The 144,179-nt window shown below is 32.9% G+C and overlaps 1 protein-coding gene across 3 annotated transcripts; it reads right to left on the reverse strand.

Annotated features, from left to right (window-relative positions):
• Positions 1 to 9,031: 9,031 nt before the first annotated feature.
• FAM83B (family with sequence similarity 83 member B) lies at positions 9,032 to 114,248 on the reverse strand. Of its 3 annotated transcripts, XM_003769167.3 has the most exons (6): positions 113,943 to 114,248; positions 113,629 to 113,803; positions 91,477 to 91,980; positions 21,052 to 21,216; positions 19,282 to 19,406; positions 9,032 to 13,781 (listed from the first exon to the last, which is right to left on the reverse strand). In XM_003769167.3, the coding sequence occupies exons 3-6, from the start codon at positions 91,918 to 91,920 to the stop codon at positions 11,516 to 11,518; spliced, it is 3,000 nt and encodes a 999-aa protein (XP_003769215.1). In that variant the 5' UTR covers positions 91,921 to 91,980; positions 113,629 to 113,803; positions 113,943 to 114,248; the 3' UTR covers positions 9,032 to 11,515. The 3 variants fall into 3 exon arrangements, with proteins under 3 accessions (XP_003769215.1, XP_031820568.1, XP_031820569.1); XM_031964708.1 differs by lacking the exons at positions 113,629 to 113,803; positions 113,943 to 114,248 and adding an exon at positions 113,501 to 113,603; XM_031964709.1 differs by lacking the exons at positions 113,629 to 113,803; positions 113,943 to 114,248 and adding an exon at positions 113,364 to 113,464.
• Positions 114,249 to 144,179: the final 29,931 nt, after the last annotated feature.

Consider the following 144,179-nt stretch of genomic DNA (forward strand, 5'->3'; position numbering starts at 1 on the left):
TCCTGAAGTCATGGAAAACAATAGCAACAAGTTTTCTTGACAGTTTCTTTATAATAAGAAAAGGCTTACTGGGCAGGAATGGGATATGAAGTATATCAAGAAATGATTGGAATGTTTAAAAAGACATCTAGAAAACTTTGAAAGAAACAGAGAAGGTAAGTACAAGGACAATAACAAAAAGTCCTATTGTCCATCCCCCTGCCCTTAGGAACAAGGGTAATATTTAATCTATCCTAGATAGAGGAGAACCATTTCTAAAGACTTCAAGATAATGTTTCTACTAGTCAATGACCCACATTTAGCACCATACACCAAGACAAGGTCAAAATGGGTTCATGATCTAGTTATAAGTAGGCATGTATGTATATGTAGGTATAGATATATATGTGTGTGTGTGTGTATAAAGATAATGTTTCTAGACAGTCAAGAAATATTTATGAAGTATAAATTATGGCCAGGAACTCTATTATGTAGTAGGGACTAAGGTGTAAGAAAAAATAAAAAGTAGGAGAGAACCATGTTACAAAAGGACTTGAATGACAAAAAAAGTATTTCAGTATTTTATTCAAGAGTAGAGGAAGTTTATTGATTAGTGGAGGAAATGCTCAGAATCGTGCTTCAGAAAAATTAATTTTGGTGACTGAATGAATGATGACTTGGAGTAGGGAGAGACTTGATGCAGACAAATCTACAGTAGGCTATTGCAATAGTTAACCTAGGAGTGAAGTGAAAAGGACTTGAATTGGTATGGTGGCAGTGTCAGAGGAGTAAAATAGGCATATTAGAGAAATTTTGTTGAGGTGAGATCCAAAAGCCTTAGCAATAGATTGGGTGTGATAGATAAGAGATAGTGGGTTATTGAGGATGATACAGGTTTCATATTTTTTCTCCTGATCCACTTAAACCCTTAACTTTTGATTTCAAAACTTCTCATTTTGTACTTTAAATCTATTTCTTCTTGTTGTCTTTTTAACTAAGAGAACTGTTTGTATCTTTAATATAATATAGTACTCTTCCACATAACAATATTAAATCTTCCTTTCCTCAACTTTCTGCTTTCCATACTAAATAATATAACACTTATGTTATTTTCTGCGACTTAGGTATATCCTTGTGATTTTACCTTTATCTTATTTACAAGATTTCTACATGTCTCTTATGAAATTTGATTCTTATAGAAACTGGCTCTCTGGTCCTCCATTTACTTCCCCCAACACCTCCTTATAGTCAGAAAACAGCTAGTTCCTAATACCCACCTGCCTTTACCTCAATTTTCAACCAGAACTACATAGAGGCAATATAGTAAGACTTGGATTTCTAGCTTCACCTGCTCAGTACTGATCTAACACTGGAGACTGGGGAGAGGTTGTTCAGTAATTTATTTTCTTATTTTGTTTCTTATGAGCAAAATGCCTATCTTTTAGCAATTTTTAAATTGCATGATTTCAGTTTTCTTGTGTAATATCTGAAACTATGAACATTCCATTTATGATGAAAATCTTGCTTAATTTCTCCATTTTTCCTAGGAGTTGTAAAACTGATTCTCAATCTCAATCTATATGACTGAATGCAAGAAGCCCTCAAGTATTTAGCCCCACTGTCAAGGCATACAATTTGTGGCACACTGTCAGAACTTTCTGAAGTCTACTTAGTTTGATTTCCTCAGTGTAAGGAAGAAAACTTCAATATTTATATATCTCAGTCATACTTGAGACTTCTTTTTTTTTTCTCTCACCAAATTCTTGTTTCTTTTTTTTTTTTTTTTTTCTTCCTTGAATGTCATTAATGTGTATTCCTTAATCACTTTCTACTTTCCCAGGTCATTTTCAATCTTATCTTCCAAAGTGTTAACTATTCTTCTTATCATGATATTATGTACAAATAATGAATATACTTTCTTCTTCATTATTCAGTTTGATGATCAGCATCAAATAATATTCAGTCTAAAGCAAAACAATATGATCTTTTGCTTATTCTCTTCCAACTTAACTATAGTTCACAATTTTAGAGCAATTGTCTACCTAGCTGTGGACTGACAAATTACCTATTAAAAAGCTGTAATTATTAAATATCTACTATGTACTTGAAGTAAAATGATACATATGTAGTAGTGTATAGTTATTGAAAAGATAATTTTGTGAAGCAAAATAATGTACTCTAGAATTAAAAAGTTCATGTAAGTCAATGTTTTAACATCATTGATTTAGAGAGGGAAAAGAAATAAAAAGGAGGCTGCTTCATCAATGTCCCTAATTTACAGAAGAGGGAACCAAGGCCTTCAAAGTGACTAAGTGACAGAGATGTCATTGAAACCCAAGACTGCTTAAAACCCTAGTCATCATGCTTTTTACTATCTTATATTTCTTTTCTACAAAATATTATTTTATTCTATAAATAGAAAGCAGGAAATAGGCATAATCTATTCTCTAGATGTGTTAGAATAGTCAATCCTCTATATCCTATTTATTTTTAATGACAAATATACAAATGTACACACAAAGACACACACACACACACACACACATATATGCAGGGACCATTATTTCATTCATATAATGAACTCCTGGTAGGCAAATTTTCTCTGTCACTAGAGAGTGTAACCTGTTTACAAATAATGGTCTTAGAAAATTGGCTAGGGTAGTGTTCTTCATAGGATGGTTCATGTGTTTTTAAAGGACTATGCTATAATCTTTAGCAGGTTAATTGCTGCTAACAATAATTGCTGGAAACTATATCTTTCTTAATGCTGACACTATGACATTGCTGACTCAGATGAATTTTCCAATCAACTAAAATCCCCTGATCTATTATTATCATTAAAATTATATATGGAAATAAATTCAGTATAAAGCTAGATCTTCTATAACTACCATTATACCACTACTACAAGAACAACAAACACTACTACTACTGTTATTATTGCCATCACCACTACCACTATTACCACTACAACCACCACTACCACCACCACTATTACTTCTACTACTATCACTACTGTTACTACTACTACTACTACTACTACTACTTACTATTACTACTACTACTACTACTACTACTACTACTACTACTACTACTACTATCATTAACACTACTACTGTGACTTCTCTGATTACTGCTGTTGTTACTTGTTATTGTGTTATTCTTTAGAAGATGCTAGGAACAAAAATCTTTCCCCTTCCCTTTTCCTGACTATAGAAAGTCACTATGGTGACAAGAAGGATCAAAACAGAAGAAAACAAAATCAAAATTGCTACAGCCCAAGACTCAAAAAAATATTAATTTGTCTCAGGTCATGGAAGAGCTCAAAAAGAATTTTGAGAATCACGTAAGAGATATTGAGGAAAAATTGGGAAGAGAAATGAAAGTGATGCAGGAAAATCATGAAAAAAAATGTTAACAACTCACTGAAGAAAATAATCCTTTAAAAATTAGAATTGAGCAAGTGGAAGCTAAGAACTTCTTTAGACATCAAAAACCATATCAAAAGAATGAAAAATAGAAGAAAATGTGAAATATCTCGTACAAAAAAAAATTTAAAAAAAGAGAAAACTTTAAAAATTGTTGGACTACCTTAATGCTATGATAAAAAATAGAGCCTCAGTATCATCTTTTAAGAAATCGTGAAGGAAAATTGTCTTAATATTCTAAAATCAGAGGGTATAATAGAAATGGGAAGAATCTACCAATCATTCACTGGAAGAGATCCCAAAATGAAAACTCCTAGAACTCTTGGTTCAAAGAGTAAATATTGCAATCAGAAAGAAACAATTCAAATATTATGAAGCACCAGATATAATATTACAAGATCTAGTACTTTCTACATAAAAGAAACAGAGAACTTGTAACATGATAAAGGATCTAACACTGCAATCAGAATCACCTCTCTAGCAAAGACTTTCAAGCATTCTTGATGAAAAGGTAAGAGCTATATAGAAATTGTGACTTTCAAAAACAAAACTCGAGAGAAGCATAAAAAGGAAAACAGGAAAGAGAAATCACAAAGAGTTAACAAGATTAAGCTGTTTAGATTCTTACTTTTAAAAAATGATACTTGTGCTTTCAAAAAATTGTTTCTTATTACTAGAGCAATTAGAAGGAATACACATAGATGGAGGGGACTGGCATGAGGTGAATGAGATGGCAAATAAAATTAATGTGTGACAGAGAGGAATGCATTGAGAGAATGGGAAAGGAGGAATAGAATGTAATAAATTATCTCATATAAAAGAGCTATTAAAGAGCTTTTACAATGAAGGGTAAGTGAATTTTATTCTCATTGGAATTGGCTCATACACCTTCAATTGGGCACAGAAATTTATCTTACCTCCAGAAAAGAAGGCAGGGAAGGGGATAATAATCAAAAGTCCATACTTTGTGAAATTTATAGATTTTTTGTAAAACAATCTCCTAATTTCACTGAGTATATGAATGGAGTTTTTGCTTTCATTTTTTTAATCTATCCTCTGATTTTTAGGATTTCTATTTTGGTGTTTATTTGGGGATTATAATTTTTTTCTAGTTTTTATTTTACTGAATAGTTCAATTTTTTATTGATAGAATTTAGAGACACAAAAATTTCTCCAATATTGATTTAGTTGCAATTAACAAATTATGTAATATTATTTCGTATTTGCCCTTATTGTTAATGAAAATATTGTTTCTCTGATTTATTTTTTGACCCATTAAATTCCTTAGAATTAGATTACTTAGGTTCCAATAAGTTTTTAGTCTATTATCCAAAGTTGTTGGAATCCTTACAAAGTGTTTACTCATTAGAATCAAAAGAGACAATAAATATCTAATTTAGCATGGTATTTAGCAAATCCTCTAGCTCACTAATGTATTTAAGTACTCATTGGAGTTCACAAGTATGGGAGATTCACAAAGTTAACTTTTTAATTTTGTGAATTCACACCTCCCTTAATCCCTCCTTCAGAGGAGGAGTCAACCTTTTACATTCAGCATAAATAGAGCTTCAGTGAGCCAGTCAGAGTCAGTTCAGAATAAGCCCACTCTGGAAGGCCCAACCAGATTCATTCATCCCATCTCACACCACCGTGGTGGCTGGTCTCCTCTGAGACCAAGGCTGGTCTGAAAGGCTCTCCAGAAAACTGCCCAGCCCGAGGCAAGGAGACAAGAGATTCATTCTATTTTCCACCTTTGTGCTGGCTGGAGGCTGAAGGACAAACCTTTGGATTTGGAGACATTCAGAGGGAGCTCTTGGAACCAAGCAGAGAGATAGGCCACCAAGAAAACTAATTGGGCTATTTTGGAGGAAGCAATAAAAGATCTGAACTTTTAACACCTGGCTGCATTTGGAGTGATTATTACTTTTAACTGAAACTAAGGCTGCCTCCAGAAAACCTCCCCAAGAAATCTGCTCAGAGAGAACCATTATATTTTAAAGAAGAGAAAACCACACAAAGACACATTCATTACAAATGAATTTTTTTTTTTGCATTTGTCTTAAAGAGATGTTATTTAATATTGCTGCATGTTTAGTGATTTATATGCCTTAATATCTGATCAATTTTTTGAAGGTTCCATGTACAGCTAAAAAACACGAATGATCCCTTCTTTCACCATTCATCATTTGCCAGAGGTCTATAATATTTAACTTTTTAAAAATATATATATTATTTCTTGATTACTTTATGATTATATTCATCTCATTTTGAGATGAATGAATTAGGGTCCTCCACTAAATATAGTTTTACTCACTAATTCTTCCTGCAATTTTTTTTCTTAGAAAGTTAGATGCTATGCTATGCCATTATTTATCCAGACACTGATAATTCATTGTCTATTGTGTCTTTCAATAAAATGTAGTTTTTATGTTTATATTTATTTTAAAGTAGATATGCTATTGCTTTTTCTTTGACTGACATCATGTTTCTCTATTTGCCATTTTCCTAATCCTCAACTTCAACTAAATCCTAATAGGGAAACTTAAGTAGCACAATAAAGTAGAGTTCTGGGTCTGGAATCAGGAAGATGTGTTCAACTCTATCCTCAAACTTACTTGCTGTCTTTCCCTGGAAAGTCACTTAATTCATGATTTTAATTTTCTTAAATCATTATGATTTCTAATACAGTTTTTATCTTTTAATTTTTTTCACTGTTGTGTTTGTCAATTCCCCATTCAGCTCTATTCAGTAGATCAGTTTTGCTTTTATCTAATCCTTAATATTCCCCTTTCCCCACCCCCACAGGATTATACTGTTTCACTAGATATGTCATCCTTGGTTCTAATTTCATTACTTTTTGGAAAATCATATTGTTGATTCTTCCCACTTATTTTTAGTGGTAGCTGCTAAATTCTGTGTTATCCACCTGTTGTTCCATGATTACTGAATTTCTTTATTGTGGCTGCGCTTCGCACTTTTTTCTTGATCTGAGGGGCTCTGGATATTGGCTGTAATGTTACAGAGAGTTTTCATTTGGAGGATTCTTTCAGGAGGTGGAGAATGGATTAATTCAGTTCTACTTTGACCAGTGGTTCTTTCTAAGGTTCTAAGGTGTGGGTAGTTTTAAAATTACAATTGCTTGAAATATGATACCTGAATTTTTGTTGTTTGCTCATTTTTCCTGCCTTCTTGTTGACAGAGTTTATATTAGAAAAATTTTGCTGACCTCTGGTGGAGAGGAATGGCTTTACCTTCTATTACGTTCTCTTTCAGAGGCTGATCTGAGGGCCTGTAGGTTTTTGTTGCTTTTAATGTGATAAGAGGAGGAGGTCTGATCATTGCCCTCTTCATCTAAACTCCTTAACCAGTAGAAACCCCTATTTCCTTGCAACAACTGTACCTTTTTGCCATATAACTGTGAATTGGAACTGTTAGAGGCAATAGAGCTGCCTTCTTGCACCCACTAGTAAACAGGGTCCCTAAGATCTCTGACTAGGTCTAAGTAGCCTTACTATTCCTGGGAGCTGATGCCTATCCTCTAACTACTAGGTGGAATGTTCTTGGTCAGCCCATACCCAAGTTTCAGACCTTTCTTTCTGCCTTCCTAAGATGCCCTGAGAAGGGTAAAATAACTTGTTGTGACTTTTTCTTAATTTTCTACCTCAGAATTCTATTTGATATTTTCTGTGATCATTTTGTAAGAGATTTGGCAATTGGAACTTGCACTTTACCATCTTGACTCTTTTCTCTGTAAAGTCTTTTAAAGTACTGATGTCAAATTCAAACAGAAAGGGACCTCTATGGCTGCATATTGCCTTAAAAACAGAAATTATAATTACATAGTTTTAGTGGACTTTTTTTTTTTTTGGTTAAACATCTCCCAATTCCATTGGAGTGTGATTTGGACTTCCCTCCTTAGGCCACCAGTTTGATATTTCTGTTTTAAAATACCTTGTAATTCCTTTCAGGATTCACAATATTTTTTTTTTTTTCTTCCAGACTACTTTAGTTGAATTTTTGTATATCCTCAAATACTGGAATTCAAAATAAATATAAATGACTTTTAACATTTTTGTTTTGTTTCATTATTAACACTGAAATACAGTTCTATTAATTGTCATACTATTCATCAGAATGATTACATTAACTGAGAATCGTGGTAGTGTAGTTAAAGGAATGTTAGTTTTAGTCTCAAGAGACCTAGCTTCAAATCTTGATTCTACTGCTATTACTAATTATGTATACATAGGTCACATAACTTTTAGTATGTTATTTTTTTATCTATAAAGTAAAGGGACTAATTACAATCTTAAAGATTTACTCTATTTTATCCCATTTTATGTTTGTGTCTAAGTCAAAATGCTAAAAATATTTTAAATGTCTGAACTTCCCTTGATTGCATACTTGGTTACAACTTTCTAAAAAGCACGCATTTCTTTAGAGGGTTTTAATAGCTACAATACTTGCCCTATTCCTCCAAACAAGTAATTGGTGTTAATGCTATATTATAATGTTATTGTTGTGTAGCTCATTATTTATGTATAGCATTTCAACTAGATCAAAACAATGATAAACTTTTACAGTAAAACTAGGCAAGGCCAAAAGTTGAATTGGTTATTAGTCCAAAATTGACTTTTAAAGAAAAAAATTATCATTACTTTGCATTTCCTAGAATATATTGAATTTAATTCAACTACTGTACCATAGTATATATTGAAATGTTTAAAGAAATATAAATGTTACTTGAAGAGGAAGGCTTGGGGCTAAGTTCTTTATCTTTTTAATACAAATCCTATTTCTATTAAAGGAAGCATTTCAATCATAGTAGATATATTTGTGATTAAATGAGTCTAAATCATATGACATCTAACTTCATAAGAATGATTTAAAGACTGGGCAATAGAAAATCAAGTATAGAAAAGATTATAAAGAGAACTTTAAAAAAATTTACAATGAATGTATAGCTATATACATATTTTTAAATAAAATCTTTAATATTCAATTGATGTGATCCAAGGGTAAATTTGGAAGAATGTTTTGCTAACATTACATGACTATTATATACAAAAACTGAGTCTTTGCTTATACTACTTCATCTTTTAGACTTAGACAATCAATTGTTTTTAATATTTATAAATATTTTGAGTATTCAACATGTACAAAACAAAGATTTTATTTAAATGGAAGCATTGTAACAAAACAGATAATCATTTTGTTTTTGCACACCACAGAATATTTTTCTTTGTTCATCAAAAACAATAATTCTATTTTATTTAAATGTATATGTTCTCAGGAGAGTAAAATATATGGAAATATAACTAAAATATTTTGAGGTATAATTGAACATTTGAGTAGCCCTTGTTCAATACAGTAATAGTTGAGTATAACAACTCTATTCAGTATAACAAAACATCCATTTTTTAATTGAAACGCCTAAGAAAACCACTTCATTGACAAGACAATGTGTTCCTTGAAATCCAACCTTAAATCATAGACCCACCTTCAATTAATACAACTCAAAAACTAAGTTAACTGGTTTTGACCTAAACAGTTTTGTATACTTGGGATTTTAAAGCATTTTGAAATAATTTGCTAAATTTCAGATTCTACATTACCTTTCCTAGTTATTCTGGGATATAACTTATTAGTTACTAAACAATTTTTTGTTCTTTTTTTTTTGTTTCAGTTCTCAATTAGATACCAAAAATTTTAAAAAGTCAAGTATTCAAGAAAACCTGAAAACAAACATACAAAGTAAACTGCATATAAACTGCAGATATGGAATGGTCACATCAAATGGAGCACATCAATTTCAATTAACAGTTTAGACCAGAGCTTTTTAAATTTTTTTTTGGTGTTTTTTAAAAATTATAATAGTTTTATGTTTGTATATGTATATTTTTCATCCTTTTTCTCATTATGTGTGTATTTGTATTTCAAGTTTCTCGTTTCCATTTTTCTGACTCTTTTACAAACAAATCATATCTGGGATATTCTCCTCTGTTCTAACACTGCCATCCCTGACTTCCTTTAAGTTCAAACTAAAATCCCATCTTTTACTGAAAGCCTTTCTTAATTCTCTTAATTCTATTAGTGCCTTACCTCTATTATTTCCTACTTTATAGCTTGCTTTGCATGTTGTCTTCTCTATTAGAGAATTACATATTATTATATGTAAGCTTCTTGAGGAAGGGGACTATTTTTCACCTCTTTTTGTATCCTCACTGCTTAGCAGGGTGTCTGGAACAGAGAAACTTAATACATTTTGATTGACTGATTGATAAGAGAAAACAAGGTTCCTAGATTTTTGTCCTTGTTTCGAACTAAAATTGAACCTATGTAAGCATTCATGGGACATTAATAGGTGGATACAACCTTAATTTTTATAAATATTATGATATTAATTACTTTAAAAATGTACTGATATATAATGACAGGCAGACCAATAGTTATAGAAAAACAAAACAAAACAACTCATTTGTTTAATCTTCAACCAAGGCCTTTAATTTGCCTAATTTTAGTTATGCAGAACCATGGAATAAAGTCTTTAAGATGGGAATAATAATATAATTCTTTGAGCAAAATATTTCCCATATCAACTTATAATCAAAGATCTTGAGCAGGAAGGGAGCAGACACCATCTAGTCCATCCTGTTCATTTTATAAAAGAAGAAACTAAAGCCCAAAGGAATTAAAGATTTGCTCAAGTTTTCAGATAGCAGGTGACAAAATCAGGATTTAAATACAAGGATCTTTGGCTCTAAATCCAGTCCTCTTGCCAGCACATTGTGCTTAATACTTCATTTGGAAAATACTAATAAAATGCAAGGGAGAAAAAATATTTTGCACTCCTCAAATTAGATTTGTTTGTTGCTACAGTGAATTCTTTACAACTAAATGGAGCAAATCCAATTTTTAAATGGCCCATATTTTTAAGTAGTCTTACAAAGAAGGTGACAGCAGGTATTATTAACTATAATTTATAGAGAAAAAAATTAGGACATGGGGAGGATAAATAGACCTTGCCAAAATCACATAATCAATGGTAGAGACAGGTAAGGAATGCCCTACTTCTCCTTATTTCTCACCTAGTGTTCTTTCTCATATACTGTAATTTTACTATATTTTAACTCAGCTTGAGAAGCAGCAAAAATACTACAAGAAAATTGTTTAGAATTATCATTTTTCTCCTAATAATGTGATGCTATCTTTTATTTTTAAGAAGCTTTGGTATTGCCAGATTAGATAAGGATAGGAAAAGTGCAATTTGTCCAAGTTCTAATTTTGGTTTTAGAGGTTAAAGGTGAAAAAAAGACTTTAGTAGGCTATAACCTGGAGAAGAATGAAGGAGGGATGAATCAAGATTAGTTGCTTTCATCCAAAAACAGAAATAAGTTCTCAAAAATGTTCATAGTATTGTTGAGATGTGGTACTTGTACTGCATGAGGTTAATACTGTTCTGATACCTCTGGCAAAATAAAATATCAAGTGAGGAGGGTATACAAGTGACACTATCCTTTGACTGCCAAACCAATTAGCTATATATGCTTCACAGTAAAATGAGCAGTATGCTAAGAAAATGCTCTAACTTATTCTGTAGAAGGCCTTAAAGCTTATTAAAAAGACATTGTGATAATATTATGTTTTCTTTTCTTTTGTTCTTCTGCTTTTGAAGCAACATAAATGCCAAAAAGATAAATTTCAATGAGCCACTAACACCATTGCTTTGTTTTTTTTTTAAAGGAAAGACTTTAGAAAATTATAATAGTGGATTAAAAGTATTCACTATCTTCCTATTTATTTCTCTTGCAAAATATTATTTTTAAAAAATCTTCAATCTAAAGAAAAATAATCATTTAAAACACATTAATTTTAAAATTGTTTTCAAAACTTTTTTGGACAAATTACACCTTCAGTGTGAAAGGATGAATTTATTGCATAAAAGTAGCCTTTACTATACAATAATATACATGTAAACATGCACATTAACTACAAAATTTTCCCCAAAGAAACCCATTTGCATTTTACAGAATCTTCCCAGTTTTATCTGTTCAAGTATTCGTGTTCATGGAAACTTTAAAATTTTGCAAAGACTGTTGAAATTAAAGCTATTTGTTTTTGTGTATGAAATTTCCAAATTTTTGCATAAATCCTCGAAATTTATTTTCATTTGTCTGATAAGGGTGATAGACAGCAGAATTGTAGTTGAACATGGGACTGCTCCTACCATAGCTATTGCTAGTGCCGAGGGTCTTTACCTCAGTATGGTGTATTCTGGGGCTTGGCATATGGCTTGTGGGTTGAACAGAGCTTTCTAGCTTACAAAATGGCTCAAAGCGACTATATACACGTCTGTCTGTTGAATGAGATCTTAGCAACTCACTAGGCTTTGGCCTTGGAGAAGGAGTTGCTCTTTCAGTAATTATCGTTGGCTTAACTTCTTTTAGATCTTGGTACTGAATCTGCTCAGTGTTGAATCTGGGAGCAGAAGCATCTCCTTCCGTTTCTAAGAATTCTTTTTCAACTGGATGTGCAGAAGGGATGATTTTGTTTTCATCTGAGCACACTGGAGATGATCTAACAGCAATATTCTCCTTGCTCTTGTGGACACTTCCTTGTGAATTGGCTGAAGGAGAACGTTTTCTTCTTGGAGATGAATCTAATTTTGGCTCTGATTTTTTTGTTTTTTGATTTTCTTCTGCCTCTGAAACCAATGTGTCAGAACTACTACACATTCTATAAAAAGCAGGAGCTTTATTTTTTGATAGAGTTTCTTTCTTTTCTGGTGTGAGACTGAGTAGTGACCTCAGCTTTTGGGAACCTTTTTTCAAAAAATTTGGGGAACCTTTCACTTCTTTCTTGGAGGATATATCTTTTGGAGGCTCCTCTTTATTTACTTCCAAAAGAGCAGCAATAGAAATAGATTTGGTGGTAGTAGTGTTTGAAGATTCCCTTTTGGGCTCTTCATCTTCACCCTCTGGGTTTTGGGTCACATTGTGCATACTTTTAGAGCTCTTCAATAAATCCTCTTTGGGTTTCTCTGGCTGCTTGATTCTATTCCTAGTCAGTGTGCTATAGACATAATTCTTACCCTCAGCATGATCCAGATTGGCCTTGGAGTTTTCAAAGAATGGAAAACTTCGTCTTTTTAGCAGGTTCTCATTTTGCTCAGTTTTTAGAGTTTCCATCTGTTTGTTCACACCTAATGTTGCATACAAATAGTTATTTGATTCAGGAGCACCATGTGTGTTTTGATTTACAATAGGTTCACGGTGGTTTTCTAGGACCTGCAAGCTGTGCCTTTTTGATTCATTGGATTGAGGTGTCTGGAGATCTGTGGTTAATTCTGATAAAGGTTGGTCTGAAGGCTGTTGAACATTTGATATTTCTTTAGATGATTCACTTCCCTGAGAACCAATTATTGTTGAGTTTGAGGATCCTGTTGTACAACTATTTACTTCTTGCTGTTCTGGTAAGGTTGGTTTAAATACAATTGATGAACGAAGCCGAGAATGAGTATAAAGGGCATTGGCTTTAACATGTTCATGTCCCTCATAACCTTCAAATCGGTCACCAGGAGCTGAGCCATTTGAATCAGGCATCCCTTCTGAGTTGTCATTTAAATAGCTCTCAATTCGCCAATTTCGTAGGAAGGATTTTGTAGTGTTTTCAAGGGTGGGCATCCTTTGTTGCAAAAAGCGAATATGATTATCAGTCCCATTAAAAGATCGTCGTACATTTGAATTTCTTTCTGGAAGATTTGTGATTTTCCTCTGTGCCAGACGATCTGCAAAACTCTGTGCAGGCATATGGTGAGGGTTCATATAGCCACCTCGTGTTGATGATGCAACACTAAGGCTATCTGAAGGCATTTTCCAATTATTTGATGGATTGTGGGCTCGATTCATAGCCCTGTTGAGCAGCAGATAAGGAGTTGTTTCTGGCTTTTCTCCAGCATAACTATGTCTCTTCCAATTCTCATTTAACTGACTTGGTTGATACTGGCGGATTTTATTTGGACCATTAAAATTTGGTAAAAAGTGTGGTTTGTATCCATGATTCCGTATGCTATGCCTGTCATGTTCATTAACTGCATATATGCCTCTATTTTTAAAATAACTAGGATTATCTTGCCTAGCAAAAAGATTCCTTTGGCTGGAAAAGGAAGCTAAAGAAGACACTGAGCGCTGATATGTACCATTTTCCCAGAAAGGCTTGCCATTTTTTGCCTTCACTGCTTCGTCCTGTGCAAATGGACTAGGAATACAGGATCTGGCATACAGAGTCCTAAATTCTTCATCAAATGATTCAACCAGCTGTCCCGTGATAATCTGTACCATGCTGAGATGTGCTTTTTCAAATGACCACATGTAGCTGAAAATATTTTTCAAAAGAAAAAAAAAGTTAGAAATTTTATATTTGATATACTTGTGCATTTTGACTACTGTTAGCAATTCACTATGAACTATATTTAATGACTGAATTATAATTGAAAATAAACTATATGTATGTCAAAGTTAATAATAATATAATTAGCATAGCACACTTTCCAGTATTTCTATGAAACAGCAACAAAGCACTTGATATATAGGACATTTATAATCTTCTATTAAATGTTACAAAAACATAAGTATGGGATAATTATTTTTGATTATTTAGGGATTATATTAAAACAGAATATTATATGAAGGTTCAGAGTGTGACTTGCATTTCTGCTTACCAAGTTTTTCCCTCCCTGAGGCTGGCATGAAATATTACAGACATATCTATCTATCGATCTATCTACCTACCTACCAATCTATATGTAGATAGACAAAATCTAAACCTTTCTTTTGCTGTGCCCATATCAATAAGTATGTATATATGTATATCTGTGTCACATTCACATATTCACAAAAATATACATAGATAAAATATCTATGTCTATATTTTTGTTTATATCTAGCTAAGCAAAAAGTGAGATATTTTTGAAAACAATACCTTGTCCATGATGTTAGAAAGCCTAGACATGATAATATTCTTTGAATGCAAGGTTCATAAAGTTTCAACACTTTGCCAAAATCTTATAATTGTGACTTAATAAGTATAATTTATTATGGTGGATGCTTTAAAAAGCAGCAAGAGATCTTGGGACAAAAGCCATAAACAAAATTTAAAGACAAAAATGCAAATATTTAATGTACAAATAACTACAGATTACAAAATGACTTCTAGTTGCATAAATCACACTGTGGAAAAAGTATTTACAACTTAAAATTTAAATGACAACACTTATAAGGTACTCAAGGAAGGCAGAATGTATAACAACTGTTATGTTTACCCTAGATCAGAAATGAGGCTAGATTATTTATTAAAAGGAATCATTTCAAAGCTTCCTTTTTTTATGGAGTTACTTCTTCAAACACTATGGAAGCTTTTAAATTACTTTTCTAAAAAAGCTAGTAAATACCCATCCACATCTAGAGAAAGAATTACGGAGTGGATCAAAACATATTTTCACCCTTTTGTGGTTTGTTTGCTTGCTTTTTCTTTTCTCATGTTTCTTTTCCCTTTTGATCTGATTTCACTGCCTAGAATGATTAATATGAAAATATATTTAGAAGAACTGCAGACGTTTAATTTATATCAGATTGCTTGCTTTGTCTGTCCCTTGACAGAGAAAAATTTAAAATGGAAGGTTTTGCAAAGGTGAGTACTTAAAACTATTTTTGCATATATTTGTTTTTTAAGCTAGTATGACATAATATATGGAATCAATGAATTTTAAAATAAAAGTATTGATTATCTACTCTATACTAAGTACTACTCTGAGTATTGTGTGGGTAAATTAAAAAAAAAATGTGAGAGAGATCTAGTCTCTTTTGGTTTACAATCCAGATCATTTTACTACTATATAATGATTAAAGAGATTACAAATATATTTTAATCTTAATTTTGAAATGTCATACTTGTGTGACTGTGGACAGAAATAAACAAACAAATGAATAAATAAATAAAATCCTCCATGGGCCTCAGTTTTCTTATCTGAAAATTGAAGTGCTAAATTAGATGATGTCTAAGATTTCTCCCTGCTGTAAATCCAGGGTGTTAGGAAATAATAGAGAAAGTCTTGGATTCAAAGATGATGAGCTCAAATTTGCAGTTTATTCATTCATTCATTAAGCAAAGTAATAATAAATAGGCACTAGGGGAAGCTAGTTAAATAGGATATTGTTCATATTCTTCAGGCTCTTATATGGAACAGAAGACACATGTAAATAGGTATGATTGAAGAAAGGAAGAAGGTTTCAGATAACATATGAAACAATGATATAGGAAACATCAATAGCTTTCTCCTGGCCGGGGTTGGGGTTGGGGTTGGGCAGGTTTTCTGGAGGAATATAGCTTGAGTGAAAAATAGTCAAGAGACAGTAATTACAAGTTTATGAGATAGAGGTTCTTATTTGCCCTTCTTTTTGAAAGACAAGATGACTAGGATACTAGAGAGATGATACACAAGGTACGAGTGAATTGGATTTGAAGGAGGGAGGACAGTACATTACCAACTTCAGTTTTTCCTCCAGAACCATCTGGATCCAATGGCCGGATATATACATTGGGAGACTCACACATATAGTGTGAGACCTTGACCTTTTAAAATTAATGTTTTTAACAGATTACAGTTTGATTGAAGCAACTGCCCATTCAGTGATCAAGGCTAAGTGAGAATGGGGGGAAAAAGTTGAGAGAAATAGAGAGAAAGGAGGCAAAAGTAATATTTGAAGTAGTATTTTTTTTAGCAGCTGTGTAAAGGAGACAGATAAGAAAGAGGTGAGAATAGAGACAGAGAGTTAAGTGATTATTATTGTAAACTACATGTTTGAAAATAATAGGGGAAACTAAGTAAGAATGTGTAGAAATGTAAAGCAAAGGGCTAATTCTAAAAATCAAGAGCAGCACATTTTCTTAAATATCTACTAAGCATAAAACATTATGTTTAGTGCTAATTTTAGAAAGATGAGAACACCATCATCCCTACTATCAGTGTTTTTAAGTCTAATGGGGGAATCACACATGAATATAAATAAGTATATTACTATAAAAAATGTGATTACTGATAACAGATAACAGAAGACTTCATGGAGGAGATGGTACCTAAGCCAAGGCTCAAAGAGATTTTTTTGAATGGTAAAGGTGAGGAAGGAATGCATAAAGTCAATTAATCAACAAGCATTTATTAACTGGAAAAAAGGCAGCTAAAGATTGGAGATGCAAAAAAATAGAAGAAAAAATTCTTTTAGCAAGGTAGAGATGACATAGCTACACTAGAACAACAAAAAAAAATATAGAAAATTAAAGTGAAAGTTAACTGTAGAGGGAAATAGAATTAGCAACAGAGAAACTATAAAAAGACCTTTTAGAGTGATGGCATTTAAAGTGAGTCTTAAATGAAACCAGAGATTTATGACTTGAAGGTTGTGTGTTTGGGTGGTGGTTGAGGGAAAGCATTCCAGCTTGGCATAAAGTCAGTATAAAATCACACGACAAAGAGATGGGATATTGTACTCAAAGAATAGCAAATAAGGCAATATGGTTAGAAGACAGAGTAAAACGATGGAAGTAAAATGGAAGAATATTTAAGAGGTAGGATATGGCTAGGGCAGATTGTAAAGGGGAAAGAAGGAAGGCCGAGTGAAATTCTAGGATACTGCAACAAGATATTACAATTAGAGAAGACGATGGAAGCAAGAGGAAGATGCCATAGAGATTTAATAAGTAAGATATAATAACTTATTGTGGCTAAAAAAGATGATTTGTACTTAATGATAGAATTGATGTTGTGAGGCACAAAGAAAAATTAATAATAATTCAAATTTTAAAGTTCTTGGGAAGCATTAAAGATCAATATAAGTTTAAAAGCAGAAATACCCACTGGAGAAAAAAAAAATCAAAGATTCTCTGAAATGATCAAAGATCTTTAAAGCTGAAAAGAAACTTAGAAGCCTTCAAATCCACCTGTCCCTCAGTTAATAATATGAGGACTGAGAAAAACAGAGGATAAGTTTCATGCCTAGTACTACATTATCTGTAAATTGCTGAGGAGGCATTTCTTGCTGACTCAAAGTACAATTCCCCATCCACCATACCATACTATCTCAAGTTAAAAATAGCATTTGAAGGGTTTCAAAGTACTTCATGTTACTTTATTTAATCTTATTATATTAAAGATACTAAAGTATGGAGAATTAAGCATACTTACTGGCAAAGACCTTCAAGAAATGGAAAGGAATGGGATATAAAGGACACTTGAAAATATTTAACTTTGAGAAAGTGAACAATGCCTTATACTGAGAAGCTGGATGCTCAAGATATTTACTTATTTGATATGAGGGATATTTCAAAGAAAGAATAGATATGGTAGTGAGGATAGAAAAGGGGTCATAATTGAGAGGATCATACCTCATTTTCTTCATAGTTTTAATTTAATACATAGAGAAGTAATCAGCCCTAAGTGAAGGTTGGCAGTGGATAGAGGCTTGTTTCTCATTATGTCTCCAAATGATGAAAGTATGTGACAAGAATCTAATGAAGCAGGAAAGTACTATGACTAGAGAACATAAAGCAACTTAGCAAAATTGCATAAATTTTTTAGCAGCACTCATCTACATGGGTGAAGAGTAAAATGATAAATTGAAGATGTCAGTATTTAGGAATGATATGTCACAATAACATAAAGATGAGCAAGGGAATTATTATTCTCATAAAGTATAAGTTCATAACAAGTTCATGTATAATCCTCTTTATTTTTTGAATAATTGAGATTTCTGTTTAATTTGTTAAATTTATAATACAAATAAAATATTAAGAAATATGATATTTAAGGAATTAGCTATTGAGATGAAGGAAGATTTTCTTATAATAAGGAAGGGAGTGAATGACTGAGTGAATTGAGTAGGGTCAAGAAATTGAAGGCATTGGTTGGTTAAGAAAGCTCTGGGAGCATAGATATAGAGCTAGAAAAGTCCTCAGTGGCCATGTAGTCTAATTCTCTCATCTATTGAAGAAACAAAGGTCCAAGGAATTTAAATGACAAATGTCTACTCACACAAGGGAATAAGCCTCAGAGGCAATATTTTAATGCTGATCCTCTGTCTCCACAGGCTATACTCTTTTAATTACATCACACTGTGTTTCACTCTTGAACTCTGGTATATGAATACATGCAAAACATTTAACAAATCCTGAGTGCTTGGATTACTACATTATAGTTTTTGGAAGAAAGAGTAATTTAAAATGAACTTGTAGCAATACCCAGAAGAATATAAACAACTGGTGATGAGGGAATAACAAGCCCCAAAGGAATACCTTCAATCATTCTACATTGTTACATTATTAATTTAATTGAAAAGCCAGCACAATGATGGAGGCATAACTGAGCTCTGAATCAGACTCCATGCGGTATGCTATGGACCAGAATCACAGTGGGAGACAAGAGGGAAGGGTTCTGTAACCCATATACCCTATTCTATATTATATATGATGGTACCCTATGTAATTATTCACTGAGGTTTTTCTTGAGAAGATATTAGAGAACAGGACAAAATATGTGATTTCATTGCTATAGAGAATTCTTGAATTAAAAAAAACCTTTCTCTGTAATTTATAGTTTTAGAAAATTGCATAAAGAACTGAGAAGCTAAATGACTCACCCAACATTATCCAGAAACCCTCCAAGAGGGTTTCTGAGTCTCGAATTAATGTATATAAGATGAATCTATTATTTTGTGATCCTATTATTCCTACTGGACATTGTTTATGAAATACAGAAAGATTATAACACAAGAATAAATAACTTCAATTAAATTATAATTGTCTTTAAATATATTGCTCTTACCTGTAGGAGCCATACATAACTTTCTGGCAGTCAACTAAAAGAAATTTCTGTTCCATTTTCCCATGAAATTTTGCCCCTGTTTTTGAAAGGTAATCTTGTCCTTTTACTGTCCTCACTCTGATGTTCTAAAAGACATATATAAATGTGAAGTTACAATTTTGGTTTAAAAGGATTATATTTTTAAAATATAAAATTCACAGGATGTTATATTTAGGTGAAAAGGGGACTTAGGAGGTCATTTTAGAATCAGTATATCATTCATTTTAGAATTAGTATAACAAAAAGATCTATTAAGTATTAAAAAATAAAAACCATCCTAGAAAACCAAACTTTTTATTTTATAAAATAGATACCAGAATATTTTATTATTTTATAATTTATATATTAAATTAAATTAAAATATATATATATATTTGGTTGGGTATATAAACATCTACATACACACACACATATGTGATTTCTCCTCCCTATTTCAACATATAAATCAGGGGTCCTCAAACTTTTTAAATAGGGAAATATTTGAGGACCATTCAGATAATATTTCAGGGGCCTTTAAATAAAGAAACTTTATAGCACTGGGTGAGGGGGATAAATGTCCTCAGCTGCTGCATCTGGCCCACGGGCCGTAGTTTGAGGACCCCTGATATAGATGAATCTGTCTTTCCAATGAATGATATGGATATTCCTCCAGAGATTCAGATGTCAATTCAACCACATCTTATCCTGACATTTCTCTTTTTTGATGTTGTTTTTCAATTGTTTAGTCTTATCTGATTTTTTGTGACTCCATGGATTAGCTATACTGTCCTTGGAGCTTTTTTGGCAAAGATATTGGAGTGGTTACCAGTTCTCTCTCTGATGGATTATGGCAACCAGAGATCAAGTGACTTGCCAAAGTTACTAAGTGCCTAAGGACAATTTTAACTCAGGCTTTCCTCATTCTAGGCCCACTACTTTATTTATTGAACCATGTAGATTTCTCCTTGGTAAACAGGGACTAAGTGACTTGCCTAAGTCACATAGCTAATATATGAGACTATTTATTCCATGTCCATCATTCCATTCATTGAGCTATTCAGATGCCCCTAACAGGTAGATATACTTTTCAATACTCGCCCATAAATCTTTGATAGGAGCTCCACACAAGACAGAGGTCTTCCTTAGATCAGATCTCCAAACACTGATTACATGGATATAAATGGAACAGTTTTGCCCATTGATTATGCCTCATTTTTGCTACATTAGCAATTCATTTATTTTCTGATAATACAATGCCAGAAGCTTTTTATATAGTGGCTTTCCATATCAACCATAACGTTCTTCAGAGATACTACTTTGAAGCTATGTTAATGACATAAAAAATACAGAAAGAAAAAAGTTGCAATTAAGTAATTAAAAACAAGTCAAATGAAGAATCCCTCTAGCCTGGTAGGTAAATATAACAACCACTGATGAGTTTGCTGTTGCATAAACAATTATCAACTGATCATTAAAATTTGTCATGCGCCTATTAAATACTAGGCCCTCTTTGAGGTTCTGACATACACATGTTATATATGCTGAATTTTTCAACCTTGAAGGGAAGATGCAAAATCTACAATTTATAGAAATTTTAGTTACTTTTTGGAAACAATTAGAGACTGTATGGGATGAAATATCCCATCACTCACTCTTGTGTATAATTTTGCATTTCAATTGAGTATTATCACTACATAGAGATTAATTGATATAATCTATACAACATTAAAAAAAATAAACTGATTTCCTTACCCGGAGTCTCTGTACTTGACATCCTTGCTTTTCTGTCATTTTAAAAAAGTGATTGAAGTTGGAATCATCAAGGAGAATATATACAGAAATCCCTCTGGTTGATGCTTCCACTATTTCTTTGAAGATATCCACATCTGTAAAAACATCCATTACTAGGGCAATGACCTGTTGAAGAATAAGAAGACCATTTGAAATACCTAATAGAGATGGCTAGAAATTACTTTCTTCAATCACTGTCACCAAAGACTTTAGTAAGCAGGTAGTTATTTGGTATATATTGAAAGACATTGCGGTATGGGGGTAAGGTCACCAGCTTTAGAGTCAGAAGACTTTATTTGAATTCTGGTTATGCCATTTTGTATTTGAATGATCTGTAATAAGTTACTTTCCTACTTTTAGCTTCAATAAATCCAGGAGGTTCAATTATATGTCTGATAAAGACCCTTATCACTCTAAAGTTTGATACTACCACATGATTTATGATTGTATTAAGTATTTGCATTATATGAAATAAATAGGTCTTTTGTGTGGATGTGTTTTACATCATAAAGCAACAGAAAAAATGCAAGAACAAACATATTAAGAATTAATATTATTATTAAATATATATTAATCAAATATATTGACTAAATAAATTGTATATTAATACAAAGGCAATACAAATAAAAGGCTAAGTGCAATTATGTTACAATGAAAAGTAAAGAGCTCAGTTGCAATTGTGTTTAGAGGGAATCAATACTAGCAACAAAATGTAACTTAGAGGATACGGAATTTCTGGAATTCTTGAAATGGAAGAGTAGGACAAGAAGGAAGGTGATCTAGTTAAAGGTACCAAAAATACATGGGAAGATATTTTGTATGACATTATGATGCCATGCCAAGGCTCAAAGGATGAGAGAACATTCAAAATCAATTAAGAACAGAAAACTGCTTTGGCAATTAAGAGAATTAGAGTGAATGATTTCAGAAGTAAGGTTTCTTGAAAGACAGAAGTATTCATGATGACAAAAGAGAGAAGTAAAGAATTTTACATTTTGAAGGGAGTTTTACGGGAACTTTCTTGTTTTACAGAAAGGAAAACAGAACCTAAAAGGTTAAGTGATTATTAAATTCACAGAATTACTGGCAGAACTCGGACCAAGGTCAGATCAAATCTACTATTTTTGGTATGAATATGGGGCACCTCTGAATTTAGACTAAAATTCTAGAATGACATTTCTCTGAAACAAAGACACTGCAATCAAGTTTTATAAATTGAAAGGAAAATATGTTTCCTATGTTCAGGTCAATATATTTCATAGCAATTTCTCAGTTATCTCAAGTCAAACTATTAAAAATCAAATAATATACTATGGTCAAATATGCCAACTTAAAAAAATTCTTTATGTTTGTAATCCATAAGAAAAATCTCACTTGCTTTAAAAAAAGTCAGTAGCATATATCGCTACTAATAAGGTACAATCTAAAATAATCCCATTCCCTTATTTTCAGTATATGCTTGCAAACTCTGTTACATGAAAACTCTATTACACTCAAATAATATATAGGTTTATTATTAAGAGTTTGTTGAGCAAACAAAACTCTTTGGAATTAGACAGAATCTGCCTAGAAATTTTATAGTGTAGCATGCACTACAAAATAAGGAAATTCCTGAAATAATAAAAAAAAAGTTTGCTCTTTCTTGACATTGCTGTTATTCTAAACATGTTGAGAAGAAGATTGAAAACAAAATTTATATTTAACAAGCATGAAAAAATCAGAAAAGCATGAAACATCTATATGGATTGATAAAGAATGAAACAAAAAGATTCATCAGATCAATATATGTATTTGTAATATATGTACATGTAATCATGTAACTCATGATCACAGTTAAAAACATAAGAGAAATATCATTAATGTCAATTGTCATAGCTAATCTTGAGAACAGAATACAGATACAGAAATTCTATGCTAAGTAGAGAGGTACTGATTATCAGCGTATATTATATATACTGTCAGATGTGGCACTGTGTTAGGATATTTTGCTTTGAATGATGTAAAGAGGAAAATTATCAATAAAACCTGAAATAATGGTTTGGAAAATCATGAGCTATATCATAATCCCATACTAAATATTTTCTTTTAAAATTAGCCTAGGAAAGAAAATCTACTTTCATAGCAGTTTAAGATAGTTTCTTAATTCACCAAGGTTGTTTTTGAATGAGGCACTTTGAAGTTTTCTATATGACAAAAAATAATTGGTTAATATGATCATATACACTAAAATGACTGGAATACATCAGTTAAAGCAGTAAATTTAAAAAATCATATTCTTTAAGTGTGATTTAATGTTTGCAATCAATTAAACAACATCTAGATAGCTAAGTGGAATAGTGAGTAGAGTGCAGGATCTGGAGTCAGGAAAATCTGAGTTTAAATCAGGCCTTAACTACCTGTGTTATTCTGGGCAAGCTACTTAGCGCTGTTAGCCTCAATTTCTTCATCTATAAAATGAGCTGGAAAAGGAAATGACAAACCACTACAGCATATCTACCAAGAAAACCTCAAAGAAAGTCACAAAGAATAACACACAATTGAAAACTACTGAAAAACAACAAACAAAATATTCATTACAGGTCATTCTTGATTTAAAAAAATCAATTAGCACCTGGAGAATATGCTTCCTAATGTCAGGTCATTTGAAGTAACAAAATGCCTAAATTCTTGTAAATTAAAAAAAAAGTCAAAAGAACAAATATTATTATTTAGGAAAAACATTTGATGTATTGAGCAACTAGATAATCACAACATATTGAAGGAGCCTTCTTATTGACAGTCTTTCCAGCCAAACAGATAATGCATTAGATTAGGATCCAGGAAGCTAGCTGACATGCTTATCTGATATCAAGGGGCTCATGCAATATACTGCAGTCTATTTCTCCTATTACACAACTAGGTTTTCTCAATAACCCTTAGGATATTGTAGAGAACTGTATCATCTCTGTGAAACACTCTAAACCATGAATAGGAAGGTCAAATATTCAGGCTGATTTGCACCCACAGCAGGATGTATTATAAGTCAAATTTTATTTTAAAGTATAGTAGAAACCTGATACATGATTTATAGAAAATTCCATAAATAAAATCTTGAATTAAATGATAGGAAAATGTAGCTTGACACAATGGAAATTGAATTAACTGTCAGAGTACTCAGATTCTATTCCCAAGATTTGGGACTTATCAGCTTTGAGACTTTGGGGAAAGTATTTATTTTTTTTTTTTTTTTAAATTTCAGTCTGTAAGATGGTAAAACGACAACCATCCTTCCTAATTCATGATCACTTTTTTAAAAAATTATAATATACATGTATAAATTATATACTTATAAAAGACCAAGTTTTCTAAAATGTACATAAATCAAGCAAGATAGTACCTTAAGCAATCACATTTTATTTACTATTATACTATCAGTGTAGTATATAAAATTCTTCAGAATTCTTGCTTTTTATTACTAAAGTACCATCTTATAGCACAAAAAACTCAGGAGTTATAAGGCAAAGATCTGGGTTCAAATATTAGTTGTACCATTTGTTAGCAATGTGACCTAGTTAATCACTTAACTTTCCTTAGTCTGTTTTCTCATCTGTAAATTGAGGATAATAAGATTTGTTCTAAGATTTGGAAAGTACATATATTGACTTATTTGATTGTCACAATAATCTGGTGAAGTAGGCAGGTCATATAATTTTCTTTGAAATACTGAAATGTTCTTATTACAATAAGATAGTAAATAAGAGAAAAGCTTCACAAGAACTATGGAATTCAGAAGGCCTTCTATGGGAAGATATTTGCAGGTATCCTCAAATAGGCTTTTGGGATCCTATGTGATCTTTCCTTGATCTCTTTATGTAAATGCTCCATAAATGATCTACCCAGAGAAGCAGAAAACTATTTCTTTACTGATAATATTGTAAACAGGATGGGAGCCCCAGAGCCCATCATCTCTTTTGTCTATTACTGCATAAATGGGCCCACCTTCTTTTCTAGGCATACATATCTGATAATTTCTTTACATGAAAACAATGTTTCACAGCACACAACAGCTTATTTAAGCACATAATACATCTTTCTATTGTAATCAGATCAGCTGAAATTTTTAGATTCTTAAGATTTTAATGTTCCATAATTTGCAGTCATTTAACACCTTTTTTGGATATTGATGTTTAAAATGAGGTTTTACTAATGTGAACACTATGTAATCATTAAAAAGTGCCATACAGTTTTGTAGATGCAGTTCATCTCTATTTCCTCCTATATTATTTATATAGAAACCTTCCCTTTATTTTGCCATAAAACTCTGAAGTCTCTTCATTGAGTTCCAGTTGATTCATCTTGATCTAAATCCTTGCTATAATCTATTTGCTTCTAGGATACCTTCCTACTTTTTCCACTGTAATTCCTTATTCAAGATTTTCCTTGTTACCCTATTCCCTGTTCTCATTATTTGCTGACTTCAGTATAAACAGTGATATCCCCTCAAACTCTGATCTCCTTGTTCATCAGTTTTCTCAGATTCTTGGATCTGCATCATGTGTCTATTTCAGTCAAATATAAATGATCATGAAAAATATAAGTAAATTTTTCAAAGAAATGATAATCTTGTTGAGGAAAAAAAAAGATACGTACATATGGAGGAAGAGAATAATATAAGTCGAGGGTTGATCAAATTTTAAGTGAAATGGTACTAATTCTAAGTAAAAAACAAAAGTTCAAAGAAGTGATAGGGCATGAAGGATTTTATTTCTTAACATCTCCCTTAATTGTGGCATGTCTATAAGCTTAACAACTGAAATCCTACTTCCATTCATATCTCTCTCTCTCTCTCTCTCTCTCTCTCTCTCTCTCTCTCTCTCTCTCTCTCATACATTCTAAACTTATACTTCCTTCTTATTGGTACTTTTTAGACATTCATGTCTGTGTATATCAATCCAAATGTTAGATAGTTAAAAGCAAGGATTGTTTAACTTTTTAGGGTATGATTTTGTCTTATTGTCATTGTCATCGATAACCTCAAAGCATAGTACCTTACATACAACAGTGATTTAATAACTTTTTTCAAACTGAAAATTCAAATTTTCAATTTTTTCCCCCAAAACTAAATAAGGTTAGTTATATGGAGAAAAACAGATTATGTAGAGTACTGAAAACTAGATGAATTTTAGACTTTATTAGGTAAGCAGTAGGAGTGTTTCTGCAGGGTTTTGAGATGATAATGAAAACAGTGTTGACTAGCAATAGTATGCAAGATAGAATGGAAGACAAAGACTGAAAAAGTACTATATTTACATTTTCATCGATAGTTTACCTTTTTTCATTTGTCAAAAGGTGAGAATAGAAAAGCAGTAAAGATAAAAATGAAAATTAATCATAGGAAGCAAAATAAGGAGGGGAATCAAGATTCATTTCGATTTAAATAGTGAATTCATATTCATGAATAGATGAAATTAAACAGAAACATTTCAATGTTTTTATTATTTCCTTACTATCACATTTTTTCTCTTTTAACATGTAAAGATATTAGTAATTTACTTTGAATATGACCTATATATTTAATGAAATGTAAGTTGCCTTGGGTTAATGTGTTCTACATAAAGAACTGTCATTATCATCCTCAAGACTACATATCCCTCTCTTTATATAGTTACAGTTGGAAAGCTATTCTTCAAAATACGATTCAGCAGGGTTCCTAACTCTACTGGAAATTGCCGAAAGAAAAAGATAACTTTTACTTTCTTTTTTTTTTCTTTTTTGAATAAGAAAATTTAATAGCAACCTAGACAAAACAATATTTAGATATAATATTACTACAGCAAAATTCTACAGAATTTTTAAGTCAGGAAAGTTTCTAAAATGAGGTAACAAAGGAAAAGAGAATTATTTAGAGTGGAATCCTCAGTCTGAAAATCTTATCAAAATTATGAACTAAATATGTGTGTGATTGTGTGTGTGTGTATAAAAAGACACACACAACCACACACATACGTCAATATATTTAATGTCTTTGAAATCTTCCATTTTTACTTCCCAAATTCTATGAAATAAAACAAAATAGTTTTATCATATTTTAGAACTTTTAATAAGGCAAATGCATTTATGTATGCATGTATATAGCATTACACAAAGGGCAATGTGGAGATGATCACATGGAGTTGCAGTCATGTGACCAAGCAAGTCTTGTAAAAGAGCATAAAGGATATTTTTAGATAGATAAATAAATGAAAGACAAATTTGTCAAGTGTTTATAATGAAGTAAAAATGATGGGCATTCCAAATGTCCTAATAATATCAACATAGAGCCAGAGAAGAAACTCTATGTTCAGTAAAATTCCCATGGTATTTTCAAGTCAAGACAGGGATAAGCTGAAAAGACAGGAATAACTTTGAAAGGAATATGCACATAAATAAGTAAAGTTCTATAGAGATAATTGAAGGGAACTTTTTAGAGAATTTTAAAATATTTTTTTCAATTACATGTAAAAAAGAGTTGTAACATTAATTTTTATAATTTTTGACTTCTAATTTCCTCTCTTATTCACTCCCTCCCTGAGAAGCCAACCACTTTGAGACATTATACATAACACTATATTTCCAACTATAGCTAAATCATTCACAATTGATAATCATACAATATTATTATTGTGCACAATGACCTGGCTCTGCTAATTTCATTTTGTAGTAATATATGCAAGTCTTCTCAGAGTTTCAAGACTTTGTTTTTAATTAAGAAATGGCAGTTTCCTGACAAACTTGTGTTAATTTATGGTTTAATATGTAAACATCCATATGGTTTTGGTAAAATAATGTACTTATACAGTAAATTCTGATGTCCTGAGCAGTCATCAAATTGATATAAATAATAATGATAATAATGTTAATAAAAACTACCCATTTATATAGTGCATACTATATGTCAGGCAATGTGCTAAATTCTTTACAATTATATCTTTTGATCTTCAGAATAACCCTGAAATATAGCTATTATTATCATCCCCACTTTAGAATTGAGGAAACTGAGGCAAACAGAGGTTAAGTGATATGCCCAAGTTCACATAGTTAGCATATATCTAATAATTGATTTGAATTTCAACTTTCCTGACTCTGGGCCACCAGCTTTATCTAATGTGCCACCTGGTAATTATGGTGATTATAGATTATAAATAATCTATAGATTGTAGATTACTCCTGTAATCACTATAATTGTCTCCACTGATATGATGCCCCAGGGAAGAGGAATGTGGTATAATTAACAGAATTCTAGCATTTTAGACTCAGGGAGACTGGGGTTGAACTCCTGTCATTAAGCTATATTTCTCGTAGTATGATAACCAGGAAAGTCATAACTACTCAGTTTCCTGATCTGTAAAATCAGAATAACAACAACTGCAATGCCTACATCAAAAGGCTATTTTATAAAGCATTTTTAAATGTCAATTTTTTTTTAGTAGCACAATGAAATTTCTCTGAAAGGGGAAAAATACATATAACTGGACTAAATCAGAATAGGTTTATCATATGCTTCTGGTGGGAAAGAGAATGGGATACCAATACCAACGCTTTTGTATTTCTCTATCTAGCTGAGTTCTATTTGCATAAATTATATGAATATAATGGAGGAGATTAACATGATTCCTTTCCAAGGTATCTTTTCAATCAGTAAATAAATATTTATTTAACACTTACCTAGTGCCAATTACTGTGCTGTAAGGGATGAGAAAAAAAGAGGCAAAAATTGTCCAAGTCCTCAAGGAATTTACAACCCAATAGGAGAGAGAACTAACAATTATGTATAAATAAGCTATTCAGGAAAAATAGGTAAGAACAAAAATAAGGAAGTTAGAGTTAAAAGGAATTGGGCAATGTTCCTGCGAAGATAGGGTTTTAGTGTGGATTTAAAGGAAGTCAGGAAGTCAATAGACACAGTTGAGGAACAAAGGTGTCATAGGTTTGGGGGACAGTAAGAGAAAATATCTGGAGCTGAGAGATAGACTTGCTTGTGAAACATCAAGGAAGCTACTGTCATTGGATTAAAAGGCCAGTTGATGGACACTAAGACATAACTGTAGAAGGATTGGAGTAAGGTTCGGTTAAGAGCTTTCGGTGCTAAATAGGGTATTTTTTATTTGATCATGAAAGTAATAGAGAGCCACTTCAGTTTATTGAGTAGGGTTTATTTATATTAATTAGTGAATCATCTAGTGTTACTGGCCAGAACTCTGAACTTAAAACAAAAGATTCTTACAAGGTACTAAATGGAATTGAGGAGACAATTGTTATCTAATTTAGCATGGTTCAGTATGATTGATTTAATCTTACAACAAATAATGGTTTCCTAGTGACATAATGTTTGGTTTATATTCAGTGTAGAGCATATAAGGGAAGAGCCTTAGCCAGGATTTATTTGGAGAGATTCGGAGGGCTGAAAAGCCAGGCGAGAGCTGAAGCTCTCGGAACCAAGGAGAGAGATAGGCCTCTAAGAAAGCTAACCGGGCCCCAGGAAAGGAGACAAGACTTTGAAAGAGACAATAAAGGATTTGGCTTTAACCCCTGGCTACTCATGTGGTGACTACTGAACTGAAAAGAAGCCTGCTCCCAGAGAACCCCAAGAAAACTGAAACAAGAGAACATTACAACCTAGGATACCTTGCTTTGTCAGAAATACTGTAAATCATAAAAACTAAAATGGGTTTCTAACCAGAAATTAAATGAGAGTTAAACTGATAAATTCAAAGGAGAAAATAATCAAAAAGTGAATGAAAAAGACAGAAAAGGTCATAGATGCATCAACCAGAAAGTAATAATCAGCAATTAAAGAAAAAATACAGATAGTCATATTAATCAACAAAACAGAATTGTTCAAGCAATAGAACTGATGTTAGTTCTTCAAGTGCAGCTTGGCAGATAGGAAGAGAGCCACTGGTTGAGAAAACTGACCAAGGAAATCTGGAAAGAGCTTCATAACCAACTACTGAAAGGAACATAGACCCAGAGCTAGTCATCTAACCTCTATTTGCCTTAAGTTACTGGAGAAGAAAATGTCAATTCATTTAGAAGAACCTTTGCCAAGAATACCCAAGGATCATTATTGGTGCACTATGATCCACAGGCTCTTAAAGAGTCAGACATGACTGAGCAACCACATTATAATGTGAGCAGAACTGTGTTCCAATTTTTTTTCTCTACTCCTCTTTTAGATTCCTCTTCCTTATTTCTGAACCACCATTCTTCAGATTCCTCAGGTTTTTAACTTCAGTGTCATTTTTCATTTTTAATTACTCTATATCTGGGAGGAAACTAAGATACTTAAAAAGCTACCCAAAAAGACAGAATTAAGCTACATCTAGACCTTCACTCCAGGCTCCTTGTTGTCTTGAAATAAATAAACTAGGCACAGCTAGTTGGTGAAGTGGATAGAACACCAGCCCTAAAATCAGGAGGACCTGAGTTGAAATCTGGTCTCAGACACTTAACACTTCCTGGCTGTGTGACCCTGACAGGGAAAAAAAAGAAATAAATAAACTATCTCTTAAGTCATTTTCTCATCATTGAATGGCTAATAAGTATTAGAAATGGAAAAAAAAAATCAAAGTTCTCTTGAATCTAAACCCAACATTCAAACAAGTCTTCTAAAAACATAGTAATAGGAAAAAAAATCATATTCAAAGTAGATATCTTTCTAAAGGAGGAAAGGTCAATGAAGACAGCCAAAGCATTAAGTTGTAATGACATCTGAATTAGAGATTTTATTTCCATTTATGCCTCTTATCACTACACAGAAAGTTATTTCACCTTTGAAGGCCTTATTTTTTTCATATATAAAAATGAGGGTGGTTGGAGTTAGATTAACTCTGAGAGATCTTTCAACTTTCACACTCAATCCAACTGTAATCCATTTTAGTACATTATGAAAGGCATGTAAGAATGTCTTAAACATTTCCCTTTTGCATGGATTTTTGATTTATCCAAACCTTACTTTTGTTGAAGATTCCAGAAAAGCATGTCCTACCTATGTTATTTCTCTCCACAGTTAAGCCAATCTCTATCCTTATCATTGTTGGTTATAGAGACCAAGTTTCTAGACTCAAAGAACACTTTGCAATGAATATTTAAATGCCAGGAATTCACTTTTGTCAATGAAAATTGCACTCTTGAAACTAATTTTAGTTGTGTCAGGAGATGTCAGTAATGACTCTAGTTTTAGAGGAAGAAAAGAAAAGATGGTAGGATCACCCACCTGCCACCAATATTCTTTCCTTCCCATTCTACTTCATGCTCAGAGCAGTTTAAACAATTACTCCTCAGAAGAATACCATCTATGCAACTTTTTGGCTGAAATAGAAACATTGCTTTTTAAATTAAAATTAGTATACATCTCTCAATACCTTGTTATTAACTTTTTAGATTTTGAATTAAAAATCTCATATACAATTGCTTATTTTCATCAATGTCATTTAAAAAGAAACGGATTACTGAGTAAAGGATATAATTATTTTTTAAAATCATTATATTGGATTGAACTACATATTTTTCATTAAAGTTAAAGATTTGCAAAGGAGGATTAAGTACTATTTCACGGATAATGTTTGTTTCCAATGACTAATTGTGGGAATGAGAACATGTCTAATTTAGACCTAATACAAGTACTTTATAGTTACAGATTGATTTAAAATTAGGAAAAGTTTTGTATGATTGAAATGACAAAGGCAGAAAAGGAAAATATAACTGGGATTTAGAACTTTGGAGAAATCATACCTTTTTGAGAATAGTTTGAGAAAAAAAACCAATGTTGATGCAGCTAATCTTTTTAAATTAGAAATTAGACAAGTAAAATTAGACAAATGATTTGGAAATCAATTGTTTATAAAATACACATGGAAAGAAACATTAGTGCAGTACACTAAATGTGAAAATATGTTTAGAAGAACTGTACAAGGATGATTTCAGAGAGGTCTGGAAAGACTTACATGAACTGATGCTAAGGGAAATGAGTAGAACCAAGAGATCATAGTATACAGCAACAACAAAATTATACTATGATCAATTCTGATGGATGTGGCTCTTCTTAACAATGAGATGATTCAGGCCAGTTCCAATGATCTTGAAGAGAGCCATCTAGATCCAGAGAGTGGACTGTGGGAACTGAGTGTGGTTCACAACATAGCATTTTCAGTCATTTTTTTCCAGTTTGATTTTATTTTTCTTGTGCAGCAAGATAATTGTATAAATATGTATACATATATTGGATTTAACTTATATTTCTACCATGTTTAATATCTATTGGACTACTAGGGGAGAGGGTGGGAGAAGAAAGGGAAAAAACTAACAAGGTTTTTTAAGGATTAATGCCTATGTTTTAAAAAATAAAAAGCTTTAATAAAAATAATGTTTAAAGAATTGCACATATTTAAATATACCAGATCACTTGCCATCCAGGGGAGGGGTTTGGGAGTAAGAGATGGAGAAAAATTTGGAACAAAATGGTTTCAAGATGAATGTTGAAAATTAACTTTGCATATGTTTTGAAATTTTTTAAAATATATATTAAAAAAAAAAAGAAACTAAGGAAAACAAAGGTGAAATAATTTACCCAGGGCTACACAGGATGTGTCAGAAATAAGATTTAAATTCAGATCTTCCTGACTCAAAGACCAGCATTCCCCCCCCCACTTTCTGATACATTTATCTATCAAAATTTAGTTCATGTTATTCTAATCAATCAATAAGCATTTATTAATCACCTGCTCTTTGTCAAGTACTCTTCTAGAGTCTGTATATATAATTACCAGAAACAAAAAAATAAACAAACTAAAATTTTAAAAAAGATCCTATACACAGGGATCTTATGTGACATCTGAACATTTTCATCAGCAGCTGGAGATAAATGCTTATTTACATTTTATTGCACAAAAAAAGACACTGACTTAGGACTACTTATTACTTTATATCATCTTATCACTCTTGCACACAAAAAAGCTCATTTATTAAGGCAACAAATATTCACTGAGTACTTATGGAAAAATAATGTAAGATATAAAGAAGTATAAAATATTATCATGGTTCTCAAGGAACTTAACATTAAAATAGGTGATATTAAATGTATACACAACCACCTATAAAATAGGCACTTGTGATCAATGCCATTTTAGTGGTATAAATGAGGAATCATTCTTGTCTTTTATGGATAAAATCATGAAAGACATTTATGTGAGATGTCCGAAAACATGTGAATAAGATAAAGTTCAGTCAGTCAATAAGCATTTATAAAGTATTTACCATGTTCTAGGCATTGTGCTAATAGGGAAAGGAGAAAGACAAAAGAGTGTCCAGAAAACTGAGGTACTTATATCTTAACTGATTTTTCCAAGTTCACTCAGAAAGTAAGTATAAAATTGAGGATTCTATGCCCAGAAAAAGAACTCTGGGAGATGACTAAAAATCATTACATTGAATTCCCAATCCCTATATTTATGCACACCTGCATTTTTGATTTCCTTCACAAGCTAATTGTACAATATTTCAGAGTCTGATTCTTTTTCTACAGCAAAATAACGTTTTGGTCATGTATACTTATTGTACATCTAATTTATATTTTAATATATTTAACATCTACTGGTCATCCTGCCATTTAGGGGAGGGGGCGGGGGGGTGGTAAGAGGTGAAAAATTGGAACAAGAGGTTTGGCAATTGTTAATCCTGTAAAGTTACCCATGTATATATCCTGTAAATAAAAGGCTATTAAAAAAATAAATAAATAAAATTGAGGATTAATCCTAACTCCTTTGGCACCAGATCCAGTACTTTTGCATTTTTTTCTCCTTTTCATAAAAGCTACTCCTTGGTTACAATAAATGGGTAAGTTTGTGGCAAAGAGAAATAAAGAAGTGGAGGAGAAACTTAGAAATCTGAAGGTGGATGACCCTACAATGGATTAATCAAAAACCCTAGAGGAAATCCGATCAGGAATGCAAGTAGAGAGATTAACTTTATAACATAGGTAGAACTTTTTCCCCCCTGAAGTAGAAAAGAAGGGAGAGAGATAAGGAATAATTTATAAAGAATGAGGAAAATTTTAACGAGCTGTGGAAAGTGCAAAAAAAACAAACAAAAAAACAAAACAAAAAAAAAAAAAAACTTAGAAGCTCTTCCCAGAGAGACTGAATCTTCTGATACAGACACAAGTGATATAGTAAGACAAAACAATCTCTCCTGACCATGTGGAAAACAGTTTACACTGGAGCCTAAAAGAGTATGAAAATATGATCACTGAGAAGTAGAGGGGTAAACAGAGGCTGACAAAATGATGGCTGGAGAGTAGTCAATTTAAACTGCCCAAATTTGAGTCAATGCAAATCAGCAAATTTTTATGATTTTCTCCAAATATTTAAAGACCAATGTGGAATTACCATGAGAGAAGTCTATTTCTGCTAAAAGACTTATGATTTTATAGAACCAGTTGGTGAAATATAACTCAAAGGAGCACTTGATAACAAACACAAATCTATGACACAGATAAAAATATATTTTGAATTTCACTTAATTTAACATAAATCTTAAATATAAGAGAACATGAAGTCTAAAACATAAAACAAAACAAGATAGTATAAAAAGAAAGTTTGTGGTATCTCCATTTCCAAACTAAGAATAAATCAGTTTTTTTCTTTTTAAATCATATTTTTATTTATATTCTTTTAAAATCATATTCAACATCTTATTTTTCCCAATTACATATAAAAGCAATTTTAAAATTCTTTGTCACCAAACTGTTTTATAGTACTTTGGGCATAATTACAAATTGCTATACAGAATACTGAAAAAATTAGTACACATAACACATTAATATTGCAATTTTCCCACACTCTTTCCAACATTTATCATTTTCCTTTTCTGTTACATTAGCCAGTATGACAGATATGAGGTAGCAATTCAGTTATTTTACTTTGTATTTCTTTCATCAATTGGAATTGAGAGTATCTTTATATAACTAAAGATAACTATGATTACTTTCTCTGAAAACTTCCTATTCATGTGTATGTGTGTGTGTGTGTGTGTGTGTGTGTGTGTGTGTGTGTGTGTAAAAGTCTTTATCAGAGAAGCTCACGGTAAAGGTTTTTTTTTTCCACAGTGATGATCAACATTTCTGTATTTCCCTCCATCCAATGTTTTCCCACTGTTTATCCACCTTTGTCTGTTCTTTTATTTCATTCATTCTCAAAAGTGTTTTGCTTCTGACTTATGCCTCCCCCAAACTGCCATCCTTTTTATAGGCTCTCCTTTCTTTTTCTTCTATTTTCCCTGTATGGCAAGATAGATTTCTACATTTAAATAAGTGTGTATATAACTCCTTTTTTGAGCCAATTCTAATGAGAATAAGGTTATGTCCTCTTCTCCCCACTTCCCCCATTTTCCTCTCTACAATAAAATCTTTCAATCTCCTTTTATGTCATAATTTATCTGACAGTCTTCTTTCTCATCCCTTAATTTCATTTCTTTTGGATAATCATGCCATTACATTCAATTCACATCTTTGCTTTCTATGAATACTCCTTCTAACTGCCCTAATAATAAGAAAGTTTTTAAGAGTAATAGATATCATTTTCCACATAAACACTTTAACATTATCAAATCCCTTATGAGTTATCTTTTCTCCTTACTTTTTTAATACTTCTTTTGCACCTTGCAGGACTGGATCTAGATCTGAGTATAGGAAGTACTAGTATCCTGTCCCTGGTGCCCAGAAAGGGGCCCTTATAAATATCCTTCTTAGCTATTATTTGATCCCCTTACTGTCTGTGGTCTAAGGGATCTGGAAACCACTACTGACTACCAATGATTCAGTTACACCAAAGGCTGCTCCTGGTTTAATGGGATAAGGCTTGTGCTGAACTGTGCTTCTCTCTTTTCCTGATTCAATAGCTCTTATTTTTGCCAATGTTAAGTTGTCTTGGCCTGGAAATTTGTTTCACTCTGCCTTTTTGGGAGTTTTGCGACTCTAGAATTTATTTTGAGTCCTAATTATTTATGGGGGAGAGCTCCAAGGAATCCCTGTCTTCACTCCATCAACTTGGCCACATCTCCCAATCACACAACTTTTAGAAAGCATGGAAATATTAATTTAATGTTTAAGCCTTTCCTGTCCTACTAGTCTCCCTTTCATATATTATTGAATCTAGTCATACTGACTTATTATTCTTCCTTACAAACAAAATATACCAATGGACTCTGAGCCTTTTTACCCATTATGCCACATACCTAAAATGCTCTTCCTGCTCATCTGTTTCCTAGCTTCCTTGAAAGCTCAAATCAAATGCAAGGATCTGAGTCTCCTGTAGGAGATATTTCCTAATCCTTCACCCCCCTTGCTTACATGTACATAGTTTTGTTTTGTTTTTGTGTGTTATCTCCCTCACCAAAATGTGAACTGTTTGAGGGCAGGGACCATATTTTTGCCATTCTTTTTATCTCCATCTCCTTATAGGCCCCATATAAATATGCATTTAATTTGAAATAGGTTTACTCAATGACTAACTTCTATTATTGAAATTATAGGATCTCTTTCTAAAGAATAATGCTACAACACTTTGAAGGACTCCTGTGTGTTTGGGCAAAGGCTTCTATGGAGACATCTTGGAAAGATATAGTCAAGAACCATACTGGTTAAAAATGAATTGATGGGCTATGACAGGTAAAGGTAAGGCCTACACCAATGAAGTATATTTTACATAGTACATCCTTTTCCCAGATTATTTCTTCTGTGAAAACAAGTTCCATGTCTAATCTATACAAATGGACAGTAAGCCAACATTTCAAAATTATTATTTTTTATTTTTATCTCAGATAAAAAGCATTTTGCCTTTTTTACCCATATGTGGTCCTGGCCTGATTTTTTTTTTCCCTCTCCATTGTAGGTTGGCATATTCTAAAGAAAAAAATATATCATCTTCATTTTCAAGTACCCTATCATCTACCTGGGCAATAATAGCCCCATTTGAAATCCAGCCCCAAGCAATAGCTTATTTTCTATTAATCCTATTATTTTTATCTACCCATAGTACAGCATGTTAACATATTACTATGGTAAAATATAGATTTCAAAAATCAAAGCATGCTCTACTAGAAAGAAAATTTTGAAACTATCACTTTCATTTGTCATTAGAAAAGGTTTACAATCATTTAAGTATATATGGAAAAGGTAGAACTTAAACTAAGGGTGAATCTAGCTATGTAATTTACCACATTATTTGCTAAGAAAACTCGAAATGGAGTCACAAAGAGTCAGAAATGACTGAAAAGACTGAACAACAGTGTTTTAGATGTATTTTTTAAAAAAACCATAACAACTCTGATAAGTTGATAAAGTTAATTTTTGCTCAATTTTACAAATGAGGAAAATGTTAGAGGGGGAGGGAAGGAGAATATATTCAGTAGAATATGGTAAATATTCATGTCAGAGATAGTACTCTCTACCTGTGTGATTCAAAGCAAGTTACTTAAGATTTCTAGTCCTCATTTTCCTCATATATAAAATTCAGGAGTTGAACTAAATGACTGACTTACAAGGTCCCTTAAATTTCTAAATCATAAATCCTATTTGTTGGATGTATGGGGCACAGAAGAATTTCCATACATGGTCATAAAGCTATTAAATAAGCAATGGTACAAAAATGCCATTTTGATTAACATGTATAAATGTCTTATCTCCTCTGCTAAAAAACTAGCTCCAGGTTTCCTGGGAATGTATCTGACTCACCTCTGTATGACCCACATTACTCAGAACAATGACTTGCACATAAAGGTGCTCAAGCTCAAAAAATTTTATTGACTAACAGTGAGTGTTCCCACTTCTCTTTTCTCATTTACTTTTCTTTTTGTCAAGTGAAGTATTTTCTTTATTTTTTAGCATTGTTATTTTTAAAATTTTATTATTCTTTTCTAGTTACAAATATTTATTAACTTTTTAAATATACATTTTTAATGAATCATGTTATTTTTATAATAAATGGGGGTTTTGCAAATCTACATTATTGAATAAATAAAGCATTGCTTTTGAGAACTTATTTTCATGTAAGGTGTGTATGTGCTTGGCAGGGATATTGTTCTGTTTATTGCTCCCTTTTTATTTAAAAAAATTTCATGTCCTATAAATTAGAAAATTTGGAATTTTTATATATTAGTTGTATTCATATATAAATACATATATATGAACATAAATATGAATACATATATAGTACAGGTAGCTAAGTGGTGGCACAGTGCACAGAGTACCATTTCATTATACTCTTTAGGAAGAGTTGAAACTTTTTTTTTTTATAATGCCAAATGGTCATCTGCCAGCATTTTAAATAAATTTTATCCTGAATTGCACTAGACAGCCAGAGAGTATCACCCATTTACTTCTAAAGTTCAGCCTATAATTAGTAGCATGAAAGCAGACTTGTGGGACAATCTTTGGGAAGATCTATGGGAGAGACTGGTAATAAGATGAAATTAAGAATAGAAAGTTGTTTTGTGATGAAAACTGAGATAGTATAATTCCTGGTGAGGAAACACCTTCTCTAGCTAAGCACTTTTCCTGAAATTTAGATTCTCAGAGATGCTTGAAGCACTGGGAGATTAAATGTCCCACACAGTTTATGTAACCAGTATGAGTTAGAGATAGAACTTGAATCCATTTTTGTCCTGGCTAGAAGGGTAGCTCTCAGCCTTAAGACTTTAAAAAAAAAAAAAAAAAGCAAACAAATAAAAATCCAAGACTTTTATAATTCAATTTTACTGTTCTATAAATTAGAAAACGATTGGGAATTTTTGTACATTAGTTGTATTCACATATAAATACATATATATGAACATAAATATGAATACATATATATATATATACACATAGTAAAGGTAGCTAAGTAGTGGCACAGTGCACAGTGTCAGGCCCAGAGTCAGTAAGACATCTTCCTGAATTCAAATCTGTCCTTGAATACTCAGTAGTTATGCAATACTGAGCAAGTCACTTAATTCTATTTGCCTCAGTTCCTCATCTATAAAAATGAGTTGCAGAAAGAAATCACAAACCACTCCAGCATCCTTGCAAATACAATCCAAAGGGGTCATGGAGAATTGGACATGACTGAAAAAATGACTCAACAAAATATAACATATTTTTTTCATTGTCTAACTTTCTCAGGACTAAAATATCCCACCTAACAAAGCATTTTACCTTATTCTCTTTCTCGAGTCCAAATAGCAAAGTTCATAGAGTATGAACCCTGGTTTAAGTCCTGCCTATGTATTTAAGAGATCTTTGATCCTCTGAGGATCAAATGTGAAAAAGCCTTAGTTTTCCATTTGTTCTTTTCTGGTTTTGATGAAGAAATTTAATTTGGAGGTCGAGAAAAACAATCCACTATAATCCAGGAGTTTGAGCCCAGGTCAGGTTTTTCAGGCAGTTCAATACTGATAGGCCAAAGAGCAATTAGGGCCCAACCCAGGGATGATTATTTAGTGCAACCCCTTAATTTTACAAATTAGGAATGTGTAGCCCCAAGTGATGAAGTTACTTGTCTAAAAATAGACAAGGGAGAGTAAAGGATATGGAATGGAGGAGAAGGAAACCTGGATGGGAGAAAGTAATTAAAAATGATACAAAGATAGCCAAGTACTGGGAGAAAAAGCTCTCATGCAAAACGAGGTGCTGTGAAAAACTTGTAAGAGGAAGAGGGAACAGATGATTAAAAGCTGAAATATTACTGGAGATGAATTAAACCTCCTACAAGTTCAGTTGGACTGTGGACTTCTTTCAATTCCACAAACATTTATCACTCCTTTTGAAATGCTTATTAGTTGTTAGCCAGCTGTGCCCAGCTCACCCCAGCTTTGTCCTTAAATCATCAAAAGTAACACTCAGAATAAAATAATCACAGCAGCCCACCAGGAAAGATTTCCCCCCCCCCCCCCCCCCCCCCCCCCCCCCCCCCCCCCCCCCCCCCCCCCCCCCCCCCCCCCAGGAAATATTAGCAGGAGCAATATTATTTATCTTACCAGCTGGAAAAGAAATAGCCAAGAACTTAGATCCTCATGCCAACTATACCATTTATAGTTCAACAGTTAATACCATCCAAGCAGTGAATATTTAATAAATATAACTGACGGATTATTAATATTCCAGATAATCATTAACAGCTTTTAAAAAACCCATTAAGTGTAGTCTAAAATTGAGCAAGCTGTCTATGATCAATGTCTTTTCACAAGTGGTTTTTCTGGTATTAAACTGGCTGGTTGTATTTTCAACTAAGTTACATATAGATGGCACAATCTTATTATTTCATTATGGACTCCAGAGATACTCAGTTTTGCAATCCAACTTTCCAATTTATTTCACCAGCAAGAAAACCGAAGCAAAGAAAGGTTAGGGGGTTTTGCCCAATGAAACACAAGTGAGTAACAAAGGACAGAATTGGGATATGAAGTTGAGTCTTTGTCTTTTCCTCTGTATTTGAGAAAAGTGCTTTATAAACTTATGATACTATATGACAATTCTTAATATGAGTTCCATGAAAATTTAAAAAAATATATTTTGACAACTGTATTTTAATATAATATTTTAAGATAATTTTTCTTTTAAATCCTATGTATTTTATTCAGTATGTTTAAAAAAATCATTCTTAATGCGTCCACAAACTTTATTAGACTACAAAAGAATCTATAACACAAATACTAACAAGATTAAATTCCCCCACCCCTTTTACAGCAATGAATGATATTATTTTTTTAGTAGAGTCCTTTACCCTCACCAATGAATTTGCGTTAAGTAACATAGTCACTATTACTTGTCAGCGTTCTTTGTCTTATGAAATCTAGGAGATATTAAAAATCTCTATTAAGACACAGACAAGACAATAATATTATTCCATACATAATAATGACAAGTGTCAATTACATTTTCTTTTCTTCCTCTCCCTTAATTTTGGCTAAAAAAATCCTGAATAAGTAATGTAAAACTTATATTCCTTTAATGCATTTTTCCAAAGCATTCTGTCTCTTCATATATCATGCCCCATCCTCACCACATGAATAATTTGATTTCTTTTCCTATCATATAGTTCCTTGAGGACATTTTTTTGAATTTTCTCATTGGTTGCAATTTGCTCATAGTCATCACGTGTTTTTCCCCCACCTTCTTTCTACCAGAGGATGCATCTAGGATTATAGATTTAGAACTAGTAGACACTTCAGAGACCAAACTCCTCATTTTACAAGGAGGAAAGAGATTAAGGGGATTAAGTGGCTTGTCTAAAGTATCATAGCTAATTCTCATCAGAAACAGGATTTGAACTCGGGGCCTATGGCTTTAGTTCTGATATTCTTTCAACTATAATATGTTGCTAAGTTGTGCACAATTAAGAAGTGATAGATTTATTCCACTTACTAGATTATGAAATCTTTTGTGACAGTGACTACATTATTTTTTTTTCTTTGTATCCTCAGAACATTGCACAGTTTTATAGAAAGAAGAATTCGAAAATTCAAATTAAATATTGTCCAAGTACAATCACTGATGAGCAGGATAGACATTTGTAGATTCAGCAGGTAGTATGTAATCATTTCCATAGTTGATCTTTTCTTTGAAGGTTTTGCTGAATATTTGAAAGCTCATGCTGCCTTCCAAAATTCTTCTGTCAAATTTGTGGTGCCATGGGCTCGGACTAAACAGGCACATCTGAGATAAACTCATTAAAAGCATATGGATGAATGCCTGCAATTTAAAATGATGTGTTTTGTTACAAACATTTTTTTTTTTTAACATTCTGAACATTTCCTTGAATAATGTATAACAATCAATGTAACAAAGTTGTGCCTATCAAATAATTCCTATCATTTTGGTAGATTTAAGACATCACATAAATACTACTAAATTCAAGGAGATTATTTTTATAATTGTGCTTTCTTTTGAGTGGAACATTGAACTAATTATTTTACTTTAGATAGAAAAGGTTTTATTAACTCAATCAGTGATTTAGAAAATTCACAGAAAACAACCTAACAGCACATACATTATTAAAGGTCAGTGTAATATTAACATTTGAAATTTTTTAATAGTTACAAAGTAGCATTTTGAGTATATAGGACTATGGAAATAAGAACGGTCTAATTTGTCTTTGCAAGAAAAGGCATGTTCAAAGATTTCTAAATTATTATATAGAGTTCCCTTATTAGTTTAGCACCTTGAACAATAGGAAATTTGTCATTAGTATCTTCATGATATAAAAATGGAGTAAGAGCCTACACCTTAGGTTGATGTTTTTGACTAACTTTGGGGATAATGTGAACATGATTATATGAAAAAAATGTTCTAAATCACCACTGATTAGAGAAATGCAAATTAAAACAACTCTGGGTTACCATCTCACACCTCTCAGATTGGCTAAAATGACAGGAAAAGATCATAATAAATGTTGGAGGGGATTGTGGGAAAATTGGGATAGTGCTGCATTGTTGGTAGAGTTATTAAATAATCCAACTAGTATGAAGAGGAATTTGGAATTATGCCCAAAAGACTATCAAAGTCTGCATACTCTTTGTCCCATCAGTGCCATTACTGGGTTTGTATCCCAAGGAAATTATAAAGAGAAAAAAAACCCATATGCAAAAATGTTTGTAGCAACACTTTTTGTGGTGGCAAAGAACTGGAAAATGAGTAGATGTCAATCAATTGGGAAATGGCTGAACAAGTTGTGGTATATGAAGGTAATGGGATATTATTGTTTTATTTTATTTTATGTATGTATGTATGTATGTATGTATTATGCATGTATGTATGTATGTATGTATATATGTGTGTATTTATTTATTTTGATGAGGCAACTGGGATTAAGTGACTTGCCCAGATTCACACAGTTAGTAAGTATTAAGTGTCTGAGACAAGATTTGAACTCATATCCTCCTAATTTCAGGGTTGGTGCTCTATCCACTGTGCAATCTAGCTGCCCCTACTATTATTGTTTTATTAAAAAATGATGAACAATCTGATTTTAGAAAGACCTGGAAAGATTTATATGAACTGATGCTGAATGAAACAAGCAGAACCAGGAATATATTGTGTTATGGCCCAGAACTGTGTACTTGAAACAAAGTGCTAACACAGTGGAATTGATGAGACAATAGTTATCTAGTTTAGCATGGTGATTAGTAGTTCTCTAGTTCAGTATGATTGATTTAATCTTACAACAAATAATGGTTCCCTGTGATATAATGACTGGCTTATACTCAATATGACGAATGGATTTAACTGTAATAGAGCATATAAACTGGGACAAATTCAGCCAGATTCATTCACTCCATCTCATACCACTGTGGTGGCAGACCTCTCTTCCTTGCTTAACACCACTCCAGGGGCAGGCCTGTCCTCCTGCTTCCCCCACTGAGACCAAGGCCACTTTGAAGGGCCTCCAAGAAAGCTAGCAGAAGCCCCAGGCAAGGAGACAAGACTTTGAAGGAGATAATAAAGGATTTGGACTTAAACACCTGGCTATCTTGTGGTGATTACTGAAAGGAAGGCTGCTCCAGAGACCTCCAAAAAACCAACAAGAACACTACAACATTGTAAACAATATAGCAAGAATGTGCAATGATCAACTATGAAAAACTTGATTCTTCTCAGTGGTTCCTGATCCAAAGCAATCCCAATAGACTTTGGACAGAAAATGCCATCTGCATCCAGAAAGAACCAAGGAGACGGAAGGTAAATCAATATATGCTATGTTCACTTTTTTCCCACCTCTCCCAGGGTTTTTCCCTTTTGCTCTGAGTTTTCTCTCCCAACATGATTCATAAAGTAATGTGTATTTAAAAATAAACTTGCTAAAAGAAAAAAAAAACCCACACCCCCGAAAACCCTCAAAAAACAAACAAAAAGATATCATGAACCCCCTGGGCATAAATAGATTATGATAAGATCTCCTTGACTTTTTGATACTTGAATAAGAAATGTGTAAGAATCAACATGATATATGGTAAAATGTGATATAGGAAAATGAAGACATAAACAAAGGAATATAGCTGAGGATTATATGGGGCAAGTGAGAAAGTACTTTCAACTGCAAAAAAAAAAAAAAAAAAGGGATAATTTTGTAGTAATAGTTGACATTTTAATGTTATTTTAGGGTTTGCAAAGTGTTTCACTTTATGCAAAAGCTTTGTTGCAAAAGGATCTTTCCAGCTGGTAAAAAGCAAAAGCTTCTGAAATGAAACTCAAAAAAAGGTCATTTAAACAAAGGAAGATGTGAGTGAAGTTTCAGGCAAGAGGGTGAGGTGTTGTACAAATATAGAAGAGGAACAAGTCAGGAAAGGACTGAAAAACAGCTAATAGTACAAAATGGCTGGCATATAGAATATATGATGAGTAATGATAAATAAGAAGTGTATATTAGAGTAAGTTTGTCAAAGACATTAAGCTCCAAACTAAGAAGTTTTCATTTTATCTCACATGATATGAAGACCCACCAATTGTACTGTTGTTGTAATTTTTAATAGTGTTATATTCACATCTGTACATTACATTTATGTAAAGGTTATTTTGGAGGATGAGTTGTTAGAATGGAATCCATTTAGAAAGTCATTACACTGCTCCTGTGGGAAACATTGAGGGCTTGAACACTCTGAATAAAAAAATATGGGGGGAGGAAGAAATGGATGTGAAAGATATTGTGGAAGCAGAAAGATTAAAGGTCATTTTATTGGATTTGGGGAATGAAAAAAATCGAAGAGTAAAATAAATCTGAAGATCTGGACCTCAAAGACTGCAAGGATGATGGAACCATCAGTTTAAGTGAATAATAATGTGTTTTGTTTTGAATGTATTGACTTAAAATGGAAGCCTGGCACACAAGTATAGGTGTTATTCAAAAGTCAATTGGAAATGTAGGAATGTAGTTGGGGGATGGAGGTGGGGCAGAAATTGAAAATTGAATATATAGCTCTAGATAGATAGAAAGATGGATAGATAGACAGATTAGGAGTAATAGCCATAATAGTTGAAACCTTTGGAATGAATGAGATTACCAAAGGAGAAATGTGAAGAGGTAGAAAACAGAAAACAAAAATAGTTTATCTAGCAAAATTTGCTTTAAATTAACTGAATCAACCAGTGAAGTATGGTGAAAAAAAAGAAGTACTTATCCAGATAGTGTATTTCCATGACTCACATACATGATAGTTGTGAATCTCATACAGACCAAGAGAAATTCAAAATGGGATCATGATTTTGACATAAAGTGTTTATCAAAAGCAAATAAGAAGAACAAAGGATAGTTTACTTCTCAGATCTGTGGTGAAGGAAGGAATTTGTGGCCAAAGAAGAACTGGCATTCGTCAGTGAACACAAAATAGAAAATTTTGATTATATTAAGTCAAAAAGTTTCTGTACAAACAAGACTAATGCAGACAAGATTAGAAGGGAAGCAATAAGCTGGGGAAACATTTTTACATTCAAAGGTTCTGATAAAGACCTCATTTCTAAAATATATAGAGAATTGACTCAAATTTATAAGAATTCAAGCATTCTCCAATTGATAAATGGTCAAAGGATATGAATAGGCAATTTTTAGATGAAGAAATTAAAACCATTTCTAGTCATATGTAGTACTCTAAATCACTATTGATCAGATACATGCAAATTAAGACAACTCTGAGATACCACTACATACCTCTCAGGTTGGCTAAGATGACAGGAAAAAATAATGATGAATATTGGAAGGGATGTGGGAAAACTGTGACACTGATAACACTTTTGGTGGAACTGTGAATGGAACCATTCTGGAGAGCAATTTGGAACTATGTTCAAAAAGGTATCAAACTGTGCATATCCTTTGATCAAGCAGTGCTTCTACTGGGCTTATATTCCAAAGAGATCTCAAAGAAAGGAAAGAGACCCTCATGTGCAAAAATGTTTGTGGCAGCCCTTTTCATAATGGCAAGAAACTGGAAACTTGTCAGTTGGAGAATGGCTGAATGAATTATGGTATATGAATGTTACAGAATATTATTGTTCTCTAAGAAACGATCAGCGGGATTATTTCAGAGAGGCTTGGAGAGACTTACATGAACTGATGCTAAGTGAAATGAGCAGAACCAGAAGATAATTGTAACTCGGCAATAACAAGACTGTAAGATAATCAATTCTGATGGAAGTGGCTCTTTTCAAGAAAGAGATAGTTCAGACCAGTTCTAATGGTCTTGTGATGAAAAGAGCCATCTACACCCAGAGAGAGGACTGTGGAAACTGAGTGTTGATCACAGCACAGCATTTGCACACTTTTTGTTATTTGCTTGCATTTTATTTTCTTTCTCACTTTTTTCTTTTTTGATTTTATTTTTTGTGCAGCAAGATAATTGTATAAATATGTATGCATATATTGGATTTAACATATATTTTTACTATGTTTAACATATATTGGATTACTTGTCATCTAGGGGAGGGGATGGGGGAAGGTGGGGGAAAATTGGAACACAAAGTTTTGCAAGTGTTGGTGTTGAAAAATTATCCATGCATATGTTTTGAAAAGAAAAAAAAAAGAAAAAAATCTCACAGAGAAGTCCTTTGTTTCTTAGGAGTCAAGAGACACTTTCCTATACTAGAAATAACAGAATAGCAAAGTGAGGGATCTAGGAGTGATGGGGAAGGGGAATAGAAATCTCCCTCCTCCCTACCATAGGTTTAATGGAAATAGTCTTGATCATCAGTTAAGAGGTTGATGTGCAGAGGTAGGGGAGGAAAAAGTCTCCAGATTTCCTAAACATGCTTTAGGAATAGACTCCCAAGGATATATTGCTAATTATTGAATACTTGAGTTAAGAAATGCTTCTGGTCCTTGTTCAAATATTTGGACTTACTGAAAGGAATACAAGAGAAAACAAAGTGGGGAAACCAATATATTTTAAGTGTATTTAGCAAATTAAAAGCAAATTATTTCTAAATTCATGTCATAAAAGATAAGTTTTAAATTGTGAATTCAGATAATCATAGTGATATAGAATAGGGAGAATGGTCAATGAGGGCCCAGTTCTTAGAAAAGGCTCACATTTATCCTTTCTTTTGAGTTATACAGAACAGGCTTAATATTCTGATTACACAAATCCAATTATATGTAATATATTTTGTCATGATAACTCAGATAAAAAGTTGGTTAAGGAGCTAACAAGACTGAAGATTTAATAGGAGCTGAGTTAGAACAGATGTGCATAGAAAAGGTTAAGAAAGTGACCAGCAGATAATTCTGGGAAGATGATGGAAGAGGTAGGTAAATTTCAAGCTTCCCTGATTTCCCCCCACAAATAGAACAAATTTGCACCTCAGGACAAAGATAGACTTGGGATAGAACAGGGGCCTCTTGATACAAGAGATCTGTAGAAAAACTCTTGAGTTGGAATTAACTTGTGTGAAGTACAAACACTTCTGGGCCAGCTCTGCAGAAATATCAAGTGGGAAGCCCTGGGACAAGCTGGGTGAGACTGGAATCTCAGCAGGAACCACAGAGACTTTTAGCTCCTGGAATGTTTGTAGAGTGGGGGTCAGAGTCCAGAAAGACTGAGGGAACCTTGGCTGATTAGGAACGCCCAGGCCCAGCTGTGCTGCTGGAAAAAACAGCCCAGGCAAGAAAAAACTAGCATGCTGTGAGTGCAAAAGCAGTAGGGCAGGGACAACTGGTTGTGGGTGTTTGCAGGAGATTGGAGCTCTTAGTTTGGGGATAGTTTGGGACTCTAGTCAGAGTGGAGAGCTGAAGAGAATCTTGAGGCACCTTCCCCCCACCCACAATTAGAGGTGCTTCACTAATACCTCTATTTTTAAAAGAAATGAACTGGCAAAGAAGAATCCTACCATTAAAACATTTTGGCAACAGGGAAGATTGGATTTCATCTTCAGAGGAGGATGTTTAAAAAAAAAAGGTAAAAAAAAAAGCTTCTATCCCAAAAAATAACGTAATGGCTCCCTGCCCAAAGGTGGGGGAGAAGAGAAATATATATGTATATAATATGAAATACAAAATATTTCAAAAAAGAATTTAAAAATCAAATGAGAGACACTGAGGAAAAACTAAAAAGAAAAATAAAAACCATCCAAGGAAAACAAGAAGATAATGAGAAAAAGTTAACCAACTGGAAAAGGAGGTTTCAGAATCTCAAAGATGAGAACTCTTTCAAAATTAGATTTGGGCAAGGGGAAGCCAATGAAGTCATGAGAGATCCAAAAATAACAAAAGAAATTATAAAGAATGAGAATATAGAACAGAATTTAAAACATTTTTTAAAAAAGAAAAATGACAGATCTGGAGAACAGATCAAGAAGAAAAATATAAGAATGATTGGACTGCCAAAAAGTTGTGACCAAGAAGAGAATTTTGATATAATAATGAAGGAAATAATCCAAGAAAATTGTCCTGGACTGATAGAATATGAGGGAAAAGTAGAAACGGAAAAATTTCACCAATCACCACCTCAAAGAGATCCTTTGAGGAAAACACACAAGAATATCATTGCCAAATTTCTAAACCCCCACATCAAGGAGAAAATTTTGCAAGAAACAACAACAAAAAAAATTCAAATATGCTGAAGCTACAATTAGAATTGTACAAGACTTATCAGCAGATACAATAAAAGACCACAGGTCCTGGAATCAATCTACTAACAATTAAATGAGCTAGGCCTATGGTCAAAAATATCATATCCAGCAAAATCATCTATAATTTTGATTATTCAATAAACTTGCAGATTTTCAGGGCTTTCTATCAACAAAAACTGAACTTAAGAAAAAATTTAACATATAAGAGTTCATATGAAAGATTAATTTTAAAGGAATTTAACACGAACAAACTCTTTAAACATGGACAAATTATGTTTTTATATATGTACTTATGTATATTATATGTTTAAGGTTCACATCAACAATAGGGTGACAAAAAAAGATTGATAGAATTAAGATAAAAATAGTAAACATGTTATACAAATGAGGTACAAAGGAAGAATACACAGAGGCATTAAAGAGAGGTGGAGGGCTCATAGATCTGAAAACCTACTCACATTGGGAATAGGTTCAATACGTAACATTACATATACATCAAGAAGGGTATAACACGCCTCCAAAATCTATAAAGAATAATGGGGTGGGGGGTAGAGGGGCAGTTAGTTGGTGTAGTGGATAGAGCACTAGCCCTGAAGTCAGGAAGACCTGAGTTCAAATTTGGCCTCAGACACTTAACACTTCCTGGCTATGTGATCCTGGGCAAGTCACCTAACCCCAAATGCCTCAGCAAGAAAAAAATAGGAGGGAGGAAGGGGCAGATGTAAAAGCAAAGGGGTAGGGCAGAAGACAAAGGAGGAATCCTTGATTGGGAGGGAGGGGAACAATAGTGAAAGTTATGGAGGAGAATATAATTAAAGAGTCAGCAAGGATATGATGTGTGTGGGTACAAGTGTATGTATATACCTATATCTATCTATGTATCTACATAAATATATCTTTTCTTAAATATAGCTTGCTTGGGGAGGGGGGATAAAAGGGGAAAAGAGAATAAAGTAAATAAGATGCACAGCAGAGAACCAAAAAACACTTTACAAGGAAATAAAGAAAAAATGAACACTTATGAACTAATTTCTTCCACTAATATATATATACTTTCTTGATACATATACTTTCTTGATCTGATAATTTGTTGTTATATATTTTGAATCCTCCCTGAATTTCTGCTGAGCACATGACAATGCTCTCTTTTGTTTTGTTTCATTTTATTTTCTATTTCTTTTCTGTTTTTTTTCTTGCTTGTTTTTCAAATAAAATAAAATTTAAATAAAAGGCTATTAAATAAAATAAATAAATAAATAAATAAAAATAAAATAAAATTTAAAAAATAAAAAATAATTAAAAGGAGGGGATTGATGTAGGATCTTCTCCAATTTTAAATTAAAAAAAAAGAAAAAAGAGGTTGACTGGTCATTTTTTTTTCAGTGAAGGCTTTTCATAATAAAAGACTGCCCTGAGATTTAGATGGCTCAAAGAGTACTTGCTGCTATCTCCCCAACTAGCCCCTGGGCACATACTACCTAAACATTTTGCATCTATTTTTTAACTCTTATCTTTAATAACTGAGCATACCAAAATAGAACTGACTAGGTTAAAACTTTGTGCTTTCTGAAATGCAAGAAGAGCCACAGGAAGTCACTTTGGCAATAAGAATTAGTATGAGAAAGAATCTGGTAGCTGAGGCCAATGAGGAGCAAGAGCTACTCATCCAATATAAATGCCAACCAAGAACTTTAACTTGATACGGATTCCACAAAGGGAGTAAAAGTATTCTAGGACCAAGAATCGGCCCTATCTGGTAAGTCTGCCCCATTTATTCTCTACATATGTGCATTGGCATTTTTCATTTTATGTTTGAGGCCTATCTCTACAGGCATTAAGCATTTGCAAAGAAAATGAGTGTTTGTGCCCCTGCTTGGAGTATTATTTTATAAATAGACTTTTTTTGATATCTCTTCTTTCCCTTTGTGAAAGTCAATTGATACCAATTAGTTGATCAATATGATAGAGAAGGGTATGATACATCAGGTGGAGACTCTTGGGCAATGAGATTAGGAGCACCAACCTTTCTGGAATGCTAAGGAGATAGTCAACTGTAAGGACCCAACCTGTTCATGGTTATTGGGAGGGTGAGCCCAGAAGGAATGCCACACTTATATGGAAGTAACTTTAATGCTTTAATATTGGGACTCTATAATAGTTTTGTTAGAAGGCAGTTCGGGTATTTAATCTTAAACTTACAACTAGATTAATATGAAAAAAAAAAGTTATTATGCTCAGTAATTGGCAAGGATAATTAAGTTAAACAAATATTTATTATGTTCCTACTATGTGCAAGACCCAGTAATCTTGCTAAGTTGAGAATACGTGATCCTGACATGTATGACAAATGACAAATGACAAAAACAACTATCATTTGTATAGGTTCATAAACTATATTGTTGTTTACAACAATACAACAACAAAATGCAAAACAAATGAAAAAAACATAAAATAAGGTTCTTATAAAGCTAACACTTCATCTAAATCTTACAGTGTGGAGTAGTCAGTAATGACTACTGAAACTTGGGTTCAAAAAAGTTAAGCAACCTACCCATGGTGACATAATAATTAAGTAGTAGAGACAGAATGTGAATCTAGGTACTCTCTCCTCTATAAAAATGACAGAGTTAAATGACAAATTAAAAAAAAAAAAAAGCCAGTCCCTTTGCTTTCAAGCAGTTCATATCATACTGGAATAAGGAAAACACATGACAGAAAATGCTAAAAGTAGTCCTTTAGATAAATTAAGGTAGTTCCTTAATACTGTAAAGATCACACAGAAGAATATGCAAGAGAATGTTTAGAAGATAACACTGGTCAATACCCCTATCTCTGAAGGAGTTTCCTATCTGTATATTAACATCAGAGATAAATGTCTGGAACTAATTCTTCTTACCTTGTTGATATATTTTTCAGAATACTTTATGTTAAGGATATAGGACGTATACAGAGTATAAAACCACCATTCAAATATCATTTATACCTATTATCCTTTCTCAGTCCATGATTTGTTTGTTTGTTGCTTTTTTTCCCTCCCTAAGTATGGTTTTACAGCCAGGATTTGAAGTAGAAGTGAAGATCTGTAAGTCAGCAATCACATCAAAAGTCAAGTATTTTGTATTTGCTTTTGCAGTATCTCTCTAAATGCAACTTAAATAAACATTGAGATTTTGTGTTACTCTGCACAGTGTGTTCTATTTTTCAAGAGCTTTTAGCCTTCAATAAGGATTAATGGTTTCAATCAGCAACCCTGTTCATTGAGTATTTTCTCTTAGTTGGAGCATAAATAAAAATGTGATGTTTTATTCATCAATCTTCTCTTCTATATAAATTCCAGCTTTGTAACCCCCATCAGTTTTTGGAAAAGCAATTTGAATTGTCAACACATGAAAATGATGCTATTTAAGTAACTTTCAAAAAGACAGTTTTTGAAATGCCCAAATACACAAAACTCAAAATTTCAACGATATTTTTAAATACAAAATTGAGTATAGGCATTGCTGAAAAGAAATGCTGAAAAGTTGGGTTTCCACAGCACTGCAAGCTCTGAAGTAGTGTGGAATAGTGGGACTGACTAGGAGGTTTTCAGAATGTGAGAAATTAAGGAAGATTAAGATTCACAGAACAAATTAAGTGATCAATAGAAGTTTTGAGCAAACAAGGAATTGGGAGGCTAGAAGGGTACAGATGGACTCAATCAATCAGAATGGATCTTGTGGTTTTTGAGAAAATCACAAACTTAAGATAATAGCCCATCCACCCCAAACTAGTTGGGGTCAATAATAGGACTTGAACAAATCACACTACTGAGCCTGCTTAGGCTAACTGAATCACCCCCCTGGAGGAGTTTTCTGCTATTTTTTGAATATGAGATGTATGATGGGGAAGAGGAGGCATGTTTTGTACATACTGGGGAAAATATAATGGGCGCATCAGAAAGAGACCAATTCATTCTCTGAAGGGAGGGGTTGCACCACAATAGCAAGTATAAAGATTCTCCCACTTCTGTGCTCAGTGCTCCCTCGTCCCAAGAGAAGGGGGGCCTGCTTCTGATCAGTCATTAAGATGATTCCTCTTAAATAAATTTTCCTCAATATCTGACTTTCATCATCAAAAGCATATTTTTAACAGTATCTAAATTATTCTCTGGTAGTAAATTAAGAATAAAGTGAGTAAAATTAACTTTTCAAACTACTAGTAACCCTTTAATGAATTGAAATAGTAAATTCACTGATTTATTCCACAAATATTTATTAAATATTGACTTAGCAAAGCACTATGCTGTGTGCCAGAGCTGAGAGGAAATAGAATGCTGAAGTTAATAAACAGTGGAGTGTATAAAAAGACGTGCTTTTGAACTTAAGCTGGACACAATATGTGGAACAAATTGGAGAGGACAGAAATTAAAGATCAGGAGACAAGTTAAGAGGCATTTATTACAACATTCACTTAAGATGAAAGAAGAGTACTGATTAATGTGATATCTGTTATTTTTTTTAAAGGAGGGGAAGGTGAGAGCTATTTGAGTGAAAAGAATCACTTCAATTTGCACTCAAAGTTCATGAGCTCTCTCTCTGAAGGACAACAGTTTTTATGAGTCCTTTTGAATTGTCTTAGATCATTGTATTGATCAGCTAAATCTTTCTTGGTTGATCATCATTATAATATTGCTATTATTGTGTACAATGACCTACTGATTCTTCTCAATTCACTTTGCATAGGTTCATGTTTCTTGAGTTTTTTTCTGTTCTCTTTGTCATTTCTTATAGTAATATTCTATCACAGTCATAATCACATACCACAACTTGTTCAGCCATTCCCCAATTGATGAGCAACTCCTCAAGTCCAATTCTTTACCTCCACAAAAAGAGCTGTTCTGAATATTTGTGTACATATAGTTCCTTTTCCTTTCTGATTCCTTTTGGATATAGATATAGTGGTAGTATTACTAAGTCAAAGAATTTGCAACAATTTTCTAGCCCTTTCGGCCTAGTTCCAAACAGTCCTCCAGACTGATTGGATCAGTTCACAACTACACCAATAGTCCATTAGTGTAACTATTTTACCCTCACTCCTTTGCAGCATTTGTCATTTCTAATCTATGTGAGGGGGTACTTTAGAGAGCTTTACTTTGCATTTTTCAAATCAATAGTGATTTAGAACATTTTATTTTTCATGACTATAAACAGCCTTGATTTCTTTTTTCTGAGAATTCCTGGTTCATACCCTTTGACAATTTATCAGTGGGAAAGGGGTTATTTTTTATCAATTTAACTCAGTTTTATAGCTAATATTTGAGTAATGTGGTCTTTTATTAGAGAAACTTGTAAAAAATTTGAATATTAGGGGCAGCTAGTTAGTGCAATAGATAGAGCACCAGCCCTGAAGTCAAGAAGACCTGAGTTCAAATATGATCTCAGACACTTAGCTTCCTAGCTAAATGACCCTGGGCAAGTTACTTAATCCCAATTGCATCAGAAAAAAAAAAAGAATATTATTTCATTGTTTATGGTAACTTTTTTGCATAAAGCAATTTCATGGTTTATCTTTTAATTAGGTCATTTTAGTTGTCTGAGATCATGATTGCTGCTTCTGTCTTTTTTTTTCCCCACTTCAGCTGAAGCATACTAGATTGTGCTCCATCTTTTTAATTCTGTACATGTCTTTCTATTTCAAGTATGTCAGTTGTAAACCTCATACTATTGGATTCTGTTTTCTAATCCATTCTGCTGTCCACTTCTGTTTTATGGGTAAGTTCATCCCATTCACGTTCAATTATTATTAACTATATTTTTTTCTTTCATCCCACTTTTTTTTCTTTTTCCTCTCAGTTTATCTTGTAACTCGAGTCTACTTTGCCTCTAAGTAATGCTTCACTTGTCCTCTTTTTATCATCCTTCCCCCTTCCTCTTATCCTCTTTCCATACTATTTCCCTATTGGTTGAGTTATATTTCTGTACACAACATTGTGTATGCATTTTTGCTTGATTTACTCTTCCCCCTTTGAACCAGTTCTGATAAGAATGAGGTTTAAGAATTATGTATACACACACACACACACACACACACACACACACACACACACGTGCACACACCACTTTCCCTCACATTGTAAAAGCTCTGTGACTCCAAAATTTAATTTGACACACTATTCTAAAGTTGTCTGGAGGGAAAATTTGAGAGAAATCCACCATCTTGATCCCTCTCCCTCCCCCATTGTTTCTTTTTACTTTCTACCAAGCCAATCTTGAAAATGATTAACTTGTTGAATAACAAATGATTAGAGATGGAGCAGATCTTAGAGTTCAAGTAGTTCAACTGATATAATTTTATGAAGAGGAAACTGAAGTCCAAAGAGATTGAGAATGTCTAGATATTATCTATAAAATTAAGTGATTAGACTACCTCTATGGTTCCAATTTTAAATTTTTTTAATTGTGAAGCAGCTCAAGGTAAAGCAGCTAGTTGTTGTCAGTGCCAATCCTCCAGATTTTATTACCATCGAGTCAGTAGTCTGCAATATTATAAAAACATCTCCTCCTGTCTTTCACAGGCCTTTGGTCTGAAAATGGAATTTTGGTATTATCCAACTTTTTCCAGTGTTGTAATATTATTAATCATAACCTTTTTTTTTTTTTTTTCCAACCCGTATCAAATAAAGCTATCTAGCTATCTAAAAGAATATAAGTTTTTGTTTAAAGATAATATAAGTTTTTGTTTTAAAAGCAATGCCCTCAAATTGACATATCCTCACATCTCACAAATGCAATGTGGTTTAAAAATAGTGAGGTAATATAGAATGATATGTAAAATGTAGTAGTATGTAATATATTTGGCTAATCAACTATTTGATTCTTGCCTAACAGACAAAGGCTTACCATAGTTCATGGAAACAAAATTAGGAGGGAAATTGGAAAATTTGTATAATAAGTATATTTATTTCACTCTAGCTGCAACTAACATTCTTCAGTCAATTAACAAACATGTGTCATGTACTGACTATATGCTAAGGATTGAGTTAGGTGGGGGGTAATAGAATTCCTGACCCTTTAAGCACCTTACATTTAATCATGGAAACAACATGTTCATATGTGGTCTTTACAAAACATATTTAATGTACTTTTTTGGAAGAAAACATTTAAAAGGAGACTATCAACTGTACATTTCTGCTGCCGTACCAATGTTAATTGATGCCTTCAATTTATAACAGGGGAATTGAGTTAAGAAGAATATATCCACTCTGCATAAGGCTTTAAGCTATTAGCTGCAATGCACCAAAGGATTCCATTTACAGACTGTTACTTGAAGACATCCCAGTGTGCTACAATAGCTGCAAAATGTTGCATAAAATGTATCACTAAAAGATAATGAAATTTAAATAGGAAAATTCACCTTACTTTTATATAAAAGTATAGTGAATCTACAATGCTATGTCAAATTCTGATTATTTCATCTTCACAAAATTATAAAAGTACTAGAAAATGTATAGAAAAGTTGCTATAATCAAAAAAAATGGAGCCTTCTTTCTCTCTCAAAAAGGACCCTCAGATATAGAGTTATAGAGGCAGTCCTAGTATGGCAATTCTCCTTTTTATTTCTACTGAAATAAACTTGATCAGCCAAAATAAACTTGATCCAGGCTAATGAAAGAAAAGTACATGTATTCTGAATGAAAATAAATTAGTCTCTCAAACAAAATGATTGATATAACTTGAAATATTCAAAGACGTGAGAATTTTTTATCTCTAGAGGATTAAAAATAAGGTAGAAGATTCTATACAAAAAAAAAAATCTGTCAAATTAGTTGACTTATCATACAAATGACATACCTGTCATTAAACAACATCAACATGTCACTCTTAAAGTAGTTAATTACTTTAAATTGCTTCAATACAACCTCCATTAATAGAAATGATCTGAATACAAATTCTAAAGTGTGTTCAAGGTCATGCATATCTAAGGTGGTGTCTTGGTGCAACATAAGCATTATTTTAGACTGAAATTATTATTTATATGTGTTTCCTGTTCAAAGGAATGAATAAAAAACTATAATTTTTTACTGAACATCTATATGTACACAAATTACCTTTATTAAATTATTTAATAGGGACACTGCTGTTCTTATAATCATACTTTGAAATGTTATTCTTTAAAGAATTAGATAATAGTTTTTGCTTTGTTTGAACAAAACCCCTTTAACACATGGAGAATTTGGTAAAGAGGAGTAGAACTGAACCTTTAATCTTTGCTATATCTTTTGGACTCAGTAAATTTTATTTACTCCACTTCCACTGTTAGTCTCTTCTTTCTGAGAATATTACCCATTTACTTTATATATACCTTTATATGACAACAGCTGTTTACATTGTGTCTCTTCTATTAAAAAACTAAACAGTGTGTATGTGTATATTTGGATAACAAAATCTAGTTAGCAAATAAACAAAGGTCAAGTATTCTGTTTTAACTTTTTTTATTTTGTATTTTAAATCACAGGATCATAGTTTGATAGTAGGAAGGACACTGGAGATTATTAGCTCATTTTACAGATGAAGAAACTGAGGGCCAGTAATCTGAAGCAACTTGGCCATGGTTAGGCAGGTGGTAAGAATCAGGACTACAATTTGAAATCAGATCCTTTGACTGCAAATCCCTGACTCTTTGTAGTTTATTGTACTGTTTTTTGTTTATTTTTAAGCAAAGCATGTTTGTGAGAATGGGATGCAAAAATGTAAACTGCTATCAATTCTGTAAATTAAAGGACTGACCTAGTAAATAATTCCTTTAATAATAAACTTAAAGGTGAAGAGGATCAAAATTTATAGTCCAACTTCCAATGTTGTTGTACCTGGATAACGTGACCCATGTCTTCCAATGTCTTCCAATTGATTAATTCACCTGTGGTATTTCAAACTATTCATTGCTTTCCTATCTCCACAATAATTTCTTTTTTTTTTTTTTCCTTTTTGAGGCAATTGGGATTAAGTGAATTGCCTAGGGTTACACAGCTAGGAAGTGTTCAGTGTCTCAGACCATATTTGAACTCAGATCCTGATTTCAGGGCTGCTGCTCTATCCACTGCACGACCTCGCTGCCCCTCCACAATAATTTCTATAGTATTGGACTTACCAAAATCATTATGCATTTTACAGAATTATTGTTTGCTTCCTGGGAAATCCCATAATTGCTAGCAGCAAATGAAAATTCCGTTTTGTGAGGAAAATTGCTGCCTCTGGAACATGCTAGTAAATTAAGGATTGATTTGTATTCTCTGGTATCCTGGTTCAGAGCCTGCTACTAATGGAGACTTGGCTTGCTTTATTCCACTAACAGTGGAGAACTAAAAGATCCAATGATAAATTCAATATAACCTACAAAAAGAATATTAGTCTTTTCTTTATTTAGAAGGATTCAATAGGGAGCACAACACGAACTTTTTCCTGTTGACCAGTTGTTCCTGTTCAGTTGAATCTGGTTCTTTATGATCCCATTTAAGATTTTCTTGGCAAAGATATTGGAGTAAGTTTGCCATTTCCTTCTCCAGCTCATTTTATCAATTGGGACACTGAGGAAAATTTTAAGTGACTTGCAGACTGCCAAACAATGACTATGTGACTGAGGCCAAATTTGAACTCAAGATGAGTCTTCCTAGCTTCCCCTTTTCTGTTACTTTGATACAAAAACAAGATCATCAGTTCCAGTAAAAAATACATGGAAATTTTCTATGTCCTTCCAAAAGTATAATAGTATTATGTATGTGTGTGCACATACATGCACTCATGTTTATAGGTGCCTCTGTCTGTGTCAGAAACTCAACAAGTTAATTGATACCTAAAACTTAAATCTTACTATGTAATACAAACAAAACTCAAATAATTTGGACTAGATATAACAGTATTTGAAAAAAAACCTTGCTTCCATAACTTGACTTTTTATAACAATCTTATCATTCAATAGCATTCACAATGTGTAAAAATAGCCTACATGTACAGTGACATTTTTGTTCACTCATTTTCAGTTATATCCAACTTTTCATGAACATACTTAAGGGTTGTTGTGGTTTTCTTTTTGTTTTGGGTTTTTTTTTTTTTGACAAAGAAACTGAAGTGGTTTGCCATGTCCTTCTCCAGTTCATTTCACAGATAAGTAAACAGGCAGATAGGGTTAAGTGACTTGTCTGAGCTTACACAACTAAGAAGTGTCTTACTGACTCCAAGACTAGTACGCTATCAGTTAAAAAAAAAAACACTTTTCATATCCCTGATTTCATTTCTTCCTCATAAACTTGTGAAATAGATTCATAGACAAGGAAATGAACACAGCAAGATTAAGAAACTTTCCTTAAGACCACATAGCTTGGAAGAGGCAAAATCAAGATGTCAATGAGTCCTTCATCAAAGCAGGGTCCAAAAGTATTTCTTTTTTCCTATTCTGCCTCCTGATATGTGTAGCCCCTCTTTCTTTTTAAAATGTACAGTGCTGACTTATGTAACTCCATTTCTATAAAGGCTTTAAAGAAGTTTGTAAAATTATATTATTAGAATGAAACACACAATAGTAACAATTACCCTTGATTAAATAATTTTATTTAGAATAAAAGTTCTATATTTTAACATGTTTTATTGGCTTTTATGTGGCAATAATTTATTGTAATCTCATGCCAATCCATTCATTTCATGCATGAGATTTTCTTTAATATAATGGATCTTATGATTGATATATAGACAAATATTTGAAAGAAATCTACTCTAGAACTCCATTTAAACCCAATTATTAATTATAGGATATTTAATCAGGTTTTCCACCCCATAATTCAGATTTCATTAATTTACATTTCCCAGTGAATTAAATTTTCCTTTTCCCCCTCTAATCTCCAGTCTCTCATGCATTTACTATTGAGCACTAAGCTTCTCCTCTTTGTTGTTTTTTTTCCTCTCCAAATATTCAAAATTAAACTAATGGTTTCAGAAGAGCATTAACAGTGTGAAACACTGAAGGTGTTTGCATGTCACTAAAATGAGTGGGAAGCAAAACTCTAAGGCATTTTTTTTCCTTTTTTTGCTTTTCATATTTCACACATTTGTCTGCTGAAGGATTCTTAGCTGAAGAAGACAGCTTGTTGACATGTATATCAAGGTTACTAATACTTTCCCCCCATTTCCTGACAGAAGCTCTCTTTTTTTTCAGATAACAGCAATGACATCAAAATCAGGCCTGAAGTGTTAGAGAAAATGGAAATAAAAAGTATGCTGTTGGAGAGATTGGAAGAAAAGGACTTCAAGACATAGCTCAGCACCTGAAATGTATAGTTGCCTGATACAAGTTTATTGAATCAATTTTTCACTTGGTTTAAATCTATTCCTTTCTTCAAGTTCTTGGACAGGTGTCAAATCTTTCTTGGAGCCTCTCTAATCTTTTATCTCTAATAACCCCAAAGTTAAAAAAAGAAAACCTTTTTCTTATCTTGCGTGTACTTTTGCTAGACCATACCTTTCCAACCTTCTCATTCTATTAATAACCATATAATTTTTATTTTCTACTCCCCCACCTTCAAGCACAGTACTAAGAAATGTTTACTGAATTGAAAAAGTGGGGACATGAAGTATGAGTATAAGAAAATGGAAAAGGAGAGAGGAATAAGGAACGGGAAAGAATAGGAGATCACCAGCTATCTCACTTAACCCATCTCTATACCTCCTTACAGAACCAGAATTCAAGGATTGTTTTAAAAACTGATGCTTTGGCATCCTGAATGCTGAATGCTGAAAAATATATCTGATGTAGATTGGGTTCAATTTCTGGGTCTTTCATTTACTACTGTGTGATATACTGATCAAGTCGCATGACCTCTAATATCCATGATGTAAAATAGATTGTACTAGATGACATCTAAAGCAACTTCTAATTTTCTATCTATAATCCTAATACTTCTAGATGCTACTTCTTAAGTAGAATTATTAGTGAAAGAAACTGGATACTTACTTGCCTCTTACTAATCTATAGAATGGGCCCACTGAAACTTTTGACTGGTGAGATAAACAGACAAGTTTGGACTTGCCTCAGTCTGGACTGCAGAAGGAAAAATATCAGGAACCAACAAGTATCCAAAACCATATAAAATTTATGAAACAAAATAATTTTCTTAAAAAGAGGCAATTCTATACTTCAGTGGATAGAGTATTAGACCTAGTTTAAGGAAGATAGGTTCGAAACATGCTTGTGTCACACTGAGCAAGTTCAGTTTACTCATCTGTGCAATTATGATAATATTACCTACATTCATTCCTTTCCCCTCTCCCACCATCACTTTAGGATCATTGAGGGTAAAATGAGATTATTGTAAATTATTTCATAAATTTTTAAAAAACTATACAAATGCTAGGCATTGTTTCATCTACCCATGAAATATAAGTTCCTTAAAGATGAGGGCTGTCTTGATTTTTAATTTGTATCTCAGGACTGAAAGTGTTGCTTAGGACATATCAAAATATTAATCTCAATTTCTCTTCTCTTTCTCCCATCTTCTCTCCCTCTCTTATTTTTCTTAATTCCCCCCCCTCCTTTTTTTCCCCCTTATCAAGAAATTCAATAGTTTTTGTATAACTCAATCATCATCTTCAAAGGAATTGTAGTGGAAACTACACTGGATTGCTATTTGGAGACTGCAAATTTTGTCTAGAAATTTTAGTCAAATGTCAAGAAGAGGTGTGAGAGAATTACGCCAACTTTTAAAGGCATAGCTAAATGAATCAGAAAGGGAAGGACACAAGAAATACAGAAATTGATAAAAGGAAGGAAAAAATACTAAAAAAAGTTTATATTTCTTATAAACTTCTGATTCATACATTTTTATTAATTTACCCAGAATTTTTACTCTTTTTCACTCTCCTCTGTCCTCCTCCCCTTCTAAATTAGTCAAATTAGTGACATTTTATTTTACAATATTATGGTTAAATTTCTAAATCTCTCTATGTTCTACAGAATTACTGATTGGAAAAAAGAAAACTTGAGACATGTTTAATTTCACACTTGTCTAATTTGTAACAATGTTTGGTCACAACATGTTAGATGTATAACTAACCATACAATCTGTTTAGGTGATTTTCTGCTTGAAATACTGAAATATTATCTTCCTCTTTTGTTACTCTGATTTTCCTTTTTTTTTTTTTTTTTTTTTTTTTTCTATTTCTAAGCTTTCTAGTACCTTCACAAAAATAAGTCAGCTAATTTAACAGCAGCTAGGTGACACAGTAAATAGAGCAGTGGGATTGAAATCAGGAAACCTCATATTTCAGAGTTCAAATTTAGCCCCAGATATTTCATTTTCTAGCTGAGTGACCCTAGACAAATCACTTAACCATATTTGTCTCGGCTTACCTTTTTAAAATTTTAATAGTATTTTATTTTTCCAAAAATATATGTAAAGATAGTTTTCAACACTCACCTTTACAAAATTTTGTATTCCAAATTTTTCTCTGTCTTTTCTTTCCTCCCTCCCTCCTTCCAAGACAGGAAGCAGTTTAATATAGGTTAAACATGTTATCAGGTTCTTATCTGTAAGATGAACTAGAGCAGGGATCCTCAAACTTTTTAAATAGGGGGCCAGTTCATGTCCCTCAGACTGTTGGAGGGCCGGACTATAATAAAAACAAAAACTTTGTTTTGTGGGCCTTTAAATAAAGAAACTCCATATCCCTGGGTGAGGGGGATAAACGTCCTCAGCTGCCACATCTGGCCCGTGGGCCGTAGTTTGAGGACTCCTGAACTAGAGAATGAAATAGCAAACCACTTCTGTATTTCTCCCAAGCAAATACTAAAATTAAGTTACAAAGAGTCAGAAATTACTGACAACAAATTTTAACAGCAAGTTCTTTCTGTTGATTTGTCTCACATGCTGATTCTTGAGGTGGCGGTGGTTGTTAGTTTTATAGGTAGTAGATCATCATATTAGAAGATCTTCTGTCAAAACTTCTATAAATAGTTTTATATTCCTCTTTCCCTGTAGTTAATTCAAAGGGAAAAAATATTGCAAAATAAATAAGTAAATAAATGAATATATTAATGACAGAATGGATAATTATGTGGAATAGTATATGGAACTCAAGGAGTTTTCCATGGGCAAAGTAGAGTTTACACTATTATGGCACAATCACAATCAAATGACACACCTAAAAAGTCCTATTGTGATTTCTCAATCTGAATTTATAGGGACCACAGATTCTTACAATCTGTGCTAGTAAGATCACAAGTTTAGCAAAACCTGTCAGACTTAAAAAGGCTTCACGTACAAGCCTAGGGAAAACTACATCCAAGACCAGTCTAGATAATTTGGGAGAGGCTAGTCACCCAGTGGGTTAGCCATCAGGTAAGTGATTATTAATTTTTTGCAACACTAATTCAGGAAGGCTGTTTGCTAGGGTGTTGATGAAGTGAATCCCTGATGAAATCACAGACTCTTAAAAATAAATAACAATGAAGTCAATTCATTCCATAATTGTAAATAGATCTACTAATTTGAACAGAGGCTGCCACTTGAAAGTTTCCCTATCATTCAAATGGGATCCAAAACACCAAGCAAGCACTAGCATGCTTCCATTAGACTGAAAGAAAGCTAAATCTACCACCAGACTACAAAAGACTAATGGACCCCCCAGATAATGTATAGGAAGTGATCAAATGGCATGACAGGAGCAATAAAAGACCTAAGAAATACAACAATTAAAAAATAAAAGCAATAGAAATTCAAGCCAAGGGAACATTGAGGATAACAAAGAGATGATCAGAGGAGCCAAGATGGCAGAGAGAAGCCAATAGTTGCCTGAGGTCTCCTTAGTTTCCTTCAGAAACAATTTAAAATTAAGCATCTGAAAAGATTCTGGAGTGACAGAACCTACAAAAAGACAGAGTGAAAGAGTTTTCCAGCTTAAGATACTTTGGAAGGATTTCAGCAAAGTTCAGTCTCATGTGAATGAAACGGGAACACACCTTAGCACAGAAGGTGTCCAGAAAAGCCAGTGAGAGAGTCTTAGCCAAAACACAGTTCACCACTGGACAGTACCACAGTAGACCAGCAGTGGAGTCTTCAGCCCTAGTGCAGAAGACAAAATGCCAGTCCCACAAAACAGGCAACAATTGGCACAGACTGATCAAGCTTCTCCAGTACAGTGAGCAAGTCACCAAACTCCTGAGATTTCAGTGCTCAAAGCCAGTGACCCAGCCCATATCCCATGAGTAATGCTCAACTTTAAAAGCCAGAAAATAGGGGGAAGATGAGCAAGAAACAAAAAATTACCTCAATCACAGAAAAGTACTATGTAACAGGAAGGTCAAAACACCAATTCAAAAGAGAACAAAATGCCAATGTGCAAAAACTCAAAGGGAGATATGAATTGGTCTCATTCCTAAAGCTTTCTTGAAAGATTTCAAGAATGATTTTAAAAATCAAATAAGAGAGGTAGAAGAAAAATTGGGAAAACAAATGAGAGATATGCAAAAGAAAATTAGCAGCTTGAAAAAGGAGGGGGGGAAATGAAAAAAAAAAGACCTTAAAAAGTAAAAGATGGCAAATGGAAAGAGACACAAACGTTATTTGAAGAAAATAATACCTTTAAAAATTAGAATTGGACAAATGGAAATTAATGACTCTGTGAGACATAAAGAAACAAATGAAAAGAATGAAAAAAGAGAAAAAAAATGTAAAATACCTCAATGGAAAAATGACTGCGCTGAAACATAGGAGATAATATAAGAATTATTGAATCACTTGAAAGTCACAATCAGAAAAAAACCTGAACAGCAGCTTTCAAGAAATCATCGAGGAAAACTGTTTTGACATCCCAGAACCAGAGGGCAAAATAGGCACTGAAAGAATTCACCTATTGGCTTATTGTAGTAAAATTTCAGAATATCTCAAAAAGAAAAATGATGCAGGTTGCCTGAAAAAAAAATTCAAAATCAAGAATTATCCAAAATTCAGCAGATTCTCTTTTAAAGATTCAGAGATCCTGGAATATGCTATTTCTCAAAACAGAGAAGCTTGAATTACAACCAAGAAACACCCAGCAAAACTGAGCATAATATTTCAGGAGAAAAGATAGACATTCAACGAAATGATTTCAATCATTTCTGATGAAGACCAGAAATAATCAGAAAATTGGATCTTCAAATACAAGACTCAAGAAAAGCACAAAAAAATAAACAAGAAAGAAAAAATCTTTTTAAAAAGTTAAACAATTTATATCCCTGTATAAGAAAATGATGCTTATAATAACTCTTGATAATTTTATCTTTATTAGAATATTAAGAAGGATTATACATAGACAGAAGCTGTGCGCATAAATCAACTTTGATGTGGTGACATAAAAATACTTTAAGGGGTGGAAAAAGATTGTAATGAGAGAAGAAGAAGGAGGGGTTAAATGGGTTAAATCAGATCATATGAAAAGGCACAAATGACTTATAGAGGAAAAGAAGGGAAAAGAATGTGTGCATTGTTTGAATCTCAATCTTATCGTATTGGGCTCAAATAAGAAGTAACACACACTCATTGGGCATAGAAATTTATTTTAAACTATACAGAAATAAGAGGAGAAAGGGAAAAGAGAAGGGAGAAAGAATGATAAAAAGACAGGCAGATGGAGAGAGACTGTGATCAAAACCAAACTCTGGTGAGGAGAAAGAGAGTGAAAAGAAAGAAAGAAGTACAAACAGGAGAGAAAATAAGATGGAAAGAAATATATAACATATATTATATCATAACCATGAAAGTAAATGAGCTGAACTCTCCCAGAAAATTAAAGTGGATAGCAGTGGATTAAAAATCAGAATCCTACACTGTGTTGTTTACAAGAAACACTTTTGAAGCACACAGATACACACAAAATAAAGATAAAAGGCTGAAGGGGAATATACTATGCCATAGCTAAAGTTAAAAAAAATAAAATAAAATAAAGCAGGCATAGCAATCCTGATCGTAGACAAAGCAAAAGCAATAGTAGATCTCATTAAAAGAGATAAGGAAAGAAATTATCTTGCTAAAAGGTACCATAGACAATGAAGTAATATTAGTGCTAAACATATATACCAATGTGATATAAGTGATAGAACATATACTTACAGGAGCAATTAAGTGATTTACAGAGAGAAATAGAGAGCAAAACTTATACTCTTGGGGAACCTTAAGCGTGTCCTTTCAGAATCAGATAAATCTACAAAATAATAAGAAAGAAGCTAAAGAGGTGAATGGGATTTTAGAAAAGTTGGATATGATAGATCTCTGGAGAAAACAGAATAGGAAAATAAAGGAAAATACCCTTTTCTCAGTTGTATATGACACCTAAACAAAAATTGACTGCATATTACAACATAAAAAAAAAAAAATCTCTCAATGAAATGCAAGAAGGGAGAAATGTTAAATTCATCTTTTTCAGATCCCAGTGCAATAAAGATTACATGTAGTAAATGTCCATGGAAAAATAGACTAACACCTAATTGGAAATTAAACAAAATACTCTTAAAGAATGAGTATGTCAAACAACAAATCACAGAAACAATAATTTCATTCAAGAGAATGATAATAATGAAACAACAAACCAAAACATATAGAATACAGCCAAAGTAGTGCTTAAGGAAAATATATCTCTAAATGCTCACATGAATAAAAGAGAAAAAAAATCAATGAAATGAGCACACAGCTAGAAAAAGAAAAAGAAAAATTAAATCCCCAATTAGATCCCAAATTAATAAATACAACTAAGAGTTGGTTTTATGAAGAAACCAATAAAATAGATAAAATAGGTTGTCTTGATTAAAATAAGAAGAAAATCAAATTACCAATATCAAAAATGAAAAAGTAAATTTACCACTAATGAAGAGGAAATTAAACAATCATTAGGAGCTATTTTCTCCAACTGTATGCCAATAAATCTGACAATCTAAGCAAAATGAATGTTTAAAAAACATATAGATTGCCCAGGAAAAGTAAATAAAACATCCTTAAATAACAAATTCAGAAAAAGAAATTGAACAAGCTATCAATGAATTACCTAAGAAAAAATCTCCAGGATCAGAAAGATTTACAACTGAATTCTACTAAACATTTAAAGAAAAAATTAATTTTGATTCTATATAAACTATTTGAAAATATAGCAAAAAGAGTTCTACCAAATTCTTTTTAAGACACAAATATGATGCTGATAAAGATAATTAGATTTCCCTTAAGAATATTGATGTAAAAATTTAAATATAATATTAGCAAAGAGATTGTAGCAATTTATCTTCAGAATGTGCTATTACTAAGACAGATTTATACCAGTAATGCTGGACTACTTCAATATTAGGGAAATTGTCAGTATAATTGACCATATCAATAACAAAATCAAGAGAAATCATGATTATTTGAAAAGATGCCTTTGACATAGAGCACCCATTTCCATTAAAACATACATACCACCCAAATCCATACAGACAGACACACAGACACACACACATGAGAGAAAGAGAGAGGGAGCATAAGAATAAATTAAGTTTTACTTAAAATGATATGTAGTATCTATTTAAAAGCCATAAAAGTACATATTTAATATGTAATGGGGACAAACTAGAAGCATTCCCAGTAAGATTGGGGGCATTGCAAGATTACCCATTATCATCATTATTATTCAAGGTAGTAATAATTATTTTAGATTTAGCAGTAAGAGAAGAAAAAGATACTGAAGGAATTAGAATAGGCAATGAAGAACTAAAATTATTGCTCTTGGCAGAAGTTATGATTAGCATACTTCAAGAATCTTAATCAACTAAAAAACTATCTGAAATGATTAACAACTTTAGAAAATTTGCAAGATATAAAATAAAACCACATGATCATCAGCATATCTATATACTACCAACAAATCCCAATAGCAAGAGATAGAAACCCATTTAAAATAACTGCAGACAACACAAAATACCTGGGACTCTACCTGCCAAGACAAATACAGGAACTATACAAACACAATCACAAAACATTTTTAACACACATCTTATTCCTAAAATATATAGAGAACTGAATCAAATTTATAAAAATACAAATCATTCACCAATTGATAAATGGTCAAGGAATATGAATAGTTTTCAGATAAAGAAATTAAAGCTATCAATAGTCATATGAAAAAAGTGCTCTAAATCACTACTGATTAGATAAATGCAAATTAAAACAACTCTGACCACCTCACACCTATCAGATTGGCTAATATGACAAAAAAAGGAAAATGATAAATGTTTTAGAGGATGTGGAAAAATTGGAACACTAATTCATTGTTGGTGAAGTTGTGAACTGACCCACCCATAGTGAAGAAGAATTTGGAACCATACCCAAAGGACTATAAAACTATGCATATCTTTTCATCCAGCAATACCACTACTAGGTCTTTATACCAAAAAGAACAAATAAAATGCAAAAGGACACACATGATCAAAAACATTTATAGCCACTCTCTTGGTGTTAGCAAAAAATTGGAAAGCGAGGGTATGCCCATAACTTGGGAAATGATTGAACAAATTGTAGCACATAAATGTAATGGAATACTATTATTCTATAAGAAATGATGATCAAGTGGATTTCAGGAAAATTTAGAAAGACTTATGTAAACTGATGTGGAGTGAAGTGAGCAGAACCAAGAGAACACTACACAAGTGACAGCAACATTTTGTGGATGATTAACTTTGATAGACTTTGCTCTTCTCAGCAATACAATAATCTAAAAGCCAATCCCAAAAGACTCAAGATGAAAAATGCTATCCACATTCAGGGTAAGAATATGGAGTCTGAATGCAAATTAAAACATATTGTTTTCATAAATTCAGAAAACATATTTACACTTAAGGGTTCTGAAAAAGGCCTCATTTCTAAAATATTTAGAGAATTGACTCAAATTTATAAAAAAAACAAGCCATTCTCCAATTGATAAATGGTCAAAGGATATGAACAATTTTCAGATGAAGAAATTAAAACTATTTCTAGTCATATGAAAAGGTACTCTAAATCACTATTGATTAGAGAAATGCAAATTAAGACAGTCCTGAGATACCACTACACACCTCTCAGTCTGCCTAAAATGACAGGAAAAGATAATGATGAAGTTGAAGAGGATGTGGGAAAACTGGAATACTAATACATTGTTGGTAGAATTGTGAACAGATGCAGCCATCCTGGAGAGCAATTTGGAACTATACCCAAATGATAATCAAACTGTGCATACCCTTTGATTCAGCAGTGTTACTACTGAGCCTATATTACAAAAACATCTTAAAGGAGAGAAAGGGGCCCACGTGTACAAAAATATTTGTGGCAGCCCTTTTTGTAGTGGCAAGGAACTAGAAACTGAGCGGATGCCCAACAGTTGGAGAATGACTAAGTTATGGTACATGTATGATATGGAAAATTATTGTTTTATAAGAAATGATCAGCAGGATAATTTTAGAGGCCTGGGAAGACTAACATGAACTGATGCTAAGTGAAATGAGCAAACTAGGAGATCATTATACAGCGATATTATACAATGATCGATTTTGATGAATGTGATTCTTTCCAGCAACTAGATGATTGAGGCCAGTACCAATGATCTTGTGATGAAGAGAACCATCTACACCCAGAGAGGACTGTGGGATCTGAGTATGGATCACAACCTAACATTATCACTCCTTTTGTTGTTGTTCACTTGCATTTTGTTTTCTTAGTGTGGATCACAACCTAATATTATCACTCTTTTTGTTGTTGTTCACTTGCATTTTGTTTTCTTATTCATTTTCTTTCCTTTTTGATCTGATTTTTCTTATGCAGCAAGATAATTGTATAAATGTTTACATATATTTGGATTTAACATATATTTTAGCATGTAAAATATATATTGGATTGCTTGCCATCTAGAGGAGGGGTTGGGGGGAAGGAGGGGGAAATTTGCAACACAAGGCTATACAAGGATCAATGTTGAAAAATTACCCGTCCATATGTCTTGAAAATAAAAAGCTTTAATAAAAATATGCTTTTCATTTGTATTGTTTTTTTTGTTTGTATTGTTTTATTGTTTGCTTTTGTTTTCCTTAAAACATACACACAATACAACTATTTCTGCAATTAAGCATCCTGTTTATTTTAAAGGAATAGGTGAGAGAGGGCAGTGGAGGACACAGATTAGAAGGGTGAAATGGGTTCTGATCCCTAGCACACTTCAGAAATGGGGGAACAACAAGGAGGGTGCTGGTTTTGCTGGGCTCAATGACCTGCCACTTCCTCTTGGCCTCCTAAGACAGGTCACAGGTGATTGTGCCAAGAGCAACCTGGAAAGTTCCTGAGTGCTCTGGGGATTCCAATACAGTCATGAAAGGATGACTCAACTTCGTGAAGAAGAAAATTGCCCACCAGTACTCTGAGTCTGATTTGGGAAGACCAGGATGATGGGGGATCACTTCCCCAGAGTATTCAGCACTTTCTAGGAGTTGTTGCACAAGTGGAATGCAGGGCCTTTGGTAGTAGTCATGGGTTGCCATGACTAAAGTGCTGGTTGAGATTGCTGCCATTTTGCTTGCTCTTGTGATGACATAAATGTTAATGGTAGCTTATGAATAGCCTCTGTCAGGCAGTGGATTGTGACAGATGATTGGGGGGGCCCCGGCTCAGGGGAAAAATGTACTAGGTTACAGAGCCCATTTGTAAAGGAGATAAAGGGAGGATATTCCATGACAATAGAAAATGCAAGAGTTCTTGGAGTGTCCAACAAATAACTTTTTAAAATTAAAAATTATATTTGGTATTACCCATGCTGATGATTACTGCCATTTACATTAATGACCCAGAGTTTAAAGGAGTTTTAAAGCTTATTTAATGCAGTAAAATGTGTGTTAAATATGACTTTATCCCATAACTTGGTCAACACATACAGTAAATAATAATCTTTGAAAAATATTTTTCTAAATATCTAAATTTTTCTGGGTAATTTAAAACTCACTTTTCCTTAAAATGTTGATAAGATAAAAAATCATTTTTTTAAAAGAGAAAAAAAATAGATGGTATAAAGAATATAATGTTTGGATTCTAAAAACTGAGAAGAGAAGGAGCAACAAATAGTAAAGTGGAGGGAGAATCAGAGACCACATTTTCAAATACCATTCTAATAATTACTAGCTATGGGACTATGGCAAATCATTTAATCTCTTAGAGCCTTAGGAAATTGTCTAAAATTATAAATCATCAATGCATGGGAAGGAGACATGGGCCAAAGTATGTGCCCTTAACATATTGATATACTCTCAGTCATTTGGGATAGTCTTTGGACATTGTTTTCTACAATATATTGCAAACTCCCTATATCCCCACAAAAGGAATAATGAGTATACTTTAATATAATTTTATGATGTCTCCAGAGGGTACATGATAAATTTTAAAGTGCTATATAAATGTATCATCATCATAATCACCAATTATTATTTTGTGATGTAGATGGCTGGTCATTACAAAAAAAAATCTCTTGCCTATTTTATTTTATAAATCTTTTTTCCTTCTCTCTTTCTTTTTTCTTTTTTCTTTTTTTTGCTGATGCAATTAGGGTTAAGTGACTTTTTTCAAGGGTCTCACGTGGTTAGGAAGTATTAAGTGTTTGAAGCTACATTTGAAATCAGATCCTTCTGACTTCAGGGCCAGTGCTTTATCCACTTTGACATCTAGCTGCCTCTATTTCATAATTCTTTAGAATATTTTTTTTCTTTTCCTTCCTTCCTTCCTTTCTGCTTTTCTTTCTTTTTCTTTGTTTCTCTCTCCCTTTTCTACTTTCCTTAATCCTTCCTTCCTTTCTTTTTTTTTATTGTTTCTATTGGCTCTTCTGCTGTCATTTCTCGATATATATATATATATATATATATATATATATATATATATATATATATTAACCTATTGTAGATCTTTCTTCTTCTATTAATAGTGTCATAGATATAAAGATACAGCATTGTAAGGAACTTCAGAAACCATGTGGTCCAACCCATTTATTCTACTTATGGGAATTATTCACAATAGTACTCAAGTGGCAGAGTATATGTATATATGTCCATATTTTAAAATTTTTGACTCCAAATCTATGGTGCAATTTGTTGTATCTATTCTGTGTTCTTAGAATCGAGTATCTTGTATTAGAGAATAGATATACAATGTTTAAACAGATTTTTGAATGGGGGTCTCAATTAGTAAACTGCATGAACCTTTTAGTGCATGAACTTCATTCTATCTCTTTTAATGATTCAGATGAATCAAATGATGTAGCAACAATAATGATCATGAACCTCCACAGAAGCCATCTACCAAATATAAAATTTACATGTTTATATTTTCAAATGTATGACATAGGTATTCATATAGCATTGAAGAGTTTTGATAAAATAGAGATATTTAGATGAGGAACTAAAGTTCAAAAAAACTATGTGATTCTCCACAGTCAATATAAATGAATAGTCTTAGAGTTATAGAAATCTCAGTTTTAGTACAGCCTCCAAAGAAAAAACAATAACAGGAGAGAAACTCAGTAAATATATGATAAGAAAAACAAAAACAAGGGTGGGGGAGATCAAAAAACACCAAAGATTTCAATAAAAAGAAATCTCAAAGAAGACTTAAGAATATAAACAGACACATCAACAGGAAAGAAAATTTTAAAAATTTATGGCCTCCAGATCTAGTAAGATAAAAAGTTCAGGCATCTCTGAATAAGTACTACAAAATGAAGAGGAAAAAAAAAGATCCACTACTTGAAGGAATTGGGAAAAATATAGAAACACAGTGTATTTTTCCTGAGTGGGCTAAAAAAAAGTTATGAGACTTTTTAAGAGCAGAATTTATGTCCTGTATAGAAAAAAAATAATCAAATAGAAAAAACAAAAAACTTGAATTTGCAATGAAAAACTTGGAAGGAAGGAAGGAAGGGAGGGAGGGATGGAGGAAGGAAGAAAGAAAGGACAAAGAGAAAAGAGAGAAGAAAAGAAAATATGCTCTGTATGTATATGCATATGAAAAATGCAAGCAAAGCATATAGAAAAATAAGGATCATACATCTCCCCCCCCCAAAATTGACAAGATATAAAGCAATCAAACAATAACAAAGAAAATAATAGTAGAGAATTGTCCCAAACATCTGAACACAGAAAATAAAACTCAACTGAATGAATTCACAGAAGTCTCCCAAGAAAACAAATAAAATAATCAAAAATAAGTCTGCCAACTCCAAGTTACACGGTGGTAAACTTTAACAATTCAATTAAAAAAAAAACATGTTCTGAGAACTATTAGAAGAAAGGCTGTCAAATATAAATATAAATATATATATATATATGTATATATTCAAATAAAATTATTTCTGAACCTACTAGTAAAAAAAATGGAGGGAATAGAATATGTGTTATAAAGTACATTGAGGGGCAGCTAGGTAGTTGGATGGAACCCCAGCCCTGAAGTCAAAAGGACCTGAATTCAAATTTGGCCTCAGATACTTAACACTCCTTAGCTGTGTGACCCTGGGCAAGTCACTTAACCCCAATTGCCTCAGGGGGAAAAAAAGTACGTTGACGTTTCAGATGCAGCCCATAGGAACATAAGCTTTACCATACAAGACAAAATATGAATGTTCAATAACAAAGAAGAATTTGAAACATTTTTTAAAAGAAAGAAACTCAAAAATGAAGAGATAATTTGCTTCTTAAACAACAAAACTGTAGGAGTAAATAAATGCAAATAGCAACAAGAAAAGAGTTACAACAGAAAGGCCAATAAAAGACTTCTTTCTAAATGACACACAACAAGATGGGGTAAAGGTGGAAATTGGGTAAAAGTAATGATGAAGAGTCAGATGGGGGGCATTATGGCCAGAACTTGGTGACACCCTACCTAATGTGAATGCTTCTTTTGTGGGACATTATTATATGGGAGTGTACACAAAAGGACAAGGGGAGCAAGACAGAGAAAAGAGAAAGATGTTCCAGTTTCAAATAGAGGGCAAACAAAGAGGGCAAGGAGACTCCTCTGCTCTTGGAAAGAAAAGTGCCTACAGAGAAATGGATGAGTAGAGGGTAAGGAATTGAAAAGCAAGGGAAAGGTAAGAGCTTTTAATCTGGAAGTAGAAATAGATTTCACTGATAAAAGTTACTATGAGTAAAGGGAAATGAGAACCTTACACTGGATAAACCTGGTGGATTTGATGCCTGGAACCTATTTGTCATAAGAAGGAATGAATTGGAACCCCTGGGGTATCTGGAACATTGAGGAATAAGAAAGTATGGACAAAAAGAAGAAATTTTCAAATATAGGGAAATAAAGGTCAACAAGAAAGAGTGTAGATCTATGAGGATGAGGAAGGTGGCTCCCATGGAGCAGTGTCTACTCTGACACCTGCAATAATTGGTATTCTTCTGAGAATGAGACATAACCAAAAAAGGAGAGTTCATAGGGTAAATCTTATAAGGCAGTGGCAAAAAATATTTTAAGGGCAGAGACTACAATAGATACCTTCAAATTTGTATCAAAAAATATAAATTTAAAAAGACAGACTAGATAATTTCAGGGGGCATAAATCAGAGAATGAGAACTAAAAGTAAAAAAAACAATAAAAACGAATAATGAAGAGTGTGAGAGAAATCCTTTTTAGAAAATCAAACAACAAATGAAATTTAAAAGTTAATGAACAGGACTACCTGCAGGAGGAGGAACTTGATTAACTAAGAAGAAAAAGGTAGGGAGAAATATTTAACCAGATAAAAGCAGAAAAGTAGAACAAATAAAACAATACCTTAAAAGGGAAGAGGTAACAAAGAGAAGGAATTTAATATTATGTTTTTGCAGAAAGATTAAAAATGTAACAAAAATTTTTAGAGATAAATGGAAGAAAACATAAATATAACTTTTATAATCTTAAATGTGAATAGCAAAATTGTGTGATTAAAAAAGGATTGGAAGATGGAAGGGTACAGGCATCAACAAAGCTGAATTCTGCCAATTTTCCCCACTGAACACTAAAATAATGTCTTAAATCAAATTTTGGAGTGGCAGTTTTGAGACTTATGAACTTGTGATTTTACAGATGTCAGGAATTCATATTTTCCACCTCAAATTCAGATTTGCCACTAAATCATTAAGGACTTAGCCTGACAAAGAAGGAACTTAAACGGTTTACTTTTCCAAGATCTCTCAGATGGAGACAGAGATGAGATCTGAACCCATGTTCTCTAATTCCAAATTCAGTGCTCTTTCCACTATTCCATTCAGCTTTTTCTCTGAACTTCAATTTTCCCATCTATGAAATGAGGAGTTTGGATAGCTTATCCTCCAAAACCTAACTCCTTAAATTATGATTTGTAATGCCATGTGGTATTCTCATAACTGAATGTGGGGGTCAAAAATTATGATTCATTATCAGTAAATGTAGACTTGTATACTTATTTTATATTCCTACATACCTGGGTTCATGTCAAAATTGTTTGAGTGAAAAGGGTACATGAGTAGAAAAAGTTTAAGAATTCCTGTTTTAATGCAGGGGTTCTTAACCAGCAGAGTAGGGCAGATGAAGATGCAATGAATACAAAGAAACATGTAGAAATATGTAAACACAGACAGTCAGATTGACAGCCAGATAGATACATAGATAGACAGATAAGCAGATAAATGAAGCATGAAGTAAGCAGAGCCAGTTGTTAGTACATAGATAAAAATGTTCAGTTCAACACCAGCTGGTCAAGAATGAATCACTATAGAAGAATTTCTTATGCTCTCTAAAGATAACACAAAAGATATAAGATTAAAAAAAAACTTTTCAAGCACATTTCATCATATAGTATGCAGCTGGCTGCTAAACTGAAGTAGTTCCATACACGTTTTCCTAATATGCTGATGAGAACATCATATTTAAAAGAAGCAAAACCATATAAAAATCAAACTGATCACATCTTTTTCTTCCCTCAGTTTCATTGGTCTATCATTGTATCATAACCATATTAATTTCAAGTTCTTGGTCTTGAAAAAAAATCATAACTTCCTGGCTTCCAGGGTACTCATAGCATGCAGAAAGGAGGAGCTCCTGGAAGCATTGCTTACCCCAGGCACTGAGAGCCATTGGCTATGCTTCAGTCCTATCTTAAATGAGTATGGAAGACACATTAGTAAAAATGAGACCTATACCTTCATTCTGTTTTCCCCTTGAATGAATTCTATAGAGACCAATAAAAAAAATATTCTACTTATATCCATTAATGTAAAGGAATATAATTCCTATGATGGCATTCATCTGAGATTAAATAATAACATGGAACATTTACATAGATTATAATATGATGAAAGGAAGACGTGATCTTTCTATTATATGCCCAAAGATAATGTGGTATAATGGATGGTACATTGGTTTTGGAATCTAGAGATCTGGATGAAATCCTGCCCTAAATACTTCAATCTATCAGTCCAAAAATAATTTAATAGGTACCTACTTTGTCCAAATCACATACAAATACAGAGAAGAAATCAATTTCTATTCTAATGTAACTTACAACCTAATATTTCCGAATTATGTGATCATGGGTTAGTCATTTATCCTCTAAGAAACTCAGCTTCTTTATCTGTGAAATGCAGATAAAAATAATTATACCCCATACTTCACAAGATAGTTTCAAGGAAAGTATTGGCAATGTTTAAAAGAATATATAAATATGAATAATTATTACATTTAATTCTTGATTAAATTAATTCATTTGTAATCAATAAATGATAGTTTAAATATTTACTGCTTTATGCTGTATATCATATATACACACATATATACATCCATATTAGATATATAAATTCATTTTTATCTTCCCAATCATCCTATAAAGTTCATAGTTCCAAGTATAAGTAGGCTAATTCTACAGAAGTAGAAACTGACACTCAAATAACTTAAATAACTTTACTAAAGTCATAAATATCTAGGCCTGAAAAACAGGTCTCCTTACTCTAATCCCAGTACTCTTTGTATTATAAAAAATGCTGATTCTCTTCAAAGAATGTTGGAATCACAGACACAAAATTTTTGTGAGATTATAGAGATCATCACGTCTAATCTCTTGAAATGGTTCTTTCTCCAAGTTGGCTTTGAAGCTCTAAGTGCCTAGTTTTAACATTTAAAAATGAGTATAAAGATTTAAGCAAACTATATGACTTCAATTCTCATTTAGGTAGATTATTTATTTTACAAACAATTATTCAAGGAGCTACATTAATCTCTTGTTAATCATCTCCACTTTGCCTTCTCCTCTTCCTCCCCCCCTTCCTAGAAATCCAGGGATAGGAAATATTTTAATGGAAAAAATGTAAATGTGAAAAGGTTTTTACCATTTGGCTCAATATCAACTTGTTACCCCTGACCAAAGAATCTATAATTATACAAATAAATCAGTATGAGTAGTAGCAATCATTTATTTTAGCAAGATAAGAATATGTAACTATTGCTAAAAAGTAGCAGAGATGATAATTGGAAATACATGACTCTCAAAATAAATAACATAAAACATATAAGTTCAAAATATATAATTTTTAATAAAGTTACCACAAAGTAGGCAATAAAACAGTCTTATCACAGCATGCATAGTTTTAACTCCAGCATATTTTTATTGTTTTGAAATTTACATTTCAGGGGAGATAAACACATATATACACACATATATAAATGTACATATATGTGTATATACATATAAACATTTGAATGTTTTATAAATATATAGATTCACAACTGAAATTTAAATTGTTGGTACATGTTACAAATAATAATATTTCATTTCTAAATGAACTATGTCAGAACTCTCAGTGAGAGTCTGTATTTGATTAATTCATTTTTAATAATCTTAAACATTAATTTAGACATTAATGTACTTAGTCAAATCTAAGGGGAACAAGAAATCAGCAGTATATGACAATAGTCTTTTTAAAAGTTTCAGTATTGCCCCCAGAAACTTCTTGAAAACAATGGTTAAAAGTTTGACCCTCAAAGTCAGCATTTCCAAATGTTTCTTCTACCAAATCCATAAATCTGATCTTGTTAAAAGAAGGAACAAGCAAATCAGTTTAGCAATGCTATGTGGCTCTAAAGATTGTTTACTCAGCAGGCATTTTAGATACTTCATTTGTTTTTCTGTGTGTGTGTGTGTGTGTGTGTGCAAAATAAATCAAGGAATTGAATAAGTGATAATTATGTCCTAGTCAACATCTTTTCAGCCTTTCCTTATTTCCCCAGGTTGTTGGATATGGGCAGTTAGAAGTTGAACATAATATAATGGAATATTTGACATCTAGCAAATGCTTAATAAGTGCTTGTTACTGACCACATACAATCTAAAATCTTATTTATGCCATATATTATGAAGTCAGAGACAACTATAGTATTCTGAATTTGGGGAACAAAGTCCTCAAATAAGTAATGCTAAAAAAGAAACTTTTGTTGAACTGTAAAGCTACATGAGCTACAGTTGAAAATTTATTTCCTTCTTCATGGCAGAAAGGTTGGTAGACTGCTAGAGCATAATATTAGATACTTTATCAAATATGGTCATTATAAAAAGATGCTTTTACTCTTTTTTATTGTTTTTCTTTGTCACAAAGAAGGAATAAATATAAAGTGGTATGCAAAGTGACTATAAAAAAGACTTCAATAAAATGTGTGTATGTGCATGTGTGCACAGGTGAATATATTTTGTTTTGTTTTTAAGACTCTCTTAGAGGCTTGGAGAGACTTACATGAACTGATGCTAAGTGAAATGAGCAGAACCAGGAGATCATTATACATGGCAACAACAAGACTATATGACGATAAGTTCTGATGGACGTGGCTCTCTTCAACAATGAGATGATTCAAACCAATTCCACTTGTTCAGTGATGAAGAGTCATCTACATCCGGAGAGAGAACTATGGGAACTGAATATGGATCATAACATAGCATTATCACTCTCTCTGTTATTATTTGCTTACAATTTGTTTTCTTTCTCAGTTTTTCTTTTTCTTCCTTCTTGATTTGATTTTTCTTGTGCAGTAAGATAACTATATAAATATGTATACCTATATTGGATTTAACATGTATTGGACTACATGCCAGCTAGGGGAGGGGGTGGGGGTAAGGAGGGGAAAATTTGGAACAAAAGGTTTTGCAAGAGTTAATGTTGGAAAAATTACACATGCATATGTTTTGTAAATAAAAAGTTTAGTAAAAATAAATACATAATTTTTTTTAAAGACTCTCTTAGGACTAAGGTATTTTAAATATATTTAAACAATAGATCTGGTCTCTGATAACCTGCTCCTAAAAACTTTCAAGTATCTGACCTTAAATGCTTTTATAATAATAGAATAGGATATGTAAGATATAGACTGGGTAATAATTCAGCAATCCTTTTGAAGAACTGGTCTTTGGTTCGGATTGTTCCAAACAGATGAATCTATGTTTGCTCATTTTTAAGAAAAGAAGCAAGTTGCTTTAACTGTTAATAACAAGTAATGAGAATGTGCTATTTGAAGATAAAAACCCTTCACCCTTAAATGTTTTCCCACAAATATTTTACAAGCTTAATGTTTAATTTCCTAACATTAATCAGTCTTTTTACTTAAATGTAAATCTGTGATTCAAGAATACATTAAACTGTCATCAACAATCATGTGAGAAATAGGATAGTAAATAGTATAGTACTAATATGGAATCGGAGAACGTAGGTATAAATCTCACTACTAATATGTGACCTGACAAAATCATTTACCCTCTTTGTGCATGTAAAATGAAGGAAATGGACTAGTATCTAATATCTCTTGTAGCGCTAAATCAATGATCCTAAAATCAAGGGTATGTGATTTTAATCATGAAAAAAATTAATTTAATACAGAAGCCACTATTTTTAACTATATCCCCACCAATAGACAGACAAAACTCCCCTATTAATATTTTAAAAATTACATTTGAATATAATGAATACATTTGAACATATAACTTTCTAGTTTTAGCACAGTACACATATTATAAAACACATAAAGGGAAATTGAAAGGATTATGAAAAGATTAAAATATAATAAAATACATACTTAATAATAGTGAAATACCTTTGCTCTGATTAAAATATTTTAGGAAACATTAACATTCTAGCAAAACAATAAGATAGAATATGCATCATTTAAAAAGAAAAACCTCTATACCTAAGGCAGAAATTTAAAAAAATAATACTAATAAATTAATTATTCAATCGTTTTGATCAATCCAACTAGTTAAGCAGTTCAAAGTATTTTTTAGAAATTTTTCTTACAAAGAAACCTCAAAAAAAAAATTGGTCATTAATGATTTTCAGTATGAGCCTTGTTTCCTCATGTGTAAGTATTCATTATGCAGAAGAAAAGAATAAAAAGGAAAAAGAAAATTATCCTTAGTTTCAACTCAACAGAAAAATTTCAATATAAATCTATTTCTCTTCCTTTACATCATTCTACTTTCTTTATACTGCATCATACATATATATGTGTATAGATTTAGATGTATATGCACATATGTATAAATATGCATATACTTTTTACATAATCCATTTGTCTAAAGCAGGTGAATATATGCATATTATATAGCAGCCACATATCTATGCATATATATAAGATACATACACATAAAAGTATTTTATTTATAATAAAATATCTGTTGCACATGCATACATATATTTACATGCAATCACATGTATATGTACATATTATACATATATACATAGTCATATATTGTTGCTTTTCTTAGAGGGAAAAATGAAAATGTGAAAGGAAAAGAAATAGTTGATAGTTATTTTTAGTGGCTTTTATAACGCTAAAGGGTCCTTTGGAAAATACAAATGTATTATGCATTAACTTTAGTTTGCTTACCACATGACTGTGTTGATATATCTAAAGATATGAAAGCCTAAAAAAGAAAATGTACCAACAATTCAGAAATATCACTCTGACTTTCCCCATATACACTCTCAGGGGTGAAAAAACAAAAGGAAAACATCCTCATAGGTAAAAAAGAATAGGTTTCTCTTACAAACTTTTTTCAAATTTCTCTACCCCTAGTTCCCTCCTCCCCATACACAGACATTTGCAATAAACACCACAATATGCATATGCATACAAGCAAAGTTTTAATCATGAGTTAAGAGATAAGATAAAAAGATTCAGAACATGCATTCTTTGGCAGGAAATCCAGACTAGATCAATCACACTTAAATAAAGGAAAGCAAAGGAATCAGAAATTGGAATGAGGAAATTTTTGTACTTCTAAAGGGATGTATTTACTACACCCTAGCTTACTAGCCACCAAATTATATCTAGATGTATATGAATGTATGCATATGTATATATGCAATACATATATGTGCATATCTCTATGGGTGATAAAATTCATATTCAGTATTGTAGTAGTTCTTAACAGGATATTACATATGCATTTATGTGTATACATATATTCATGTGTGTGTATATATATATATACATACATTCATATACACATATAATTACTAATTGAACTCTTGATCAGAAAATTATTGAAATAATCATTAGGGTGCTTCAAAATAATTTTGTCTTACTCTATTCAGTTAAATTAGTAAGGGAAATTCATTGTATATAATGTAAATAAGCTACAGTGCTGCCTTGGATAGGTAAAGGAAAATTAAATGTCAGTCCAATATTATTTTAAAGTAGGCAAATAATTTATATTTAATTTTTTTCTGGTGCCAAAATAAATATGTCACTTATTCAGTGAGTTAGGTTAAAGCTATTATTATTTTCTTCTTATCTGAGATATGTCCAAAATTCTAAGGGAAGAAAATTATCATAAATTATAATTCTCTTTCCTAAAACATATCCTTCCCCTGTAATTCTTTCCATTACATGCAATCCCAGCAAATGTTTATCATTCTAAATAATGAAGGATGAAGTCTTATATTTAAAACATTACTTGTTAGGAGTTATTATCCACAAATATGGCCAGGAGAAACTCAAGGTTTCTTCATTTGTTGAAAAGTATCCATGGACAGCTTTTTTGCTCTACAGTTACCTTAATAATTATTTGGCAAAATATGACTACAAGATAACTTATAAGACATCAGAACTGTTAAAGAACAATGGAAAAAAAGTGTATTAAAAATTTTTAATAACACTTTACAACTTACTATATTCTGTGGTAAGACAAAAAAAAATGTATATCTTACAAAATTCTGAGCAAGTGGCACAATGGATAAAGTAACCAGCATGAAGTCAAGAAGACTCATCTTCCTGAGTTCAATTTGGCCACAGAAATTGGCTGTGTGACCCTGAGCAAGTCACTTAATTATTTTTATCTCAGTTTCCTCATCTGTTAAATAAACTAGAGAAGGAAATAGCAACTCAACAACAAACGTTCTAAACTACTTTGATAAAATCAATTATTAATCAAAGAATTATTTAATACCATAATCCCCTTAAGATTAAAAAAAAAAGAAGTTAATGTACAATCAGAACATACCATAAGAGCATGTTCTATGACCTTGACCTTGAACAAGTCACTTTCAGAGTCAGTCAATTTTCTCAGCTGTAAAATTGATTAATAGTAACATTTACCCCCTAGGCGTATTTTAGGAATGAAAGAGGTAATATTATAAAAAGATTTGTGAAACTTGGAGTAGTAATTCAATTATTATTAGTACTATTATTCCTGAAAAAAAAAAAGGCTAATCTTTCTTTTCTTTCCCTTCCCTTCAGAATAAACTCTTATTTCAAAGTGTCCATTTCATTAAACAAATAAAATAAAACTACAAGAGAAAAAGTGTCACAGATAATGACTACAACTTTAAATAAATGCAAACTACTAAATTCATTAACTTGCTGTCAATATATTCATAATAGGCTGCTAGAACACTTTCTAATGCCAAATGAGCAGGTACTTGATAAGTACAATACAATTGGGGAATTTTAAGTTGTGTGTAGTCACTTAATCTGCTATCTTTACATGTTGTGCAATTTTCTAGTTTCAATATTCTAGTAAGAGGGATGGAGAAAAGGGAAAGACAGAGAGATAAGATAGAGACAGAGAGAGGCAAAGAGAGAGAGAAGGTCTCAGTTCTTATCTAAAAGGATCTGAATACCTTAGCTGAGAAGTGCTATCACTATCTGAATCATATTCTAAACATTTACTAAGCTATATTGCCAAACAAATAAGAGTTAGTTAAACCAGTGCTTTCAGTTTAGTTGATGGATTAAGAATGAATTTAAATATTTAAAATTCATGAATTTAATGACTTCTATTACACCTGCTTAGGGGGTGGAAGGCACATATGTTGTATTGTATCATTTAAACACCTGTAAGCTACACAGAATTCAGCAGAGAGATTAGTGTTATCAAATATTCATCATGTATTTTTAAAGAAAAACAACTTCTGGGATTTTATGAAGCATTTTATATACTGGAAGCTAGTACAAGTAGTTAAATCTTAACAGATCTCTGTATCTTTTAGAAATTTTCAAAAACTGACTTTTCAATATTGAAATAATTTACTTACTATTGAAGTAATTTAATTACTAGCAAATAATTTACTTACATGTCTGTTTGTATATTTTTTGAGCAGATAAAGGTTGAAGCAGCCAATCTATTTCCATGGCAGTTTTTTAAAAATTATTTTCAAATTGGAGGATATTTTTATCATTATTTATTTACTCCTGAATCCAAATGCCTTCCCCACTAAATAATCAATGTGAGGATCCTTTCTAATACTAGAAAAGCAGACTGATCATAATCATATGAAATTTTAGTAATGTTTCGGAAATCCATCTGAATCTTGCTATTAGTATATCCTTTCTTCTTCTGCAATTAGCTAAGGACAATTGTGATTCTGTACAACAACAAAGCCTGTTAGACCCCTAAACAGTGAGTGATCTCACCTCAAAAAAGAAAAGAGCTGAAAAGAAAATTAAAGAGGCATCTATTGAGCCTATAGTGAAAGGACAAAACAAAGAAAACAGAATCAACAAACATTTATTAAGTGTCCTATTATGTGACAACATTAATCAAGGGTGCAAAGAATGGTTCTTAACCTTAAGAAACAAACATTCTACTGCAGCATTTCTTATCTTTCACAAAGGATTGTACCTGTGTGTATGTGTGTGTGTGTGTGTGTGTGTGTGTGTATGTGTGTGTCTACGCGTGGGGGGAGTGGACCTCTGACAATCTGGAGACTTCAAATACATAAAATAAAATACATAGTATTACAAAACAAACTAATATTTCACTACCAAATATTTTTATATTCATGGACCCTAGGTTAAGAAGTCCTGGTTAAAGGGAGAAAATAAATATTCACGTAGAAGAATATACAAAGTTGTGGTAGAGGGGAAGCACTAGCAGCTGGATGGGACAGAAAAGTTTTTCTGAAGGAGTATAGTCTGACCTTAATTTTAAAGGAAATCAATGATTGCAAGAGGCAGAGATGAAAAAGGAATGCATTCAATGTATGATATGAGAATGGGGGGTGGGGATGAGGTGGAGAAAGGTAGCCTATACAAGATGGGATATTTTATATGAAAAATAACAATAGGTTACCTGAATGGGTTGTAAACATTTAGAGAGGGAGTATCACTTAAAAAAGACTGTAAAAGTAGGAAGGAGCAGGGTTATAAAAAAATTTAAATATTAAAACATATTATTATATTTTTATTTGAGATGTAACAGATAGTCATAATAGAGTTTACTGGAGGGACATGAAAGTGTGAGAGAAATGGTCAGACCTAAATGTTAGGAAAATCACTTTAGACTCTATATGAATGAAGCTTGGGATGAGTAGAGAAAGGAGGTAAGAAGAGGAACAGTCTAATCAACAGAGTCTAAAAGATATAAATAGGAGCCCCATGGTAGATTAGTAGGATAACAAGGAATCTGAAACTCACATGTAAAAATAAGAGGACAGGGTATTTGACCAGGCAGGTAATAACATCAAGAGACCAAAATGATATAACATTCATTCTTAAAATTTTGTCACATAGGGGCAGCTAGGTGGCATAGTGGATAGAGCACCAGCCATGAAGTCAGGAGGACCTGAGTTTAAATCTGGCTTCAGACACTTAATACTTCCTAGCTGTGTGATCCTGGGCAAGTCACTTAACCCCAATCATCTCAGGGGGGGAAAAAAAAAAAAAACCTTTGTCACATAAATTTCTTCAAACAGAAATTGTCTAATCTAATCTGTCATCTTATGGATAATAACAATAAAGAATAAAAAAGGGAAGTGACTTTCACAAAGTAATAAAGATGAATATTGCAACCAGGTCCCCCAACTCTATACTACCTCACTTATTTCTATTAATAATTATCTTGCTTTCCATACAAGTATGAGTTAATTTGTTCTACAGTCACACAATCTCAGAAAGACACACAGGAAAAAAAATGATTATTCCTCAGACAGAGACATCCCAACATAATATAGTGGATATGTAATGGACAAAACTACCATAAACAATGTTCAAATAACATAAAGAAATATAACAATAATGGTGATGACAATATCATTTATAGAGTACTTAAGGTCTGCAAAGCTATTTTGCAAATATCTTATTTTATCCTTGTATCCACTCTTAGAGGTAGGTGTTATTACACTGATTGTACAGATAAGGAAACTGAAGCAAACAAATTACATGACTTGTTTGGTGTCATCTAAGGCAAGATTTGAAGTCAGATATTCCTGACCACAGATTCAGTGCTCTATTCATCTTGCCACCTATATAATCAAGCTTGACTGAAGCATTGGTTAGGTTTGCTGTATTTTTCATTGTTATAAGGGACTGTTGTATGAGGAGGGAAATATTAAAAAGTGCATGGGTTATAAATACAGATATGTCAATTAAAAGTATTTTAAAAAGAATACATGAAAACTTTCACACTTTATGTCGTTTAGTTTTATTAAATGATTTTTTCCTTTTATTTTTTGTTACAACAGATGGATTGCTAAGTAGGCAAAGGAAGATTATGAATATGAGAGAAATCTGGAAATGATATGAAGCAAAATGGGTAAGATATCAATAAAATTCAATTTTAAAATATATAATACATGTTAAACATGGAAGTCAAGAGTTGATTAAAAAATATTTCATTAATAGTTCAATTTATGATCTATTTAGTTGACACAGGTTGGAAGGAAATACTTGAAATAACTCAGTAGGCAGAACATTTATAAAAAGTATTTTTTAGTACACTAGATGTGAGTTTACCTTAGCTTTTGTACTGACTAATCCCATATATACTATTTGTAAGGGCCTTGGGTTTTAATATCACACCTAGTTACAGCAACAAGGAGTGGCACCAACACCTAAATTTTGTGATGTATTACAAAACACTTTAGGAGGTTTTTTGTCCTAATGCCCTGAAAAACATTTGCTTATAAATTCTCCATGCTGTGGCTCATAGGAACATTGTTTAAATATATAAAAGTGTATCCTAACATTAGGAAATAAAGAAACAAGTATCATCAAAATTAAAATATCCATGTGAAAGCTTTTCAAGATATCTTAACTCTGGCATGTTATTAGTGAGAAAGGGACTAAGAAAATGTATTTCCTTAATGAGAGATGACTTTAGTTAAGAAATCAGAGAATGCTAACAACAGGTCACAGCAATGGACAAAAGAGATATATCATCTTGGGAACCCTTCTTGACAGACAAATAATTACCTGGGAAAAGTTTTCATAAACATTATCAGATATCTTGCAGCTGACTCAAGAACAATGACTCAACTTTCCCATGAAATTTAAAATCTGAGGACAAGATCCTTAAGGGATAGAATTGTTTCTAATTCATCTTTGAATTCTATACTTTGCCTTGAACACACAGAACCTCACAAAAAACTGTTTAATCCACAAATGAATACAGATAAAAATTAAAAGCAATTTATTTTTTAATCAAAAATGAAATATGTCTACTTGGAGTTCTTTTTTTTTTTCCTGGAAGACTATTCATTAAAGAAATTCTTGACAATTTCTACTTTGCTGTCATAAAAATACTAACAAAATTTAAGGCACCGGAAACAATTATGATCCTGAATGGCTCTAAAATTTTATTATTTATGGTGACATAAGAACATCAGGTATATTAGAAAGGACTCAAAATATACATGTTTTAAATAATACATCTATTGTAAAGATGGAATAGATATGTTTCCTTTTCTTATTAATTCTCCTTTCAAGGAAGTTTAACCAGGTGGAACTGCTGAACTTTCAAGTTTTCAGAATTCAATGAATTCTTACAAATATTTAACTTACAAATCTTCCATAATATGCTATTTACTTTTCAAAAATATACCAAATCACAGTTGCAAAAAATAAAAAATGAATTTAAATGATGTTCATAAATCTTTTTTCCAGATGTTGTTCTGTTTCCTAGTACTATTTTGAATTTAATTTTGGGTCTTCAAAAAATTTTACAGTATAACTCTTCAAATTAAAAAAAAAATTGAAGGTAGAAAATCCGATTATATTTTTTAAATAAAAAAAATCACATCATATATTCATGTTTATAATGCCACGAAAATTACAGATTTACTATATGTGACATTCCTTCACACAATGTTTGATCCAACTAAACTGGTCCTGTTAATTTTCACAGATGAGGTTCTATCACCTATCCCAATGCCCTCATTTGAACTATTCCTTTACTTAGAATGTACTCTTTTCTAACCATAGGGTCATTGAATACCCATATTCCTTAAAAGGTGAGCTCAAATGATACTTCCTACAAAATGTCTCTCTTGAGGCCACACCACATACAGTGGTAATGCCTCCTCTTCCTCCTAAAAGTTAAGCATTTACTTAGAGAGGAAATAGAGCAGAGGAGAGCTAATGTAAAAGACAAGATGTGGGTTCAAGTTCTGTCTCAGATATATAATATAAACACACACACACACACACACACACACACACACACACACACACACATAGTTATCTGAGTCTGGAAAAGTCACTTAACATCTAACTGCTCTGAACAACTTACTAAAACTAGTTATCCCTTCCACATGGCAAGGGTTAGGGCCTCAATCTGGGAAATTTTTTGGCCTTCCATTCATACCACAGAAGAAGTGTCTGAATTATTATGGTATTAAAAGATAAAACATGTTGCTATTATACAATACTATACATATATGTTATGTATTTCTGAATTTCTAACCTTTTTCTGTGTCATCTGTAGCTTTCAGAAAACTCCACAAAATTTTCATTTAATTTCTAATTATGACCTGCGATACAATGAAACTACAACAGGGAGATTTACAATGTGGAAGAGATAAATATATTGATTTATATTGACTGAGGGAGTTTCCTTATTGGGTGTTCTCTATATTAGCAGAATCACAGGCCAAATTCCTATCCCCCCAAAATAGAATTTAAACATCATGAATTTATGGATTTATTTCCTTTTTGTCATTATGTCCTTTGTGGCTAATACAGTGTTCATTAAATGTTTGTTGAGTGGTTAATTCATAAGAACTTATTTTTTTGAATACAAATTAAAGAAAAAAAATTATTGTTATGACTGACTACAAATTTCAAGAACATTAAGATTCTGACATCTAAATGTTAGTTATGTAAACTACATCAGATCAAGGATGAAATTCCTTGACACACCCAATTCTTTAAAAATGCTTAATGTTTCTATTGACAAATTGTCATTAACATGATTTAGTCTTTTTTGGGGGTACTTATTTCAAGTTCACAATAACCTTGTATGCTAAGTAAGGAAAGTAAGATCCAAATTTTGCAGATAAAAGAGATTAGGTTGACAAGATGATCTGTCCCAAATTAAATATCTTTTGTGACAGAAAAGAAAACAAATCTCCAGTTACTCTGATTAAAAGCCCAGATGGCAAAATTTTCACTACACCAAGATATCTTCATATCTTACTGTGAAAATTGGATTTCAGATAACAGAAGAAGATCATATAAATTACAGTCAAGAGGAATCTGGGGTCATCTGTTCCAATCCTTTCATTTTGCAGATAAGAAAACAAGTCCAAAGATAGGGGCTACATAAGTAGTATACAGTAGGCAAAACACTGAAATCTAAGTCCTCTGACTCTATATCTTTTCACTAATCCATGATTTGGTTTATACTTTGTTTAAAAGTTACATAACCCTTCAAAATTCCTTAAACACCACTTTTAAAAAGGCCATCATTCTCTTTTACTGACACAGTAAGTCATACCATTTGCCTCTTTCTCCACTCCCAAACCAACCAAACAAGGCAAACATCATAAGTGTTCTATATGCACTTTTTTCCTTGGCATAGGGATAAAATATTTATGAAAAAACCTGGAAACTATCACGTTTAATAACAACAATAATGTAAATGAAAACATAACATGTTAATTGCAATTAATAATTTGTAATGACCTATCTAATTTCTATAGGACAAATGATGAAACATTTTTTGAAAGGAAATAAGATACCAACAATGTAAATATGGTTAACAGATGCTTGTCTCATATTGTATATGTAACCATTTTGTCAATTTCAGTTAAGAATTATGAAGAATTATGACTGAACTAAGAATATCTAGATTCAAATTCTATATCTGATTCTTCATACCTCTTTGAGTTAGACAAAAATTCTCTAAAACCTCAGTTTCCTCATTTATGAAATAAAGGGATTGGAATATATAGTCTCTGAATTGTCTTCAGCTCTAAAACTATTGATTCAATAAGATTATATAAGAAACTTCTAAAAGATTAAGGCAATACTGAAAATCAAGTATGGTATTTTTTAAGACATGCATTAATTTAAAAATAGCAAAAAATATAAAATATATAATAATTTTAAAAACCCTCATCTGGTACTTCTTTATTTTTGCAAATGATATAATTTTCCATTTCAACATAGAATGGCCCTTGGACAACTGCTTATATACTCAATCCTTAATATCCAAAGGATTTAAGGTAAATTATACTACTTCTTTCCATAAGACACAAATGTTTAAATAAAAAAGGCCCAAAGAATGTGTCAAGTCCTTTCAGTAGGAGGTAATGTATCTTCTTAAATCTTAAAGTTGTTGACAGATTACCCCAAGTTTTAATAAAATGTGCTCAATCATCTTATATGTTCATATTTCTCCATCATCAAATTATGTATATTTGTTTCCTCTAGTACAGAAGTATCAAACTCAAACAGACATGGATGCCTTTGCTGTAAATTGACTTGAGGAAAAACAACACAATCTGTTGTATTTTAACGTTTAATGGCCACTAGTTCCTACTGCCTGAAGGTCATGGAGGTTTGTTATTTTGCTAAACATTTTCCAATTGCATTTTAATCTGGTTTGAGCCTCATACCAGAATTTTGCTGGCCATGCCCTGTAAGAACTTGACACTTTTGCTCCAGTATGATAAACTTAAAGGCTAGATTGGGAGTGGGGGTGGGGAATTTTTAGATTTGTCATCTATCATAGAGTCTTATACATATTAAGCATTTAATTAATGTTTGAAAAGAACAGTTCCATTGCAACATCAATTTTCCTAATGTACCTTCCCTATATGGCTACCATAACCAAAATCTCACTGACCTCAAATTCTTCCTGGGGTAGTATAAATGAGTATATATCAGACACAAGAAAGAGCTAAAAAACCATTTCCCCCATCCCCTGAGGCAATTGGGATTAAGTGATTTGCCCAGGGTCACACAGCTAGGAAGTGTTAAAGGATGAGGCCAGATTTGAACTCAGATCCTCCTGACTTTAGGGCAGGTTCTCTATCCACTGTGCCATCTAACTGCCCCTAATAAAAATATTTTCAAATACTTCAAGATCTTCTATCCCAAAGAGACTTCTTAAGGCCATAATAAACATCCACATATGTAAGTTTCAAACATGCTTAGGCCAAAGACTTAAAAGACTCAAAGTTTTTCTCCTTAAATGAATACAATGTTTCAAAAGAGCTGTCATCCTTTTGTTGCCCAATAAAGCCATAATTACTATGTTTGCCTTGCCAATGACCTTTAACCATCAGTACAGCACTTCTCATCTATCAGTAAACATTACGGTTTAAAAATATTCTGTCGCAAAACAGAATTAGTGGTGATTCAAGTGTGGACAAAAGTCATATTTATTAATCTATCTCTTCCAATGACTCAGTCCCAGTCACACCATGTTAGGAAAAAAAATGTTGATTCATTTTGAAGAATAAGGCTGGCTACATTTAATAAGCAAATTTTAGGATAAACTAAAGCTTTCCTTCAATGAGAACATGTTTAAAATGCTAAAATAAATTATTTCACAAAACAACATAATTTGAGTTTTTTAAAGAATGTTGTCTACAATCTGGGCCAAAAAATATCTGAAAGGAAACTGTGCTATAAAATATTGAATTATTATCTAGTCACTACTTGAAAACTCTTGAGGAGGAGGGACTATTTCCTTCTTAAGGAAAACAATTTTACTACCAGATGTTTACAAAATTGTTTTTCTTTTTTCCTTGACATCAAGTCCTACCCAACTCTAAAATCATTGTTATATTCCAAAAATGAATAAATTCTTTAACATGCTGTAGAAACATCATTGTTGTACATTAACACATCCCCTGCCTTAGACATACTTCAAGTCCTTTGAAGCAGGAAATAAAATCTTCTGAAATGAATCATAAATAACTAACCAAGCTTAATAATGTTCCTTAGCAATGTCAATCATTCATCTCTCTCTCTCTCTCTCTCACACACACACACACACACACACACACACACACACACACACCTCCACTTCATTTTTACCTTTCTTGCTTCTTTGATCATCTTGCGAATAGTTTCCTTTATGGTAAGAAAATGTGCTCGTGGTGGATGGAAAAGCAGATCTATATGGGTACCTCCCAGGAGTCCAGGCATCACATATGGCCATCCTAAATCCAAGTTTGGGGCTTCCACATCAGACTCAACGGGCCAGTATGTTCCCGAAGAAGAGGTGTCATCACAAGAATTGTCAGAGGTATGAGCTGTACTTTGTGCAAACTTCTGAACATTTTTCAAAATATAATTAATTTCCTCTTCAGCCAGAAACTCTGAACATCGCTCTTTAGCAAGAAATTCTTGGTACGCTTCTAATCCATTCTGTATTAATGTATCAACAGCTACCCGATACCATTCCTTGTAATGAGGTTCAATGTAGTTGTCTGATTTGCATTCATCATTCAGTGAGGAAAGAAGAGATGATGTTTCCATTTTTGCAGATGTTTGGTAAAAGCACTTTCAAAAGTCCATTAGTGCAATAGTAAGATAGCCCTGTGGGGAAAGAGAAAGAAAAATAAAAATCTGTCTTTTTGCACTTCAAATATATATATATATATATATATATTACATGCATTTAACATTTGATTTCCTGCAATTCTTTCAAAGAAACTTCAAACGGAGATATGTTTTAGGTCATAGCTTTGCAACAGCTCTCCCACATGCTCTAAGTCTTATTCAACAATGTGATTTATAGATTCTCTTTTATGATCTACCTCTTAAAGAATTCAAACTTTACTAAGAACTTCCTCCTTTCTTCACCAATGACAAGAAAACTATCTTCTCTAATAGTTAAAAGTAACAGAATGCTATGTCTACATTTCTGTTTTAGGATAAGCTGATAAACTCTATTTTCAATTGAGGTTTTTTACTCTTTGAGAATTAATTTGTAATTTTAAAAGAATATATGGTTAAGGGGGCAGCTAGGTGACACAGTGAATAGAACACTAACCCTGAAGTCAGGATAAAGTGAGTGTGACCCTGAGCAAGTCACTTAACCCCAATTGCCTCAGCAAAAACAAACAAAAATTTAAAAAAATGAATATATGGTTAAGATTTTCTTTATGCATATATAACACATATTTTCTGAGTGCCTAATGCATATTAGATACCAATAGAAAATTGGGGCCTACTGTGTTCCAGGCATTCAGGCATACAAAGAAAGGAATAACAAAATAATGCCATAGCAATGAGGAAGTATGAAGATGCCAAAATTGGTATAGAACTTCAGAAAAAGGAAAAATTGGAGATGGATTAGTCACAGCAACTCTGCAAACATTTATTAAAGCCCTTAGCGCAAAGCACTGAAGACAGACAAAATCGAAACAGTCCCTGCCCCTGGTTAAGTCCAACTTCAACCAAGACCATACAACAAATATGCAAATAAAGAATAGCTTCTGCACCTGTGGTTTATTACTATAGGAAGCCCTTGGAGAGTGACATTTCTTCTGACAGCTGGTAACTTCTCTTCAACTTAGAATCTTAGAGTTGCCTGATGGCACAAAAAAAAATTAAGTGACTCATTGAAAGCCACATAGCCATTATATGTCACAGGTAAGATTTAAATCAGGGTCTTCCTGGTTCTGAGATCAACTTTTTAGTCACTAAACCAAGCTGTCTTGGGTGCATTCTATACCAATAAATGCTAAGTAATATGAAGCAAATTCATGAGGGACAATGAACCAGTAACTGGGATGGTGAGAAAAAAAATTATCTACCAGTTTATCCTAACTTGAAGGAAAAAAAAAAGATTAAAAAATCCTTAGAGAGGTAGAGCAGGGGTGGCTGTTTAAATGCAAGAATTTGCCTAAACTCTCTTCAACACTCCTCCAATTACCTTTTAATAATGAATTTAAACAAATACTCACACTCACACTCACACACCGCAAAACCCACACTCACAAAAGAAGAACAAAACAATTTTCCAGTCCAAGACACCTTAAAAGGTTGACAAGAAAGATCTACTGATCTGGGTGAGAGTGGAGCACAGTCCCAGCCCCAGAAAACCAGGAACAGGCTTGGGAGCCACTGAATCAACAACAGCAGTAATTTCTTCCAGAGCTCTCAGCCCACAGATGATAAGGGGATAAAATGACTACTCCAAAGGAGACTAGAGGAGTCTCTTTGCAAGCACAGAGGCAGTACTGATCATACACACCCAGTACTGGGTGGCAAGGACTTAAGATAAGATAAAGCAGAACACTATTATACTAGTGCTTGTAGTCACAGTGGAGTAGAAAACCTCCTCACAGTTTCAGGAAAGAAAGAGTGCTTGTGGTCACAAATTAGAGCATAGGCAAAGAGAGCAGTAAGCACCTCTCCTTAGATATCATCTTGGAAGAACTGAAAACTTACTGGTCCCTACAGGTATCTCCAAAAACAGTTGCTTAAAACTCATGAAACTGGGGATAATGCATCCCTTACCCTGAAAGCAGAATCCTATTTAAGAAAAAGTCCAATGTTAAATAATAGGCTGGGAAAATGAGCAAACAGGAAAAAAATTCTAACCATACAAAGTTACTCTATTGACAAGGATGAGCAAAATATACACTTAAGACAAACAAAGTCAAAGCTGCAACATCTAAAGCCTCTAGGAAAAATATGATATTCATTAAAGGGCGAAAAAGGAATGTATTGGAAGAAAGAACAATGGAAAAGTAAAAATGGGTAAGTTATGTCACATAAAAGGCAAGAAAAAAGCTTTTATAATGGGGAGGAGGAGGAGGCAACTAGAGGGGAGTGAAGTGAACCTTCACTCTTCAGAACGGCTCAAAGATGGAATAAAAAATACACTTAATTGGATGTAGAAAGAAAAAGAGAACAGAATAAATGGGGAGTGAATGATAGAAGGAAATAAGAAAACTAACTATGAAAAAATTTGAAGCAAGTTTCTCTGGTAAAGGTCTCATTTCTCAAACATATAGAGAACTGAGTCAAATTTATAAAAATAACAGCCATTCTCCAATTCAGATGAATTGGAGATTGAACGATATATTTTTAAGTTTTTAAAAATTTTTTGTTCATGTGCATGTATTTCTTTGCAATGTGGTTAATATAGAAATAAAATTTTCATGATTTCACATTTATAATTAATAATGTTGCTTGCCTTCTCAAGGAATGGGGAAGGGATAAGTGAAAGGAAATAATTTGCAACTCAGTTTTAAAAAGATGTTAAACTTTAGTGTTTTGGTAAATATTTTATACCATCTAACTGAGAAATATTTAAGAAAACAAACAACTTGTTAGAGAAAGGGATTTGGAGAAGATGGCAAAATAGCAAAGAAAATTCTAAGCTCTCCAAATACTTGAGTCCAAAGACTCAAACAAGACAAAATACCACCTTAGGGCAAATGTAGGGAAAAAAAAAAACAAACCAACAAGCCAACAAAAACAAACAAACAAACAAACAAACAAAAAAAAAAAACTGGTGCAGAACAGTGGTCTTCCTGGGACAATCAGAAAAGATCCAAAGAAACATATAAGGATGGTAGTTTGACCTGTGTAAGTATAAATACATCCAGGGTAGCTCCACTGAAAAACTGGGGCTAGCCCCAGGCACAAGAATTTTTACCTCTCCATATCATAGGATATCTGGCAGACAGTATGAAGAGTCCAGGTATGAATCAGGGAAGATTGGGAAACTCTGCTGAGAGACTTCACACACACACCTGTGTTGCCAAGAAGCAACAAGAACAAATCAGCATATACTCCAGTGAGTGCAGATGCAATGGAGCAGAGATGCTTCAGAATGTGGCACTTACAGCCCAGCAGAGTTTTAGGCTTCACTTCTGCGTTCGAAGAGAACTAAAAGAGGACCTGAGGACAGAGGCAGCAATCCCCAACCCTAGGACTAGTGGTGATTTTACTAACAAGGTCCTATAAATAAATTTGTAAAAATAAGTAGGCAAAAGAGAAAAAAATCAACCAGACAAACTTACTATAGGAATAGAAAGAATTGGGGTTCATCTTCAGAGGAAAATGCTGAAATAAAAAAGCCCCGACTACCAAATGGCCAATTGTCCAAAAATAATTCAAAGAAAAACTCAAAAAAGACTTTAAAAATCAAATGAGAGATTGAGGAAAATACTATTTTTAAAAGAGCACATCCAAGAAAAACAAAAAATATTGTCAAAGGAAAACCGACCAACTAAAAAAAGAGTTCCAGAGTATGACTGTCTAAAAATTAGAATTGGACAAAGGGAAACCAACAAAGTTATGAGAGACCAAGAAATAATAAAACAAATTATAAAAAATGAAAAAATTGGAGAAAATGAGACATCTCATAGCAAAACAATAGATCTGAAGAACAATTCAAGAAAAAAAATTTGGATAATAGTGCTAATTAAGAGCTATGATCAAAAAAAAAAAAAGAATCTTGATACAATAATACATAAAGTAATCAAAGAAAATTGTCCTGAAGTGTTAGAAAAAGAGGGGACATAGAAATAGAAAAACTCATTAGTTATTACCTGAAGAGATCCTATGAGGAAAATCTACAGATTTATATCATAGCCAAATTCCAAAACCCACTGGTGAAGAAGAAAACACGATTAGCAACAAGAAAAAAAAAATCCAAAACGTTCAAATACTGCGGAGCTACAATTAAAATCACACAAGACCTAGCAGTGGCTACATTAAAAGAACAGAGTTCTTGGAGAACTAAATATTGAAGAGCAAAATAATTGAGACTGCAGCTGAAAATATACCCAGCAAAATTAAGCATAATACTGAATAATAATTTTGAAAAATAGACATTCAATGAATTGCCAGAGTTTTGGAATTTTCTTGTAAAAAAATTTGAGAATCTAATAGAAAATTTGACATATCAGAGCAAAAAGAAATATAAGGTAAACATCAAAGGCTAAGAACAATGGACTCAATAAGGACAAATATTTTATGATTTATACATGCAAATTTAAATCCTATGTTTAAGATTTTTATTAGTAATTAGGTAGTTCAAAAGAGAAATTGGGGTAGAGCTAAGTATGACATGATTCTAAAAAAGCAAAACTGAGTAGGAAACAGAACAATTAAAAAGGGGAGAAAGGTTGGTAGTTCTGAAACCTTAATCACTCTTTCTCTTTTTTAATAATAATCTTATTATTTTTCCAAATTCATGAAAAGATAGCTTTCAACATTCACCTTTGCAGAACTTTGTATTGGAAATTTTTCTCCTTCCCCCTGTCCTCTCCACAAGACAGCTATTGGGGGCATATTTTTCTAAACATATTTTCAGATTCATTATGCAGTGCAAAAATAAAATCAGATGTAAAGGGGAAAAATATGAGAAAGAAAAAAAAAATAAAACAAAAACAAAAACAACAAAGGTAAAGATACCATGCATCCACATTCAGTCTCCATAGTCCTCTCTCTGGTTGCAGATGGCATTTTCCATCCCAGGTCAACTGAAATTACCTTGAATCACTTCACTGTTGAAAAGAGCCAAACTGGAACCCTAATGTCATTGGGAATGGGTTGCATGTGTATATATATACACATACACAGACACACACACACACATATATTTAAAAGGGTATAAAAGTCTTCCAAATTTAGAAAAATGCACAAAGATAAGGTTATAGGGAGGGAGAAATCAAAGAGATCATAGAAAGATGTGTAGATTAACCAGAATGGTAGCAATAGAAGTAAAATAGAGGAGTCAGCAGGAATAGGAAACAAGAGATACAAAAATAATAATACTGATCAGAAGTAGAATGTACTGTTATACTGTATTAGGCAGCCTTTTCAGATGAAAATATAATTCATTTTTAGTGAAGGATAAAAAATATTGAAAACCTATCATTGAATGTCCAGGAATGGAGCAGCATAAAGTTGGGAAGCTGTTCCAGCTCTCCCAGTTTCCCTCAAAAAGTACATGAAACCAAGCCTCTGAACTTAGTTTTACAGAATGAAACTACTCTCCAGTTCAAGATAGATTGGGAGGACTTCAAGAAAGCTCATACTCACTGAAGTGAAAGGGGTGTTTAGCCCAGCTCAGACAGAGTATAGGAAAGCCAGAGAGAGGGTCTTAAAACATAGCAGATCAGCACTTGAGACCTTCAGTTCTGGCTCAGTAGCACAACAAACCAGTGGGGAGTCCCCAGCTCAGAAGATAAATTCTGGGAAAGCAGGCTATTTCCTGGGGGGTAGGGGGAAACAGGTAAAGCTAACCCTTGCTGTGAGCAAAACAATAAACATGAGGGGTTCCTGTGCTGGAAACCAGGGTTCAGAATTACATAAAAGCATGTGACAGTACTCCCTTTGCCTCAGGAGCAAAGCTTGACCACAAAAGTACCAAAAAAATGAAATACAAAAAGAAGAGGAAAGGAAATGTACAAGAAAACAAACAAACAAACAAACAAACAAAAACACCTGACCATAAAAAGCTATTAGAGTGACAGAGAAGATTAAAACATCAACTCAGATAAGGACAAAATGTTCAAAGAAGAAATCACAAAGATTGATATCAATTGTTCTCAAACCTAAAGAGGCTTCTTGGAAATGCTCACAAAATACATTAAAAGGTAAATAAGGAAGATAGAAGGAAAAAAAATGAGAAAAGAAATGAAAGGTACACAAGAGGTATGTCAATAGCATGAATAAGAAAGGCAATTCCTTAAAAAATACAATTTGCCAAATGCAAAAAAAAAAAAATCCATTGAAAACAACACCTTCAAAAATAGAATTAACTAAAAGTTAATTGAAGAAAATCAACATTAAAAACTAGAGCAGGGCAAATGGAAGCTAATGACTCTATTTAGCAGTGAACATCAGTCAAACAAATTAAAAAGAATGAAAAATGGAAGAAAATGTAAAATGTTTTGGAAAAAGATTTGAAAAAACAAATCAATTAGAAAACAGATTCAGGAGAGAGAATTAAAATTATTGGTCTCCTTGAAGGCCATAATCAAAAAAAAAAAAAAAAAAAAAAAAAAAAAGAGCCTGGATAGCATTCCTCAAAAAATCATCAAGGAAAATGGCCCTGACACACTAGAACTGAAGTTCATCAGTCACTTTCAGAAAAAGATCCCATAAGGAAAACCCCAAAGAACATTGTGGCAAAACTCCAGAACTATAATTTCAAGGAAAAAATACTGCTAGCTGTCAGAAAAAATCAATTCAAATATCAAGGAGAAATAACCAGGATTACCCAGGATCTGGCAGTGTCTACAATTAAAAATCAGAGGGTCTGGAATACCATATTCTGGAAGCCAAAGAACCTGGCATTACAACCAAAATTAACTACCTGGCAAGAGCCAACATCATCTTTAAGAGGAGGAGAGAGATCTTCAATGAAGTAAGAGAGTATCAATCATTTTTCTTGAAAAAAAAAAACTAAACTAAACAAAAATTTGGCATCTGAACACAAGACTCAAGAAAAATATAGAAATGTAAACAAGGGGAAAATACATACATACATATATATTTTATTTATTTATTTAAAAGATAAACTGTTAACATTCTTAGATGGGCAAATAATATTTATAACTCTTGAGAACTATCTTACTGGGGCAGTTAGAGGGTTCATCACATGGAAACAACAAATCATAGAAACAATCCATAATTTCATCCCAGAGCATGACAATGAGACAATAAACCAAAACCTATAGGATGCAGCCAAAGCAGTTCTTAAGTGAAATTTTATATCTATAAATAGCTACATGAATAAAAAAGAGAAAGAGGAGATCAAGGAATTGGGCCATACAACTAAAAAGCTAGAAAAATAACAAATTTAAAACCCTCAATTAAATACCAAATTAGAAATTCTGAAACTCATAGAAGAGATTAATAAAACGGAAACTAAGAAAACTATTAAACTAATAAAACTAAGAGTTGGTTTTATTGGGGGGGGGGATCAACAAAATAAATAAATCTTTGGTTAATTTGATTAGGGAAAAAAAAAAAAACAAACAACCAGCATCAAACATGAAAAGGGTGAACTTACCACCAAAGAAAAACAAATTAAAGCAATAATCAGGACCTCTTTTGCCCAACTGTATGCCAGCAAGTCTGACAATTTAATCATATTGTATGAATATTTACAAAAATGTAAATTACAAAAATGTAATATTAACAGAAGAGGAAATAAATTACTTAAATAGTCTAAGAATTTGACAAATTGAACAAGCCATCAGTGAAATTCCTAAGAAAAAATTTCTAGAGCCAGATGGATTTACAAGTGATTTCTACCAAACATTTAAAGAACAATTAATTCCAATACTATGTAAACCATTTAGAAAAATAGGTAAATAAGGAGTCCTGCCAAATTCCTTCTATGACACAAATATGGTACTGATTCCTAAATCAGGAAGAGTTAAAACATTACAGACCAATATCCCTAATGAATATTGATGTAAAAATCTTAAATAAAATATTAACAAAGAGATTACAGCAATTTATTAGCAGGATAATACACTATGACTAAGTGGAGTTTATGCTAGGAATGCAGGATTAGATCAATATTGGGAAAACTATTGCCATAATTAAACACATCAATAAAAAACCCTACAGAAATCATGTGATAATCTCAAAATATGCAGAAAAAACTTTTTACAAAATACAGCACCCATTCCTATTAAAACTACTAAAGGGATAAAGGGAGTTTTCCTAAACTGATAAGCAGTACCTATCCAAAACTAACAGCAAGCATTATTTGTAAAGGAGAGAAGCTGGATGTATTCCCAATAAGATTAGGGGTGAAACAAGGATGTCCTTTATCACCACTATTATTCACTATTGTACTAGAAATATTGGCTTAAGGAAAAAGAAGAGAAAAAGTAACTAAAGAAATTAGGATAGGCAATGAGGAGATAAACCTATCCCTCTTTGCAGATGATTTGATAGTATGCTTAGAGAATCCTATTAACAAGAGATATTTTCATCTGGGGCAAAACGTTTTGGGAAAAGATGATAGCACATAAAGTGGTTCTACAATAGGTATAAAATAGTAAAGTGAACAAACCCTTTCCCATGCTGGGTTGTTAGGAAAAAAAGACTAGGAAGAGAAATATCATAGTAACAGAGATCTGGTGGGACAAGGAAGACATCTCTGGTACACAGGAGTTCATCTCCTGTAAACACCAGGAGATGAGAAAGGATCATGATGCCTCTTGGAAGGAATTATCTTCTCCTGAGGATACCTGAATACTACCTAAAATGTTGTAAATACTTTCCCTCTAAAACTTGGTAAAGGTACCTAAAACTCATAGTTCCCCGAAAGGACAGAAATACAGAAATTATAATATCAATAGGATAACTGAAGTTGTCATATGAAAATTCAGTGGAGTAAAATCATCTTACATTTACCCTGTCATTAGATATGGAGGATTTTCCTAGCACTTTTTTTTTTTTTTTTTTTTTTGCAACAAACATTATTAAAACTGTTTTGAACTATTTAATTGCTGCTAAAATGAAATTGTCAGAAGCAATTTCATGAAGGCATTTCAATTAATTCTAATGTAATGAAGATGTAAATTTTACTCTTCCAAAAAATAAAGAAAAAAAAAAGAAACGCAGTGCTAAAAATTAGCAATAATTCATGACTTGCTTTTTTCAGTATATTCTTAGTATGGTAATAGTTTTCCTGATATTGAACCAGCCCTGAACTCCTGGTATAAATCCCACTTAGTGTATTATCCAGCTGATAAGTTGCTGTAATCTCTATCCTAAATATTTTATTTAAAATTTTTGTAACAATATTCACTTGTGAATCCATCTGGTCCTGGAGATTTTTTCTTAGGGAGTTTATTAATGGCTTGTTAATTTTTTTTTTCTAAAATGGGTCTATTTAAGTAATTTATTTCCTCTTCTATCAATCTGAGCAATTTATATATTATTTTATATTTTTGTAAATGCTCACCCATTTCGATTAGATTGTAAGACTTGCTGCCATATAATTTGGCAAAATAGCTCCTAATAATTATGTTAATTTCTTTTTTCCTTGGGGGTAAGTTCATCCTTTTCATTTTTGATGCTTGTGATTTTTTTTCTTTTCTTTTTCTAATCAAATTAACTAAAGGTTCATCTATTTTTTTTTCAGAAAATCAACTCTTAATTTTTAAAAATTACTTAAACAGTTTTCTTGGTTTCAATTTTATCAATCCCTCCTTTGAGTTTCAGAATTTCTAATCTGATATTTAATTGGGGTGTTTAATTTATTCTTTTTCTTACTTTTTAAGTTGCATGCCCAATTCATTGATCTCCTCTTTATTTTATTCATGTAGCTATTGAGAGACATAAAATTTCCCCTAAGAACTGATTTTGCTGCCTCTCATAGGTTTTGGTATGGATTGTTTCTGTGATTTGTTGTTTTACCCACTCATTTTATGGAATCACACTATTTAATTTCCAATTGTTTTTAGTCTGTCTTTCCCTGCCTTTTATTGAATAAAATTTTTATTGCATTGTGGTCTTGGAAAAGGAAGCATTTATTATTTTTCATTTTCTGCATTTGTGACTTTTATGCCATAATACATGGTCATTTTTTTGTAGGTGCCATGCACTGCTGAGAAAAAAGCGTATTCATTTCTGTCCCTATTCCAGTTTTTTCCAGAGGTCTATCATTTGTAGGTTTTCTGGGTTTATATTAACCTAACTAGTTTCTTTCTTTATTTTGTGGTTAGATTTGTCTGATTCTGAGAAGGGAAGGTTGAGGTCCCCCATTAGAATAGTTTTACCTGTCTTGAAATCTTCTCTAAAAATATGGCTGCTCAACCACTTTGTGCATAAACATTTAGTATCTTTACGTCACTGTTTATGGTACTCTTTATCAAGATGTACTTCCCTTCTTCATCTCTTTTAATAAGATTTATTTTTACTTTTGCTTTATCTGAGATCAGAATTACTTTTTTTTTTTTTAACTTCAGCAGAAGGAAAATAAATTCTGTTCCAGTCTTTTATCTTTACTCTGTATTCCTTCTGTGTCATATGTGTTTCTTATAAAAAAGATATTGTGGGATTGTTTTTTTAAATCCATTCTGCTATTTGCTTCCATTTTATTATTCCATTCACATTCACAGTTATGATTTACCAGGTGTGTATTTCCCTCCATCCGATTTTCTCCCCTTTACATGCTTTTGTTTTCCCTTACCACTCTTTCCTAAATGTTTTCTTTAACCCACTTTACCTCACTACCTTATTGCCTATCACCCTTTGCCCTTGTCTTAGTCTTTTTCTCCACTCCATCCACTACCTTTTCTCTACTAACCCTTCCCTCCTTCTCTCACCTTTACCCCTAATGTTTCTGCCTTCTCTTCTCCTCCTACTTCTTTATAGTATTAGATAAATTTCTATATCTAACTGAATGACTAAGTTATTACCTCTTACAGACAAAACTGATGAGATCAAGCTTCAGACAACGCTCATACACCTCCCTTCTTTCCCTTGATTGTAACAGGTCTTTTGCACCTCTACATGTGAATGAATTATTCCATTATACCTCCCCTTTCTTCTTTTTTCAGAATAGACTTTTTTCTACCCCTTAATGTTTTTGCAACCACACCCTCAATCATGTGATGCCCCCCTCTCTCTCCCTCAGTGACAGATACAGTTCTCTACAGTGACAGATATTGTTTTCCCTTCTAGGAATGTAACTAGTTTAACCTTTAAATAATATATATTTTTCTCTTGTTTACATTTCTATTTTTTTCTTGAGTCCTGTGAGAGTAGGTTAAATTTTCTGTTTAGTTCTGTTTTTTTCAATACAAATGATTAAAAGTCTCTTATTTCATTGAAGCTCCATAGCCTCTCCTGAAAGATGATACTGAGTCTTGCTAGGCAGTTAATTTTGATTGTCACACTAGATCCTTTGCCTTCTGAATGAAATATGGTATTCCAGACTCTTTTATCCTTTATTGTAGAAACTGCCAGAACCTGGATAATCCTGACTGTTTGAATTCTTTTTTTTCTAGCAGCTTGAAGTATTTTTTATCTTGATATTGTAGTTCTGGAATTTCACAAAAGTGTTCCTTGGGGTATCTACTTTACAGAGATAATCACTGGATTATTTCAGTGAGTATTTTCCCCAATGTTTCTAGAATTTTGGGATAGTTTTCCTTATAATGCTATAAGGAATGCTATAATGAAGAATGCTATCCAGACTTTTTTTTTTTTTTTTGGTCATGGCCTTCAAGTAGGTGAATAATTTCTAAATTGTCTCTTTTTGATCTATTTTCCAGATCAGCTGTTTTTCCAATGAGGCATTTCACATTTTCTTCCATTTTTTTCATTCTTTTTAGTTTAATTCTTGCTGTCTCATGGAATCATTAGCTTCCATTTTCTCTGTTCTAACTTTTAGAGTAAGATTTTCTTCAGTTAGCTTTTTTTGGTATCTCTATTTCCATTTGGTTAATTCTATTTTGTCTTCTAAGCTGGGACTGGAAACTGTCCCATTGATTTGCTCTTCTACTGAGCCAAATAAGGGTCTTAGCTGATGATTTGCTGTGATTAAGACCCTCCTACCCCTTTTTCTAGAGTCTATCTGAGCTGGGCTGAACACCCTTTTCACCCCAGTGAGATTGACCTTTCTTGAAGTTTTTCCCATCTATCTTGACCTGAAGTGTAGTTTCATTGTATCAGACTCTGTTCAGAAGCTTGGTTTCATGTGGTTTTCAAGGGAAACTGGGAGAGCTTGAGTAGCTTCCTGGCTTTTCTTTATCATCTTGGGTCCCTTGGATTATGTTAAAAATATGGAGATATGCTCTCAAAGGTCACAATATTCCAAATGAAAATAGGCAAAAAAAGCCCAATGAGAAAAGAGAGTTGGGAGCTGACAAGCGTCCTCTTCATAGTACATCTTTTCCTCTCGATGCCAATTTAATTATCTGATAGAACATATTTTTTTACTCAAATGATTGATAGTTTGCTTGTGCAAAAGGCAAACACAGAGGTTTTGATATCAAATCTATCAAATTATTGGCAGATGAGCAGATATAAGGTCACAAATAAGAGAATACTCAAGATAAACAGCAATAACAAGAAAAACCAAACATATCCCTGCCATGAAAAATTAGATTTACTGTTACTGTGAATAAGTCAGCATGACATCACATACAGATGGAATAACAGACCTTGGAGCTAGGAAAATCTATCTTATAATACAGAGAAATTTCTAGATTGAGGGTCAAGATACTATACCTTGATAAATCATTAGGATAAGATTATAACAAGACTAAAACAAGTGTGTTTTGTATGCAAATTATAAGTTGATTTCACAAATTAACCTAATAAAAGTTGATAGTAATTCTACTTTAGCAATATTAGGCATCAGGATGCTACTCATCTTATTTTATCTCTGAATAAGAAAAAAGAGCAAGTAAATTACTATACCTCTAAAAATAAAGGGATCAAACTAGATGGTCTCTGAGGTTTCTTCCATCCAGTGAATTAATCTTTCTATCCTACAAAGTCTAATTAGAATAAATAAAGCTTTGAATTCCCAAAAGGTTAACCTGGTTTTCATTGTAACTGATATGATTCATTCTATATTTATGAATAATGTTTCCAAAAGAATATCTACCAGATTTTCATTTATCAAATAAACTTGTCTGTAAACCCAGACTCTGCCTTTATGCTCTTGCCTTAAAGGAGAGGTAGCCATGACCTCCACGAAAATAAATACAATCTAATAATGTGATAATTGTGGGGAGAATGTATTGGATTTTGGAGGATCCAAATTCAAATTCCCAACCTATGATTTACTACCCATGTTATTTTGTATAAGGATTTAGATACAGAATTTTTTTTATGGATTTCAAGCTCAACATGGTGAAAAAAAAAAAAAAAAATTATCTTTCCCAGAAATTTACCTCTTTTTCTAAGAATCCTATCACTATTGAGGACATAATCTTCATAATCATGCAGGCTCAAATTATTTGCATCAATCCCAACTGTTAACTTTCATGCAATCTCACATAGCCAATCTGTGATCAGATATTTTCATTTTTACCTCCATAGTGTCTCATATATGTCCCTTCTCTCCACTGAAACAATCAACACAATAAATCACCCAAAGTCAATGGATGCCTACACTTTATGAAAAATGATGACTTGCAAGAAATTGTATATCTAAGTCATCTGTCTAAATTCAGGCTAATAACTTTTTTGTGCTTGAAATGCTGCCCTCTCTAATATAAACAAAATTGTCCATGTCCATGTGTTTATAAATTTGAATAAAGAAAATGGATATAAAGTTGTTTTGTGGGAATAGCATTTTTTTAAGTTGATAGTGACATCATTATTGTTGACTCTCTTAACTGATAGCACACTCCCTCCCAAATGACTTGGTATTTAACTACATTGTATTTATTCTCTTTAAACTTATTCTTTATATACTTGCATACAAATTAACCATTTTCCCTGTTAAACTGTTTTGCTCACCATGAAGTACTTAGCACATAACAATCATAAGCATCATCAAAGCCATAATAAATAACTAATATTTGTATGGTGCTTAATGTGTGGGACATTTTTAGCACTTTACAATTATTATCTCAAAATAAGTACTTAAAACTATTTGTTAATTATATTATCAAGAAACTAAGATGAGAAGGTCATAGATTTGGAGCTGAAAAAGACATTTAAAGTCATTTAATCCTTCATGTTATGAATGACTAAGGCTCAGACAAGCAAAATGACTTGCCCAATGTCACACAAGTTGTACATTGTAGAGCTAGATTTCAAACTCAGATACTGACTCCAAAGGCAAATTCTTGACAATTCACAAGGATATCACCCAAGAGCATCTAATCTACTATGCATTTAGACTTAATACACTGTGTCTACATGTGTATGGGACGACCATACTGCCATACAAATACCCTGCATCTGGACAATGTGTCTCTATTTTCCTAGGTATCAAACTTTAAAGAAAATAATCTTACAAAATCATCTTTCAGAACAATCTACTGCTCAATGAAATGTCTAGGTCAAACAACTAGTTTAATTATTTTTTATTCAAAATATATTCTGATTTTTTTTAAAATAATAGCTTTTTTTATTTCTAAAATACATGCAAAGATAGTTTTCTTCATTCACCCTTACAAAACCTTGTGTTCCAAATTTTTCTCCTTCTCTTCCTCCCCACCTACCTCCTCTAGATGGCAAGTAATCCAATATATGTTAAATATGTAATTCTTCTGTATCTCTACATTTATCATGCTGTACAAGAAAAATCAGATCAAGAAGAAAAAAAAATGAGGGGGGGAAAAAACCAAGCAAACAACAACAAAGGTGAAAATACGATGCTATGATTCATGTTCATTTCCCACAGTCTTCTTTTTTGATGTAAATGGCTCTGTCTATCACAAGTCTATTGGAATCGACCTGAATCACCTCATTGTTGAAGAGTCAAGTCCATCACAGTTGATCATCACATAATCTAGTTGATGCTGTGTACAATGTTCTCTTGGTTCTACTCACTTCATTTAGTATCAGTTCAAGTAAATTTCTCTAGACCTTTCTGAAATCATCCTGCTGACTGTTTTGCAAATATTCTGATTTTTCAATGGACAATCTTTAGATTATAACTCTTTAAAAATTTAATATTTTGTTTTCCCCAGCTAAATGTAAAAATAGCCAGCCTTTAATATTCATTATTTTTTTTTTTAATTTTGAGTTCCAAATTCTCTCCCAATCTTCTTTCACTGAGAAGGTAAGTAATTTGATATAGATTATACATGTATAGTCATGCAGAATATATTTCCATATGAATCATGTTATGAAGGGGGAAAAAAAAAAAACATGGACCAAAAAAACCCCTCAAACCCAAGAAAAATTAAGAGTTTTTGTTTTTGTTTTTAAACATTGTGTTTTAATCAGCAATCACTGGCTGTGAGATAGCATTTTTCATCATAAATTCTTTAGAACTAACTTGAAAAACTGTATCGCTAAGAATAGCTAAGTAATTCACAATTGAACATCATACAATATAGCTATTTACTGTGTAAAATGTTCTTCTGGTTGTGCTCATTTCACTTTGCATCAATTTCTTTGAGTCTTTCCAGGTTTTTCTGAGAACATCTTGATCATTTCTTAAAGCACAATCGTATTCCATCTAAATCATACTATAACATGTTCAATGATTCTCCAATTGGTAAGCAATCTCTCAATTTTCAATTCTTTATCACCATTAAAATTACAGCTATAAATGTTTCTATACATTTAGGTCCTTTTGTTTTTCTTATTTTATTCTTTTGGATACATAGTGCTTTTGCTGTGTCAAAGAGTATGCATGATTTTATAGTCCTTCAGGAATAGTTCTAAATTATTCAATCAGTATACAATCCCAATAATTCATCTATGTTTCAGTTTTCCCTCATTCTTTCCAATATTTGCCATTTTCCTTTTCTGTCATATTATCTGTCATAAATGATAATCCTTAAAAGGGAGTCAATCTACTAATTAACAAGACTTAGAATTTAAATATTGCCAGCATATTGATACTGGGGTTCTTGCTTAGGAATGTCTACTTACATAAAATAAGATACTCATATGGCTTATATAATGATTTCTTAAGTAGACTAAAACAGATATGACTTCATCACTTCTTTACCTCTCTCGAATTACAAATACATTATTTGTATGATATATGTGTGTATATACACATATCATACAAGAGATAAGGGAGGGGAAGAAAAATGGAGGGAAAGAGAAAGAAACACTCATCACTCATCATCTAGTAAATACCAAAAATCTATCTATTAGACTAGCATATTTCTTGTATTCCTTTAAAATATATTAGCAATTTGTAAATCATCTTTTAATGTGTTTCCTATCCATAATCTTTTATTCTGATAGAGACCACTAAATTCTTCTGCATTAGAATAAAAAATTCTAAATAGGAATTTTTCATTTATTCCTTGTACCTTTAGCATCTAGCACAGTGCCTTGTACATAAAATCATAGAATTATAGATTTAGAAGTGAACAAAACCTCCAAGATCATCCAGTTGAATTCTTCCATTTTAAAGGTAAGGAAACTTAGTCAATTACACATGTAGTAAAAAGCAAAGATGACAACCCAATTCAGTTCCCTGAATTCTTATTTGACACACTTCCCTTTGTACTACACTTAGCACCTAATACATGCTTGTTGAATTACATTTTCATTGGAAGTACAGATACTTAACTCAGTTGCTGACTACTATGTCCCTCCATCCTGCTGCTATAAGAGATCAGCAACAGAGGGATTGTTAGTTTTCCTCATCTTTCAAATTAGGACATTTATGCCACTGCCATTATGCCAATTCACAATTTATCAGTTTACACTAACCCATCAAATGTCACTCTCCCAAGTATACTAGGATATATAGAACATATTGCCCACAAACAATGCAAAAGGTATATACATACACAGATACACAGTACACATCTGTTCATTTTGATACACATAAAATGATTAAATAAATAATTCTGAAGACATGAATTTAATTATTAGCAAATTTTTAAAAATTAAGAAAAATGGAGGAAAATAAGGGAAAATAAAGAGGAAAGAAAAAAAGATAGATAGGAGAGAAAATACTACCAATCTGTGCTTGGTTTCTAACAATTTTTTTTCTTCTCTAAGTGACCTGCCAGGATTTTCATTTACTCAAGAAAATTAATCCCATTAAAACATCAGGAAAAAGCAGCTTAACCAATAATAAGAGACAAAGGAAGTCACCAATGTCTGGTATATGAATGACAACCCAAACAAATATCCCCATGCTGAATGATTCTATAAAATCTTCAAGTTGCAAGATGCCTCTTTCTTTAGCTGCCTTACCTTCCCAATGACTAATAGTTATACTTCACAAGTAGCCCATGCTGCTGTGAAAAACTCAAACTCTGGAAAGGTTGATTTAATGAGAAAAATAAGTCACTTACTGCCTATACTTTTTGGGATATTTCCATCAATAGTATCTAAAGTACTCAAAACAAGAATTGATCATAGAATATCAGATTTAGAAAAGACCCTGGAAACAATTTCTTAATTTTATAGTGAATAAATGGTCACAAAACATTTTCCAAAGTGGCATAACTGGTTAAGAAGTAGAGCCTAGAGGCAGCTAGGTATCACAGTGGATAGAGCACCAGCCTTGAAATCAGGTTGATCTGGGTTCAAATCTGGTCTCAGACACTTAACACTTCCTAGTTGTGTGACCCTGGGCAAGTCCCTTAACTCCAATTGCCTCAGAAAAAAACAAACTAAAAAAAATAAATAAAAAGTAGAGCCTAAAAATAAGGAACTCCTAGCTTTTACTATTTATTCTAAAGTTAGTACATATATAAGAAACCGTTGATTGCATAGTAGATAGAGAACTGGGCCTGGAAGTCCCAGAACTAGAGTCAGGAAAACCTGAATTCAAATCTACTCTCAGATATTAATTAGTTGCATGAACCTGAATAAGTTACTTAACCTCTGTTTGCCCCAGTTTCCTCAACTATACAATGAAGATAATAAAGAACCTAACTTCCAGGGTTGTTTTGAGAATCAAATGAAATAATATTTGGATATTGCTAAATACAGACTCTACACATTATAGGAGCTTTTAAAAAATGCTTAATCCTTTTCCTTTTTATACTGTTTCCTCCCCCAAAACATTCAATAGGAAAATGATGAAAGGCCATATATAGCATGTTAATATAACAACTGGAACAAGCAGACTAGGTATCTAAGTTTTACATAGATTTATTTTTAATGACTATTAGATAGTGACAAGTCATCAAACACTACAATAGCTGAAGATTTTAAAATGAGCATGTCTTTATAGGGCAAAAAAGGAAATGAATCTAAGCAAGATAAATCACAATAAGGAACTCTCAAAAACAACAGGAAAATATAATTAGAAAAACTTCAATATGGCTTATTACATAGCCAAAATTAGGACTATATTGAACAGACTGTATGTTCTTCTTGGTAGCCTCTCTATGAGGAAATAACTGAGGAAGGTCTGAGAAGCATGGATTATACTTTCTGCAATGAACCTAAGAGAGGACATGACTGATGCCACATAGAATTAACAAGTGTGGATAGCTTTCAACCTTCCTCACTTGGAGGCATCATACACAGTAAGAAGATCACAGATCCATCTGAGTAATGGCTGTTAAGTATAAAGTGAGGGAGAGGCAGCAGGAAGCATGTAGTAGAAAAGAGTACTCAATTTGGGACTGGGAAATGGGTTCAAATCATATATCTTTTATCTATTATCTTACCAAATCACTTTCTCTCTCTGTCTCTGTCTCTCTCTCTCCCTCATCTTTCTCTTTCTCCTCTCTCCTCTCTCTCTCTTCTGTGCCCAAGAATTCAGTAACAGCTATAAAAATGAGTATGATAGCAAAGATGGCATCTCATGTCTTTCCCCGCCCTAATATTATGCTTAAGAATGCTAAACTATTATTACCACTGAGTGACCCTTGGCAAATCATGAACTTCTCTGTGTTAGCATGTATGAAAATTTATGCAGAAAATCCCAAACTATAAAAGCTTCAAATATTTCAAAATACATGTACAATAATATCTTTTAACACAATTTAGAAATTCTGAAATATATTATTCATATTTTGTACATTTGCATGAAAAGCAATGTCAAACTTGAATAGCCAGAGGATCAGCTTGTCACTTTAAAAATAATTATTAGATTATAAAAGCCGTTTTCTGTTTGCATACAAATGTTTTAAACAAGAAACTAGCTGTACATGATATTAATCAGCAAGGCCTGAAGTACTGAAAATATAAACAACAACAACAAAAAGGAGGGGAGATTTTTTTTAGTAATCTTTTAGAACTAGTTATTGTATGCTATTGAACATGTTTAACTGTGTGTGTGTATAAGTGGGCAAATCCTTTAATCTCCTTAGATCTAACTTTCTTCATATATAAAATGAAGAGGTTGGACTAAATAATCTCTGAGGCCCATTCCATCTGTGGATTTTATAATTCTATAATCCTACAATACTAAAATGATGGTGGGATAGTGTAAAGGATGAATATTGATTGGATGAATTAATATTAAAGTCAAGGCACAGGAAAGAGTGAATCATAAAATGAGCTAGCCAGCTTACAATGTTTTAGTGACATGTTTAAAATAATGAATGCAAAAATATAATTCCATCCCACAAGGTTAACTGAGTCAGCAAAGATGGCTCTGGTTTCCCAGCAGGTGTGCAATTTTTTTGAGCTACTGTCCAAACTGTGGCACCTCCCATAATTAAATTCACAACCAATGCGGTCCAAGACCTATCTGCTTTAAAGGCAACCAACACCCAATCCCCTCAGGCTCTTTTGGGTGTACCCTTTCTGGGTGTGTGCACACCACCTGTGTGAAGTGTCCCTTTGCATGGGATAAAAACGAGCTTTTATTTATATATTTCTTTACAGAGTAGATGTGACCAGTTTAGTCTGTCAGATAATGAAAGGCCAGAACCAAATAAATAAATAAATACACACACACACACACACACACACACACACACACACAAAACTAATCAATATCACCAGTGAGCACAAGCCTAGACATTGGAGAAAGGAAGACGCAAGATAATTTTCTTTCACAAAGATTGATGTGAAAAATCAAAATCATTCCAGAATCTGAATTCCTTACCCCTTTCACACTATTTTATTTTAATTCCCTTTCCTTGTCAGTTACTTATTTTATGAAAAACCTGGCTGGAATATTCCAGGATGTTTAGTCATTTATCTGTAATCTTATGAGTACCCTTTCCACTTGGTTCCTTAATGGAAAGTAGAGAAGTAACATGCAATGACCTGAAAAATCTTTTTGCTTAAGATTCTGCATTTCTTGATTCTTAAAGTAAATACTAATTCTAAGATCTCAACACCCCTCCTCACAAATAATAACCATATACCATTCTAGCCATTTTAGTTCTTAGAAAATACAGTGTATTTGAAGAAAACAAACCTTTGCCTTTACTACCTAAAGGCTAAGAATAAGTCACTTAAGCTCAGTGAAACTCAGCTTTCTCACTTGGAAACGAAAATTTCAATTTTCCGTCTAAGATAATAAGAATCAGGTCTCCCAGTTTGCTGCAAAGAAATGCAAGCTTCCTTTTGCTCTCCCTCTCTCCCTTCCCCCTTTTTCTCTCTTCCTTTTCCCCGCTTCCTTTTTCCCCTCTCTCTCCCTCCCTTCTCTTTCTTCCCAATAGCAACAAATGATTTGATTATTCCCGGGACTGGCATGTGGACCCACAACTCCCTCATCTTCCCATTTCCCCATTCAAGATCAGCAAAACCCTTAACGAAATTCAAACAAAGATGAAATTCTCTTCTCAGTAGGGCATGTTTAAAAAATAAAAATTAAATTAAATTTAAAAAGCCCGGGCAGGCTTGGACAGCTAATAGTCAAAGGAAGTTGTGCATTCCAGTTTTATCAGCTCCTTTTTCAAAGCCCTTCTCCCCATCCTGGAGGAGACAGGCCCCAGATCGCGTTTTTAATCCCCTTCCATCCCCCACCTCTCCAGACTTAAACAACATCCCAAAGTATGCCTCAAACTGAGGGTCCTCAAACTTCCAATACCCCTTTTCCCCGTGCCTCCTAATGACTGTCCAGTCTGACCTTTTCCCTCTAGCTGCTACGTCTAGCCCCCTTATCCTCTGGTTGTGTCCCGCAATACCTATGGGCTTTACAAAAGTCTCAAAACTCAATCCAACTTGTGCCTTTTCCTCCCTCTGGACCCTATCTTAAACCGAAAGTCTCCAAACCCCATACTTGTCGGGTGGCGCCAAAACTAAACCGAAACAAAACCACGTGAAAAATAAAAGTAGGAAAAAAAGTAAGTGAAGCGCAAGAGGGCGATTCTCCTTCAACCTCCCACTCTTCCTCCCCGCTCACCAATCCACCACCCACCCACCCAAAGAGCGATACGAATCTGAGGATCTCTCACCACTTTCCCCGCACGTCTCAAGCTAGGTTCTATACAACAAGTCCCATTACTAGTGCTAGCTAGAGCTAGCACTCTAGCTCCCCATCCCAGACCCAATTCGTTAAGCCTCAAGGTAGGGAGTTTCCATCCCCACTTACGCTGAACTCGGATCCCCAACTCGACCTGGGAAGGGAAGCCGTCCCACAGAAAGGGCCCGGGAAAGTTTTGAGTTTTCCTTCCCCAGGAGACTGAAAGTACAGGGGAGGGAGACGTGGGGGGAGGGTACCTGGGAAAAATCAAGTCCAAAGCGAGCTCATCTCAACAGCCAGAGCTGAGTTTCTCCGGAAGAACCCAGTACTGAGCTGTGGGCAGGCGGGTCGGGAAGCCAGTTGTAACATGTCAAGTAATCGTGTCACACCAAACGTAGCTCATGCAGCCAAAAGTTACTCCAGAGAACCTGTCTGAACTCAAAAAAAAAAAAAACAGCCCTCTCTGAGGAAACAAAAAAGCTTTTCTTTCTTTCCTCACCGCCCCCCACTCCCCGCAGCCGCCGCCGCCGCCCTCACGCCCCTGGCTCCCGGCAAAATACACAACACTCACCTGCACTCAGGCAAGAGAGACTGGGAGAGCCAGGAAGAAAGTTTTTTCTCACCTGGGAAGAGGTTGGGACTAAACTGGGCAGGGCCGTAGTTGTCTCTCCTTCTCAGCCCTGCCTTCTAGCATTGCACAATGGAAGACTTGTGGGAACAATTTAGAAGATAGGGAAAGTATGAGTTCAGTGTCTACCTTCAGCATTGAGGGGTCATTCTTAGCAGCGCAGTATAGATAAGAGAGATGCCATTCCAGGAAAATACAAACACAAACCGGCCTAACTTTGGGGCTATTTTCATTTCCAGATACCAGGAAGTGGAGTGCTGGACAGATAAGGTTTCTGTGCTTCTTCAGTTCTAAGATTTCAAATATGCCCTAAAGGTTGGGTTTAAATTACGAGAACCTCTTTACACTATATCAGTATTAATTATGTTTGAGCCCTATTAAAATATTTGCGACCGCCCAAAAGAGCAACTTATTGAAAGTAGAAAATAAGATGCCCATAAAAATGTGAAACAAAACAACAAAATAAAACGTAGTCACTAGGAATTCTTTAGTCTTGATTTTTCCCTCTGTCTTTCTAAGATTGTATTACCAATAGCAGTTTGCAATTTTTCCGTTTTTAATAATCTTAAACATTTTATTTATTAAAATATATTTTTGAATGGAGTATTGAAAATTGAAATGTTACGTTAATAGATATAATTTTAAAGTTTTTGTATAGAGAAAAGTGTAAGATAGAATTTACTTCAATATAATCAGGGACTGTTTTGAGAGGATTTTTTCATCTTGAATTTTTTTTTTTTTTTTGAGAAAATCCTGAAATACTGAAGTAGTCTGATAGGTGATTTGCTACATCATTTCTTCCAAAGAGAGTCACAAAATTAGCTGTTATAACAAAACTTCTGATAGTTTCCATTGCTTGTTTATTAATTGCATTACATAATATGTGTTTCTCATTCTGGGGAAATAAATTTCCAGTAAATGTACTCATGCAATGTAACATTACAAATGACTTCACCAGTGGGAGATAACTATAGGCAAAATAAATATACAACCCACAAAATGTAATGTGTTGTCTTGGTCACCCAAATTTGTAATTTGTATGATAATTCCCCACACTGTATAGTGATTCCCAATTGGTAATGTGGCATTGAATGGCCACTCACAGAAATAATACAATATTTGTATTATTGTATTAATAGTGATCCCATTTGATTTTTCTCGACAAAGATACTGGAATGGTTTGCCAATGCCTTCTCCAACTCATTTTATAAATGAAGAATTGAAGCAAAAAAAGTTAAGTGATTTAATGGTCACAAATATTGTAAAGTCTCTGATGCCAGATTTGAATTCAGGAAGGTGAGTCTTCTAGATTTGCCACTTTCTCCAATAGCTATTGCTGTAGCAGGAGTCCTCAAACTTTTTAAATAGGGGGCCAGTTCACTGTCCCTCAGACTGTTGGAGGGCCTGACTATATAGTAAAAACAAAAACTTTGTTTTGTGGGCCTTTAAATAAAGAAACTTCATAGCCCTGGGTGAGGGAGATAATCGTCCTCAGCTGCCCCATCTGGCCCTCGGGCCATAGTTTGAGGACCCCTGCAAGGATCTAGTGACACTAACTTCTTGGAATTCATTCACTCCAACATGCCTTCTGAGAAGTCTAGATTACCAAAGATAGACCACAACCCCACAATTTTCAGAAAAACATAGACTCTTTTGAAGGGAATAAGTTACTCCTGCTCAGCTCTCTGGATTTTGAATCCTTATTTGACATGTTTTAAACAATCAATCTCTTCCAAGGTAACATCACTCATAATGTGTAATATTTATACAACTGATCATTCATTGTAGTCACATTTTAGGTCTTAGATATAGCCATTTATTTAATTAAAAAGATAAAAAAATAATGTCATAGATATAAATATAACAAAGCAAATTTATAAAAAATGCACTTAAATACACATGAAAACCTAGATCACATTCCCCCATGAGTGCATTTAATATCTGTGGTGAAGAGTAAGCATATCTATAAGAACCTTACCCCCCCAAAAAAAAAAAAAAAAAACATTAAAGAGGAAAATCCTTGTGTCTGGAGTAATTCAAGATCCTGGACTACAGGTTTTGATGTGATGAATCCATTTAGGATTTTCTACACAAAACAATAACCACAACAAGAAACAGCCTGTTCCTCTGATCACACCCCTTGACTCTTGGTCCTCACCCTTCTCAACTTCCTTAATACTTTTCTGTACTCAAGCATGACATTTACAAACTCTCAGTTTGCAATAAATCTTAAAAGAATGTTTAGGAATTGTTGTTTTTTAATGTGAATAACTCATTAAACTGGATTTCTCTAAATTATACAGACCCCACCAGCCAGTTATTCATCAGGTTGTATTCTCTCTTGTCCAATCAGAATCCCTCCCCCCCCCAAAAAAAAAAAAAAAAAAAAAAACACTACTCAGATTGATTTTTTTACCCAGGCAAACAAAATTGGCCAATACACTAGGACACAAAGCCTCTGAAAATTCCCTTCCCTTCTGTTTTTCCATATCAAGAAGAAGTAACACCAGAAAACAAAAAAACTCTTTATAAGAATTCTAGCCAGCATTTAAAAGCAATAACTATCACATGCTCTGGTCCATTGAAGTTAATTCTCTCTCCCACTGATTAGAAACCTTTTCCCTGAAACATTCTGTTAACTAATTACTTGAAATGTGCCAGTAGCATTCTACACTATTCTCCATTCTCTAGTCCTTTACTCCTTGATTCTACAATTGATCATTTTTCCAAAACCCAATCCTAAAATATTCTCATCATCTTTGCTCCTATTTATGTGCTATTGAATGAAGTTAATTACAGAGCTGTGATTTTTGCTATATAATATTATCAATTATAATACTAAATAATATTATGTAGCAAAGAAATTATTTTATATCTTCCTATTTAATTGCCTAACCATAGGGATTATTCTAATGTCCTTCCATATTATCTTTTCCTCTTACCATATCAGCTGAGGATCTTATCTCATATTTTACCAAAAAAAACTGAGGCTATTCAGCTAGCCTCCCTTCTCATTTCACACAACTCAGTTGCCTTCCCTTAGTATTTTCTCCTTCAAATATGTCTTACAAGAAGTCCTTCTTGCCATGACAAAATGGCATGTATCTTTACTCTCACTGCATCCTGTCTTTTCCAGCATATTTCTCCATTATCATTCGCATGTTCTTACTAACCTGTAATTTGTATCTAATTTCCTGTGTCAAAAAACAAATAAAAAATAACTCCTGATTTAACCATCTCTATTATCCATCCTCCTATATGTCTCTTCCCTTTCATAGCTAAGCACTTTAAGAAAGCAATCTGTACTTCTATTTATTGTTCTTTCACCCTTTTCTAAATCCTCTGCAATCTAGCTTCAGATCTTATCATGCAACTAAAACTTTTCTCTCCAAAGTTACCAATGCTGTCTAATTGTAAAATACCAGAAATTTTTCTCAAACCCTATCCCACTTAACCTCTCTCTGTCATTTGACCCTGCTCATCACTCTCTCTTCCTGGATACTTTTCTCCCCAGGTTTTTCTCACAGTTTTCTTTCCTGGATATCCTCAACTATCTGACTGTTCCTCAGTTCCCTTTGCTAAAGCTAATTCTTTTGTGGGGACCATGCCTATTAATCATGATTGCTCTTGTGCATCTGTCTTGGGTTTATTTTGTTTCTATTTTTGAACACAACTTTTATGCATTCAAATTCCATCACTATGCAGACGATTCTCGGATCTATTTATTCAGCCCTAACCTCCTGATTTCCTGTCTCACAGCACCAACTTCCTATTGGATATTTGGACCTGGATATCCTGTATACATCTCAAAATTAAGAACATTTCATTATTTTTCCCCTAAAACCTACCATTCTACCCAACTTCTGTATTTCTGTGGAGCATACCACTGTCCTGCCAGTTACCTCTTTGATATCATCATCAACTATGACTCACACTCATCCCCATAGCCAGTCTTTTGCAAAGTTAAATAGTTTCTACCTTCACAAGCTCCTTTTCTCCATTCATATAGCAACTACTCTGGTTTAAGCCTTCAATGTCTCTTACCTAAACTATTTCAATGGCCGGCTAGTTGGTCTCTCTGCTTCATATCTCTTGCTATTCTATAACCTATATTTCATTTAGTTTCCAAAACGCTTCTCTTAAAGTTCAGATTATACTATGCCATCCTGTTTAATTTTCCTGTTTAATTAATTCCAGTGACTCCCTATTCTTTTTAGAAACAACCATAAAGTCTTGTGTTTGATTTTTAAAGCCTTTCTCAATGTAATCCTTTCCTACCTTACCATCCCACTTACACTGTACTCCCCTCCATGTAATTTATTATCCAGTGTCACTGGCCTTATTGCTTTTTCTGGAAAACAATATTTTATTTCCTTGCTCTATAACTCTTCCCTTACTTTCTTCCATTCCTGGAATGTTCTTGCTCCTCACCTCTTCCTTCTGAATTTCCTGATTTCCTTCTTGATATCTCAGATTTTTCCTTTAATCTTCCTCCTTACTCTATTAAGCTCCACTGCTATACCTTTCTTTAAACATTACCTCTTATTTACATTGTTTATCTTGTATGCATATAATTATTTGTACTTATTTCTCGCAGTATTATTTGAGCTCTTCAAGGTCAGGAGCCATGTTTTCTTTCCTTTTTTCTCTCTTTTCCTTTTGTTTTGTTTTGTTTTTTTCTTATCTCTTTCTTTCTCTTCATTTTTTTTGGCCTTTTAAAAATATTTTTAGTGCCCTAAATACATACTAGGCATATAATAATTCCTTATTGACTGACTATACATAGTAGATATATAATAATTGCTTGTTGACTGACTGGTCATATTTAATTATTTGAAGGAATTAATGTTTCAGGAATTGCTATTACATAGCAATCCTGCTAAAACATACTTATTGAAAGAGTGGCCCTTTGCTGCTATAAGAAGGTTAAGGTCAGTAAAAGTGCTTTGTAATTTCTTAAAAACAATTTAATATTCTCATTTCTTGTTTAAAAATCTGTATCCAGTTTATTATGTACAGATTCACATATGTACATATGTACAAATGTATATGCACACAATAAGCATGTGTATATAGATATAATTTATGCATGTGTGTAATATATCATGTGCATACATATATATATATATATATATATATATATATATAGTTGGATGGGATATCCATTAAGCATTTAGATACATTATGAAATATGGGAAATAGATATTTTTATCCATTTGGCCTTCCTTTCATGGATGGGCAGGTCAAACACTTTTGAATGATTACAGATTTCTAGCAAATAAAAATATGCATTAATGTTAAGAAATGTCAATTAATGAATTTGCACAAAAGAAAACCAATAGAGTTCTAAAGAGTACTTTTTATCATCAGGTATACATATGACAAAGGAGTCTGGTATAGTGGATAGCATACTCACCTTGGAGTCAGGTAGAATGGAGTTCAAAACCTAATTCAGACATTAAGTGTGTGACCATAGGCAAGTTATTTAACCATTCTGAGCCTCACTTTCTTAATCTGTAAAATTAGAATCTAATATCCCTTCCTTTTTGAAAATTTAAGATCCTAGTGATGAGGTTCAGCTCAGGGCAGGGAGTTGTGGGAATCCCCTTCTAGTTGGCACAGGTCCTTCATAAATGAATTTACGAACCCAAAAAGTTAACTGGCAAAAAAAGTTTATTATTAGAACTGAGAAGTCAGCTTTTGCAGGCTCATTTCCTTAGTGGCAGGGTAGCAGAGAAATCCTCTAGCAGAGAAAGTTTCTAACGGAGAAATCCTGACAGAGAGGTGAATAGGGTCCTGTTAGGGAAATAGGTGAGAGACATAAAGAGGGAATGTCTTTTCAGCGGGCATAGGGTCACAGCTGTGCCAAGGAGTGAGAGAGAAAGAGAGGTTCTTTGGCATGGCATGTTTCTGCTTTTAGGTCCTTTGCAAAGAATGAGCCCCAAGTTGCCTCTTTTTATAATTAAAGTTTTGGCTACAGTATGGGGAGCAGTTTGAGTTTAAGATCGGAGAGAGATTTTTAGAATTGAATAGAAATTTTCCATTTGAATGAGTGTCCCTGGACTAATCTCCAACTCAATAGAGTTGGATAGAAATCTCCATCTCAAGTTCTGGCTAAATAGGAGTGGTTCTGGACTCAAGTAGTCCTACCCAGATAACAGAATGAAACCACTTTATCTTGATTCCTTGGGGCTGGTGTCTCAGGGGAGAACTTCCCTAAAGGAGTTTCCCAAGATATCTCCCCAAAGTCAGAGAAATAGAAAGAGAGAGAGAGAGAGAGAGAGAGTGTGTGTGTGTTTTGGGGCTCCCCTCATCACTAAGACAAATGAAATTCAGAAAATTATGAGACTTTAATAGAGAATTTTGAAAAGCAAAACATAGTAAATAGATATAAGTAAATAAACTTCACTGAAGAAAAAGTTATGTGGGCAATACTGTGAACCAGATATTTCAAAAATACTTCTTAAATCTTAGAAAGCAGAAACAATTCTTTCCACTTTTCTATATATGTAAAGTGAGGAAAGTAATTGCTTTAACAAAATAAAACAAAATGAATTCCAAAATTATTTATATAGGATTTTATATTATCCTTTGATAATAATTTGTGGAAGAGGAGAATTAATTAAATATGTAAATAGTCAGAGAACTTAAATTTTCTTAAGTCCTTAAGAGAACAGACTGGTATTCTTAACAAAAAACCAAGATGCCAGAATTTCAATGACTTAAAAACAAACAAAAAAGCTTAACAGTGAGAAGTTTTTCTTCTCTCCATCAAATAGAATAAAACTTCTTTGATATATAAGCTACAGCAGTGTTTCGAAGTCCAGGAAGACCCCCGGTGGAAACAATTACATTGAACAATATAAATTGAGTACTGGTACCTTTTGATGAATTTAAAATCAGTGATCTAATGTTTGAATTCCTTCCTTTCTGATCCACAGAAATGGTTCTGTGGATGTTGCTAAGTCATGTTTACCTTTGTTAGCCTTAGTTTTCTTATCCCAGAAACTATAGTTTTGGAATCATATGGAACTTTAAAGAACATTGAGTTGCTCCATCATATTACAGGGAATAATAATATCACAATAATGTAATATTTTGCCTAATATCTCATTTGACCATGACCTCAAATGACTGTGCAATTATATACTCAAATGTGTAGTTAGTGTAGACCAAAAAAAAAAAAAAATGTCAGTGAAGAGAAAGATTTAGCCAAGGGTGTTGATTTTATTTCCTTGTTTTCAAAGAAATTGCTTAACTGCAATGAATCTTACCCATTATCTGTTTCAACTAGATATTTTTATTGTCCTATCCTTTATTTTTGAAGAGGACCAATGATATCACAGAGTGATAGCTTGAATTGGGCAAGAACTGGATTTAAGTGAAGCAGAGTTGCACAAAACTATCTGCTTCACTTTCTCTTGTTGAGTCATAAAAGTCCAACGGCAAGAGAAAAGTCAAAGTGACTAGTGATATCTCAGAATGTAGTGGATGACTTTGCTGTCTTCATTGTTTGACCAAGCTCTAATCACTCCAATGTACCTGCTTCAATCACCTTTTACAACTACTGAAACATATTTTTCCCATCTTCTATTTCACCAGAGGAACTCTTTATGTAGTTGGAATAGATATCTCCTTAATTCAGTGATGGGTTTAAGGCCTATCTTATATTTTTAAAGAGAAAAGTGAGGCTCAGAGTGGTTAATTAACTTTCCCAATATTATACAGCTTATAGGTCATAGAGTTTGGAATTTAAATGTAGGTACAAAGCCAGAAGTCTTTCTATTGTTCCTTCTATGGTAGCTTCTCAGAAATACTAATAGAAAGATAAATGAATGCCTTGCAAGGTTCTTAGCTATCCTCTATAGACAAAAGAAATTCTCAAATTTCAGAATTCAACAAGATTTTTAGAACACACACACAAACACACACACACACACACACACACGTATTTATTTATTTATTGAAAATATCCTCTAAGGCAGGGATTTTACCCATAAAATCATCTGTACAATTTGAAGTGACCCATTTCCCAGAAACAAGTTCTCATACAGCAACAGGCAAAACTTATTCCTAACACATACTGCAGAATGAATCAGTACCTATGCCTTTTGTTGGATGAATGTGCTAAGGTTCAAAGCTGACTTTGTTTTGGAGCTGTTAATATTTATTGATAGAATTAATTAAAAACCTATTTACATAAACATGTATACTTGGTATTTTTGCTCTTTTGGAAAAAGGAATATCTAAATATTAGAGACATATCTCCATTTTTTTGTTTTTTGTTTTTGTTTTTTTAAGGGGAAGGTATTGTCCATCTATATGAATTCACTCTCAGAGCTGGAATTCTGTCAATGGATTTATCTTTAAATTATCATCTTTAATTGGCTAGGGACATTGATAGATAAATATAATAATTAATAAAAATATATATTGAATAAGGATATTTTATGGCTCACAGCAGCCATGTTAGCATGTGGGTTTAGGCACAGGTCTTCCTGCCTCAAAGGCCACTTTTTTATCTGCTGCAAGTTGACTCTTAAATATCCTACAATTTTGTCAATTGATTCCAAAGAAAACATGATTTTAAGCAAAACAATATTAAGAGATGTTAGTTTGTTAAAAATAAGGAAACATAGCTGTTTAGTAAAAACTATTTTATAGAAGAACTATACAACATTAGAGTTTGTTTTAGTTATTATATATATATATATATATATATATATATTACAGAATGTAGAGCTAAAAGAAATTTGAGGGATTATCTAAAACAGCCTTCTAATTTTACACAGAAGAATTTTGATCAGAGTGATTGAATGGCTTGTTTATCTAAGTGGTCATATAGGCAGATAGTATTAGGGTCAGGATTCAAACTCAATTCCTAATCATTCCAAATTCAGTATTTATTCTATTGTACTACCTGACAGTTATTTTATAGATAAAGGAAACGAGACCCAAAAGATAGAAGGGACTATTATCCAAAGCCAAATATATAACAAATAGCAAATTTGGAATCTGAACCTAGGTCATCTGGCACCAAATAAGAGTTTTCTCTTCATTTAGAGAGAAGATAGTATATACGGTACATAGTATAGTAAGCTTGAACTGGAGTCAACAAGATCTGGATTCAAATACAACTTCTGGGTCTTATGAGCTAAATGATCATCAGAAAATCACTTAATTTCTCTGATCTTATTCTTTCAACTTAAAATAGGACTAATAATGCCTATAATGCTGACTTAATAGGATGGTTGTGAAGCTCATATTAGCTTATTTAAATGAAGGGTCTGGAAACTTTAAAAAATGGTGTTAATTTTCATTATTATATTATTAATTATCATTAACATTAGGTTTCTATATATTTTCATATATTGTAACATTACTGTGAAATTAATTTGATCACAGCAAGATGTGCCTACAAGCAATTTTTTTTTTTTCTGAGGCAAATGGGATTAAGTGACTTGCACAGGGTTACACAGGTAGGACATGTTAAGTCCTACCTAAGACTTTGGGGCTAGTGCTCTGCTTACTGTGCTACCTAGTTGCTTCTCAAATCATTTCTTTATCCCCATATACATATCCCTAATTGAAATGAGCTTCCTTTTTCCCTCTCCTGAAATTCTCTAGTTGACTTCAAGGTTTAATTCAAATCCCTTTCCTGAATCCCAACTGTTAATGCACTCCTTCTCAAAATTAATCTTGTATTTGTCTTAAATATGTTATATATTTATGTGGTAGTTCCTCTGGGACTGGAACTACCCAGCTCATTTATACTAAATTGGTAGGTTAGGTTTCCAAAGGACAATGCTACTTTCTACTAGACATAACTGCAAAGGGTTGTGATTTCCAGGATTGATATTGTTGAATTCTTTTCACCTCGTCAGTAAAGTGATTCAGTGGTTAGAACACTGGAATTCTGGAATCAAGAAGACTTTTGTTCAAATCCATCCTCTAACACTCATTAGCTATGTGAACCTGGGCAAGTCAATCAAATTTTGTTTGCTTCAGTTTCCTCAACTGTAAAATTGGGATAATAACTACTTTGCAGGGTTGTTATGAGTGAAGATCATTTGAGATAGTATTTGTAAAACACTTAGAACATAGTATCTGTTACATAATAAGGAATGTAAAATGTTTATTCCTTCTCCCCCCCCCCCCCATAGCTCTGTCAATGCATTCAACCACTTAACATCAATTATCTTTTAAAAATTGGATTTACTGAGAAGGTACAGCAAAGACAGGAGTATCTTTAAAAAAAATAACCCCAAGGGATAGTTAGTTGGTGTAGTAGATAGAGCACCAGCCCTGAAATCAGGAGGACCTGAGTTCAAATCCCATCTCAGCTACTTAACATTTCCTGGCTGTGTGACCCCCATTGCCTCAGCAAAAACTAACAAACAAGGGCATACTCTCTCCTACCACACTTATGGCTCAAATTAAAAATACAATAAAACCAAGAAACATGTGAAAACTGCTTCCTGGACTTGGAAGTCATTATTTTCTTGTATGGAGTGCTTATGAGAAGTACTTATGAAGATTCTCTTCTGATTTCTGAAGGTCAATTCCTTTTATTAGTTGATAGCAAGCATTTCTCTCCACCAGAAATGGACACACCTACTAAAGTTTCCATTATACTCCGAGGACTATCTTCTCATATAATTTCTTTTGTCACTTCCTATTCCTGTTCCAGGGGTATATGCTGTTAATTCTGATTGACTATGGCTCCTCTGGTGGTTATGAGATTTTTTTCATTTCATTCAGTCAGTATCAGGAAAGAATAAGCACAAAAAATAGAGGCAGTATGTGGTCAGGCATACCTAGCATTCAAGATGCAGAAAAAATGTCCAGCTGCTTGTCCCAACTTAGCACCCCACAGTTGTTTTTCTTACTCAAAAAATTTCTAGGAAAAAGAATGAGAAATTGGCTGTTTGAAAATTTTATATTCAAATTTAATTTTGAATTATTCTTCCATAATTAATCAGTCCCTTCAGCTCTGAAACCAATTAGAAGGCCCTTCATGATCACACAATAGTTGTTTCTCCATCATTCATAGCCAAGAACTACTCTTCTTATAAGATTAGAAGTATATACAAATATCTACATAGTTCTGTGTAAGTGACTAAGAGGAATAAATCTGATCATACTTTAAGATATGATACTATCATTGTTTAGTCCTCCATCACATTTTCATATTTTACATCATCTATTTGAATGAAATACCCTTGGGAGTAGCATTGTATTATGTGTCTTTGTATTCCCAATACTTTGTATATTGTCTGGAACACATTAAGAATATGGGTTAGGGAATGGACTTGCAAGTTGAAAGTGATTAATTAATACTTATTGATTGATTGTTTTAAGAATTAATACAATCTGGCTTTAATCTATATTCCTTTTTTATGCCACTCCCTTTTACATATTCTTGGTGGCATCCATATGAATCTTTAGGCTGTTGTCCAATCTCCTCCTGCTTTCACATCTTTGCATTGTCTCCCCAACCTCTTTTCGCTTTCTCAATGGAACATGTTCCATCCATATCTTACTTCCCTAATTGAAATCTTTTCTTTCAATCCCATTTGAGCTGCTGGCTTTTTCATGATAAATTCTGTAATTCTTCTAGTTCAAAGAAATCTCTCCCTCCTTGAATTTCTCATGCCACTCAGCTTGAGCTCTCCAAAACATTTATTCATGTTCTAACTTGTATTGTGCTTATTTGTTTGTGTATATATCTCATTCCCGTTCAAGATTGTAAACTAATTGAGGTCACTGACCAGACTACTTTTCATCTTCATAACCTCAGCATACAGAGCAGAGCCTTAAGCATAGTAGGTGTTGAATTAAATCATCACATATTTTCAAAAGTACCCTTTAATTTTCGAATGAGCTTATTACTATTTTGCATCTAAAATATGGTATGAGAATTTATGGAAATGGGTCTGGAACAAAGGGTAATTAAATGTCATTAAGTTGGTTAGGAAAAGTAATGTTTTGGCCCCCTAAGTCAATTTGGAAGGAACAGAAAGATTTAAAAAGAAAACACATCATAGCACTTTGTACTTCCTCTGTCCCACAGTCATGTAGTACTGTGTAATTATGGAATTAATCTATACACATCACTATGAGATATGTAAGTGTTAATTATTATAAAATTCATCTTATGGAATGAAAGATCAAGAAGTATACTAGCTTAACTAAAATAAAGGGTTTCAAACCTTTTGAATTCCAAGCAGATACATAAATCATCAGCATCCCTGTCTCAATTGAATAAGCTCTGTTTCTCTGCATCTCTCTGTCTCTGTCTCTGTCTCTCTCTCTGGTCTTTTCACAAAGAGAATAAATCCAAACATTGTAGTTTTTCTTTTCCATGTTGAAAACTTAAAGACCTTAGCTTCGAGAATTAAAAACTTGCCAAAGTTTATGTGCTGATAATATTCATTGTCATGAGAAAAGGGTGAAAATATGCAATTTAGAATGAATATAAAAGGTAAAAATGTTTTTAACTGATAATTTAAAAATAACATCATTGGTTATCATTTGCCCCTTAATTTTTAAATTATGAGCGTCTTTATTCAGCTGTACTTATTGCTGTGTTCAAAGTTATCAGTACTTAAGTGTTTAATTTGTTAATAAGTGACCATTCATTGTCAAAATAAATGTAAATGAATGTCACTCATCTTTGAAATTCCTTCATTACATTACATTATCATCACCATTAAATATTTATTTCTGTCTCTGACATGTTCTTTATATGTCATATAGCCTTCTATCAGTGTCCTCACAGTCATGTCAGAATAGTCAAAGAGGACAACTGAGGTCTATGATATATCCTGCATTTTTTATTTTATTTTATTTTTGCTGAGGCAATTGGGGTTAAGTGACTTGCCCAGGGTCACACTGCTAGGAAGTGTTACATGTCTGAGGCTAGATTTGAACTCAGGACCTTCCTGACTTCAGGGCTGGTGCTCTATCCACTGTGCCACCTAGCTGCCCCTTATACCCTACACTTTTATGTAGAAGGATAAGCAGAAATGAATCATTATATCTTAAAAATCTGCCCTGTGGACTAACACCACGGGAATGTCTACTTTGTAAAGACTTTGCATAGTGAACCAAGGCTCTCTATACACACACACACACACACACACACACATACAGCCCACCCCCTCCAAATGCCTGCACATTTTCAAAGTCAAATCTTTTGATGTTCTTCTCTTTCTGCTCTATTTTTTGGATGAAATTATCTATTTTCCCATTTCAAATGGAGACACATTTCAGCAACAAACTTTTCTAATACAAAATACATCTTTCTTCATAAGGACATAAGAACTTTAAATAAAGGTAAATATAAATATTAAAAATAAAAAGGTAAAGCAGATAGTGAAGAACTTGTATGTTCTCAGTCCATTAAGTTGAATATTTTCATTATCTGAAGAACCATTTCCTGATTCCAAATTTATAGTGAAATTTTAATCTAAGAATGAGACATAGCACACTAAAAGAGGAACGAAAGAAACATATTTGACTATTAACAAGTCTGCAAAAAAAAAAACATATGGAGCAAGGCTGTTAGACCATAATCAAAATCAAAATAATAGACTTTGTTCCATTTGAGTAGGAAGCAAGTAACAGTTTACCAATGAAGATTAAAGCATTATCTTTGGAGATGGGAAATCATCCAAAGAAAAATAATGTAGATACTCTAAAACTAAGTAGTTAAAATTATTTTAGAAGGCAAAGAAATATAGATAGAAGCAAAAATTTAAGAAATCTTTTCAAAATATGCTGAACAAAGACATTGAGTCTTTTGGTTTCAATTCAAAACATGGATTTATCTCTGATTCACTATACCTTGAGGAAAAGCAGCTGAAATTCCTTGCATCTCTACAACCTTCTTTGTAAAACTGAACTGAGTATAATAAAACTACTGACCTCAAAGAGATGCCATGTGGCTAAGAAAACTAACAATTACTGTACAAAGGTCAGGGATTAGTGTGATTATCTGTACTGCAGACTTTCCACACCTAGTTTAGACATCAAAGCCTGAACACAAGTAGAAAATGAATAATTAAAGAAACATATCCTTATCCTTTGAGCGTTTAAATTATATTTACCTCACAGTGAGGTGGATCAGTAGAGAATGTAATTCATCATGTTCTAAAGTGGACAAGATTGTCTCAAAATTTCAAGAAGAAAAACTAAATTTTAAAGATGCTAATATATATATATATATATATATATATATATATATATATATATATATATATATCTCCAGATACTAATCAGTGATTTAAGAAAAACCCAGAAATAAATGATCAACTAATTGATTACAATCAGCAGATAGTGAAGTACTTATATGGCAACTTGCTATAACAATGCAGATCACAGGCCATCTTTAATGAATAGATAGATATTAAGATGATGCTATCTGCAACACAAAGAGATTAAGGGATTTGCCCATGGTCATTGCAGGAAAGAGAGAAGAGTATAGAAAGTATAGCTATGGTGGCTTGCTAAAGAAAGAGTAGTGGAGAGACTCAGCATTGTAGTAACAAAGGATGGGGTAAGGCAAGTTAAGGCAGAAGGATAAAGAATAGTATATATTTGATCAAATAAACATAGTTCATGAACATGAAAATGAAGATCAAAGGTATAATAATTTTGGGTGTATAGCTTGTATAGGGAAAATTATATAGACATTGAACAGATTGAGAAATTGGAAAGTTGAATATATTAGAGAATATTGACATGTGTACTGAATTTCCCTAATGTAAGAATTATAGTGGAAAAACTACCAGAAAGAGCCAGGCTCTAGATTCATTGAGAAAGGAATGTACATGTCATGGAGTTCCATAAATAACAGTTATCAAAATCTTGAATGGGTGATAAATTTGAATCAAATGAACATCAAAAGAAGAAAGATTGCTGATTGATAATGATAGAAGGGAACTTTGGATAAGGCAATGGGAATAATGTGATTCTTCCACCAATCCCATGAGTAAGAGAATATAAGTGAAAATAAAACCATTACTGAAAATTATAGTAAAATATGCAATGTCAATAGGAGGGACCCAGAATTCACAGGGGATCAGAAAATGGAAGCAATAAGAAAGGTAAAGTTTTAAAATACAAAGAAGTTTGTTCATTACAAAACAAGCATCCTAGAAGGCCTACTGAATACCTTGGAATAGGCCATAAAGGGATTAGATTGAGAAGTATGGGACTAAGAGAACAGGCATAGAGGTTGGGAAATGTTATTTTGTAGAAGAGGAGCAAGGGGCTGAGGATTAATGGGATGGGAAGAGTATATGAGTGGGAAGAGAATGGCAATCTTTGAGGAGGATGTCAAGGTGCAGCATCAGTGGTTGGAGAGAGGTCCTTTGAAAGAAAAAGTGAATTGCATTATATAAACATATATCTTATGAAAAGTCAATGACAATACATATATATATATAAACACATGTATGTGTGTATATATATATATATATATATATATACAGTATGTCAAACTTAGAAATATAACCCATAAATTGTTACCTTCCTCTAAACCATACATTGACTAAATATTAAAATGCAATATTGTATCTTGTTTATTACATTTTTATTTATTTTATTAAATATTTCCAAATTACATTTAAATTTATTCAAATTATATTCTGTAGTACTATGGGCCACATGCAATCTGTAAGCCATGTGTTTGATACAAATATATGTATAGGTAGTAGATGTGTGTGTGTGTGTGTGTGTGTGTGTGTGTGTGTAAAATGAAAAAGAGAAACAAAAATTCTAATTTATACATTTTTTCTCATCATTCTATTTTAAAGGATCCATTGAAGTCACATCTTACTTAGGAGACTAGGTTCTGAAGCCAGCACATAAGATAAAATTGCTGCAATTGTTTCCCTAATATTGTCCTCTGTCTTTAAAGAACTATATCTAGAAAAGGTCTGGGGTTTCAGTAAAAGAAGGCAGCATGTGTAGAATGAAGGTAATTTAGAGGTTATCTAGCCCAACCCATTAATTTTACAGATGGGAAAGCTAGCCTAGAGAAGTTAATTTGCCAAAAATCATAGAGGAAAGGAGAGGCAGAGCCATTATTTGAATTCAGATCTGCTGTCACTGGATGTAGAACTCTTTCCCACTATACTATGCTGATTATTCAGAAGGCAGGTGACTCAGAGATGGTTGCTATGGAAATAATTGATTGTAAATTTTATTTTTCACAAGTCCAGTTAAGTCTTTGATCAGGACACAAGTGAAAACCACAAATCCTATTCAAATAAAAAATAAAACAAAAACAAGTAATGATCTTGCTGGCAGAAAACAAACAAAAAAGACAATGCTTAGAAAAAAACTTGCAAGGGCTTCACTTAACAGTGTGATTTTATTAAAGGACAATGGCACCAACATGTTTCATTTTCCTGTTTTCACTATAAGGCAAGAGGACACATGAAAGTCAAACTTAACGTCTTCTAGCTGAGAAGGGATGTTAGGAAAGCCAACAAAATCCTCTCATCCCTTTTTATCAGTCCAATAAGAATGGAGTGCACTTATTCTAGAGTCAAGCTCTATGTGATAAGATTCCTACACTGAAACTGTGACCAACTAGGACAGCTGCAGATTCAGAGCCTCCTATCTTATGCTCTCTTCAGAGCATACTGTGATCAGTCATTTAATCAATAAACATTTATTCTGTACCAGACACAATCTCTGGTGATACAAAGAAAAGCAAAAGATGTAATTTGCAATTGTCATACCCATATAAAACAATACAACTGAGTCCCCACTTTCAGGATACATATTGTGAAGGGCCACTTATAGTGATATCACTGGGCATCATGTTTTTTTGATGCCATTTTTGGTCAAGCCTACACAGAAGGTAGGAATTGCAGATTTTTTTTTTCAAATTTAAGTAATTTCAAATTTAAACTGTACATTTTTAGAAAATTATTAATTTGGAAAAAACATGGTAGAAAAATTTTATAGACTTAATGAAAACAAAAAATCCATACATTTTTTATTTCATTGCTGTAGATCAGAATGACCTAGGTCAGAGCTGTCAAGCATGCAGCCTATAGGACCAATGTCAGTACTGCCAGAATCATTTAAAATGTAATTGGGAAATAATTAACAAAAAATAAAAGTACAATAAAGCAGAGAAAACATTATATTTTAAAACTAATTTATGTTACCACAGGTGTCAGATTAATAGCCTCCATTTCCATTTGAGTTTTATACCATTGGTATAAGGGATTCCCATAGAGGGATCTCCTTCAACGAATGGAGATTGACAATTTACAAACTTAGAGTTGTCTGGGGCATTAAAAGGCTTAAGTGACTCATATAGGGTTAGCCGAATTATATAGCAGAAGCAATACTTTTGAAACTAAGTGTTTTTAAGATTAATTGATCTATATCATACTGCTCATCAATAACCACTGCTTGCTAAATCTATATAAAGTATATTTGGTTTTTGCATTTCACTAAAGATATAGCAAAGCATTTTATGAATTTATATGAAATTTATAATGAAAACATTACTATTTAGCACTTAATTATGGCAGTTAATTATAATGTGTACATTTAATGTTACATATTTAATAGCATATCTAAAAAATATTCAGGCATGTTATACTCTTAAGATTAAAAAATTAATAAATGGTAAAATATTTGAGGTGAAGTTGTGATCATATATTTTAAGGAGAGCTTGAATACATGTTAGTAATACTGATATGCCAATATGGTATTCCAGAGTTGGGGTGTGAATGTTAAGGGAGAACAAGCACCTCTGGTGTAAGGGCTTGCTGAGCCCTTTTCAGGACAACTCACCCACTTTGGTGTTCAACCAGTCTTACAGCTGACATCTGTGGCTCCAAGAAACTGTAGCATGTATAGTAGCCACACCCTAGTAAACTGTCCTGACAGACAGGTTGAACAAGATGTGGATAACTGATAGACTTCAAACCAGTCAGTGAGTTAGGGGAATATTTATCCGAAGCATATGATGATTTCTCCTGGTAAAATGGATGGATTATAATAATTTCTTCCAATAGCCATGAAGATGGCTGAAACAGGTGCTTTATGGGTCTTAGAGCTGATCAGAAATCAAAGACACCAAGGTCATCCACTGTGTCCTGGGCCATAATTAATCATTTTATCTTTTGTCTTGCCCCTGGCCTTTGATAATTCTGGAAGATAAAATAAAGCTGATGATCTTGTGCATCTCTGTCTCACTTAAATCTAATTCTTGCTTAAGTCAAAACATCACCTATGATCTTATTAGTCCTCTTCAAAAATGGAGGATAAGCAATAATATCGTGGTTTGGGGGAAGTATAGCCCAATTATTAGTTTTATTTATAGGGAACTACTCTAGCAAATTCCATTTTTGTCATTAGGAAAAACATAACAGCAACGGTACAGTGACTTGCTTACTAAGTGCTCAGAGAAAATCTTGAAAAGATTTACAAAGACCCGGCAGTTTATGCCTGCCTGTAATCAACACTCTGGTTCTTCATTTCAGTAATGAAGACATGTGTTTACAACTTTAAGTAAATGCTTAAATAATTTAATATGTTTGATGTAACATTAAAACATCTAGCTCAGATTCTAACTGAATAGAACTCACATGACTACTACATCAATGAAATGTTTGAAAGAAAGAATAAAGTAAAAGCATCTTTATTTTATCTTTATCATAATATGAGTCCCTATAGCAACTAATTCAATATAAAGGGAGAGATTATCTTTCTAGGCCCCATGGAATTTAATTATGGTACCTCAAAATATTTGTATATATGAGTAAATTTTGAGACTGATGTGTGTAAAATCTCTTCTAAGGATATTTATAACAAACATTATAATATGTCATTTCAGCAATAATAATCTCTCAGTTAAAAGCACTGGGACTAGAATAAAAAGACCTGTGTTTAATTACTAGTTCCAGTGCTTTTTGACACTGGGAATTTCACTTTGTTTCTATGGTCCTCAATTTCTTCATTTGTATAATAACATGGCTAAGCACACTCATATCTTGCATTAGAGTGAAAAGATCGTTGACTCTGCCATCAGATGACCTGAGTTCAAACCTTCCCTCTGCTTCTGTTTTCAAATTATTGAATCTCCCTAGACCCCATTTATTAATTTGCTAAATATTTTTATTGTGAACATTAGTTAATATTGCTTTTTGCTATGACTGGTGCATGATGAAGAATAACAAAAGATATTCAGTTTTAGACAGAATTTTCATCACTCAAGAAGAGAAAAAGAAAAAAGGAGCTGGGGACTCAAACTGCTAAACACAGATATGAAAACTGTGCAAGGAATTGTTTTTTTTTTTTAATTTTAAGCAGAGCCCTTTAGTAATTCAAACACTGGGAAAATGTTTTATGAGAGTCTCACCAAAGTCACATGATTGGAAAATATTGTATTTAGAAAAATTAAAGTTATAGTTCTGTGTACATTAACAGAAAATGCAGGGTATCTACAGAGGAGTATGACAGAACATTCCATGAACTACATCCACAAAACATAAAAGTGCTTCTGGTTTTGGTCCATAAGCAGCTTTCTCCTTCGGGCCCCTTATTTTAATTCCTTTTCAAAGGATTTATTTTTCCTTTTCTCTATCATTCCTTTTTCCAAATTTGTCTGCTTAACTGATCACTCTCTTTCATCATCAAATGTTTTATTGTGGGTTTTTAGGGATTCTTGTCCTCTTGTCTCTATCAGAATGAATCTAGTTTTTCAAAAGTTCATTTTACATTGTATATCTGTTCATTTTAATAATTTCAGTTTTGTATAAGGTGTAAACTGGGGATGGGATTATTCCTTCAACTGGAAAAAGAGTTATTTTATATTAAAATGGAAAAATTTCTTGACAGCAATAATTAGCTTTTTTTTTTAATTGCAAGAGGAAGCATGTCAAAGTAGATATAAAGTTGGCTTAAGAATCAGGAAGAGGGGTGGCTAGCTGCTGCAGTGGATAGAGCACAAGCCCTGAAGTCAGGAGGACCTGAGTTCAAATCTGACTTCAGACATTTAATGCTTCCTGGCTGTGTCACCCTGGGCAAGTCACTTAACCCCAATTGCCTCAGCAAAAAAAAAAAAAAAAAAAAAAAAAAAAAAAAAAAAAAAAAAAAAAAGAATCAGGAAAAGCTAGGTTCAAGTCACACATTGTATAACTTTGGGGAGATCATTTAATGTTTCAGTACTCTAGGAAAATCTCTCAGATTATAAAAGACAGAGCATCTAATAATCTGCCTTGTTCTTCTCTATATCTATCAATATAATATTTCCCTCAATTCAGAATGTTATTGCTTGTCTTCCATTTTTGAAGAGGACCAATGAGATCATAGGTGAAATACCAGTATGATATACCAAATTTGGAGTGTATATTTTTCCAAGACAACATGTAAAAATAAAGTGTATCAAAATAAGTCCAAAATATGAGTTTCAGAAAAAAAATCTAAGAAGACAGATATGATCTCATGCAAAGTAAAGTGAGCAAAATTAGATCTTTATACACAGTAACAGGAATATTGTGGTGATGATCACCTGAGAAAGACTTAAATACTCCGATTAAGACAATTATCAAAAACAATGCCAAGAGACCCATGATGAAAAATGTCATCTACCTCCAGATATTGAACTAACTCTATTTGAGAATTGAAATATACTTTTTAAAATTTTCATTCTTTTTTGGTTTTTGTGTGTATTTTCTTTTGTAATATGGATAATATGGAAAATTAGTTTGTATTACTTGCCATGTATAATTGAAATCATAAGACCATGTCACATATGAAAATGTAATGTTCTTTGTAAAATGTAATATTCTCTGTTGAAATTTTCTTGTTTCAGTTCAGTACTATCTCCTTCCCTTGTGGCTCGGCTAGTTTTCTGGGGGCCTTTCGGAGTCTTGGTTTCAGTGGAGAAGCAAAGGAGGAGAGCCTGACACCAAGGTGGTATGAGATGAAGTGAATAAATAGTCCAAGGGCTTGTGCTTCACCCTCCAGCCTTCTGTCTTCTCTGGCCTCTGAATGAACCTAGTTGAGTTTGTCCAAACTTATATGCTCTCTCATCATAGGTGTGAATCTTGTAGAAGATATTAAGTACCATGCAAAACAACCAGTGTCCCTATCAATTCCACTGACTTAGCACCTTGTAAGAATCCTTTGTTTCAAGTTCAGCATTCTGGCCCATAACATGAAGATTATAGAGGAAAGAAATGTTATTATAATTCTTATTGCAGAATACCGCATTATTTTTACATTACAGTGATTCATTTCATTGCAACTTTCCAGGCCCATATAAAGATCACATCTGGAATGTTCAAAAATGATCACTTTTTTTCCCCTCAATTCAGAATCTATTTAATTTCTCTCCATTGCATTTAGCATTTCATTTAACCTCACAATTTTCTTTACCTTCCTCATTCATAAAGAATAATTATGTGCACATACCTTAAGGGATGAAGTGAAGGTTAATTAATGACATCTAAAAGCACTAAGTGTACTATTAAGTGTGTTGTTTATAATAGGTGATAATAACATAGTATATTACTAATAGTACCTTTCATCTGAGGAGCTCAAAGCACATAAATATTAGCTCATTAATTCTCATAATGCTCCTGTGAGTTAAATAGATGACAGGTATTATTATTTCAATTTTTACAAGTGATAAAAATTAAGGCAAGGGGCATAGTGGGGGTTTGCTCAATGTCATGGAGTAATTATTTTTTTGTTAGTGGTTGGGGCTATTGGTTTATCACCTCTCATTTTATTATTCTAACCCATATGACATATTATTGGGTCCTTGCACTGATTTTTCAAATAGCTAAAATGACATAAAAATATCAAATGAGCCTATTCTAAATCTCTGATGCTAGATGGTCTCCTTACTTCTATACTGTTACCATGATTGTGGCTATTGAATTTGGACCTAATCTCTGTAATTTCACCATTGTAGGGAGATATGTGAGGAGCTTAGGGTCTTAGAAAATTGCTGTCACTGAAAGGTTATGATGTGCTCAGGATCACAGTAGAAAGTTTATCCCCATTTTACATGTAAAGAAAATGAGGTAAAGTTTTGTTTGTTTGTTTGTTTGTTTTTTTAATGATTTTTCTCACACAGCTGGGAAACATTTGAAAATGGATTTGAGCTCATCTTACTGACCCCAGGTCCAGCATTTTTTATTTACTATGTCTGATAATTTTACTGATAACTAAGCTGATTAATTTCTTTACACTTTTATTTTCAATATCAAATAAATTGTACAACAGGGGTAGAGATGCAAAGATATTTGCTATGGCAATTTTCTGGGAAGAGTCAAATGGAAGAGCAATTAGCTCCAAATCCAAGGTTCTCCAGATAAACCAGTCTGCAGAAAATATTGTGATATTTGTAACAAGGCCTACTGTACTACATGTTCTCCTGCATTAGCACTATAGTCACTTAAAAGAAGTTTCCCTGTTTGTGTGCATGGGGGGAAAACTGGAAGAATAATAAATAGTGCTAAATTATGGCAAGAAATTAAATGGACAACCCACAATGCAGTACCTAATAGAGGTAATTTGCATAGGCATTATAGATAGACCAAAATATGAAGTCAGTAAAAGAAAAGGAGGATGAATTATATTTCATTTGGAAAATATCATAGAATTATAAATGAATTCAAGTTATACCATGACACAAAATCTCATCCCTTTTAGCTGCTATTTCCTCAGTCTAATTAGATGTCTATGAATCATGATTCAGCAAAATGTCTGAAGAATAAAAATTATGAGTAATTCACAAAACAGAAAGTATCATCAGGTGATCACATATTTTCAAGGATTTCTTTCCTGTGAGAATTAACTTAAAATTAATTATCAAAGACATCTATGATTTGAAAAAGAAATGGGTTTGCCATGTCTTAAAAAGTCAATGGCTCATCTAACTAATCCAGTTGAAAGAAAAAAAAAATAGAGGGAATACTTTGATATTTTGTGTAATTCCTACATTGAAGATTTAGGGAAGGACAAATCAGAATTATATAAATTGAGAAGTAAGGAAGGGTCACACTCTCTGTGATTAGAGATATTACCCAAATTGCTAAGATCATGATTCTATCAAAGCTCTGTGTGCATAATTGTGTATAATAATTAAACTTATTTACAATGGCTTTTACTTGGCTTTATTTACCTTACATGAAATAATTTGGTAATTAAGAAAACTATCAGTCTTCTCTGTCTCACATAATTGTCTCATGGTGGCATGAGAATGACCCTGAGAAGTCTATGTTGAATGCTCTGCCAGGAGATTCCCAGCTGTAAAAGGTACTACCCAGCTGTAAAAAATTCAGAATCAGTGTGTTAAGGTAGGAAGATCTGGAGTCAGATATTTGTTATTGTTGTTCAGTCACAACTGTCTCTTTGTGACCTCATTTGAAGGTTTCTTGGCAAAGATACTGGAGTGGTTTGCCATTTTCTTGTCTAGCTTTATATACAGGAAGATGAATTTTTCTGAATTTAGACCTAGCACTCTATCCACTGCACTGGCCTCAAATCCTATCCCTGTTACTTACTATCTCTGTAACTAAGGGCTTCAACTGGATAGAGTTCTGGGTCTGATGTAAGACTTGTGTTCAAATCTGAACTCAGATACTTATTACCTTTTGAGACCCTGAGTAAGTCACTTAACCTGTATTTTCCTCAGTTTCCTTGTCTTTAAAATATCAGTAATAGTACTTACTTCACTGTGTTGTGAAAATCAAATGAGACAATATTTTGTAAAACACGTAGCATAGTTCTTAACACATAGTACTTGGCATCTTTTAATAAATATTAACTGTTATTATTATTCTTGCCATCATAATTAACATTCATCCATCATCTATATAAATCCTACAATATAATAAATATACTACTGAATGCCATCTATTGACCAATATAGCTAAGTTTGAAAAGAGTTGGTGTTCAGATAATTTCTCCTCACAGAAACTCATAATATGTCACAGTGTAGATAAATTCTAATTTTCTTTAGTGTAGTAATATGTGATTCACTGTATTAAAATATATGTTAAATTCCATTTAATTTGTTAATGTTGGACTCTATCAATTAAGCATATCATACCTGGTATATTACTGTGCTGTTGGTAATTATTATTTATGTGTATTTGTACATACTAATGAACATCATCATATCAGTACCTTTGTATATTCTGTATAGTACACATTAGTGCTCTGCATATATACATGCATATACAGATATATCTTCAAATGTATGTACCTTCAAATATGTGTGTGTTTCTAAATCTATAATTACCTTAGTTTGAGAAATTTTCTATGTGGAAATTCTATCAATTAATATGTACATACATTCTTAAAATGTAGAAGAAGAATACATGTTTCATCCCTGATAAAAGTATAAATTAGTCCCTTCGTGGAATCTTGATAAATGATTCATCATTAATTAATGTAACATAAATATTTGGATATTTAAAACTTTTTATTTACATTAGATGGACAGTAAAAATGTGTTAACTTAAGGAAGTATCACTTGAAATGTGATCTGTAAGCAAGATTGATGGAGTGATGTGGGTAAAGACTTTTAACAAGGGAGAGTATGCATGATGTGGGAGGGACATAATTGAAGCAGCATAAGGTAGGCTAGTGATAGGGAATAAAGAATTATAGAAAAGAGTAAAAGCACATAGGGCTAGAAATATATTTAAATATCCTAGAAAGCCTTATATTTCTGATTTAGGGACTTTACTCACATCCATTGAACATTTAATCAACACCTGTTTTTTAAACAGGGTCATGAGCAAGACAAATTCTTAAAAGGACATAATTCCAGCTCTTATGGAGTTTACATTCTTATAGGGGATTAAGAAATCAATACAGAGCCAAGATTTTATGATGAACACATTAGAGAATAACTGAACAAAGGGCAGCATGAAATTAGAAATGGTAGGAAATGCGAATAAAATTGACATTGAATTGGATTAAGGAATGGTCAAGGATTCAATGACTAGAGAAAATGAGGGAGAACAAAGGGGAAGTTACAGGAAGAGAAAGATGTGTGAGCAAAGGGGGAGAAATACAGAACAGAGAAAGAGTTGTGCAAACTGGCTTCAGCATAAACTGTGTTGAGCAGTCATAGACCAAGCACTCAAATAATCTGGGCATTTAATTGACTCCTAACTATGTTCCAAGTGTCATATTAGACCCTTTGGTTACAAAAACAAAATTGAAGTATTCTCTGTCATCAAGTTGCTAATAATCTAGACAAGGAAATTAATGAGTACTCGTATAAATGTATCTAAAAAGAAACAGGGTAATTTTGGGGGTAAGATACTAGCATCAGAGAGCATTAATAAAGGCTTTGTGTAAAAAGTAGCTTTCAAGGTGAATCCTTTTTTGTTTTTGTTTTCTTTATTAACACTTTTTATTTTTCAAAACATATGCATGGGCAATTCTTCAACATTGTGTTGCAAAAACTTGTATTCTAATTTTCCCTTCCTTCCCCCAGCCCCACCCCTAGATGTCAAGTAGTCCAATATATATTAAACATGGTAGAAATATATGTGATGTATACATATTTATACAATTGTGTTACTGCACAAGAAAAATCAAATCAAACCAGAAAAAAAAAGATGAGAAGCAAAATAAAATGCAAGCAAACAACAATAAGAGTGAAAGTGCTATGTTGTGAACCAAACTCAGTTCCCCTACTCCTCTCTTTGGGTATAGATGGCTCTCTCCATCACTAAACAATTGGAACCAGAAGATCATTATAGACTTCAACATGATACTGTATGAAGATGTATCCTGATGGAAGAGGATATCTTCGACAAAGAGAAGATCTAACTTAGTTCCAATTGATCAATGACGGACAGAAGCAGCTACACTCAGAGAAGGATCACTGGGAAATGAATATAAACTGTTTGCATTTTTGTTTTTCTTCCCAGGTTATTTTTACCTTCTGAATCCAATTCTCCCTGTGCAACAAGAGAACTGTTTGGTTCTGCACACATATATTGTATCTAGGATATACTGTAACATATTTAACATGTATAAGACTGCTTGCCATCTGGGGGAGGGAGTGGAGGGAGGGAAGGGAAAAGTCGGAACAGAAGTGAGTGTAAGGGATAATATAAAAAATTACCCAGGCATATGTTCTGTCAAAAAGTTATAAAAAATAAATAATTTTTTAAAAAAGACTTATTAAAAAAATAAAAAGTTTTAGATTATATATATAAAAAATTGGAGCTTGTCTATATCATCTCATTGTTGAAGAGAGCTACATCTGTCACAATTGTTCATTGTATAATTTTGTTATTGCCGTGTATAATGATCTCCTGGTTCACTCATTTCACTTGTAAGTCTCTCCAGGTGTCTCTGAAATCATCTTGTCTCAAGCTGAATCTTAAAGGAAATTAAACATTCTAACAGAATGAAGAGAGAAGAGGAAACATTCTAGGAATGGGGGACAGCCAGTAAACATTCAGCAAGACAGGAGATGGCATGTCATATTTGGGGGATTCTATTTGTTTTTTAGAGATAGTGTTTTTTAAATACAGCACATTCTTTTAAAAACATATTTTTTAATAAATCATGTTGGGAGAGAAAAATCAAAACAAAAGGGAAAAAACAAGAGGGAAAAAAACAGAAGAAAAAGAAAAGTGAATATAGTATGTGTTGATTTATAGTCAGTCGCCAAGGTTCTCTCTTTGAATCCGGATGCCATTTTTCATCCAAAGTTTATTGGGATTGCTTTGGATCACTGAACCACTGAGAAGAAGCAAGTCTATTATAGTTGATCATCACACAATCTTGCTATTGCTGTGCACAATGTTTTCTTGGTTCTGCTTGTTCCACTCAGCATTAATTCATGCAAATCTTTCCAGGCATTTCTAACACCATCATGTTGATCATTTTATGTAATGATAATATTCCATTACTTTCATATACCATAATATATACCATTTCCCCAACTGATGGACATCTATTCATTTTCCATTATTTTGCCATCACAAAAATAGTTGCTTCAAATATTTTTGCACATATGGATCTTTTCTCTTCTTTTTTTGATCTCTTTGGGATACAGACCTAGTAGTGGTAGAACTATTGAATTAAAAGGTATAGCATATCACAATTGAAGAACGTCAGAAGGCTAGTTTGACAATATGATAGTGTGCACGGAGGACAGCAATATGTAACGAGACTAGAAAAGTCAATTGAAAGGTTATTAAATTCAAAACCAAGAAGTATTTTTATTATTTTATAGCTAATTGAGAGTCATTGGAGTTTATAGATTAGGGGAATAAGTTGGTTGGAGCTACAATTTGTTGGGAGGAACTGGAGTCAGGAAAAATTACTTTCATGAGTTTAAATTTAGCCTCAGATACTTACCAGTTGTGTGACATTGGCAAGTCATTTTTGGCCTCAGTTTGCTCATCTGTAAAATTACCTGGAGAAAGAAATTGCATACAACTAGTATTTTTGCCAAAAAAACTCAAATAGGGATACAAAGAGTCATGACTAAAATGGCTGAACAAAAACACAGTTTGGAAAAGTTGCATGAAGGATAGATAGGAGAGGGGATAGATTTGAAATAGGAAGATTAGTGACTATTATGATGTTCTAGAGGGTGTTGACATAAGGATATAAGGTAATATCTGCAAGAGATTTTGCAGAGGAAGAGAGGAGCATTTGAGTGGTCATGTAGGATGTGTGAAAACAATAAATGATAAGACACCAAAGATAAGATGCTGAAATTTCAAAACTGATTTATGGAAGAATGGAAGAATTTAAAGAAATGGGGAAACAGAAAGAAGGAGGAATTGGGAGACAGAAAGAATTTCAGTTTGGTTGATATAAATACGTATAGAGGATGTTTGGTTCAAAATGTCCAAAAAGTAGTTGATGATAAATCTGTAACTCTGAAGAAAGATTAAGACTAAAATGGGATATATTGATTTGGGAACATCTGTCAGTGTGATACTATTTTTGCAGGGATTTTGAATGCCCATTAAAGGAGTTTAGAATTTATTTTGGGGGATAAAAGATAGCCACTAAAAACAAAGTTGACAAAAGCAATGATATGACCATGTATATGTATTGTTTCTATTAGTAGTATGGAGAGTGTTTTGGAAGAACAAGAACAGAGGTAGGAAGATTTATTAAGAGTCTATTCAATATAGACTAGGTATATAGTAGTGAATGTCTAAAATTAAAAAAAAATTGGAAATTGAAAAGAAGGGATAAGGTGAAATGTGTGTGCAGCATGTAATTGGTAATATTGTTTACTGTTTGATGCTGAAGAGGGAAGAGTCAAAGAAAACTCTACATGTTAAAAATGAGTAATAGGATTTCATGGGCAGTCATGATAAGGTTAGAAGGAATAAAAACTTTAAATAAAAAATTATGAATATTGGTATAGTCTTTATGAGAATACAATATTTTTTTCTGTGACCAAAAGGTGGGGACAAAGAATGCATGGTGCTGCTGAGATGTTTTGGGGAACAAAGAGAGTTAAGGGAACTCATGGATCTTAATACTGAAGGTTTTTGAGAAGGAGAATAACATGTACAAGTTAATCATCATGGAATTGTACACCCTTTGTTGTGGGGATTGGAAGGGTGAGAGAAGGGATGTGGGGAGATTGATTTCGGTACTGCTGCAATAAAACAGGTCAGAAGTGATGATAGTTTGTACAAGGGTTGAAATCATGGTAATGAAGAAGAGTAGAGAAAAAGTTTAAGAGACCCTGGGAACCATCCACAGAAATTCTCAACTATCCATGCCTCTACTTCATTTTCTTTGTGGCTTTGTGCTTAGCCTACTTTGAATTCTAGTTGTAAGTCTCTTATATACACCTGTATTGTATCCCACCTCAACCCCCACCTCCTGGTAAAAGGTAAGCCACTTTAATGCAAGAATTAGTACATTTTAATCTCTGTTGCCAGAGTATCCAGCCCAATTCTTTGTCCCTGCTACATATTTGACAAGTATTTGTTAAAATGAATTGAATTATTGGCTGAGACCTGGTGGTCCATGGGATCACAAAGAAGCAAATATGGATGAAATATCAACCTTATCTTATTTCCTATTTACTTCCTGCTAGGGGCTGGGTGAAAGACTAATACCAGTTATTGGTGAAGAGGGAGAAGAATACAATTTAATTTTGTATATTCTTACTTTATCTTTACTTTATCCTTCATTCCTACTCACTGTCTGGAATTGTAAAGATTGCTTACCTTCATCATAGTGTTTTGGAGGCATTTGGATGATTTTAGATGGTTGCATAGTTGTAGCTGGACAGAGAGATGTAGTATGATTTAGGGGAAAAGATTAATGATCCATTAACTAATTATATGATCATGGATAAGCTAATTACTTTCTAAAATTCCCGATGTATCTTATCTGTAAAACAATTTCCATCTTTGAGCACCACCTTTTAAATAAGACATCAATAAGTTAGAGTACTCCAGAGGAAAATGACCAGGATAATGTAATAATTAAATAAATATAATTTCATAATATTTTATCTGTGAGCTAAATAATATATGAACATAATATTATATAATATAAATATGAGCATAATAGTTATATTACACATTACCTTAAATTAAGCTCATCTTTATATTTATTGTATATATTGTGTTGCATTGTGTTCTTTTCCACCCAAGTTAAATGAAAACAAATTAACAAAGTATTGCTTCTTGATCAAAACCCTGCCATTAGTTAATTCATCTGTTTTTCTCCTTGGGTCTAGCTTCACATAGGCTCAATTGAGCATTAGAATTTCTTGTTCAATCAGATCTGATTCTTTGGGACTCTTGATCATAGAATGAAGTTTTCTTGGCAAGGATGCTGGAATGGTTTACTCTTTCCTTCTCCAGTTGATTAAGTAAACAAAAGTTAAGTGGCTTGTCTAGAACTATATAGCTAGCAAATGTCTAAAGTCACATTTGAACTCAGGTCTTCTTGATTCTATTCATTTCATAATGGATCTACTAAATCACATTGCTACCTCTCACATTTCAGCATACCTTTAGTAAAAATCCTTAGTTTAACATTGAACACAATCATTATGGAATGTTGTCAGAAATAAATTTTGCTTAGCTTTTTGGAAATTTCTAAGTAAAAATTTTACAGAGCCTCTCCTTTCCAGTCCTCTGTCTGATCTGTGATTTCTTGAAT

The sequence above is a fragment of the Sarcophilus harrisii genome, chromosome 4 (genome assembly GCF_902635505.1).
Source record: "Sarcophilus harrisii chromosome 4, mSarHar1.11, whole genome shotgun sequence".
Lineage (NCBI taxonomy): Eukaryota > Metazoa > Chordata > Mammalia > Dasyuromorphia > Dasyuridae > Sarcophilus > Sarcophilus harrisii.

Bases quoted from the DNA above. Each gene is read 5' to 3' on its own strand.
- FAM83B (XM_003769167.3), bottom strand. From the start codon at position 91,920: ATGGAAACATCATCTCTTCTTTCCTCACTGAATGATGAATGCAAATCA. The intron at 21,217-91,476 runs GTAAAAATGAAG...ATTCTTCAACAG, and splicing joins TGATCAAAGAAGCAAGAAAG to GTCATTGCCCTAGTAATGGA. The intron at 13,782-19,281 runs GTAAGAGCAATA...AAATATTTTCAG, and splicing joins GTTATGTATGGCTCCTACAG to CTACATGTGGTCATTTGAAA.